Here is a 121,896-nt window from a genome sequence, read left to right on the forward strand (position 1 = left end):
GCATGATTGTGTCAATGACATTACTAAATGGGCCCAGGAATACTTTCAGAAACCACTGTCGGTAAACACAATCCGCCGTGCCATCAGCAGATGCCAACTAAAGCTCTATCATGCAAAAAGGAAGCCATATGTGAACATGGTCCAGAAGCGCCGTCGTGTCCTGTGGGCCAAGGCTCATTTAAAATGGACTATTTCAAAGTGGAATAGTGTTTTATGGTCAGACAAGTCCAAATTTGACATTCTTGTTGGAAATCACGGACGCTAAAGAGGCTAAAGAGGAGGGACACCTTCCAGCATGTTATCAGCGTTCAGTTCAAAAGCCAGCATCTCTGATGGTATGGGGGTGCATAAGTGCATACGGTATGGGCAGCTTGCATTATTTTGGAAGGCTCTGTGAATGCTGAAAGGTATATAAAGGTTTTAGAGAAACATATGCTTCCCTCCAAACAACGTCTATTTCAGGGAATGCCTTGTTTATTTCAGCAGGACAATGCAAAACTACATACTGCAGCTATAACAACAGCATGGCTTCGTCGTAGAAGAGTCCGGGTGCTAACCTGGCCTGCCTGCAGTCCAGATCTTTCACCTATAGAGAACATTTGGCGCATCATTAAACGAAAAATACATCAAAGACGACCACGAACTCTTCAGCAGCTGGAAATCTATATAAGGCAAGAATGGGACCAAATTCCAACAGCAAAACTCCAGCAACTCATAGCCTCAATGCCCAGACGTCTTCAAACTGTTTTGAAAAGAAAAGGAGATGCTACACCATGGTAAACATGCCCCGTCACAACTATTTTGAGACCTGTAGCAGAAATCAAAATTGAAATGAGCTCATTTTGTGCATAAAATTGTAAACTTTCTCAGTTTAAACATTTGCTATGTTATCTATGTTCTTTTGTGAATAAAATATTGGCTCATGTGATTTGAAAGTCTTTTAGTTTTCATTTTATTAAAATTAAAAAAACGTCCCAACTTTTCCGGAATTCGGGTTGTACAAATAAAAGAAATAAGAATGAGAATCAAATATCTAATATCAACCGATACTGATCAATTAAAAACTCTCTAATAGACACCAATAATTTATCTGGTACGGATACTGTATATCAGTCAGTATCCAGAGATTTGTAGGGCTGAACAATATATTTAAATTTGTAATGTATATTAAAGCAACATCGATAAAAAAAAGTTTTTGTTGTTTTTATTTTATTTTTTGTTTATTTACAATTTTATTTACTTTTATTTATTTTGACTCATAACAGAAATATTGTTGTATTTTTAATATGGATTTTTCCTGGTGTGCTCCATGATGGTCATCAGGGCCCGCCAGGTCTCCTCAGCAGTGGGGACGATTTGATTGGCAGGCAGGAGGAAACCATACGTGCCAGTGTCTCTCAGCTCAAAGGTGTAGGAGTACTTGATGCCCTGATTGTAGGTCCAGTCAATAGTGCCTCCACTGGCTTGATCTGTGAACAGAGAGATTGTTAGCAGGGTGCAAAACTGATATGAACTGAAAATAATCTCATCAAACTTACAGATGGTATTAATGATGCTTCCAAATCTGTACTGAGTGTTATACAATGACTGCAGGGCAGAGACAGTCTTCTTGGCGAGCTTATTCTATGGGGACAATACAGAATTGATTTTAATGGCTGCTACATTTATCTAGAATATTATGTTTCCACATGCATACCAGTTCATCATTGTCCTTGGCAGGAGTGCGTGTGTATCCGTATGGATAAAGGAGCATCTGGGAATAGCTGTGGATGGACACAAATGCTTTGAGTTTGCCGTGAGATTTCACAAAGTCCACAATGGCCTTGACCTCGCTCTCAGAATTAGCTCTGGGTCCATGGTACGTCTCAGAGCAAGGTTTGCCACTGGAACCAGCACCTGAAGTTGGAAAACAGAGAAAAACAAGAAAGTATTACATACAACTGGAATCTTCAAAGCCTCTTACAGCAGGCCCATAACCACCATAGTCATTGATTAGAATGTAACAATAATCAGAAATGGCCAAATTGTCCAATATTTGACTAAATGTTTTTTAGGCTGGTCTGCCTCAGTCATATACAGTGGAAACCTGTTTCTACTACGGAACAAAAAAACAATAATCATTAAAAAAATTCAGACTTTGTTTCTCAAAATACAGAATTTACCACACAATTCTTGCAATGCAGATTTTTCTTTCTCAGAATTTTTAGTTTACGTTTCAAAATGTTTAATTTTCAGACTTTTTTCTCATACATGTTTTTTGTTTCCTCCGAAGAAACAAAACCAAGTGCAAATTCCAGCGTGGCACTTCATTTTTGAATGATTAAAGAGTGCAAGTTAAGAAGTAGCTAAAAAATGTGGGCTAATATATGTTTTACTATAGAACTGTTAAATGACTGAAGATTATATTCATTAATGGAATCAACTAGATTTTATAGTCAAATTTTGGCATTTTGAATCCAAATAGCCTGTAATTCATAATTGAATGCGAAGAGACAAGAAGGATTTTCCGTAATTAACTTTTATGTGTGCTTATTGTTGTTCTTTTTTTATTGCCCTAAATTCATTAAATTCTTTATTTATTTATTTCCATTAAATAAAAAAGACCATTACTGTTTATTTAAAATATGCAAAAGACTGCAATGACGAAAGCATCTCACCTCCAAAGCCAGCGTTCCAGTTCCTGTTGGGATCAACACCAACACACCTGGAGCCAGGGTTCGGCTTTCTGGTTTTACGCCACATGCGGTTCTTTACCAAACAGATTTGCAATTGAAAAGCAGTCCATTGGAATACATTGTCAAAATATTGTTGTTCTGAACTGAATGTGTATATGAAGTCTTCCAGGCATAAGGCTTTAAACTCACTCTGTTGTGGGTGTATGCAAAACCATCAGGGTTGGTGACAATCTCCAGGAAGATATCATAGTTGTTAAGGATGTCGATGAGGACTGGATCACGTTTGTAGTCTTTCACGATCTGCATACAACATATACATAATGCATTGGTATATGCTTTAGTATGTTTCTGTTCAAATCTTTTTTAAAACATGTTGAGTTGTTTGTGTTTGCTAATTTAGAGATGAATAGCTTTACCTTTTTGGCGAACCAGATTCCGCTGGCCTGGGTGACCCATTCTCTGGAGTGGATGCCAGTGTCAATCCAAATACCTGGACGGTTCGCTCCAGTGCTGAACTGAGTGAGAGGACGTGAGGACACAATGATAAATGCATAATTATTTAATAAAAACACTGAATATGAATCGAGATATATGGGCCTATACATATACAGTGGGATCCAAAAGACCACACTGAAAGATTCAAAAGCTAAATTACATTTTTTTTTCTGTTAAAAAACAAATAACGCAAAAATCACGTCATCAGAATTTAGAAAATTTAATTAAAAACTAAAACTGAGGAGTGACCTCATATTGTATCATACTGTTACTAACTTATTATTGATTAATGTTTTCTTGAAGAAAATGAATGTAAATTTTCCAATACAATTTTCACTCAAATTGTTAATACAATTGATAATATAAAATATTTCACAAAACTAGTAATGCGGAAAAAGTATAAAATTAGAAAAATGTTAAGTAAATGTTAATCTTAATAAAATTAGGCACATTCATCATTATTCATCATGACCTACCTTCAGGACGTTCAATGGGCGTTTCTCGTAGCTCCTACCAATCACAATTTTGCTGACCAGATTTCTGTTCTCTGCCACAAGCATGTCTATGAAAGAGTCAATCTGAGAGAAATATGGAGAAGATCAAATGACTGTGTATATTTTGTGTGTAAAATTGTTTAATAGATACAACATTGTAAAATTCTGAAAAACATATGAAACCTTTAAACATCCGAAAAGTCTAAATATTAGAAATGCAATACAGTCATATAATTTAAGTTGTGCAGAACTTACCTCATTTAGGTTATGGTAGGCGGTGTAGACAAAGTCATCAGTACTTTTTGGAGAGGAACGATTTTTCACCATCTCACGTTCCTCATCATTCAGCAAGTCCTTACAAAACAGGAAGAATGAAAACATTTTTAAAAAGTTACAACTTTACATTTTATGATTACCCTAATTATACTTTAAAGATGACCAAAGAGTCAGTATTGTGGTGTAGTCTAAGGATTCCCAAACTGGATTTTGCAAACCCGTGGGGTTAAAACAATCAAAGCAAAACACAAAAAGATGAAATATTTTATTTGTTGTGACCATTAACCAGCATCAGAGAACCCTGAACATGCGTTAGTCAATAATTTAAATATTACATTAAAATCTCAAGGGTTACTTCAAGGAAATATTTAAGATCAAAGGGGTCCAACTGACAAAAAGGATCCTAGTGTATCCAAAGAATGGGTGTCATATGATGATTTATTGTCTACAATGTAAGCATGCAATCAAAAAGTTAAAATGAATAATCCCACCTGGACATCCATGATCATGACATCATACTGGATCTGATTGTTTCCCAGGAATGCCCTGACGTCCTGGAGACTGTGAAATGGGACATGGACATCCACAGGCAAGGACTCATGAATGGGCTCCCTCCAGAAGTCCAACTGAACACAGAAGGAAACAAGAAAATCAGATGTTCACAATCACAACTTCCAATGTTTATTTAATAGGGCTGTCACTTTTTTATTCGATATTCGAATATGCATTCGAACATGACGTGAAATATCCGTAATCGAACTATAAATAAAATATCAAGAAAATATTTTTAAAATGCCATGTGTAGCGCATTTTTTTACAGTCTATGATTATACCGTTTGTTTTTTATTTTATTATTTGCCATCTTAAGGGGTCGTTCACATATCACGCCTAAAAACGCGTGGAAAACGCTAGGCGCGCCGCTTTCTCCTTCTTTCCAAAGCGCTAGGGCAGTTGCGCCCCTGAGGCGTCTGCCGTTGCTAAGCAACCATGACCTGCTCTCTCCAAGAAGACGCGGAAATTTCAGCAAAGGATAAACACCGCGCGCCTATATTGGAAATAACGAACTTGAGCACACAAAAGACGCGATATGTGAACGTGTGTTCTCCACCGCGGGGAACTTTGTAAATAAAAAGAGAGCCGCACTTAATCCAGATAAAGTTGATAGACTGGTGTTTCTTGCAAACAATATTAAGAAATGAATTAGGCTAGGCTATAGCCTATGCCTTACTCCTGCTGCTGTTTAAGTTGTCACGTTATTGTTTGTGCCTGTTCTGAATCGTTTTTTTTTTCTTTTTTCATTTAGCCTAATGTTGTGGGATATGCATGGTGGCACTTCATATAAGTTGATATTCTAAGTTGATAACCTGCTGTTTCAAACATTAATTAAAAAAATAATAATCCAGATAGTCCTATTTATGACCATGACTCACTGTTACAGTGAGCACAGAGGTGCTTTCAGAAGTCATAGATCCTCTTCTGACTATTATTAATTCCTCATTGTCATTAGGATATGTCCCCAAAACCTTCAAACTGGCTGTTATTAAGCCTCTCATCAAAAAACCACAACTTGACCCCAAAGAACTAGTTAATTATAGACCAATCTCAAATCTCCCTTTTCTGTCCAAGATACTAGAAAAGGTGGTATCCTCACAATTATATTCCTTCTTAGAGAAAAATGGTATATGTGAGGATTTCCAGTCAGGATTTAGACCGTATCATAGTACTGAGACTGCTCTCCTTAGAGTTACAAATGATCTGCTCTTATCATCTGATCGTGGGTGTATCTCTCTATTAGTTTTATTGGATCTTAGTGCTGCATTTGACACAATTGACCACAACATTCTTTTGCATAGACTTGAACACTTTGTTGGCATTAATGAAAGTGCATTAGCATGGTTTAAATCGTACTTATATGACCGCCATCAGTTCGTAGTAGTGAATGAAGATGTATCATATCGATCACAAGTGCAGTATGGAGTACCTCAAGGCTCAGTACTAGGGCCGCTACTCTTCACGCTTTATATGTTACCCTTGGGAGATGGTGTTAGCTTTCACTGTTATGCTGATGATACTCAGCTCTATATTTCTTCGCGGCCCGGTGAAACACACCGATTTGAAAAACTAATGGAATGCATAGTCGATATAAAAAACTGGATGACGAGTAATTTCTTACAGCTAAATTCTGAAAAAACAGAGGTGTTAATTATAGGACCTAAAAACTCTGCTTGTAATAACCTAGAACACTGTCTAAGACTTGATGGTTGCTCTGTCAATTCTTCGTCATCAGTTAGGAACCTAGGTGTGCTATTTGACCGCAATCTTTCCTTAGAAAGCCACGTTTCTAGCATTTGTAAAACTGCATTTTTCCATCTCAAAAAAATATCTAAATTATGGCCTATGCTCTCAATGTCATATGCAGAAATGTTAATCCATGCATTTATGACCTCAAGGTTAGATTATTGTAATGCTTTATTGGGTGGTTGTTCTGCACACTTAGTAAACAAACTACAGCTAGTCCAAAATGCAGCAGCAAGAGTTCTTACTAGAACCAGGAAGTATGACCATATAAGCCCGGTCCTGTCAACACTGCACTGCTGTGACGATTCGTGTACCAGAGAGACACTGGAGAGAGTAGATCCAATTGCTAGTATTTATTAAATCAAGGGTAATCCAAATCGTGGTCGAACAAGCCAAGGTCAAAGCCAAACAGACAGTCCAAAATAAACAAACAAATAAACAAAGGAGGAACAGGAAAGGGAACTCGGAAGACGAGAGGTTAGGGTGAATCTCGAAAGACGAGAAGATGAAGTGGAATCTCGGATGACGAGAAGGCTGATAACACGAAGGGTAAGGACTCCATACAGACAACAGGAAAAGACTGGTATTTATGGGGAGACTAATGACAAATAAAGTGACTGCACCTGGTGCAATTAACAGGAGTGCAATTACTGTGATGACAGGACAAGACTAGAGGAATACTAGTGCCTACGGTGAAGTGCATAAGGGGAAGTGAGCCCACTAGTGGACACCCAGGGAAACAGAGACTAGACAGAGTGACATTACCCCCTCCTCCACGGAGCAGCTGCCAGATGCTCCACCCGAACCCAAGGGAAGACCAAAAACACAAAGAGACCGGGAGGGAGGTGGAGCGGCGGAGGACCAGGGGGAGGGACGGAGGGCCAGGTAAAATGGGGAAAACAGAGACAAGAGGACCAGGTAGAGTGGGGAAACAGAGACAAGACGACCAGGTAAAATGGGGAACAAGGACAAGACGACCAGGTAAAATGGGAAAACAGAGACAAAAGGAGTGCAACACAAAACAAGGAGTCCAGGAGGGTGGTGGACTGGCGGAGGAACAGGGGGAGGGACGGAGGGCCAGGTCCATAGGAGGAAACATAAAGAAAGACACATACAGAAGAACATAAAAAAATCAACACAAAACACAAGTCCAAGAAGGATTTCACGTGACGCCCACCAGGGCGGAGCAGAAGACCACCATAACCGTGTGGTCGGGATGGACGCCCCCCAGGGTGGAGCAGAAGACCACCACGTCCGTGTGGTCGAACCAGATGCCCCCCAGGGCGAAGCAGAAAACCACCACATCCTTGTGGTCGAGGCAGAAGGACCCCAGGACGGAGCAGAAGACCACCACAACCGTGTGGTCAGGACGGACGCCCCCCAGTGCGGAGCAGAAGACCACCACAACCGTGTGGTCAGGGCGGAAGCCCCCAGGGCGGAACAGAAGACCACCACATCCGTGTAGTCGAACTAGACACCCCCCAGGGCGGAGCAGAAGACCACCACATCCTTGTGGTCGAGGTAGACGGACCCCAGGGCGGAGCAGAAGACCACCACAACCATGTGGTCGGGACGGAAGCCCCCAAAGGCAGAGCAGAAGACCACCACATCCTTGTGGTCGAGGCAGAAGGCCCCCAGGGCGGAGCAGAAGACCACCACATCCGTGCGGCCGGACCAACAGGAGGACAAGTCTGGTTGGGCAAGTCTGAAACATAGAACATGAACATGTTAAGGGTAGCCTCCGTGGCCACAACAGGAACAGTCGGGTGCTCAGAGAGTTCGACTGAGACATGACGAGTCTCTGGAAGTTCCGCAGAGGCGAGGAGAGATTCTGGTAGTTCAGCAGAGACTTGGAACGGTTCTGGTAGTTCATCAGAGACGTGGAGAGGCTCGGGTAGTTTCACAGAGAAGTGACGAGACTCTGGTAATCCCATGGTGTTTATACTGGATTCCAGAAGATCGGTGCTGACTTGACTCTGCTCATGAAGATTATTGGTGACTTGCATTTGTTCATGAAGATCATTGGTGACTTGTATTTGTTCATGAAGATCAATGGTGACTTGCCTTTGTTCATGAAGATCAGTGGTGACTTGCCTTTGTTCATGAAGATCACCAGTGACTTGACTCAGTCCTTGAAGATCACCAGTGACTTGACTCGGTCCTTGAAGATCACCAGTGACTTGACTCAGTCCTTGAAGATCACCAGTGATTTGACTCTGTCCTTGAAGATCAACGGTGACTAGCCTTGACTCTGGAAGGTCCACGGTAACTAGCCCTGACTCTGGAAGGTCAATGGTGACTAGTCCTGACTCTGGAAGGTCAACGGTGACTAGCCCTGATTCTGGAAGGTCAAAGGTGACTAAGTCTGACTCTGGAAGGTCAATGGTGACTAACCCTGACTCTGGAGGGTCCACGAGCTCCTGACACGACTCTGGAGGGTCCACGAGTCCCTGACTCGACTCTGGAAGGTCAACAGGAACTAACCCTGACTCTGAAAGGTCAACAGTGACTGACCCTGACTCTGGAAAGTCGATGGTGACTAGCCCTGACTCTGGAAGGTCGACGGTGACTAACCCTGACTATGGAGGGTCCACGAGCACCTGACTCGACTCTGGAAGGTCAACAGGAACTAGCCCTGACTCTGGAAGGTCAACGGTGACTAAACCTGACTCTAGAAGGTCGACGGTGACTAACCCTGACTCTGGAGGGTCCATGAGCATCTGATTCGACTCTGGAGGGTCCACGAGCACCTGACTCGACTCTGGAGGTCAACAGGAACCTGACTCGACTCTGGATGGTCCACTGGAACCTGACTCGACTCTGGAGGGTCAACGGGAATATGACTCAACTCTAGAGGCCCAACCGGAACCTGACTCAACTCTGGAGGGTCAACGGGAATATGACTTGACTCTGGAAGGTCAACCGGAACCTGACTCAACTCTGGAGGGTCAACGAGAACCTGACTCAACTCTGGAGGGTCAACGGGCATATGACTCGACTCTGGAAGGTCAACCGGAACCTGACTCAACTCAGGAAAGCCCACTGTAGCTGCCATCCTCTGCAGTGGCTCCGGGCTGGCGGCCATCTTGTGCAGTGGCGCTGGGTTGGTGGCCATCTTGTAGTGTGGCGCTGGCTCAGCAGACGTGATGTGAACAGTCTCTGGATCAGCAGACGTGATGTGAACACTCCTGGGAATCTCTAGGATCTTTGACAGCATGGAGAAAAAATCCAAAAACATATCAGCGGCCATCTTGGGCGTTGGCGCTGAGCTGGCGGCCATCTTGCACCGTGGAGCTGGGCTGGTGACCACTTTGTGTTGTGGCGCTGTGCTGGCGTCCATCTTGCCTCGTGGCGCTGGGCTGACGGCCTTCTTGTGCAGTGTCGCTGGACCTGCGGCCATCCTGGGCAGTGGTGCTGGGCCGGCGGCCATTCTGCGCAGTGGCTCTGGGCTGGCGGCCATCTTGTGCTGTGGCACTGGGCTGGCGTCCATCTTGCCTCGTGACGCTGAGCTGACGGCCATCTTATGCTGTGGTGTTGGGCTGGCTTCCATCTTGCCTCGTGGTGCTGGGTTGGCGGCCATCCTCTGCAATGGTGCTGGGCCGGCGGCCATTCTGCGCAGCGGCGCTGAGCTGGCGGCCATCTTGTGTAGTGGCACTGGACTGGCGGCCATCTTGTGCAGCAGCGCTGGCTCGGCAGACTTGGCCTCCTTTCCCCTCTTCGTCCACAATGGTGAGACGGCGGCTCCCATCTGAACTCAGGGTCGACGGGAGGACATATTGGAGTGTGATGCCGGACCTCCTCTCGACCACTGACTCCTGAGCGACCTCCCCTGGTCCCACGACCAGGCGAGTACCCTCGAAACCATTCCTCACCTGCTCGGTAACTGGGGATGAAATATGAATAGACATACCGCTGGGATCTTTTTTGGATGGAGTCCTTCTGTGACGGTTCGTGTACCAGAGAGACACAGGAGAGAGTAGATCCAATTGCTAGTATTTATTAAATCAAGGGTAATCCAAATCGTGGTCGAACAAGCCAAGGTCAAAGCCAAACAGACAGTCCAAAATAAACAAACAAATAAACAAAGGAGGAACAGGAAAGGGAACTCGGAAGATGAGAGGTTAGGGTGAATTTCGGAAGACGAGAAGATGAAGTGGAATCTCGGATGACGAGAAGGCTGATAACACGAAGGGTAAGGACTCCATACAGACAACAGGAAAAGACTGGTATTTATGGGGAGACTAATGACAAATAAAGTGACTGCACCTGGTGCAATTAACAGGAGTGCAATTACTGTGATGACAGGACAAGACTAGAGGAATACTAGTGCCTACGGTGAAGTGCCTAAGGGGAAGTGAGCCCACTAGTGGACACCCAGGGAAACAGAGACTAGACAGCGTGACAACTGGCTCCCTATCAAACATCGTATAGATTTTAAAATATCGTTTATTACTTATAAAGCCCTGAATGGTTTAGCACCTCAGTATTTGAATGAGCTCCTTTTACATTATAATCCTCTACGTCCGCTACGTTCTCAAAACTCAGGCAATTTGATAATACCTAGAATATCAAAATCAACTGCGGGCGGCAGATCCTTTTCCTATTTGGCGCCTAAACTCTGGAATAACCTACCTAACATTGTTCGGGAGGCAGACACACTCTTGCAGTTTAAATCTAGATTAAAGACCCATCTCTTTAACCTGGCTTACACATAACATACTAATATGCTTTTAATATCCAAATCCGTTAAAGGATTTTTAGGCTGTATTAATTAGGTAAACCGGAACCGGGAACACTTCCCATAACACCCTATGTATTTGCTACATCATTAGAAGAATGGCATCTACGCTAATATTTGTCAGTTTCTCTCTTATTCCAAGGTCACCGTAGCCACCAGATCCAGTCTGTTTCCAGATCAGAGGGTCACTGCAGTCAAAGACTGAAAGACAGCGGACACCAGGACAACTAGAGCCCCAGATACAGATCCCCTGTAAAGACCTTGTCCACCAGTACCACCAGACAAGACCACAGGAAACAGATGATTCTTCTGCACAATCTGACTTTGCTGCAGTCTGGAATTGAACTACTGGTTTCGTCTGGTCAGAGGAGAACTGGCCCCCCAACTGAGCCTGGTTTCTCCCAAGGTTTTTTTCTCCATTCTGTCACCGATGGAATTTCGGTTCCTTGCTGCTGTCGCCTCTGGCTTGCTTAGTTGGGGTCACTTCATCTACAGCGATATCGTTGACTTGATTGCAAATAAATGCACAGACACTATTTAACTGAACAGAGATGACATCACTGAATTCAATGATGAACTGCCTTTAACTATCATTTTGCATTATTGACACACTGTTTTCCTAATGAATGTTGTTCAGTTGCTTTGAGGCAATGTATTTATTTATTTTTTTTTAATGCGCGGGGGTGGGGGGATGGGGGGTTGCGGGCATGTAGATATTAGAATATATTCGAATACATTGCATGATATTCGATATCCGTTCGAATTTGATTTTTCTCAAAAGTGACAGCCCTATTATTTAATAAATGTGACCGTGGACCACAAAACCGTAATGGTCAAATGGAGATATATACATCATCTGAAAGATGAATAAATAAGCTTGTACTGTAGCTCTCTCATCTTGATGGGGGACTTACCTCGAGATGTTCTTGTTCAAAAAGCTCCTTCAGGAGAGAGATCTGCGCCTCATCTTTTGCGGTGATCCGAAGAACCTGGTTTCTGTAGAGACAGCACACATGCAGGAATGATTCTTGAGATATGTGGCTCCATTTTAATTTTCATTGCAAATTAACATATTTTGCCCATACAATGAAAGACACAGACAATTTCAAAAACAACAACTTTTGCATTCCGCAGAAGAATGGTTTGGAACAACATGAAGGTGAGAAAAGGATCATTTTTGGATAAAATAACCATTTTAGACTCAAGGGACTCGCCTCTCAAAAGTCTTTTTGGCAAAATTGGCCACAAACAGAGTAGTTAAAAATAGTATTCCCTTCATCATCTTGTGTAAAGTAAAGCTATCAGCATTAAATACCACACTTTATATTTTATCACTTTAGCTCTGACCATGATGATCCTTCTTCTAAACTCTCAGCACTGAAGAAACCACAGCTTCCTCCGTCAAACGCAACGCAAAATGATACACTGTTTTTGTGTTTTGGTGCATAACCATGCAGAAAACACATATATATTTTGGTCATTTAACCTAGGATACTGCAAACAAGATTTGTGAGCTCACCCCTCAAAGGTCTTTTTGGCAAACACGGCCACACACAAAGCAGTCAGCAACAGTAGCCCCTTCATCTCGCTTGAGTAAAACTTTCTAGCCAGAGTCGCTCTTTATATACTCTCCTGGTGGCTGTGACTTTGTATTTGAGGTAGTAACGGTTTGCAAGTCTCTTGCTGTTGTTCCCACAATATTATACAATACTAATGCTGGAGTTCGCCAAAAAGATCAATGCATCTGTTTTTTCCTTTGATATAATATAGCAACTTATGGTTTATTGACTAGATGTAATCAGTAGAGCCTCGGCTGGTTTGGCCTGAGATAGAAAGATTAAAACAATCCCAAATCAACAATGATGTCCAATTGAGAAGACCATGTTGGGGCAAATATGCTAAATTATTTTGTTAGGCCTTTTTATATAATAATAAATAAATATATGAAAAATTACATAGTTTTATAATGATGTATATTACGTTAGAATATATAACATATAATATAAAGTATAATTCTCTATAATAAATAATTACATATTTTATTATTTATATTATTTAAATGTATATATGTTTATAATAATACATTATTATTAGTATTATTAGTATTATTAGTATTATTGTTGCTATTATTAATTAGATGATAGACAGCAAAGACAGCATTGTGTACCATTTGAATTAATATTGTGTGGGAAATATGTTTATATTTAAATAAACAGATAGACAGTCAAGCAATGACATTCAGGCACAAACTTGTTATAATCAAGTCAATTTTATTGTCACATCACCACAGCACATGTACCTTGGTGAGTGAAATTCTTAATATCATACATTATTATACAGGTGAAGGCGACCAATGGTAATCATTCACTTTTGCAGTTTTCACATCTGTAAAACCTTATAATAAATCATAATCTGACTTTGGTTCTCACAACTTTATGTAACACTGCCATTGAGCCTGATGGATGAGCACAATGCATCTGTTGTTTCATCTTCTTTTTTAGGGATTATCATGCAATTTAGTCCATAGGCTTTTCATGAAAAAAAATATGATGTTGTTGCTTATAGTCGTTGAACTAAAGGCTGTTGCTTCAAATCTACACCTCCATTACCCTAACAATGTACTGAAAGAAACTTTTGTAATCTGGTAGATGAAACAGAGCTAAATAAAGGAATGGCTGTTTTATTGATTGAGTGAGTGAGAAATAATACGTACAAGATAAGATAAGAAACACACCCAGTTTTCTGATGATATTTAGACAACAGTGACATTTTAACTAGTGACAGCATAGTTAGTCATCATACCAATGAAGAAGTGGCCATAGTTAGTCATCATACCAATGAAGCTGTTTGTGCTTCATGTCCACACCAACTCAACAAAATGAGTGAAGCAAGCATTTCAAGCGAGCTTATGAAGAAAAATCTGCACAAATCTTTAATAAACCTCTAAAATAGAGATAGAAAAGCAGAATATAGGATGCCAGAATTTGAAGTCTTACATCACCACACCCTTTCCAAAACCAACACAAACACTGAATAAGCCACAGCTTCCTGTATGAGGCCAGCGCACCAGTTTCTGTCAGTGTACAACGGTTTCCTGCTCTGACCTGTTAGGATATGTATATATTTTTTTTTTATGTCGAACAAGAAAAAGCATGTTAAACAAATTAATATATACTTAATATTATCTTCATTATCTTTTTCATATTAGAGATCATTAATCAGTATTTTAATCCACGTTACAGTAACCAATATACCGTAACAGTATTCTGCTGTACTATGTTCGCGGGCGTTTCGCTTTGGAACAGAGACTCTGATTGGTAGTTCACATCTACATCTCTGCTCCTATTGGCTGACCAGCGCACATTGGCAATGAGCGGAAGTCTTTCAGCGTGAGCGAGTGTGAGCCAGAGGGACAGAAAGAGGACTGGCCCGTTCAACAGAAGTGGCCCCTCAGGAAAAGTTGCTCGTGGGAATAGAGTCAGCGCTGGTTATCACATCTAAACAAGCACGACAAGAATGGAGATCGAGAAAGAAGTTAAAAAGGTACGCTTACTGAACTGCTGCATGGTCCAGAAGTTTAGTTGCAGAAACATTAGGCAACGCCCTTAAAGGTAAAGCCACTGCCATTGTTGGACATGGCGAAACATTTGGCATCACAACTGTCACATTCGAGGCCGGTGATTAAAAAACTTGGTTACATTTAGTTAGAAATAGGAAGTGGTCATTGATAGGAAGTAAAACATAGAAGGAAGATCCTGGTTCTCCTATATTTGATAGAAACATGAATTGAATTCCATGGCTTAATAGAGCCTCTAGATGTTCTTTTTCCAAACTGTAGACAAGCTGGAAGTTGTTATGAATACTGTTTCATTCCATAGATTCATTCATTTGTCTTATACGGTTGTCACTGCAACCAGTGGTTTTCTTTCATCACTTATTGCAGCAATTCAAACACAAGCCAAGTTGTAATGGTACATTTTAAGTTTAGTGGTGGTAAAATATGTTTTGACATACAGTACATGTACGGGACAAAAAAGAAGTGGGTTTTTGCAAGAGTTGATGTGAATATGTGAAGTTCCTCTACTTGACAGCTTAAATTTTTAATTCAAACCGAAATTAAAAATTGATCATCATTTACATGTCACACCAAAGTCACAAATATATATTTTGAAGAAAGTTCTTTAAAGACAAAGGATGATGACTGAAGTTGCCAAGCCTCACAAAAAATGCAGACTTACCATAAAAGGAGTTAATATGGCTTGTGCACTTTGTGTGATGTATGGAATGAATTAAATTTAAACCTTTTTTACTTAAAATCTTGAAAACGAGATGTAACTGTACAGTGAATTCATAAACCATTCTGAATGATTCTTTCACAAATCTGACTCAATCTAGTTATACCAGTTAGCATCTCACTAGAGTTTTGATGAATTAATAACAAATTATTTCAGCCTATTTCTCATGCAAAGCTATTGTATGGCAGAAGATTTCACTTATATTGTACTATAATGTATTAGTATTATAGACTACATTAATGGTGCTTTTACAGTGCTTTTGTATCCTTTTTGAAGCTAGAAAGTTGTAACCATCATTCAGATTCATTGCATGGAAAAGAGCGGCCAACAAAAAATCTTCCCTTTAACAGAAATAAATATATTATATTGTATATGACATTTCCACACTTGCATATAATTGCAACAACAACAAAAAAGTGTAGTAATATTTGTGACCTGTGGCTGAGTGGTAGAGCAAAGGTCATGGGTTCAATTCCCAGGGAACACACATACTGATAAAAAAAATAAAAAATTAATGTATCGCCTGAATGCTCTGTAAGTCGCTTTGTACAAAGGCGTCTGATAAATATACTTCAAGAGTTTGTCAAGGGAATGATCAATAAATACTAAATTTGTAATGTCTGATCACATCTTTAAAATATGCAAAAATATTTTTTCATTCACTAAATATTTGTGAATGCTGCATAATTTTCACTTTGTATTGCACACTATGTTCTCAGGAGCTAGAGAAGGTACTTTATAGATATTACAGGTTTATGGACCGGAATGCCACAGTGGAACTCATCGTCTTGCCGTTAAACAGTAACTTTTCAGATCTGGATTTTTTTAAGCAGAAAAATGTTCTTCTTTAACACAGGAGATGTGCTACACACTCCAGGCATTCTCTGTCTTGATAAATACTTGACCTTATAAGGCATTCTTCCAGCTGAGGAGGTTTACTGTTGAGAACTGCCGAGACAGGATTGAATATTAGAATTTCTAGAGAAGGAGACTGATATCAGATGTTTCTTAAATATATATTGCACTTTAAATCTCTTGTAGAAATAGCAGGGTATTTTGAAAGCCATTCTTCTCCTTCCTTTAATTATGGAAATTATTGTCCTGCTTCAAAAAGACAATTTTGTAAAGGCTTGTAGTTTTTGTTTTAAACAGTACCTTCTATAAAGTTTTAAGAAGCGCTTGATCATGTAACAAAGGAGAATTCTTTAAAAAAGAAAAAAAAAGAAAAGAAAACTTTCTTATGACATCAGCCTCTTAATGAATCTTGTCTTGCTTGTCTTATGAAAAACAAACTCCAGAGAAATGCAACTTCACCAATGTTGGGTTTCACGAAGTTCGTGAACATGATTCATGATGGTGTCTTTGTTTTTTTATATATATATATATATATATATATCAATTATTAGAAACACAATGTATTTTTATTTTGTGAACTAAAAACGCAAATCCCTCGTGAGATCTAGTAGACAAATAAATAAATAATTCTAAAAAAGGAATAAAACATTTTGTATATATAGCTATGCTACATTCACAACCCTTCTGCCCAGTTTGGCAGAGTTTTTTTTTTTTTGTATATTTAAGCAGTTTATTTAGATTTAATATTTTATTTAAAATTCTATATTTTTTAAGTCTTATATGATCACTAAGACAGAACAAAAATACAGTAAAATAGTGATATTATTACAAATAATAATTAAAAAAAATATTTAAATGATGGCAAAGCTACATTTTCAGCATCATTAGTGTCATCTTCAGTGTCTCATGATTCTTCAGAAATTCTAATATGATGATTTTTGTTGTGATGCTTAGTAGTTAGTGGCATTTATTTGATAAACGCTGAATAAAATTATTACTTTAGAAAAAACATTGTACTATATATATATATATATATGGATGTTACATGTGACACTGAAGGCTGGAGTAATGATGCTGAAAATTCAGCTTTGCATCACAGTAATAAATTATTTTTTTTAAAGTATATTCAAATAGAAAACTATTATTTTAAGTTGTAATAATATTTCACAATATTACTGTTTTTTCTGTATTTTTGATCAAATAAATGCAGGCTTGATGAGCAGAAGAAACTTCTTTCAAAAACATTAAAAATAGTAATGTTTGCAAACTTTTGGTCTGTACTGTATATATATGGTTCAGCACCTCCTTTCCCTGGCTTTTTGTTTAAAAATAAAATAAAAAAATTGCTTAAAATATTATTGAAATTTGTGGAAAGGGCCAGATGGGTTACCATTTAATTAAAATGCAATCAATGCAAATGCTTTTTAAATTTCTGATTACTTGACCAACTCGTGTCTTTGATATGTGTTTGTGACATAGGAAGCAGTATTTGCTCATGTGCCCTATTCTTTTACCAGATAACCCTGGGCCATGAAATTGGAGCCGGAGCTGCCTGTCTGAAATGCAAGGACAAGTGTGAAGGCTTTGAGCTTCATTTCTGGCGGTTTGTGCTTGCTTCCTTCCTACATATGTGTTAACGTTCATGCATGTGGTTCTTTCATTACGAAAAAATGTCTAATCATGTTGCGCCATCATTGATTTGACTTCTCTGTTTTTATTCGTGTTGACAAGCTCACCAACATGCAATACCCTATATATCTAGCAAAAAGTTGTCTCGCCAAGAGAGCTCTGGCCTTTAGCTGCACTCTATGAGCTCTATCACTGCAGCCGTGGTGTGGGCCATTCCCAATCACTCTCATGGGGTTCCAGGAATTCTTTGAATGAAAAGATGTCAATGTGGATAGATACAGGTCACTGGATGTAGAGCCAGAGACTTCATCTTTGTGTTTGTTTCAGGAAAGGGCGACTAGCCATCCAGTGTCTGAACAGAATGAGTGAGATTAAAATGAGTGGGTTTTCTATGGAGACTTGTTTCCTTCATCGAATTAAAATGCATCTCACAATTTTGAGTTATAATTGTCACATATAACTCACAATTGTGAGGGGGAAAAAAGTCAGACTTGTAAGACAAACTCGTAGTTGTAAGGGGGAAAAAAGCAAGAATTATGAGATATAATGTTGCAGTTATCTTTATTTATTTATGTTTAATCTGTCGCATTAACAGAATTGTGTGGGGGGGGGGGGAGTTCATATTGCAAGATAAATTGAGCATTTTCTTTTCTTCCCTAATAATGTTTGTTAGTCAAGATTTCTTAAACCAAAACATCATAATTTAGTTTTCATTACCTTTTTCTCTTCTCTTACTGACCATGCATTCACAATGCAAGCAACAAAGTATTACTGAAGCATTCATTTTTCATTTCAAATTACCAACCGGGTTTACCTTTTATTTGTTTTGGGGGTTTTCATGACATGTCCCATATAAACCTTGAAGTCTTTTATCTTATCTCAAACTTTTTACAGCTCTCATTGAATGCAACCCAATGTGGATTTAGTTTTGGTTTTTAATTTGTATGTTCTAGAAATGCACATAAAGAATCATGGCGAAAGTATGTCAGTTTTTAGCCCACAGTTGTGCTTTTCCAAGTAATTGCAGAATGTCTATGCATGTCTTAACTTGACATGTGCACAGCAATCCAAACTAATGTTGTCAGACTCTAACCTTAACAAAACAGGCATAACTCATCCTACAGTCAAAATATGCTCCTCTCATTCACTGATGATCAATTGAGCTTTTAAAGTACAATTAATAAGTTAACACAACCAAACCAAGCAAAAAAAGCTTTTCATATGCTATAGTTCAAAAGTTTGGGATCGGTCTCTTATGCTGTGTTTATTTGATCAGAAAGACCGTATATATTTATTCATCAAAGTTATTAAATTAAAATGTGACACTGGTAGTGTATGGTTTAAAGTGTTTCATTTCCTTTGTCATCCCTTTTAACAGAAAGATTTGTCGAAACTGCAAGTGTGGTGTTGAAGACCATGACGTGCAGCTCGAGTCTGAGGAGAATAAGAAGGTGGGGAAGCTTTTTGAGGACACCAAGTACACAGGCCTCATTGCCAAGCTGAAGAGAGATGGCATCCCGTCTTATAAAGGCAACCAAGTCACCATCTGCATTCCGGAAGCCACCATCAGCACTGCTACTCCTGTTCCTGCTGCTTCCTTTATCCCCGGGTCCAGCCAGACCTCCACCCCCAGTGCTCATTCTGCTCATTCCCAGGCCGCTGGTGCCACTGCTGCCCCGGGGGCTGCAGTTCACTCCCCTTCTGCTGCGCCTGCAACAAGCCGTACTGCTGCCCCAGGATCAGGCCGTACAGCTGCATCAGCGCCAGGCCATAGTGTGGTTTCATCTGCAGCCATCCCAGCCAAAGTCCCTGTTGCTGCCACTACTGTTGTCCCAACCCCCACCCCAGTGCCTGCCAAAACAGATGTGGTGAAGTCTGTTACCTATGAATGGGCTCCACCTGGGGTCAACCAAAGCTTGGTATGTTCTATTATATATATATATATATTATTATTAATTTTTTTTTTTTTAAGTGTTTTTTTTTTTTCTCTGAATTTATGGTTTAGGGTGAAGTTTTTAAATGTACTGTACTATACTTGCATCCACTAGGGGTCACTATTCTCCACTTAATGTTTTCAGAGTAAAAAATGCACAAGTTTTTCCTGTGAACATTCTGTTACAAAAAATATTCATAAAATATTTACATTTTTAATTGTTTTACAATTTTAAATAGTTTCTGTAAAATATACTGTGCATATATATATATATATATATATATATATATATATATATATATATATATATATATATAAGAAATATTTCACCAAATATGAAAGTTTTGTCATTTATTTAATGTAATTTTCTCTCCATTTCAGTATGACTTTGTAATTTATATTTTACTGTTCAGTTTCACTCAAATATACATCACATTACAGAAGTTAAATTTCATATTTACCAGAAAAACGTGACTTCTATCCTCTCAGGCTCTGCGATACATGGAGCTTCTGCCTCCGGAGCGGCGGCCCATTGCTGGTACGGCAGGAGCAGATTACCGTAAGAAACAGATGGCTAAGCAGCTTCCTGACCATGACCAAGACCCTGAGCGCTGCCACGAACTCTCGCCCGGTGAGGTTAAGCAGATGCAGCAGTATGTCCGCAAGTACAAGGACGAGGCGCTGGGCATAGGTGACATCACCCTGCCAGAAGAGATGGGACAACAGGCAGGTATGGCTGGAGAAAGTGGTCCACGAGGCCTCGGGGCAGGAGGGAAGCCTGGTGCTGGAACAACAGGGACGCCAGGAGACAAAGGTGATGCTGTTGCTACAATGGGAAAAGTTGGCACCCCAGGGGCTGCTGGGATTTTACCTGCTGGACCTGTTGGTAACTTCGTAAGTATGCCATTCCTTCATACCTGTTTTGTTGAATGCCATTATATTTAAGGAATGTAGAAATGCTATTAAGTGATATAAATAGAATAAACAAAATAAAAATGTGGGCTGGTAAGTTGTGAATTGACAAGATTGTCATGGATGCATTTTACTACTACATACAAATAGCTTTTGTAACCTTTCAATTTCATTATCCCTTTATATCAAAATGACTCTCAATCTAATTTATAGACATTTAAATGTCACCATCTATTCATGAAAAATCTCCTTTGGAGCTGTTGAGCAGCAGTATTTATCTCCACCACATGTGCTCTACAGGAGCGTTCTCCAGCGCTTATCTCCGGATTCACTTGATTAACAGAAGAGCAGTTCAGATTCTGCCAAGCCTTTGTTAGTCAGGCAGCTGGAATGAACGTTATGTTCTTCCAGAGATCTTCATAAATTACCACACTTAGTCCCTTTGGTTATGTTCAAGCTCGGGTGGATTTTTCCAAAATCTATTGTAAGCATCTGAAACCTCATGATGGAAACACATGTATGCCATCAGCCTCATGTTTTTGCCTTTTTTAAAAGAGTTAGTTTACCCAAAAATGAACATTGCGTCATTGTTTACTCACCCTCATGTTGTTCCAAACCTGTCCAACCTTTTTCCCTGGAACACAAAAGGGAAACTGAAACAATCTTTTACCAGCTCTTTTTCTTAGAACAGCATGTCATTGCAATCACATTAGTCAAGCTCCGAAAAGCACCCTAAATGTAATCCATACAATTAATTTACTATAAAAATTCCAAGTCTTTTTAATTCAAAAAACAACTTTTGGATGATAAAAATGAAATTGTTGTTATTTAATGAAAATCTGGCCCTCTGCTGCAGCTTTCCAATCATATATACCAAAAACAAGTGATTGCATATGAAGTCATAAATACTAGAAATAGTATTATGTAAAATAATCTCATTGTGACATACTGTATGAAGTTTAAAATACGAGAAATCAGTTATATGTGAAATAGTCGCATTATAGCATGTAAAGACATAAATATGATGAAAATCGAATTGTATGAAAATGTAATAATTACGAGATATAAAGTCATAATGTGAGAAATAAAGATATAAAAATGAGATATAACATGATAAATTCGATTTGAGTTATAAAGTCATAGATGCCAGAAATAATGTCATAATTATGAGATATAATAACATTATAAATTACATTTATGCATTTACCAGACAAAAAGCGACTTACAGTGCATTCAGGCTAACATTTTTTACCTAACATGTGTTCTCTGGGAATCGAACCCACAACCTTGCGCTGCTAACGCAATGCTCTACCACTTGAGCCACAAGAACTATGTGAAAACTATGAGATATAGTTGTTTTGTAAGATATGAAATCAGAGTTAGAGGCAAGAAATAGTTACATTGTGTGATATAAAGACATTTTAATCTTGGGTGTATACCTTAAACTTTGCAGTTTTTTATTTTTATTTTTCTCCACTATTTCCTATTCCTGTTTGCTGAGTCTTACTCCACCTGGGCTGATGAATTATTGAAGTGAACCGTATCTGGTTCCGTATCAAAACTAACCTGCCCCCACAGTGTTTTTCCCCCATTTCATTTTTCATTGATGTTTCTGCCAAGCTGAACTCCTCACCACATCTCTGCCTACAGTCATGTCACCGCTGCCAGCTGCCCATGAAGCAGGGAGAGCCGGCGGTGTATGCCGAGCGGGCAGGCTACGATAAACTCTGGCACCCGGGGTGCTTTGTGTGCTATACCTGCACCGAGCTACTAGTGGACATGATCTATTTCTGGAAGAAGGGTCAGCTGTACTGCGGCCGCCATTATGGAGACAGTGAAAAGCCTCGATGTGCAGGTTGCGACGAGGTGAGTGGAAACAAATGAGTTCACATGGTTAATGTCATAAATTTGCTTAGTGCTCTAGAAATAGTGCAGGGACTAAATCATACCTTGTATCAAAAACCTAGAAACTTTGATTATTTCCAGGTTTAAATGAATTTGAATGTCATCTCAGATGTTCTCAGAGTTAAAATCTCAAGCAATCTTAGTAAAATAATGAATGCTTTTTTGTCGAATGTTGTTAAATTGCTTTTAACACACCATAAGATTTAAAGCACAATGCTGAGGGAGAAATGTGTGTGTGTGTGTGTGTGTGGTCTCCAGCTCATCTTCAGTAATGAGTACACTCAGGCTGAGGGCCACAATTGGCACCTGAAGCACTTCTGCTGTTTTGACTGCGACTGTGTGCTGGCTGGAGAGACGTACGTCATGGAGAATGAGAAGCCTGTTTGCAAACCCTGCTACATGAAGATCCACGCTGTGGTAAAGAGCAGAAACTCCTTACTTTCTCTTCCTCTCTCTGCTCTATTCAGTACAAAGATGACCATGACTGTGAGATTTATTTAGGCCAGGGCCTTTAACTTTAACTTTAGCATCTTATTTTTCATTTTGTGTTTAGTTTTGTTGTATTGTGAGAAATAATCTAGAAATTAAACCAATAATGTCATTAGAAAATTCAGTATGCAAAAGTTGCATTGTGATTCATAACTATGAGAATTAAAGTCAAAATTACACAAACATACACATGTATGTAAAAAGATATAAAGGAAAATTGTGAAAAATAAAGTTATATATATGAAATAATCATGGGATATGAAATCATAAAAATCAACAAGTCACATGCATTATGAGAAGGGGTCAGTATGCAAAAGTTGCATTGTGATATAAAATTCATAATTACGATAAAGTCAACATTATGAGATATAAAGTAATTATTGTGGGAAATACAGTTATAGATATCAGGAATAAAATTGTAATATTCAGATACAAGAGGTACAGTCATAGTTATGCAAAGTAGTCTTAAGATATAAAGTCATAAATACAAGAAATATACTGGCTTTTTTTCCTACTTTCAGGAGTATCTTTCTATATTTTAGATATTTATTTTAATATGCTTAATTGAAATTAATATAGAACTATTGTAACCATGTTTTTTTTATATGCATGCACATTTAGATTTTCATCCTGCTGTTTACTCACACATTTTGTTTGCAAATGTTGTACACTTCTTGTAATTCCCGGGCAAATTAAGGCATTTTAGGATTACTATTATCAGCACCTGCAACAAGAGTCCATACATTGCGACACATTTCATAACCATTTAATGGTGCCCGGGCACTTCAGACAACTGAAACATTTAGCAGCTAGTTTTACAACCCATCATGCTGTCCGAGTATCATTCATGTCACGCCTAAATGGAAGCGAATTCCTGCTAAGCCTGGGCTATTAAAACTAACCGGTTCAGCATGTGTTCGTCAGCAGGTGAAGGAGATTTAGAAAGTGCCGGTGACATGATAATCAGAGGACAGGGAGGGAAGAAGCGCTCTTAATGGAGTCACCACCAATCTCTCTCAACGCCTGCCTGTCCTCTTATGACTCATCTGTCAGACATTCAAATAGAGCAGAAACACTTTATATTGATATGATATTAAGAATAATTATTGACATACACTGGGTTTATTGTGCCTGTCACAAGTGTTATTTCAAACAAACAGATGTGTTCTACTAGTTCCTGGGAATTGATCTGTATTCCTCTGTGTTCACAGTGTTGTGTGGCCTGTCAGAACCCCATCGAGCCTGAAGCTCAGCGTGTGTCGTACGGAGAGCACCACTGGCACGCCGAACCCCAGTGCTTCCAGTGCTCCTGCTGCTCCAAGTGCCTTGTGGGCCAGCGTTTCATGGCCATGCAGGGCATGCTGGTGTGCTCCATGGAGTGCAAGAAGAAGATCATGGCCTCCTGAAGGAATATCTAGGATTTATTTTTTAGGAAAGTGCTTAGAGCACCGCAAGCCTATTTCTCCCTGTTGCATTATACAAATATATACTGCCATCAGTTTGAGTAAATAATTTTCATGTTATTCCAAGTCTTTGTTTTTGTATGAGTTGGGGGAAATAATAAGCAATACAGAGGAGCAGCAACTGGTGACCCAAATTAATCAGTGTTGTCAATGTGACTGTCTTTAATATTAATGATTTAGTATTAATAAACAGAAGCAATGATGGCTTTTTTTCTTCGGCTACTGAAAAATCGATATTACTCTCATATTTTGCATCTCTTTCTTATGTCTAAAATTGCACTTTAATTTTTTTCCCCCATAACTTTCACTTTGTAATCCAATAAATGTTTTGCAGTAATATGAATGGATATTTTCCCCCATGTTTCCACTTCAACTATGTATCCAAATATTCATTGTTATTGTGACGTACAAGTTCGGAATCTCAAGGGACAGGTGTTACGTTCGTGTTAATGTCTTGACTGTCCCACATAATTGAAAATTCCAATCCAGGCCAGCACTTTTAGAGAAAAGTCAGCTCTCCGTGTGTTGTCTTACACTTAGCTGTGGAAACTGGGCACAATTCAAGGAAGCCCGGTTCTATTGTCTCTAATGGTGGCGAATTCAAGACTGTGCTGTCATTTCCTCCCATCGTAACTGTCTGCGGTCACACGAGGGGCTCGGCTGGTTCACCTCCCCTCACCTCACACCACACTAGACTGGATTTTTCCAGGAGGAGGAATTTTATCCTTCTATGTCAGGAATTTATTTACATGTTGCTTTCCCTGCCAAACACAAAGCACACTTAACTTATGCGCTTGCCTCCATTGCACTTGTTTTCCCCGTGATCACTAACAGTGTGAGAGAGATGATCTGTTGATTTGTAGCTCCCTGGGGCGAACAAACCCAGATGCAAAGTGTTGCTGCTGTTTAGCAAAACTAGGACAGGCCCCAAACATGAAGAGTCAAGACAAGCCAGGGAAATGATCCAAATCCCCTGGAGGACCTTACTGGTGACAGCAAAAATGTGACAAACAGGATCCTGGAATTATACTCGTTACTCACAAAACTGGAATTGTTCAGTACAGACGCTTGAGAAATAACTGTTGAAAAATAGGATGTCAGGGATCTCTCTGTATATATTCGGGCTCACTGACTTTTCGGCCTTCGTTTTGAAGTGTTTGTTTTGCCAGACCCCCTGCTCATCGTGGTCATGTTTATCTGGCCTTTAGCTGAGAAAAATGTTCTTAGATAAGCGTAAACTAAATCGGTTTATTGTGTAGTGTAATATAAACCATGTTATTGTAAAATAATCTGGTGTTAGCACATTATAACCGTACCCATGGCCACATATATCAGAAAACAGAGAGATTGTTAGATGATTAGATAGAAAAATAAACAAACTAGAAAGAAAAATAAGAGATAATCGGCTAGATACATACAGTAGTATAGAGCTGATAGATACGAAGAAAGTCAGCTGCAAAGATGGTATCATAGATAGACGGAAATGTAGATACTATTGATAGAAAGCTAGTCAGATATTTATGATTTTATATATGGAGGATTTACATTTTGTATGTAGTAATTCACGTTGCATCAGTGCCAGTTGTAGACGCTACGATTGATGTAGTTTCTGCTGGGTCCATTAGCTTTAGCAGCAAGTTGAGGTGCTCCTGCAGGAGGCGCTCTTCCACATTCTATATGTTTTTGCACAGGCACAGCACAAGGCTTCATTATTTTGTTTATACTGTAGCAACGTGCAGCTGACACCATTGCTTGTGAATGGCAAGCCTCTCACCATGATTTTTTATTTATTTTTTATACGGATGGTATGACACCACTGCTGTTTTTTTTGGAACAAGATTTTTTGTCAGCCAAGTCTATAGGGCTGATTAGAGGTTTAAATTACATCCTTATCAATCTATAATTTCCCTATTTGGGAAATGTGTGGTTAGGTTTATGACTATGCTTCCCTAAGAAAGAATATTGTCAAAGAAACATTGTTCTTTGACTTTTAGTTGTACTTTGTTTGGAAGTGATCCGATAGCATGAGACTTGCCCAGATGCTCCAGTTAAGTGTTATAAGAATGTGAATAATACAAGAAGATAAATGCCAGCTGTCTCACTGACTGATAAGCTTCTCCAACAACATTCCTCCTAAAGAGAAAACAAGAGAGAGTTTGACACTTTACAGTGACGGAAACAGAAGGAACTGAAGTGCTGGCTGCCAGAAAGGGCCTGACACTCTTTTCCAGTCACTTCAGTAATGTTTGCTCTGCTATAAAACCCTCATATGACCACCTCTTTTCACATCTAACTCCTGAATATTGCTGAATATTTTTTTAGGGATGGTATTGACACAAATTTCATGATTCAAATCGATTTGGAGAGTTGATAATGATTCATTTTGATAAATACGGTAGGCCTACAGTATGTACGTTTTTCTCAAGGAGAAAGATTTGTCAACTAATGCTGTAAACTGCACAGGTAACCCTGACAGTTGGTACATTACTATAGCATTAAAGATTAAAATGAACAAATCATTGTCAAATGGCTTTTAATGTACACCCATGACATTTAAAATATTTTTTATGTCTTACCAGTCGAAACACTGATTGAACGATTAGATGAGATTTGATATTTTTCATCATTCAACATAATTACTTTACAACTACTTTATCATTCAACATAATTTATTATGTTTATTCATGGTTATTTCGTGCTGTATTTAGTAGTAAAGAGGAAGAGATGCTTTGTTTGAACTCAGGTGGCTACAATGATTTCTCACATCACATTAAAGTATTAATACGTTTCGTAATCAAATTAACAGAATATTAAAAATGAGACTTTTTCATTAAAAAATAACAAAGCTCAAGCGATTTATTGGATGGCATACTACAAATTAAATTTAGCGAAGTTTTGTTCATAGATCAACTGAAAACAGACGACTAAATGATCGATTCTTGGGTTTTAAGAATTGAGACTGATATTTTTAAACCAGTGCTGATGTTTTAGCATATGGTGTGCTGATTTCCCTGTTGAAAAAACCAGCACATGTTAGGTATGTTTTGAAGCATGGCTGCTGGTTTAAGCTGGTCCTTAGCAGGTCAAAAGCTGGTTTAAGATAGTTGCTTAGGACCAGCTTACACAAGCTCATGACCTGCTAAGGACCAGCTTAAACCAGCTCAAACCAGAGCCATCGTTCAAAACATACCTAACCAACATATGCTGTTTTTTTCAATAGAGTTGAAGCAGATGAGATCGGTTTCACCCAAGTTTTCAGGTGTACTCTGTCATCTAGACATGCTCATACTAACTTTGGGCAAGCAAATAAAGCAAATCCCTGGCACAGCCCAAATGGTCTTTAAATCATATCTGCGGTTGGCTTTGTGTTCTTTCGTCCCTCTTTTGTGCTTTTGTCTATCTTGTACACTCCTCCTTTTCCTGCCTTTTTCACTGTGTGTCAGTTCAAATATGATATTAAATGAGCTCTCCACACCCATTGTTTGATGTTCTTACTCACTCTATCTATTTCTCTCCCGTTGTGTTCTCTATTTCTCTCTAGGGAAGGAATATTGTGAAGCCCCACCCAGGGATTGTAGCCCTCCCCAAACATAGCTGAAGAGTCATGTGGTATCCAGATTCCACTAAGAACATTTAAGACATTAGTGCAACTTATTATTCACTGGGAGTGTTTTTCTCTGGCATGTTGACTATTTATTTTGACTATTTATTTCACAGTTGATTAGGATGAGATCACTCTCTTTTGTATATTTTCAAATTTGCAAGGTGTTTTGGGACTTTTGGGTTAACTTTTTAACATTAATTATGAAAGAAACTATGTCAAATAATACATTAATATTGTGGCAAAATGATTAAAATGATAGTTCCCCCCAAAATCATTTATTTGTTCCAAAATCTGCATGCATTTCTTTCTTGTATGGAACACAAAAGAATATATTTTGAAGAATGTTTTGGGCCTAAACCATTTTGGGCCTCATTGACTTCCATGTTTTTTGTCCAAACTATGGAAGTCAGTGGGACATAAAACTGTCCGCTGTACTTTCTTTGCACTTAATGACCGTATTCATTCACTCACTCGCTTTCATTCACTCATTAAGTGGACTAGTGGAGAAATCTAGGGAATAACGAATGAGGGAATGAAGTCCACTACATGAGAAAATAATGAATTCAATGCAGCGTATGCGATTTCATGGTAATAACAAAGGCAATAACAGCGAATTTTGGTTGCAATCAACTATAGCATAGCCATAAAATTAATAAAGCATGAATATTCATGAGTTTACACTGTTATGATAATCTTTAATACAGCATGCAAATGAAACAGATGGAACAGAAAAATTAATGCACACTACTCAAATTGTGGCTTCTTTAGTGAATAATTTTGAAAAAGCATCTTTGTTAAGCATAAGCTACACCTGTTAACATTTTCAAAGCAATTTATAATTTGTGTCACATGATAAATCATCTGCGTTGTTTTGCCTGATAGTTTACAGGCGTTCAGATAAATAGGTGCTTTTGAGTCATTGTCTCAAAACGAACCGATTTGTTCAAAAACTCAGATTCATTCAGAAATGAAGTGTTTGGGTTTCAAAAATAACAATATGGCAACCAATAATGTACGTCACTCAATTTTAAATACTTGTTTTTTATATTACTCATTGAAACTGCTCAGAAGTTCTTGAGTAAATGTCTTAATTTGTTTGCTTTGCAGATGTCATTATGTTTGATATTTTAAACCTGGCTTAAGTATCTAAATACTTTTTTGGGCTACTGTATGTAGAAAAGCAGTGGTAGTCACTTTCAAATTGATTGCTTTTTGTCCGTGTGGGACCTTTTAAGGTGTTTAGTTCTAACAAATCTAATGTCAAGAAAGATGGGTCACAGATCAAAGTTAGAGATTTTACAAAGTACATAAGTGGACTTCATACTACTTAAGTCAAGAATGCAGAGAATCTACAGATCAATGAAAGATGATAATGATTATTCCAGTACATTCTTGCTGCATTGTGTTACTGCATTGTGTAAACATGAAGTTTATTCAACAGTGTTTGACACAGATTTGAAGGGCCCCATTAGGCACGGGCTCTCCAGGTTCAGTTTGCATAGCCTAGCAACTGCCTTAGTTTCCTGCCTTTGTACACTGTCTCATTTCCCGTACATCACCTTGGAAAAACGTACAAGCAGAGTCAAACACAATCCATCAGTGCTCAGCCATTCAAAAACCTCAGGAACACACTAGTTTGACCAAGAAAAGTGAATATTCTAGTGAGGCTCTGAACTACTTTCTACAATTCAATCTCAATGACATGAATGCCAGAAAACATCTAGTAACCGCATACATACCAAGTTATTATAGGTAATACTGTTTTCTTGTGTTATTCAGCCCTGGTCCACCTAGAAGAGGACCATCCTATTACCTCAACACACAGTAAAGTAGATAAGGCTGTGAAACTCTTTTTTCTAACTGGATCATATATACAGTATTTTGTTGACTGGCCTGCAGCTCTTTGTTGTCTGTATGACCATGTGTTTTATAGTAGTTTATGCTGATATGCTGTACTTTACAATAATTATGATGCACATTGACTGAAGCACTTAACCTTTACATGAATAAGAATTAAACCCCACACTTAATATGCTTTTACTGTAGAGAGATAAGAAGCCTTAAAAGCTGTGCTCTGGAATTAGTAAGCTATTCTTAAATTTTAAGAACTAATAAACGTCTCCCACAGAAATATTTGACTACCATATTTAGGCATGAAAATCAAGAGCTGCTTTTTATCTGTCATCTTTTTGCAGCAAAAGGTTTACTAGAGTTTAATGTGGTTTAAATAAGGGGGGTTTCTAAAGGTGGTGAGGTGGCAAGGTTAAACGCTTTATCTTCTCTTAAAAGCTGTACAGAAAACAGGGGATCCCTCTTCATGAATAGTGCTGATGTCACTGAGTATCACCTCTCTGCGAAGGAGAAGTACTGAGGTGAGAATGTGAGGGGTCAAAATCTGGTTCTTGTAACGTTTCAGATCTTTTTTTTGTTTTTCAGATCTCCATCGGCTTTTTCCACCCATCCATCTTTCAGATGAAAGAGAAAAGTGGATATTTGACATGTGACATCAGAAGTGAGACGGTACGTCTCTCCATTCCCGTACTGCATGGTACATTCCACTGGTGGGTGACACAGAAATGTCAGAATTAGCCCAATTCTTAGCCTTTAACATTTGACCTTTGACACTCGTCACGTCCATATCTGTCGTGAAATTTTCTTTGGTGGGATATTTTCTAGCAAAAACCAATATTCAGAGTTTGCTTTTAAAAAGAGTGTCCAATAGTTAAGCACAAGTTAATAAAAGCATTTAATATGCTGTTTGCTGATGTTACAGAGCTGATTAAAGATCTGTTCACACTTAAGACAATAACTGTAACCATAACAATAAAGATATAGTCCACATCATAACTAATGATAACAGCACAGACAAACAATATTGTTGGGATTACTATGAGCTGATGAATGATAAAAAAAAAACTGACAACCAGTCGGATTTAAAGAGCTTGAGCATTTAAAGTGGACATTAAAGAAAAAAATTCAATCTTCACGTTACTCTTTTCCCAACTATCTGTCAAGCTCCAAAAATGGCTATTGAACTGTTGCTGTGTGGAAAAGAGCTGCATGAAAATGATTTCACTGAGGAAAGAACATCAAATATATTTGGAATGACATGAGAATGAGAATGTGATGATAGATGATTTTCATTTTTGGATGACCAGTGGTGAGGTTGAATCGATTTGGCCTGCTTTCTGTTTTATTGCTAACAAGCATTTAGCATTATTTCATGGCCATGCTTGGCTTGTTTTGCCATTATACAACACAATAATTTCCCTTTCCCTGAGACTGATTCACTAGAGAGCTGGTCCATGCTTGCTGAAAGAATGCACCTCATGGAATGCCGGTTTTGTATCATTGTAACTTTAGAGCCAAGTATCATAAACAATACGAACTGTCACAGACTTGTTTGGATGTTACTTAGTTGCACCTCCTTAGCTTTGAAACACTAAGACTTTGAGGATTTTTGAGGATTTGAGCTGCATTGAATTAGAGGGATAAGATAGTGTAAAAGCAGCAATGCTCTCATGATTTGCCGTTTCTTTTCTATATCCAAACCTGACATCAGAGGCATTCATGTTTCTGCATTGTTTTTTGCTCTTTTGATTGCCTTGGTTTACCAGGCATCAATGTTGTTAAAGTCTATACATTTAAACAGTCTTTATATTTCCTCATCCAATTTACTGAAACTGAATACCATTTATTCCATGGAATTCATTGGTAACAGCATGTCGTAGTGTTTCCACAAACATGATGTACTGATAAGTCTGTGGCTCTGGAATTCTTAGTGTCTTAAGGTAATGGAGTAAATGCAGAAATGTATGGGGCAATCATTTCACCTGGAGTCTTTGAACCCTAGCTGGGACTCCCAGTGTAAGGTGATCAGGCAGGTTATGCTAATAGCTTTTGTACATTTACATTAATTGCTGTGAAACAAAATCATATGCAGTGTTAATGTAATATACGCTATCCTGTTTTGCATCTTCTCAGAAACCTCCAGTGCTCACTAGTTTGTGACATTTTTTTTCTTGTTAATTGAAGTTATGCATACGTGAGCTCTATATGCTAGAGTTAATGTGAGAATGAGAAATCCTGCTTTGCTTCTTCTTTCAGCAGGCTATAACCTCCCTTGAGTTTCTTGAAAGATTTTTGTCATGCTAACACATTGAACTAACTTCATCACAACACAACAGCTTGCAGTCAAGTCGTTCTGCAGATCAAAGCTTTTAATGCAACTTAAATTTGATATTGATATAAACATATAAGAGGGACTCTAATATGAGCGTAGTGTTTTGTCCCAAACTCATGCGTTGGTTTCAGATCATAAATCTGATAGCACTGAAATAAAGAGGATACTGTTTATATAAAACGCCTCCTCAAACAACAGCACCAGTTTATTCCCTTTGCCATGCCAACACTTTGGTAAACGACAACAGTGTGGAAAGATTAACAGTTGTGTGAAGTGGGTTCACCGAGCACTGGGTGAAATGCTTATTGATCCACCAGCAGCTCATTTATTACAATGGTGCAGAGAAAACTACTGTAATTTGGGGTTATTTATGTGATATAGCATTTTTTTTTTTTTTTTTTTTTTTGCAGAAATGCAATGGTTTTACATTTACATTCGGTCATTTAGCAGATGCTTTTATCCAAAGCGACTTACAAATGGAAGCCATCAAAATCAACAAAAAGGCAAGTTTTAAATGATAGTTTATGGGTTGGGACAAGTCAGTCTAGATAGATGGTTGGCTAAAATGTCCAGTAAGCAAATAAAGCAGATTTCAAATCTCGTATTTCATCTTTTTTTTTTGGTCCATATAGGCTAACAAAATAAAAAAACATTATGAACCCCACTGACTCCATAAAATACACTATTTTAAATATCTATCTTTTTGTTGTTGCTGTTGTTTTTCCACAGAAGAAATAGGCTGAAGATCCATCTTTCTACACATTGTACATGGAAAACTATAGATCCGAATTACTTCTTAGTCATTTGAGGCGAATCCTGCATCATGTGGAAGGAGTTTTCCAGCCTCACCTCTCTCCCAGACAGCATGGGTGGGTTCAGTTGCTCTCTAATGACAATATATATTGAGCAAGCCATGCTTTACCCAATTTCTTTAGCTAATCTTTCTTGTTTTATTCCCTCCGTCTGTTTCTCTCTCTCGTTGCTGCAGTCTAAACTGAACACACACATGGATCTTTCACACCACTTCTGGAAAATTCCTCTCCCCTCCATCTTTGCTTTAGGGAGGATACACTCATTTAGCTCCCACTTATATCTGTGTGCCTGCCCTCACGTAGGTTATTCACCCTGTGGGCAGCTGTGGACTGATGGGTGTGCCCGGGCAGGGTTTTTTCAATGAGATTCTTCCCTACACAGTTAAAGTACACTACTGCTCATACGATTAGGCAAGGCAAGTTTACTTGTATAGCACATTTGATACACAATGGTCATTTAAAGTGCTTTTTTGCGTGAAATACTAAGAATCAAATAAAATGTTTTGCATTAAGTTAGATGAGACTTAATATGTAAATTACATTGGCCTCAAAAAGTAGACACTTTTTTGTAAAACACAAATGTTTTGAAGAATGTTTTAACTGTCCACATAATGAATGCCGATAGAGACTTTCATTGAAAAAAAAATAACCCTGAAACATTTTTCCGATTATTTTTTGTGTTCCACATAAGAAAGCAGGTCATACAGCTTTGTAAAGACTCAGTGTGAGTAAATGATGCCAGAGTTTTCATTTTTGTGTGAACTATACCTTTAAATCTCAAGTATTTCTCCCTCATAACCCAAAATGCTCTAACTTTTTGGCCTCCAGAGTTCAGTCAGAGCTGGTTACCTTTCAAACAGACATATCAGTGGCCAAGACCCTGTTTTCTGCCAAACATTTGAAATCTTTCCATGCAATAAATTTAGCAACTCACAATGAACTCCAAGGAGACAGGGGAGGAATGACATATTTGTGGATCCCCAAGTGTCCCTCAGCACTGCTTCCACTGTATAATGGTCACGGTTAGCTGCTTCAGACACACCTCTGTGTTCATAGCTCATCTGTTTGGGACAAATTTATGTGTGTTGTATGAGAGAAACAGAAAGAGTGAGAAAATGTGGGAGGCTGAAAAGATAGTGACACGCCCTGAAAAAACTTTTTTAAAATCTTCCAGATGATATTGCTATGCTGATGCTTGGTTTGAAAACAACTTCTGATTCATGTCAATGCATCCAGCTGGTATGTGCCCTGTTGTTTTCATTTCATGTGTCTGCATTTCCAAAATTCCACCAGACCTGGCCCTTTCAAAAAAACAGTCAGCAGACAAGAGAAATATGTTCATCATATATATATATATATATATATATATATATATATATATATATATATATATATATAAACAAAGGTTATTATAAATAGTAATTTTAAAGCTTATTTATTCAGCTTTCAGGTGATGCATAAATCTCAATTTCGAAAAATTGACAATTAAAAGGTTTTGTGGTCCAGGGTCACATATAATAAAAATTATTAGTAAAAAAAAAAAGTAGTAAAAGGAAACTAAATATCTTAAAAAGATGAAGTATAGGCCGTAATATGATCATGCTTGTGTAAAAGCAGTAGCTCTAGGAAATGGGAGTATGCCAGGTATCTTTTCCCAAACAATGTGCCATGCTTGTGCAGTAACTTCATGTATAATGGGCTTCCAGTGACTCACTGTCTTTTTCTGTACAGGCTGCTCCTATTCCCCTCAGGTGCAGTCTTCTCTTATTCTTGTTTAATGCAAATAGTCTTGCTATGCAGGGCACCAGAATCTTTTTTACATTTGTTTACAATGTATTGTAAAATTCAGTGTGTATACATATCGATTAAGGATAAGGTCATGTTTATGCCCTCAGTCTTTCTTTTTCTTGCGAGCAAAAGTTGCATATTTCTAAATCTGATTTTGTGTTTTATTATTGCCACACTAAAATAAAAATAAATTAGAGAATGGAGTTTTAAGCCTCTAAGAATCAGTCATAATAGGCCTAAAGCTTCAATCTTGATATAAATGACTTTATTCTTGCAATGTTATGAATTTATTCTCAATCTTAGCTCAATCGTAAATTTCAGGTGCAGAACTGTTATTGGATAATGCTTCAAATATTGTCATTTTGAGAATTATTACACATCAAAAGTTGGAAGGTTTGGACTCAAAATGGGGAATACTTAGCCTGTAGCCGATACAAAAAAAAAAAAAAAATTATAATAATTACTAAGCCTCAAGTTAACATAAAAAGAAGATTTTTTTTTTTTTTTTGAAGAAATTAGAAATGTTTTTGTGATTTTCTTTTCTTCTTTTTTTTTTCAATACAATGGAAGTAAATGGACCCTAATGGGATTTGGTTCCCTACATTTTACAAAATATATATTTTTTTTGTGACATAAGGGAAAGTAAATGATGACAATTTTTTCATTTTTGGGTGAAATATCCCTTTTAAGCTGTAGGAATGGGATCCCCACCTTTTAATTGAAACAATGACTAAATAAAAAAATTTTTTTAGTTGTGATTTGAAGAATTTATTATACAATTTTACATTTAATAATATAATCTTTGGTCTTTTCCCATTCAGGTAGATGCCTCCCATCAACATCACGCTGAAGAAGATAAATGATGCCTCTTACATCTGCTATGCCTCATTGAAACATCCCTCAACTATCTTCCCATCTGTTGTTTTAAACCTGATAAATGCACTGTGTGAGAAGCAAAGATGAGCTGCGTCAGTAGTTGGAAGCTCTTGGCCAGAGCCACATGGTAAAAGTAGACATCTCTCAGAGGAACCGTTTTCACATCTCCTGCCCAAAAAGAGTTGCAGTCGTTTCCTCAAACTACTGCGAGCTGGAGGACAATGCGAGCCAGAGAATGAGGGTGTGTCTTAGGCCTCGGAGGGAAGATTTATGCTCTCTGTCCCATTTGTATGGGCTTCCACTGACAGGAGGTGTTCCCCGCTCCAGAAGAAGAGTTCTCCCACACAGCCGACCCACATAGCAGGCAGGGATGTCCTCAGATAATTTTAGCCAGCTGACGTCGCTCTGTGTTCCTACCTTACATCTGTTCCTCCTTTTGTTTCTAATTTCTGTTAACTGTATTGTTTATTGTCTGAGAATAATCTCAAACATGTGCTTCTGCAAGGAATGAAGTCGTTTGAGAGAAACTCGTGTTAGAACCAGACCACAAGTCTCAGCCTTCCTCAAGCACAGAGTTTTGGACCCCATTGACTTTCACTGTATGGACAAAAGGTCTTCGAAATATGAAGAAACAAAGTCAGGTTTGGAATTACGTGAAGGTGAACTATGAACGATTACTTTAATTTCATTATTTCTCCACTAATTTGACCCTGGATACCTGATCTTTGCCTGAAATCTCATGATCTCAGATTCATTTCTGCACATGGCACATCAGGGAAAATCTCACAGAGAGCTCACATTCATCACAACTCGAGCACATCCTGCCTGGAGTCCGTTGCAGGAAAGAGTGGGTCACCGCAGTATTATGTAATGGGCTCTTTGCTGTCATGGCAACGCTGTGGGAACTGGAACTGTGTATTCGTGTGGCAGGAGGCTGCGGCGTGTGTTGACAGAATGTTCCTCATGTTGGGTTCCTGGATGGGCCAGACTATAAACACTCAGTCAGGGAGTTCCATCTCTTCCACAGTTTGGGTTTGGAGTCTTGCGCAGATTTGTATCACTACATTTTTGATCACATCCACTAATTCTTTTATTTGTCCACTGGATTTTATTTTTCTACAAGTTTTGTACAGTACTCTGCCTGGAAAAGGGATGTTTTCTGAAAGAATATCAGGCCAGATCAGTTCACCAAAGGACACACTTTTTTTTATATTTGCTATCACGGTTTCAACCTTTCCATTAAAAGAGCCAGTTGCCTTCATGATAGTTTTTTATTTATTTATTTTTTTTTTGCATTTTTTATAATTTTCAACAGAATATTTTGTAAAAGAAATATACAAATAATATATAATAGAAAATATTTTAGTCATTTAAATATATTTAAATAAAAAAAAGTCAGCTGACCCCTTAAAGTCCCTGGACGCAATTTGATTAAGTTATAGATTTGATTAATTTACCTTCTTAGAATTTGGTTGCACATTTTGTAGTGACTTAATTGATACAATCATCCAGCTCCTATTTATACATGAGCCTGTGTTGTTGTAGAAATTAAGGTACTGCACAGTTTGGGTCCAGAGCAAGTTCCTTTATTCTTTATTGTCTGCATGCAATTGCAACATTTAGTTGAGCAGAGCTGTCTGCATCATTTGTGAGAGATGGGAATGTTGCGTTTTGAAGTGTGTATGTCTCACTGAACTTAAATGTGGGACACAAAAAATGAACCAGACATTTTCCCTTCTGGTCTGTAGTATGTTGACAGTAGGTATGATGGATGTAAAGACTAAACTTGACGAACAGTTATGGTTCATTACATGTCAGACAGTGTGTTTATAATGGCTTGTATCTGGCGCTAATGGGAACAGAGGTCTGATAAAGGACGTATCCACCGGGTGAGGCCCTTCCTGATAAAGAAGGCACTGTCTGCATTACTCTGAATCATCCGGCCCTGTGTTTGTGTGTTTTTTATTGTATCCAGGCAAAGCCAGTCTGAAGTTTCCATCCTTCAGCTTGGAGCAGCACTTTCCTGAACTCCAGCCAGGAAAATGTGTGTCGGCTTGGCAGCTCGACTGTGGGAAGACTATGGGCAAAAACTGGTGGAGTTTTGCGGCAAATGGCTTTATATAGCCTTAGAGCTCCTTGGGACTCCCTCTTTGGTGTAGACAGAGCGAAAGAGGTAGAGGGATACTACACAGCAAGAACTGCAATTACAAGAACATAATGAGTGAAAATAAGAGACGTCAGAATTTAAACAGAAAATGGCTTTTTAATATGAGCGTATTATGGTTTAAAATTACACTTAATTAAACTGCATATAAACTGTAAAGCAGACGTTCTGTGGAGTCCACCTACATGAGTTTGACCCCTGGGACCGATGGTCTGTTACCTCCAGATAAAGCTTTAATTTCATGTTCAGCTGCACAAGGAAAACAAATGTTATTCCCCGGTCTCTGCTAATTACTGTTGTCCCATTTCAGGAAGAAGTTTGGCCTCCTCCTCCTGTTTCCTTTGTTATCTACTCTACACGACTTCCTGCATGAGCACTGAGGCAGGCCTGTCCACTCAGAGAGAGAGAAACAGAGAGAGACTCCCATGTCAGGTTCGATGAGAGAGACCTTTAAACATATTTAATACATTTTTAAGGTAACTTATTATTTTAAGATTTTAATTTTTTTCTTTAATATATATATATTTTTAATATTTTTTCTCTTCTCAATTTTTCCATGAACCCTCAAGAATCTTCGGACCCCAGTTTGAAAACCCCATGATCCATACATTACTTATTTTGTGATGTCCAAAGCATCTGTTCATAAGAAAACCACAGTATTCCTGGAAATGTTAATCATGAGTGAAAAAGAACATCTAAAAAATTGTATTTACAAATGAATCATGATTGAATGACCGTCCGTCTTATGTCTGTCTTGCAAATAAAACCAATGTCACCACAGTGCTCAGTGTCTTCTTAACAGATTACAGATCCATTAGATGAATTTCTGGCTTGCTTTTGAATCGACATTGGCCACTGGATATACTTCATCTGGGATACTCATGAGAATGAAATCGAAAGTATAGTGGCCACCTATAAGAACGTACAGTGTAATGATACCATAGCGACTGAACCCTCCCTTTTCTCAACAGTATTATGAGTGAACAACTGTGGGCTGAACAACCAATCAGTCATAGATTCACCCAGCCATTCCCTTCTGGATGGCAGCGCATCCGACTGGAGATGTCTGCAAGGAAATGATGAGCAAATACACAATAATTTGGTAACAGCTCTGAGGAACATTTGTGTTTCAAATGTAATGTATAATGAATCTGTGAAGAAGCACAAGCACTTTCAAACTCTTAGAAAATCACGTCAGTACAGGTAGGCTGGCAATATATCAGTCCCTTTAAGGCAAATCAGTTACATCAGCAGCCATTTTGGAAGGCAATAGACATCAATTTTGAGTTTTTTATACAATAAGTCTCAAAAATGTCATGAATATCATTATATTATCATGTCGGCATCATAAATGTAAATCAAATCATACTAAAATAGTGTATTTTTCAGGCTAGCAGTTACAGCTAAAGCTCATGTGTGTTTTAGAGTAAACAAACTCATTCAAAAAGATCATTGGCTCTTTAAATAAAAGGCGAGGCTTCCATATACTATATTTGTTGTGATTTTCCCATTCATTTTTCTACGAGAGGTCCATCTCCCCTTTTTCAGTGTCTCTGATCAAGTTAGGATCCTGAAGTACCCTAAAAACTCCTTACATGGTTTTGGTGGAAGCGTTTCACTCTGCTGAGCTGCTGATATGGACATGCTCCTGCCGTCACTGCAGGAAAAAAAAAAACCTGAGGACTGTGTGTTTATAATTCCATGGTTGTAAGTCCCTACGGACTTTCATATTTTGCTTGCAGAGTTCGCCATCAAGTTTAAGAGCTCTGGAGATATTTGGCTAAAATAAGACTTATATGGTGGAGGGACTTGCAGCGAACACACTTCAGTCTGTTTTTTTTTCTTCATTAATTTCAATCCATTAATTCTTTGAATATATGAAAATATGTAGCTTTGCATATCCCCATTATCTGACTCATTTAAATCTTATATCAACCTGAATGGGACACACACAGCTTAATCCTTTAACAGTATTAAGTGTCAAATGACTGTGTAATCTTTTCAATTGAAGTTCATTTTTACAACACGTTTCAATTAATTAGGTGCACTGAAAGGTATTTTTTAGCTTTCATAAGGAGGCAGCCTGAGGCATGTGCTTCCTTGCCTTTGTACAAGTGGATGTGATTTTCCATTAACTTGTTTAAACACAGCAGCGCAATTTTAACTACATGTCTACAACACCTGGAAACATTTACACAAACCAAATACGGTCACTGTCATACTTGGTGTCCACATAATATCATTAAGCACATCTGAGCACATTACATTTCATTGTGCAATACAAAGGTACACTGTAATAAAAACATTTTTAGGTAACCTAAAAATATGCTGCATATGGTAACACCTATTAAACATTTGTTCAATAATAAACAAGTTAATTAATTAATTATATCCTTTTATATTTTATTATTATTTATTACTAATTCTAATTATTATAATGATAAAATAAATATATATGATTATTTATTTAACATGTGTCTGTGTGTGTGTGTGTGTGTGTGTGTGTGTGTGTGTGTGTGTGTGTGTGTGTGTGTGTGTGTGTGTGTGTGTGACCAAATTACAATGACCATTTATCTTCATCACAGTAGCACACGTGTACTTAAAAGTATCTTAAAAGATGTGACTGATGCCCTATAGTCTTCTAAAATGTGTTGTGTAATGGACATATAAAAGAGCCAATAGGCAAAGACACTGGCAGGTGTTTGTGTAAAACTTAGACTTCACTCTACATTGCATATGCAAATTAGCTAGACCAACCTAATGCTGCATTCCAGGCAGGTTTTTGAGCCCGTAAATCACAATTTCAAACCACGACTCACGACTTTGTAGCGTTCCAGGCAAGTCCCGCCAAACTACCTGAGCGCAAGGAATTGTAGCTAAATTATTACATTTATTGGAACGTTATATTGTCCTAAAGTCTATTTCTTACCGTGTACCACTTGCATAAACAAAGCATCCGTAGGCAATATTATCCGTAGGGTCTGTCATTGTTGTTTTTGTTTGGTTACGTGATGTCAGAGCTCGGAACTGCCTGGGAGTACATTGATCTAGTACGAGTTCACTGGTGGGAAGTCACGGGTTTGACTGCTGTTCTGGTGGGTAGAAGGTTGGAAAAACACGGGATACGGGTTGCCTGGAACGCGGCAAATATACAGTTTCTTAGCATTAATTCGATGGTATGACACATCGTTTATGATACAGTCAGATTGTGAAATATATTATTGAAAATGTGATTTTCACAAGTTTCTGAGCATTCAGTTTTTCGCCATTTAATTAGATTTTACTTGCATTACTAGGCTAAAGTACTTAGCATTAGCTTGGCCTTTGGATCGCATTGAGAATGAATTGCCAACTATGAAACCTTTTTATAAACGTAGATAAGAAGCTTTCGCAAGCCAAAAGCAGTATTAAGAAGATTACATTCCTCGAGATCTCCTGTTGAAAAGTCAGCTTCCTCATGACCACACCCTTTGTTATTTGTCTCCACATCGTTTGCGCTAATACTGGGATAGTGAAGAGCAGTGATCTCTCACACATCTGTTTTCAAAAACTCATTACACCTTCAATCAAGCGAGCAGGGTAAGCGCTGGTCTCATTATTGTGTGTTCATGACTGGAGCTTCCTTTGAACTCTCTGGGACCCTCCACCCACCCGCGCACACTCGTTTAATCCAGGTCACATTCACGCTGGGGGAAGTGTGTGGTCCAACAGCCGCGTATTTGGTTTCACACACTGTTTTTCCATGAAAAGACAAAGGTTTGATGACACTGTGCTTGGAATTCAATCCTGCAGGGTTTATGGTGTCAAATAGTACAGTGAAGGCCGAATGGTGTACTTAGCTCAGTTTTCCCTATGTGCTGATGTCTAATGAAAGATTGATGGATTTAGAGTACACACTCTGCATAAATGAGACAATTAACCTTTCATCGAGAACCTAGAATTGGTGTTTGTAGAACAAGGTGGAAAGGAGGCAGCAGAGGCCTAAAATAGCCTCAGCAGAACCGTTTCAACTCTGTAGCTTGGAAGGAAAGAGAAGGAAAACTATGTGTGAGCTGATAGTGTGGTCAGAAAGAACTACAGCATGAGAGAGGTGTAATTAAGACTAAATTTAACTTGGGAATTCCACTTTAGGGGAACCCTAGATAAGAGTTTGCATGTTTGACTGCTTTAGAAACTATTAGCAACATGCTAACATCCATCAACTCATGATGAAAATAACTACAGAAAAAAACAAAAAAACAAAAGGGCTTTTCTATCCTTAATTGTGTTCCCTTCAGCCCACAGCCTTCTGGCACAGGATCAGGGTGAATTGTTCCTGTAAAACATTGCTGTTGCTAAGTTTGGGGTTTCCCTCGCTAGCATAATTCAATAGTAGTACTCATATTCCATTGTAAACAAGTCTGGAAAACTACTAGAGCAGTGGCGGTTGACACAGTGTTTGCTTTGGACCGCACGGCTACTCCGGCATCCATCAGGTGAGCGTTTTTAGTGTCACCTGGTTCAAATGCCTCATATTTACACATTCGTAATTGACAAAAATGATAAAGAAAGCTTAAAAACCATTATTTGATGTATGCACTGTTAGCATCTAGCAAATGCATTTTTAGGACTGTTTATGTTTAGTATTTATATATACAAAAAAAATTTTTTTTTTAATTATTAGAATGAGTAGTAAGAAAATTATTAGAATGAGTAGAAATTATTTTATTTATTTAAAAAAAAAAAAAAAAATATATATATATATATATATATATATATATATATATATATATATTTATTTATTTATTTATTTATTTATTTATTTATTTATTTATTTATATAGGTTTATAAGGATGTGAAATCTAGTGGACCAAAAGGACCTTTAAAGTAAATTTAGTTTCTGATAAATGCTTTTGGCTTTTAAAAAGACAAACAGTGCACCGTTCCGACACATTGAGTGCTTATCACTCTCTTTTGTTTGTTGCAATCTGTGCCTTTTTAGAAGTGGTGCAATCTAGAGCAGTAGAAGTGGACAAAAGTTCACAAGGGCAGAGTTAAGACCAGGACACTTTCATGCTGCATTTATATGGTAACTGGATATATATGCAAGTTACATATACATACATACATATAATTACATGTAGAAACTTACATTATGTATTCAAGTTTGTTTAATAAATATTTTTTTTATTATTATTATATATATATATATATATTTTTTTTTTGATTGCAAATATCATACCACTATGCCGTTACTAGCATTTTACATCTTGAGCTGTTGCAAATTCCTCCATGTTTGTCATTTTCTGGCCTGAATATGTCATTGCCATAAGTCCAGCATGAATGCAAATTAGCATAAACTGTCTGTCTTAGTCATCCCTTAAAAATTTGAACAAATTAAAGATCTGACACAAATTTAAATAGATTCTAATTATATAGATTTTAATTTGATGTGTGTGTGTGTGTGTGTGTGTGTGTGTTTAAAGATTAAAAACTATATAATAAAATCTATGTAATTAAAAATATTTTACATTTCTTAAATTATATTTAATGGGGTCAGAGTGCAATTCGTTTAATTGCGTAAGATCCATTTATGTTTAGGAGACCTTTGTGTTTTTATACAAAAATCATGTCACTTCCTGGAGAAGGGCGTTGCCATACTGGAATTGTCATGTGACCTATCAGCCACGCCATACCGATTGTTCAAGAATACTGCATAATCAGACATAGTACTCATTCTGGACTAATTATTTTCCAAACTATACAGTAGGAAAAAAGCCATATTTGAATGAAGGTAAAAGAGTAAAAGAGTAAAACTCGAGAACTTGTTGATTTGAATTTGAGAACTTGTCATATTAACATGAAATGATTACAATTCAAAAGAATATTTAGAAGGAAACATGTTTGGGGTGGGGATAGAGTTTTTTTTTTAGTTTATGATATTTTAAACTTTTACAAAAAATGCATATTAATATTTAATGAAAAAGATTTTTGGAACATATTTAAAATAGACTCCTATGTCCAGCCAAATGTGATAACGTGATAAATAACTAATGAGATAATAATTGTGAGTTTATGATTGTGTCCAGTGTATTATGACATCATCTTGCACTATGTTTTCATTAGGGGACATAAACTTACTGCAAAGTATCGTTGAGGTTTAAAACTATTAATTTATACCATGTTTATCACTAGGGCAGCTTATAAACTTGATAGAAATGCATGAAGCAAGATCACTGGCCAGCAATTCCAGACTTGGCTCAAAATAAAGGGAAAACGCACACCTGAAGCTGTTGAGTAACAGCACCGGTATGCATGATCTGATACGCTCATCTACATGATCTAAACTATGCTGGAAAATGGTTTGAGGGGTCTGTCATGTGATGGTGATGAATATCCCACCATGTGTAACTGGGTAACTGTGTCAGAGCTGCAGGATTAAAGCTTGTAAGGACTCAGGCTTGTTCATGCAACACCACAGCAAAATCTGCTCCATAGTTAGAGTAAAGATGGAAAAATTTATTTATCTCTCCCCGCAAAGCACATACAGTACTGTGTCTACTCACACAGCCTCGGGCTCTGGGTGGATCCCTGATCTGTTTACCACACCTTCACAAACACTGAGCAACGTAGGTACAGATGAAGAGATTGGTTGCTTTTGACAGGTTTATTGTGCTTGGAAAATTTACAAAGCACTAAATTTGATCTGTATAGACAAAGGTGCATGCTGGCAGAGATCATGAAGGCTAATGTATTCTTTCTAGTCTACTTTAATTTCCTTAAGTTGATTTAAGTTCGGTCTTTATAAGCAATGGAGAAACAAAGGCTGTTTTTATGTCTGAAAGAGTTATGCAATGTTTAAGCAAAGACTTCCATCAGTGCAATGATGTAAAATGTATGCTCTTCCCAAACTTTAGTTTCCTTCTGCTGAAGACTTTAATTGAAATCTTCTGTTTTGATTACCAGTTCCCTGCCAGTAAGCTCTTGTTAGATCTTTATATATATATATATATATATATATATATATATATATATATATATATATATATATATATATATATATATATATATATATATATATATATATATATATATATACACAGGTGCTGGTCATATAATTAGAATATCATCAAAAAGTTTATTTCACTAATTCCATTCAAAAAGTGAAACTTGTATATTATATTCATTCATTACACACAGACTGATATATTTCAAATGTTTATGTCTTTTAATTTTGATGATTATAACTGACAACTAAGGAAAATCCCAAATTCAGTATCTCAGAAAATTTGAATATTGTGAAAAGGTTCAATATTGAAGACACCTGGTGCCACACTCTAATCAGCTAATTAACTCAAAACACCTGCAAAGCCTTTAAATGGTCTCTCAGTCTAGTTCTGTAGGCTACACAATCATGGGGAAGACTGCTGACTTGACAGTTGTCCAAAAGACGACCATTGACACCTTGCACAAGGAGGGCAAGACACAAAAGAGTACTGCAAAAGAGGCTGGCTGTTCACAGAGCTCTGTGTCCAAGCACATTAATGGAGCGGCGAAGGGAAGGAAAAGATGTGGTAGAAAAAAGTGTACAAGCATTAGGGATTACCTCACCCTGGAGAGGATTGTGAAACAAAACCCATTCAAAAATGTGGGGGAGATTCACAAAGAGGTGACTGCAGCTGGAGTCAGTTCTTCAAGAACCACTATGCACAGACGTATGCAAGACATGGGTTTCAGCTGTCGCATTCCTTGTGTCAAGCCACTCTTGAACAACAGACAACAGCGTCAGAAGTGGCTAAAGACAAAAAGGACTGGACTGCTGCTGAGTGGTGCAAAGTTATTTTCTCTGATGAAAGTAAATTTTGCATTCCTTTGGATATCAGGGTCCCAGAGTCTGGAGAAAGAGAAGAGAGGCACACAATCCATGTTGCTTGAGGTCCAGTGTAAAGTTTCCACAGTCAGTGATGGTTTGCAGTGCCATGGCATCTGCTGGTGTTGGTCCACTGTGTTATCTGAGGTCCAAGGTCAACACAGCCGTATACCAGGAAGTTTTAGAGCACTTCATGTTTCCAACTGCTGATCAACTTTATGGAGATGCAGATTTCATTTTCCAACAGGACTTGGCACCTGCATACATGGTATCCCTGTTCTTAATTGGCCAGCAAACTCACCTGACCTTAACCCTATAGAAAATCTGTGGGGTATTGGAAAGAGGAAAATGCGATATGCCAGGCCCAAGAATGCAGAAGAGCTGAAGTCCACTATCAGAGCAACCTGGGCTCTCATAACACCTGAGCAGTGCCACAGACTGATCGACTCCATGCCACGCCGCATTGCTGCAGTAATTCAGGCAAAAGGAGCCCCAACTAAGTATTGAGTTCTGTGCATGCTCATACTTTTCATTTTCATACTTTTTAGTTGGCCAAGATTTCTAAAAATCCTTTCTTTGTATTGGTCTTAAGTTATATTCTAATTTTCTGAGATACTGAATTTGGGATTTTCCTTAGTTGTCAGTTATAATCATCAAAATTAAAAGTAATAAACATTTAAAATATATCAGTCTGTGTGTAATGAATGAATATAATATACAAGTTTCACTTTTTAAATGGAATTAGTTAAATCAACTTTTTGATGATATTCTAATTATATGACCAGCACCTGTATACAGTATATATATGTGCATACTAAACAAATAATAGCCAGGGATGCTATTTTTGTAATATACACACTAAACATGTAATTGTACTCTAATGCTTGTGAAAATGTAATGTTTCAGACCTGCAGGGTGATGACAATAGAGTAAGACTGCTATGGGCTAAGTCTCATGATTATGGCATGTCATGGTTTATTATGTGTCAGTATTCACAGAGCTGAGAGCTTTAGAAGATGAGGTGACTGTCAGGAAGTCCCATCTGATATCATTGTTTTTCTGGAGAAAGAATTAGATCACAAGACCACGGAATGTGAACTTTGACTAATTTATCAAGAATCAGCCATTTGTGCCGCAGGATAAACAGTTTTCCTTACACTCTGAGTATCATATTTGAGACTACACATCTTAAGCATTATTTTATATATTTAGTAATTCATATTTCATAAGTTTTTCGGGATTTGCACATGATATTTTACTATTTGAACTAACCTTGCCTTGTTATTAAAATGTGAAATTATATGATAGCTTAAAAGACTTATTGACTCTGAAACACTTCGTGATCATGAGGATCTACAGGGGTCTCGCTATATTTCTGTTACAAGTAGGGTGTATGCTAACGTGAGAATAAAGAGCTTGAGGAGGATCTTGATCAAAATGAGGAGTTTACTGAAGATAGGAGAATAATGGATAATATACAACACATTAACACTACATCAGGTTAGGTTACAATAACAGCATTGACAACCGCATTTACAATCACGGACGAGGAAGAACTGAACAGACTAGGTATTTAAGTACACAGAAGGTAATGAGGGAACTGGAGACAGGTGGGGATAAATCAATTAACAAAACTAGAACAGGAAGACCAAATAAGGAAACAGAAAGTTCATAAACGTAACAGTTCGCCCCCTCCCGGAACGGTGCGTCCTGGAGGCGGAAGAGGGAGCAAGGAGGTAGGAACCAGGGCTGAGTGGATGGAGGGAGGAGCCAGGGAGGAGAAGGGGCCGACGACACCAGGGGGCCGACAGGCAGAGACTGCACCGTTGGGTGAGGAGCCCAAGATGGAGCAGCACAGCCGCAGAGCCAGGGTGAAGCCGAGGATCCGGAGGGCCTAGGTGGAGCAGAAGGCTCAGGCAACCAAGGCGGAGGCGGGGCCCTGGAAGACCGCTGCAGAGCCGGAGTGACTGAGGATGGAGGTGGAACCAGAGGGAAGGAGGAGCCTGACAGAGCCGGAGGGATAGAGTGACGAGGTGAAGCCAGAGAAATGGAGTCCCGAGGCGGCGGATGGTCGACGACTGACCAAGGTGGAGCCGGAGGGACGAGGGAGCCCGTTGGAGCAGGTGGGATGCCAGGCCATGGTGGAGACGAGGGAGCTAAGAGCCAAGGCGGAGCCGCTGGGTCGAAGGACCGAGGAGGAGTCCAGGGCTCGGAGGATGGAGGTGGAGACAGGGATTTCACATGCCAAGGCGGAGCTGGAGACTGGCAGTCCAGCGGCGAACCATCGCGCCCAGATGGTGCGGACTGAGGGTGAGCTGCGGGACTGACTGGCACCAGCAGAGACGAGGTCGAGGAACTGGCTGGTCTAGGAGAAGAGAGATGGAGGATGAGAGAAAACACCGGTGGATCAGGGCTGGACGGAACCAGCGGAAGTGGAGCAGAGGAACTGGCAGGTCTAGGAGGAGGTGGGAGAGGGAGGCTGGGAGGGAATACAGGAGACACAGAAAATTCCGGGCTGGGCGGAACCAGCGGGGACACAGAAAAATTCAGGGATTACCTCCTTAGACCGGTCCATAAAGGTCCATAAGTTGCTCCATATCATTTCCCGTGACCGAAAACAGCTCACCCTCAGTCACAGAAGTGTGGGCAGGACTTTCCTCCACGCCCTCGATCTCCACTAAAACTCCCACGACGCACGGTGTTGCCGGCTCACACACCTGGTCAGTCGCGCTCTCAAGGTCCTGCTCCCAGTCGGTGAAAGGCTCGGGCTCTGCATCTGCGGCGGGCTCTGGCTCCGTGCGGCGTGATGGCGGCTGGCTGGTCTCTGGGTCGGGAGTGGGGCTGGAGATATCCTCTTCGGCGGTGCAAATGGTCCATGAAGATCCATTTTTCTCCAGCACCCACTCCACGAAAGCGGCGAAATCCTCTTGGGGACCGTTCGCTGGTAGGCGTGCCTTACACCGCTCACTCAGGCCAGTGTAGAAGAAGTTTGAGAGCGAGCGGTCGGGGAAGTGGGTAAGGCACGCCAGATCGAAAAAGTCCCTGGTATGGTCCTCCAGCGAACGGTCCAGTTGCTCCAGGCATAGGAGATGGACTGCTGGAATCGTCATTCCGGGAGAGGGAAGAAAAAAACCAAAAAGAAAGAAAAACACCGCTAACTAAACTGTTTGGGTCCGTGATTCTGTTACAAGTAGGGTGTATGCTAACGTGAGAATAAAGAGCTTGAGGAGGATCTTGATCAAAATTAGGAGTTTACTGAAGATAGAAGGAGAATAACGGATAATATACAACACATTAACACTACATCAGGTTAGGTCACAATAACAGCATTGACAACAGCATTTACAATCACGGACGAGGAAGAACTGAACAGACCGTGTATTTAATCACACAGAAGGTAATGAGGGAACTGGAGACAGGTGGGGATAGATCAATTAACAAAACTAGAACAGGAAGAAGACAAAATAAGGAAACAGAAAGTTCATAAACGTAACAATTTCCTTTTTTATAGTTATTTATTTATTTTCCCCTACATGTTGGGTGCAACACATGACTTAGATTTGGCTGAACAAAGTAATTACAAAGAATATAATTTTATTTTAATGAATAATATAATAATATTTCAATGTTTTAGTTAATATAATAATAATATTGAATATACTTTTGACCTAAAAAGTAAAAAATTGGTTAATTAAGTTTATTCAAGTATATGACATTTTAATGTGTTTTGGAATACCCTTGTGAAAAATATATATATTTGTTTTATGCATTTACATATTTATGTACTTAACCTGCAATTGTACTTTTAGTATACTAAACTGATACTTAAAGTCTGCTTAATTGGACTAATTTTGTACTTGTTAAGTTTAATTGTGCGGAAGTAGTGGAAGTAGGTCCGAATAAAGATAAAATGAAGTATATTTGATTGCTCCAAAGTGGAACTATTGCAAGTACTGTATAGTTTAGATACACTTTAAATATCTTGCATTTAAATACAGACATTATTCAAAGATCATACAGTCCTCATCAATAGTGACATTAAACCACATTTCAAGCTTAATATTATCAAATGTACATTGTGCACAAGTAGTACTCCAAATAAAGTTTAATTTTTTTTTTTTTATTATGTCAGCAAGTATTAAGCGATATGTCAGTAAATATGTTAACATATATATATATATATATATATATATATATAATTATATATATATATATATTTACAGTGAACCCTTTATAGTTTTCTATATTTCTTATGACTTTAATGAATTTTAGTCTATTCCTCAGTACAGAACTGCTTTAACTCTGTGAAAATACCAAGTCCTCGGGAAGTGCTTGAGTTTAATGGCTTTATTTAGTTTGCCGGTAATTGCTAATAACTAAATAAATGTAAGTTTTGTTAGATACTGTATTGCTCTACAGTGCAATCTTACAAAGGCAGCTGTCATTCGACTGCTAAGTAGCTTGATGGGCCGGTCCCATAGCCTTCGAAGGAAAGACTGTTGAATTTTTTAACTTAAGTTATTATGACAGTAAAAGATTGCACTAGAATAAATGAATCAGACTTGCCTGCTAAACCCTTCATCACATATAATGGTACTTAATACCTTCAATGAAGAGTGTAGCAGTGAAGTCTGATTGCTCTGTTTCACAATTTGATTCAGAGAAAAAAAATATACAGAGCACCCTCATCAAACTAGAGATCATATTGGCCGTTCATGATGCTGACAACGTTTGATCTCCACTTCAAACACACGCAGAGGAAAGATCTTGGCACCTTTGCTTTGCTGTTGGAAATCAGCTGTGTGTTTATCCATAGGGATTATGGCCTGTATTGTGCATGTTCTCATGGGTAGAATGTGCTTTTCACTCCCACTGTTGTGCTTTTGCTCTGCTGTCATGGGCTGCTGCTTCCTCTCCTTTTTTTCCTCCCGACTGTTACAACACAATGAGTTTGTTGTTTACCTGTGTATCAGCTCCAGTAGAACTCCCTTCATTCCCTCTAGTTATAGAAATTAACATTATATTTAGATATTTGCTAAGAATTATCAAATCTACAAAGTACTATTCAATAGAAGATGTTTAGCAAAATGACAAAAATGACCATCCACTTTCATTGTGGAAAGGAACAGCTCGGACATTTTGCTAAACATCTTCTTTGGCATTCAACAGAAAGAAAGCTGACTTGTGTGTGTGTGTATATATGTTTTTACATTATTTTATTTATTTAAATTTTTTTGTTAATATATGTTTTCTATTCGTTGGTTGCACTTTATTGATTTGGTGAACAAGAAGTAAAAGAAAAAAATAATATATATATATATATATATATATATATATATATATATATATATATATATATATGTGTGTATATGTATATGTATATGTATGTATTTTTATGTATTATTTTAACCTTTTTTATATAAAAGGTTTAATATTATTTTACAGAAGAACACATAATACAACCCGAATTCCGGAAAAGTTGGGACGTTTTTTAAATTTTAATAAAATGAAAACTAAAGGAATTTCAAATCACATGAGCCAATATTTTATTCACAATAGAACATAGATAACGTAGCAAATGTTTAAACTGAGAAATTGTACACTTTTATCCACTTAATTAGCTCATTTAAAATTTAATGCCTGCTACAGGTCTCAAAAAAGTTAGCACGGTTCAGATTCAGAGAAACTGGAGAAATCTCTGTGCGTAAGGGACAAGGCCGGAGACCTTTATTGGATGCCCGTGGTCTTCGGGCTCTCAGACGACACTGCATCACTCATCGGCATGATTGTGTCAATGACATTACTAAATGGGCCCAGGAATACTTTCAGAAACCACTGTCGGTAAACACAATCCGCCGTGCCATCAGCAGATGCCAACTAAAGCTCTATCATGCAAAAAGGAAGCCATATGTGAACATGGTCAAGAAGCGCCGTCGTGTCCTGTGGGCCATGGCTCATTTTTATAATGGACTATTTCAAAGTGGAATAGTGTTTTATGGTCAGACGAGTCCAAATTTGACATTCTTGTTGGAAATCACGGACGCCGTGTCCTCCGGGCTAAAGAGGAGGGAGACCTTCCAGCATGTTATCAGCGTTCAGTTCAAAAGCCAGCATCTCTGATGGTATGGGGGTGCATAAGTGCATACGGTATGGGCAGCTTGCATGTTTTGGAAGGCTCTGTGAATGCTGAAAGGTATATAAAGGTTTTAGAGCAACATATGCTTCCCTCCAAACAACGTCTATTTCAGGGAAGGCCTTGTTTATTTCAGCAGGACAATGCAAAACCACATACTGCAGCTATAACAACAGCATGGCTTCGTCGTAGAAGAGTCCGGGTGCTAACCTGGCCTGCCTGCAGTCCAGATCTTTCACCTATAGAGAACATTTGGCGCATCATTAAACGAAAAATACGTCAAAGACGACCACGAACTCTTCAGCAGCTGGAAATCTATATAAGACAAGAATGGGACCAAATTCCAACAGCAAAACTCCAGCAACTCATAGCCTCAATGCCCAGACGTCTTCAAACTGTTTTGAAAAGAAAAGGAGATGCTACACCATGGTAAACATGCCCCGTCCCAACTATTTTGAGACCTGTAGCAGAAATCAAAATTGAAATGAGCTCATTTTGTGCATAAAATTGTAAACTTTCTCAGTTTAAACATTTGCTATGTTATCTATGTTCTATTGTGAATAAAATATTGGCTCATGTGATTTGAAAGTCTTTTAGTTTTCATTTTATTAAAATTTAAAAAACGTCCCAACTTTTCCGGAATTCGGGTTGTAGAAAAAATATTATTAAGGGTTTTTTCAATAAATTAATTAAAGGATTTTTTCTATTATGATATCGGGGCAGGTGTATCACTCTTGAATTGTACACAAAGAAAGATTTTAAATGTCAGAAAGAAAGGTTTTAAATGGCAACATTTTAATTTTTGGGTGAACTGTACCTTTAAAAGTCAAATAGGAAGGCAAAGAGCATCACTGTATCAGAAAGTGACCTATTGTCCAAGCTTAAGACAGGCAAATTATCTACTAACAGTCATTGACTGTGTCTAAAAGCTGAGAAATGCTGCCTTCTCAGGTAGTGTATTGAGTAATAAATGGTTCTAAGAAATACAAAACCCTTGCTGTTTATGTCTCATGCAGTAGGGTTTTGCTTAGTGGTAAAGAAGAGAGAAGCGTCCTCAGCTGAACAGAGCTGGTCATACTTACATGTCCTGTTAAGAAAAAAAAAAGGAACAAAAAATGACTATGATTGTTATGATCCCAGTTCCAATTTCAAAACTAAAATTCATATTTTAGTAAGGATATCAAGGACCTGTTGGGAGAGTGTTGCCACTCCAAAAGCACCAATAATTAGGTGGCTTTGAAAGGATTTGTACCAATTAGCCTACATAAAAATAAAAAAATAAAAAACATGACATAAAAAACAAAATATTCCTTAAAAACTAACACAAACCCCTTTATATTATACACGTGATACTGTATACTTTTTTATGAATTAATGTGCAAAATGTGAACATAAACAAAAAAACATAAACTGTAAACTGTTTACACCAGAGTATATAGAGGAAATAACAATAACAATCTGATAACATTCCTTGAGTTCTATTTCAATAAACAATTAGTCGAGATAAGGATGGCTGGACAGGGATTTATCCCAAAAATATTTCCTTATCACTTTTCCACAGTTGTTTGGAGCAGTGAATTGAGCGCCGTTTGTTTTGTCTGCGCGTGAACGCGTCTTCCGTGAGGGGCGTGGACGCGCCCAGCCCTGAGCGCACAGTGCGCGTGCAGCAGGCGCAGCAGGCGCAACAGACAGCAGTGTGCGCCGCGAAACTCCAAAACAAAGCAAAAATGGGGCTTGAAAAAGAAAAAATGGAGACCAGTGTCATTATGGATGAGGATGAATTCAATAGATCGATTGAACCGATACTTGGAAAAAAACCGAACGTGTATTCAGAGGTCCCGGACAGAGATCCTAAAGATATTAACGCTCAACTAAAGGTAGGTGACAACGCGAGACTTACTGTATGTACTTTCACCTACATACTATCACTTATTTGTTAATACCTGCGTCTAAAACTGACTAAACATGAGTGATACAAGCCTAATAATGTGCTTTCTTTCGAAATGAGAAGTTATTTTTTAGCACAGGTGTGATTTAGTTGCTGGTATGCTCAAATTAATAACTTACGTTTCAGACAAAATTGTGTTTCTTGTTCAAAGAAACTATAAATAAATAAAACAGACTTAATTTTTCTTTGAGGAGGTGTAGTTTAAATACAAATTTGGTAGTAACTTTCTTTTTATACATGTTGGCTTATTTGATTGTCCAAATAGTTTGTGCACTATTGTTTTTTTTTTTTTTTTCATGTTTGATTCCACAGTTTGGTTTTGAAGACATCATTGCTGAGCCCATCTCAACACACAGCTTTGACAGAGTTTGGATCGGCAGCCATGCTGTGTTCGAGCTGGTGAAATACATCTTCTACCGGATCCTCACCACGTTTCTGGCCATTCCCATGGCGTTCATTGCAGGGATTGTTTTCGGGATCCTCAGCTGCATACATATTTGGTATGAAAAGGCTTCTTGTTGGGGAAGGCTGTTGGCGCTCTGTTGTATTTTCCACAGCCCAATTGCAGAATATTTGCCTTGGTCACTACCCACTTAGATAAAGACTGGCGTTTAAAAATATACCACAGAGAAAGTCTTGCATACTGGTTTTGTACAGCACAGGTGGGCCTGCATTTCCACCATGGAAAAATCCACACATAACTCACACTGGATTGTTAGCATTCTAGTCAAGTGTTTTTTTCCGGCCTCTTAGCGTTTTGACACATGCAAGCAAAAAACTTGGCACAACTTGACACTTGACCCTTGTGTAGTTTAGGTCAGGATCATTTTCAGGGTCAGTGTCAGTGAGGTGACACATTAGCACATGTGGATGTTTGTAGACTTAACAACCCAGCAGTAGCAGAGTTGACCCTATTAGCTTAGTAATGAGTAGTCCTGACAAATTAGATAAGATCTAATGTCAAGAAGTCAATTTCACTTTATAAAACAAGTGAAAAAAGCAAGTAATTATCATAAAGACTTTACAATGGGCTGTTGTTACTTCTGCCAGAATTCTGTAGCAATGTGCTAAAATGATTTTTGCAAATGTAATGTGTTACAGGCATGAATGACACATGTTGAGGAGTGTTTACTTTTTTAAACTCAACCATTTACCATCACCCTAACTTAGCAACTGCATAACAGCATCCTAACAACCATCCAGGGGTGCGATTCCCAAAAGCATCTTTAGCTTACTATGGTTGTTAGTTCCATTTAACTCTATTGGTAATGACGGAACTTGCAACCATAGTGGCTTTTGGGAAACGCACCCCAGATCAGCAAGCACAGTGATACAAATCACACAGAACTTTAGCAATTCTATTACAATGCCCTAGAAACACAGAGAATTGTGCTAAAATTGACCTTGATATGATTGTTGTGTAATTCTCATATATCAGCACACGTGATGATGAGCGGTTTTCCCTCCACAGGGTGGTGATGCCAGTGATCCAGGGCTGCATGATGACACTGCCCTCCATCCACGTGATCTGGACCAGCCTGATGGACACGTTTATAGGGCCGTTCTTCTTCAGCATTGGCCGCTGCTTGTCGTCCATCAATGTCAAGACTGTGCAAAACTGACCAACTCTAACTCAGTGTAGAAGTGTTTAAGAATCTCTTTGACACGTTATTTTGGCCTTTGGCCTTTTGGAGGATTATTAGCTGAAGGATCATTTATCCTTGACTTCTGAAGCACAGAGAAGAGAAAGAGCTTTTCTTTTTTCTCAATTTGGTGCACAATTACAATATTCATTCCGTTGTTTCACCACTGACTTGTCAGCCTTGTACTGGGCATCGTCAGTACTGACATGCTTTTTCACTACTGTTCTGTAAGTCTTATTAACCTTTTATATTATATATAATGCAAGACATTTCAAAGATTATAATGAAATGATTAAGATGGATACTCTGCAGTGAATGGGTGCCATCAGAATCATAGTCCAAAGAGCTGATTAAAAGCATTACAATAATCCACAAGTAAACCACATGACTCCAGTCATTTGATTCACAGCAAAAAGCTGTGTGCTTGTAATAAACAAATAAATTAATCATTGAGACGTTTTTACCTCCAAACAGAGTCCATAATTCATAATATTGCTTCTTCAGTGAAAAAAAATAATGGACTTGTTTATTACAAACAAACAGCTTTTTGCTTTACAATATGTTATTTGAAGACTGAAGTTTTGTGGATTACTTGAGGATTATTGTGATGTTTTTATCAGCTGTTTTGACTCTTATTCTGATGGCACCCATTGACTGCTGAAGGTCCATTTCTGAGCAAGTTTAGGAATGCTAAATTCCTCAAAATTTGTTCGGAAGAAGAAACTCATCTTCGATTGCCTGTGTGTGAGTAAATTGTCAGCAAATGTTCATTTAAAGATGACCTTTAAGGAAAAGACATTGTGTTACTATATGATATATAATATTGCATTAAGCGCATGATGTGCTTGTAAGGAAAAAATGATGCAGCTACTTTTAATTGGGCTGTACTTTTTAGTGTTGATATTTATATTGTTTGGAAATGATTTATCAAGAATAGTAAATTAAATGATTTGATGGGATTTCAGTGTATAAATTATTTATGGTTTATAGGTACATTCCTATTATAAATAGTATTTCTACACAAATATAACACTTTTTTCTGTATTAATGACTTCTTTTCATAATGATAAAAAAGGAGCCAAATGGCGATTAGTTTGACATGCAAAGCCACATTTGACATGCTGTTTGCCATTGATTGTTAGTGGCTCCGAGGAGTAAATGGAATATTTGACTGTGCAATGGAACATTAGAGGCTTAGATGCCGTTTCCTCACCCCTGTTGAATGATGTCATGTAGCAAACATGCTGAACACAGCTCAGCTCATGAAAGACAGAACTAAATGTCTCTCAGTGCAGCAAATAAAATTATTTTTGGAAGTTAAAGGATTGATTGTTTTCTTTGCAGAGAGACCATGGAGATCAATATGTGGCACATGGAATGTTTACCTGACAAGATTTAACATCTTGTGCAATGAAAAAAAAATCCCCTGGTGACATGTTCAATGCGTAATGCAGAGGATAGCAGTGTACCCACACAGAAAAAAAAGCACTATGTTTTTGTAGAAGGATCAAAGTGTTCTAATGAAGTCTTAACAGCTAGATTTTATGGATTTTGTCAATATTTTGCAATAATTACTACTATAAGTTAACATATATTACGCATAAATATGTTATATATTTATAATTTTATACAATACAACAATGATGAAAAATACAATATCAAACAATACACATTTTTGTATTATAATTTTATATAAAAATGTTTAAAAAGATTTGCTTTTTTACCAGAGTTATACAGTGACCTTTGGCCACTACCACCGTTGTGGTTGTTGGTTTTTTTTTTTTTTTGCATATTTTGCATTGCCTGTCACATCCCTCACTTTGCCAAAACCTGACCTAGATACTGAAATATTTGTTAGGCACAGTAAATGCACACTAAAATATATAAGTAAAGTAAATGATAGTTAAGTTGGACAAATATGCGAAAAAGAAGAACATTAAACCACAGCATTATTGTTGCTGAAAACATTCCAAACCAAGTGCAAGTCTTGCCTTGAGGTACACTGCGGTATGCAAACCGACCTTAGGTTTATACACCTCAAGTCATGTATGAATTTCCTTACAAAACTATATCTTTTCGAATTTAAATGTTGGACTGGAAAAGCAGCCAATAAGTGTTCAGGATACTCAATACTATTTGAAAACCTTCTCAAGATGCACCTCATAGAGCTGTAAGATAGTAGGGTGGCTTGTTAAGTAACTAATAAGTTAGTTAACATTTAAGTCTGGTCACTACACAATCCTCCATTTTGATGCTTTATAGTTGTGATGACTTTACCATTACAGTGGATCAGAGAGCTAATGAAAAACGTTCTGGCAGTGTACATAGGATTCGTTCAGGAGAAGTTGGTACAGTGCTCCCATGCCTCCCATTTGGGAAAAATCACGTCAAAATATCCAACCACTAATACTGCGTAGCTCTATGAGTGTCAGGCTAATGGAGGGTTTCAGTTTCATTCATTGAACACACACACACAGCTGGTCCAAGGTCTGAGAGGAACTCCCACTTCATGCCATGAGAGACCCCAGGAGAGATAAAACACGACTCAGTAGATACAAGCTTTATTGGACGCTAGTATGCAGAAAAGAGGGCTGTTTTAAGGGAAAGGACTCCCCACTGTAAGCAATATCCCCACGCCTCCCACACTGCTTCCTCTCTACTGATTGTCGTGTTTCCACACACTCATCTGAGCGCTCTTCAGGCACGGGACAGCATGACTAGCGGATACAAGGACGGGACACCTGAAGAGGTACTGACACCTATTTTACCTCAGAAATGTCAAATCGGGATTTCTTGAGTAAATTATGTAACAAACCTTTAGCTAAGTTGGCTACATTATACTCAAACACTTTTAGGGGTTTATCAACACATGAAGGCGGTGTGTTGGCATTTGCTCTACTACTGTTTTTTTTTTTTCGCGCATGTTTGCTCATTGGTCTTATCTTTTTCTGGCACGTATTTGTGTACAGCAAGCCGCACTTATCCCGTCATTTTTCACTTTATGCATATTTTCGCAAACTCAGCTTTAAAGAATAATAATATTAGCTAAAATATGAACTGTTCACTAATCCAAAATAATGTGACGTAACCTTTGTCGAAACGATATGCAATTACTTCTTAAGAACTTTAAAAAAAAGTTCAGAATAACTAACATGCCCTAAATAGTAAATATTTTAAATTGTGAGTGTTGTAATGTATATATATATATATATATATATATAGACATTACTACACTCACAACTCACACACACGCATATATATTTCTGCTGCAGAGCACAGTGTAAAATGTCGCCCCCGTGCGGCGGGTCGCTCTGCTGTGTTCCAGAGGGGTGTGGTGCTTCATTTCTATCCGCTTAAAACCATCCCATGCCAGGGCAGTGCCGAGTTGCGCCCCAGTCTCCCCTCCACGCTCATGAACTTCATTTTCTGTTTTCTTTGGAACCGCAGGACTACGCTCACTCACCGTTCATCAGGAAGCAGGGGAACATTTATAAACCAAAAAATAAAGAAATGGATAACGACAGCATCAACGAAAAGACCCTTCAGGATGTCCACACCAAGGAGATTGACCTGGTCAATCGGGACCCAAAGCATTTAAATGACGATGTGGTCAAGGTACAGTAAGTCAATCAACGAACTTTTGCTGCTTTATGCAACTGTTTCTTTCTTGGCAAGTCACTTTAATAATAAAATAAAATACTTTCAAATGGATTTATTTATAGATAAGTGCATGGAATGGCATGATGTAATATGAACTTTGTATGTATTATATAATTTATAATATTATGTTGCATTACATTATGTAATTTATTTATAACTTTTGCAGTATTATAATATAAATATAATTATTAAATGTTATGTGTTGTTATAATAAATATTAAGAAACATGTTCAGAGAACATTACAGTTTATAGGAAAAAAAATTGGTTGGCTTCATAACTTAAGTGGTGAGTCAGTGGTCCATTTGTCACAGTGGCACTGGAAACAATTATTGCAAGCAGCAGCTGTCTTTGGAAACTGATACAAAGGTCCTTTGAAGTCCTTGTAGAATCTATCATTTTACTTGCAAAACCTTAAAACGCACTTGCATCCGGAGTTACCTGGTCCCTATCATTGCATTCTGGAGCACTGGTGTCCCTACTTTAGGTGTTGGTTTCTAAGCTGCAACGTCTAAGACCATCTTGAACCAGCCGGTCAATCTGTTTTTTAGAGCATAGTAGCTGGTAAACCAGCTTAGAAACCAGCTGTTCCGCAGCTACCAGCTTAAGCTGGATTTCCCAGCAGGGTGGAAGCAATTATCACAGGAGCAGCTGTCTTCGCAATGTGAAATGCGGGGACTGTGGCACAAGTTTGTGAAATCCTACATGCAGTAATAGCACGGTGCTCTCATTTTGAAGGGCATGTGGTGTTAGTAACTCCAAAGCAGTGAGGAGCTGTCAAAGTAAGGCGTTTTTTATAGAGGAAATATGAACAGTTTCCTGTTTTTGAGCAAAGGCTGCACACCTAACATTCTTCGTGAAAAGTTTCCTGGGTGTGGGGCGATGCCTTGCATAGCAACTATCTCAAAGAAAAGTCAACAGGTCACCTGATGATATAGAAATGCATTCAGCTTTCGAAAACGATCCCCCTGCATCCATCTCCGCCCTTTTCTTCCCATCCCTTATTTCTTCTTCTATTTCGTGTCCTTTTCCCTCCCGTCTCAACATGACAATGAGTCACATTCCCTGAGGACACATGCAATTGAATGCTTCTTATGATTTGACTGAAAATTGAATCCAGAGAACACTGAAAGCAATTTTTCTTCTTATAATTTGATGTTTGCTAAGAATTATGAGATTGATGTCACATGTCAAACTCATTTGTGCACACACTCTTAAGTTTGGCCTTAAAAGGGGTTGAGCTCTCACAGTGGTCTTGCGTAGGAGAGCGTAGCAGGGAATTCCCATCTCCATTTTCACAAATTCTCTGTACACGAGCACACACACACACACACACACACACACACACACACACACACACACACACACACACACACACACACACACACACACACACACACATGGGGCGTTCCTCCAGACCATGATGCACTCGTGGTCCAAATGCACTCCCACAGAGATCCACATCAAAGATCCTTGTGTGCAGAAACTCATGCATAGCTTTCCCTTGGAACAGACTATTTTCCTCTCATAAAAGTGCATTCTTTTAATAGCACGCTGGAGCAGGATTCCACATGGGAGTGTAGCCAGAGCACAGTTTAGGGCCGGGCCACATGCAGGACGAGATGACCCCAGTCTTTTTTACAGAAATACTATCATTTTTGGCTGACCAAAAGATGAAAACTTTCTTGAGCTGCTACAGTTACAGCATTAAGGCTTCGGTGTTTTGTCACTGCATATGAATTTGCGATTTGAAATGAGTCACAGGCTGTTGGCATGGTGATCAAGGATTTAAAAAATGTAACAATTGTAGCTATAATTGCTTTTTAATTTAAAACCATTGTGGATCCTCAACAACGGCATTATTTAAAAGAAAATTTTGCCTGTCCAAGTACTACATATTTGATGTGTACTGTATGTGGATAATTATTTAAAAATAAGATAACAAGCTCTATATTTATTTTATTATATTATTAAATATAACTGTATTTTTAAACTAATGAACAGTTTTAAATATGTCTATTTATTTGTCAGTTTGAAAAGTGATTTATTTATTTACTTTCTTAATTTATCTTATAAATATTTTACGTTATTTTATTTATTGTTAAATATAGCTGCATTTTAAAATATATATTTTTTATTTACATTTTACTTTATTTTATTTTATTCAAACAGATGTATTTTTAAAGCATTAGTTCTAATTATTGAATTTTTATTAATTAATTATTAGTTTTGAATGTGTTTGTCAGTTTGAAATATTTACTTAATTTTTTATTTTATTTTATATACAAATTTAGTTTTTAAATATAGCTCCATTTTTAAATATAAGTTATACTGTTTTAAATATGTCTATTTATTTGTTGATAAGTGATTTATATATAAATTTTTGCCTTGTTCTTTTTTATATTTTTTTATTGTATTGTTAAATATAGTTTCATTTTTAAATATGATTTATTTATTTTTAGTTTTCATTATATTTTTTCATTTAATTTTTTTTCATTTCATTTTTAAATGTGACAATTTATTTGTAAGTTTGAAAAGAGGTACATTTATTTACATATTTGTTTTTTTATTTATTTATTGTTTTGTTTTATTGCCTTTTCAGACAATTTCAAATAAACAACTTTAAATGTATACTTATTTTTCAGTTTGAAAAGTAATATGTTTATTTATACAGCTATTTTGACTAAATGTATCATTGTTCTCATGTTTAAGTGCACTCATTTTACTCATCCATAAACTGTCCACTGCACACGGGTGATTTATTAACTATGTGTGGACTGGTCATATAATCACAAGCCCCCAGGTTTGAAGAATGCAAGCTGATACTTCTGTCTGTACAGTGAGGGTGTTATCAGAAAACACTGCAGTCAGCTCAAGAACTGTTTATTTGAACTTTGTTGAAAGTCATATTTGTAATATTCAAGTAATAGAAACTATTTGTCTGGCCAATTGGGATATACTGTAGATAAATAAACAGGGAGGACAGGCTTATAATATAAGACTGTATAATTTGGTGCTTTTTCCCATTTTGAGCCATGATTAAGCCCTTGGACTACAAGTAGTAATTCATCATTTTACTCTTACAAGAACTTACTGTAAACACTACCTTTTCATTCAGACGTGTTGGTGTGCCTATAAGGCTTCTTAACTAACTTAACCAGCAAGCCTTTATTAATGAACCAGCTTTATAACATAGATTGAGCTGGTTAACCAGTGTTTTTTTCTAGTGAACAACAAGACTATGCTGTTTAAACTAATATAAAGTCTAAACTGGCATTTTCAGGGACTATTAGTTAATAGATCAGCATAAACAACACTGCTGTTTTTCAATAAGAAGTTGTTCAGCTAGATTTTGTTAGCGAGCTTGCTCAAAAAGGAGTTGGTAAATATTAGCTTATAATCTTGACTTTGACATATGACTGTTAAGGATGGGGTGTGTTTGTGTGTGCTCTAACCCTGTATAATCAAAGGTGCCACAACTGAAATAAACACATCTGCATTTAAAAGCAAGTGTATACTGTTAAACCAGGATGGTGTGAGGTTTGCCAGCTGGAGGAACATCTAAACCAAGCTTTGCAGGGCTTGTTAAATGAGTTTTATATGTACATGTCTTTTCTAAATGTTAGTGTTTGGTGTCAGGCACTATCTGATCCAGTCTGCGGTTGATACGGGAGGTTTAGAGCAAGGTGACTTGGGCATGAACCGTGTGGTACCAGTCTGAGTCAAGCAGAGCAGGCTGCTGGATAATGTAAAGATGCTGTCGGTGAGGAATGTGGAGATGTCTGAAGGGGAGGAGGAAGAGTCATGCAGCTTTTCTTAATGTCAGGCCACTTGATATGGATGAAAACAAGCAGAAATACTCCAGTTTTTAAGATAATTTATTGATTTAAAAAACTTAACATATAAATAAAATATAAATATATGTATAATAAAATGAATGGGCTTCAGCATTCCCATGACCCTTCATAGGACAAGTGAGCTGGAGAATGGATGGATAATAAAAGTATAGATAAATATATAAATGTGTATATTTTTGATATTAATTTTAATTTTGTTTATTATTTTAATTATTTCATTTAATTGTGGTTGGAATAAATTATGAGTTGCATTACAGTAATGAACAAGTTAGATTTATCATTTTTTTATTTTTTTATTTATTTAATTATATTTATTTAGGTATTAAGATAGATAGATAGATAGATAGATAGATAGATAGATAGATAGATAGATAGATAGATAGATTATTATAAAATTATTCATTATATAAATTAAAATGATAAAAAATGTATATATATATATACATTATTTATATATTTAATAATAATTCAAAAGTTATTCTTAAATAAGCAGAGACTTCCTAGCAAAACATCCATATTGCAACACAGAGGCAGATCATTTTTAAATAGTATTAAATAGTATTAAAAGTCTTTTTACTACCTGAATAATATCATGGATAATCCACCAGGAGGCAGAAGACATGCAGTAGAGGTGCAGTAGACATGAGGTTTTTATGAAAAAGTATCGATCATGTTAATGATATAAAGGTCTTAGAAAGTTATTAATGGGTGAATTTGAAAATAGTTGTGCAAAATGAAATGATTGTTTAAATTATGATTATAAGAATACAAAATGTTTTAATTCCATTACAAAATTCTGAAATCCCTTTCATCTCCAGGTGGACTTTGAGGACATGATCGCTGAGCCACCTGGTACCTACAGCTTCGACGGCGTGTGGAAAGCGAGCTTCACCACCTTCACAGTAACCAAGTATTGGTGCTACAGGCTGCTGACGGCCCTGGTGGGCATCCCACTCGCCCTGGTATGGGGCATCTTCTTCGCCATCCTTTCCTTCATCCACATCTGGGCGGTGGTGCCTTGCGTGAAGAGCTACCTAATCGAGATTCACTGTGTCAGTCGAGTCTACTCCATCTGTGTGCACACCTTCTGCGACCCGCTCTTCGAAGCCATGGGAAAGTGCTTCAGCAGCGTCCGGGTCACCACCACCAAGGTGGTGTAGGGACAGGGAGAAGGAAAAGAGCCAGAAGGATGGGGTGGGATGGGGCAGGTCAATGGAAACCAATGTCCGATGCAAGAAGATAAAACAAATGTAATCTCTCTAAAAAAAAGAAGGCAAAAAAGTAAACAGAGATGGAGAGTTGCACTGTGTTAAGGTGTCTCTTGATAAGACTCTCCTCTCTGTCTCTATTCTATCCATGAGATCTGTCTCCTCTCATCTTTGGATACCTTGGGGTGTAGGGGACATGTTTTAAAAATTCAATTTTGTCATTTGTTAGCATCCATCAAAGTAGGAATACCGTTTCAGCCTTTTAAAGGAGCAGTTAATGCAAAAAATAAAATTCTGTTATCTACTTACCCTCATGTCGTTCCATGTTCGTCACTCCAAAACCACCATAAAAGTGATCCATCTGACTTGTGAGCTTTTTTTCCCCAAAGTCTACCATGGTCATGTGACATGAAATATAGAGGGGAGAGTCATATAGACCACTTATATGGTACTTTAATGGTGCTTTTTTTTTTTTTTTTTTTGGAGCTTGACAGTGATCACTATAATTAAATTATATACTGTGTATATTATTATAAATTATATATATATATATATATATATATATATATATATATATATATATATATATATATATTATAAAATATATAAATATGAAAGTAAAAATTTAAAAGTATAAAATACATCAAAATTTAATTTTTAAGATGCGATCACATTAATTACATTTTTGCAAAACACAAGAAGTATGCACTATTTATTGTCAATAGTGTTGCGATATATGAAGCTTAGCTCACTTTCAACCCAAGCAGCTTTCTGTTGATGTTGACCTGCACGACCAACTTGAATTTGTCGTGAAATCTCTGTTGGTGGAGAGATCTTTAGCAAAATTCCCAATCGATGACATGTATTCCTATTAAAATAACTGGATTTCAGACATTACATTTTTCCGAATATTAATTGTGACTGCATTGATTCCAAACTTTTATAAAGATATGAGGTTGAGTAAACAATGACTGAGTTATCATTTTGGCGTGAACTATACCTTTAAGATATGCCTGCTTGAAATAGGCTGAGCTTTTTTTTTTTTTTTTTAGGTTTTGTTTGTTTTTTTGTCTTCTTTCATTCACTAATATGTCCACTTAGTCATCCGAAAATAGTTCCATGTTGGTGTGTAAACATTATATAGAAGATTCTAATAGTTTTGCTATGTTCATGCTTTCATTTGGGTACTATCACCCTATGGAGTTATGGGGATTATGGAATCCAAAAGTTTTTGTTTGTTTTTGGGAAAATAAAAAAGTAGGCTTGGCCCTACTGTCAAGACTGCCCGTCACACTGCATGTTGCCACTTAACATGGTGGATTGCCCAAACACAGGGCAAAAGAGGTGCCCTCGCTGAACCCCTGCCTTTGTCAGCTCAGCATATACTAACAAAGAGACTGTTCCTGGCTCTTTCCTGACACATCGCTTCAAACCTGCCATCATGGCAGCAGCTTTTTGAGTGGCAGAGAATGTCTTTACAACTTCCAGATGAAGCTAGCAGCTATAGGACACCAACCTAGCGAGATCTTCCAGCAGGTTGTGATGACTGAACTTTATTAAGCACATTACCAGAGCCTTAACATACACTTATACTTTATTTGCAGTCTTTGAAGATGAAGAACTTGTTTTTGCATTTTTTTATGTTGTATTTGTAGAAAGAAGTGACATCATTTGGTTTGAAGTTTTGTCCCGTGAACAAACCTGTCTGCTTTTCTGTTTATTCACTGTCATACACAAACACACACAGACACACACACTGGCAAATACTGGCAGCAATCTAACATTTCCAGCATCGGAGGCTGCTGCTTAAGTGGGGTATATAGTATTTTGTACTGACATAAACTCACTTCTCTCATCTTTTGTCTACCTGCTTCGATTCGGTCACCTCTTTGTCTATCTGCTGTCTTAGTATCTATTGTAATGCATTTTCTTCACTCAGTCTGCCTCTGTAGATTAGATATTTTTATATGAAAACTGAAATACTTTTTCCTTGCTTTTACTGTAAAATCACACAATGCTGTGCACATTAAAGAAATTGTAATATAAATCAAGTTGATTTCATTTGTCTGGTTTGTTCTACATTTTATTTGTGACACACTGCTGCAAATTCAGAAATAGCCTTTGCTTTCTCCTAATAAAAAAAATATTTGATTAAATGACTTTGATTTTGTTTTAGGACTTTGTTTAAAGCCCTTTTGGGCTGCTTTAACCTCTGGGTGGTCATTTTAAGACTTTCTTTATTTGTGTGCAAAACAGGCACAGTCCTTGAACACACAGCTATTAATAGTACAGTATTTAAAGAGCAGCTAGAAATAAACTCCTGGTTACTGAAATAAAGTGGAGAGAAATTAATCTATGCTTTCTATAGTGAGAACTTGGACTGTATGTCGAGCATAAAAACATTTATTTTCTTTTATAATTCTTTTGTGAATCCTCTAATGAAACTAATCATTTATTTTTCTTCTTATATTAATGTAAATAGCTTACTGTACATCAATGTTATATTTGATTATAAATTAGACTATTATGGTTTTTATTATTTATGGTTTTATTTTTATTTGTAAATTAATACTTATTTTACTTAATTGTTTTATACATAACTTCTATTGCAAGTTTTTTTTAAGGTTTTAGTTTTAGTTAACTATAATAACTATAATAACTCTGGCCTATGTCTTCATCATAATCACAATAAAGACGTTAACAGCATCGTCTGAAAATATTTCCTTTCATTTTCACACAGAAATATTGTGATAGCCTGCCAGGAGAGCCTACATTTGATAGGAAAATTGCCCATATTCAAATTTTGAAAATGCTTCAAATAATTATTTGCACCCCCTGCAGGCGCTGTGGAAACACACAGAATCATCTGGTGGATTGAGAAGTGACTCCCAAATCTTACCCTTGAATCGGGTCTTTTTTAAAATTAGGAGTGTTCATAGATAAAATTAGGTAGCCTAATAATTAAATTTGAGTAAAAAGAAATAAAAAAAATTCAGTTATTCACTGTATCCATTTGAAGCAGGGAGTCATTAAATTGATTCAATGTTTAATCACATCTATGTCATTTTATATAGATGCTATGTACTTTGATATCACTATTACACCCATTAAAACTTTATGTTATTGAACAACACACAAGATTTATAATTTAAGAGGCTGTTCATTTTCCTCTATAGCCCTGTGGGCATCACAAAACGTGTTTCTTTCAGGTGTTGTTATCATCAGAATATCTTCTGCTATTAATAAGCACAAAACTTGGCACTGAGTCATAGATCTTTACTATTTGCTGCAGACAGATATCTCAACTCTTACAATGAAAGCACAAACCCAGTCAAGTTTGATCAAATCCAAGCTGTCTGAGCAGAAATGACACAGAACAGATGATATAACTTTCTGAGCAGCCATCCACCATCACCACCAGGTGTTCATTTCCACTGGCAGCACACAGTTGAATCATCATCACCGTAGTAACAAACACAGTAAAAAAAAAAAAAAGAAAGAAAGAAACCGGCGCAGCTCCTGTCTCACTGTATATTCAGCTGCATGGAACATTTTAATCAGGGAAATGCCCTCAATTTTTGTCCAGATTTCAATTGTTTTAAAGGAAATAAATGTATTTGACCATGTTGTCTTTTGCAGATTTATTGAATCTGGAGGTGGAATTGGTTTGTTTGGCAATGGTTTTCAGGACAATGATCTACTGAGTGGACAAAGGAGAGATTTTTGTGACCTCTTGGGATAAAGAACTATGACCAACTGTGCTGAGTGAATGAGGGAAAAATCGATGTTTTCTCGATCCTCTTGTTTAGTTTAGTTTAGTTAAGTAGCACATTTAAAAAGGCAAATGCTACACAAGCAAGGTTTATAATACAATAACAATTACAATAGGATTATTACAACAAGATAATCAAATGCACATGGATTAAAACAATATAAATAACCACCTTCTAAAATAATAATATGTTTAAAAAAAAAAAACTTTCCTTGTCAACCAAAATACACTCAGTTGTCCTGAATGTTTACTTGCAAATAATAATAATGGAATATTAGGCCACTTAAGTGTAATTAAAGAGTATAGATTCATGACTATGTGTCTTAAGATATATTTCTTAGGAGAGACCCCCCAAATGATTATAAAAGCATGGGTGTACATGGCTTTGAGTGTACAACAATACACAATAAAGCACTATATAAATGCATCATTCATTCATTCATTCATTTCTAAAAAAGTGCATTTAGGTTTTACTTTAAGGTACACTGTAAATCGTTATGTTTTAATAATCTTTTGATGTGCTTAAATGTTATTGGATGTTACATTTAAAGTTAATCTTTTTAAAATGTACTAAATTGGAACTTCATCATTACAAAGGTGTCATTACAAATATACAATATTTAAATATATGACATACAATTTTCAATAGAAATGACATTACAGTATATTTTAGTTTACCATAAATGCTTGTCAGTACATTTGACAGTTAATCTATATTTCAATAAGACAATATATTGTGAAGAAGTGATTATATTATAAATGTGTACTTGGTGTAAATGGTGTACTTATTCTAAATTATTTAAAATAAAAATAGTGTAGTGTATATATATATATATATATATATATATATATATATACACTACAATATTTTTATTTTAAATAGTCTAATGTGTACTTTTTCCACAAGGGACCTGAAGCTTCATTGCATTGCATTGCAAAAAAAAAAAAAAAAAAAAAAAAAAGATTATTTGATTTGAATACATCACAAAGCCTGTTGTGTTGTCTATCACAGACCAGGTTTTAAAATCAATATTATTATGATTATGAAATGAATATGAAATGGAGTTGAGAGCGATTATGTGAGCCAGAGGAAAACAATGGCTGCTGGTTGAATTAATCAGCCTGAGTGCTTTAAAACGGGTTTGAATGTATCTCTAAAAGTAAAGATTTTAAAATGCAGCTCTGTGTTTACCCTTTTAAAACTTTCCTGGAATAACACTGTCAAATCCAATTTTTTATATATTATACTTTTGAGACTGCCCATGGGTGGAGGAATATAAATCCAGGTTGCTTTCTGAGATACTGTCACTTATTTCATTTTCTGATTTAAATACATTTGATTCAGATCTATAGTGTTACTGGTAAAACCGCAAAATATTTTTTTGAAAGTCATATGTGTATTTCTTTAAGGCATTAGAAATCATAAACTGCAATAAAATCATCAATCCCCACAGGTCAGCAGTCATACTCACAACATATATTGATGTCAAGAGGATAGTTAAATTACAGCTGCTTGATGTGCACAACAGTTAAGAGCCCTTTTCCAAATGAATTGTGGCAGGTTTAAGTGTTCAGTCGTCAATGAGGTTTTACAGTAAAGCAGGATGACCAGGTCAGCACTAACCTGGATTTTATTGACCTTAAGGACATAAACAAAAGCTGAGACTAAGTTAGAGTGGGTAGTAAATCTATAGGGCTCCGTTTTGTACATTATCTGTGGTGTCCTCCCTCCACTCACTCTGTGTAAGACACCAGATCACTCCTTTTATTGATGAGCTCATAAATCTGAGATAATCAGAACCAAGACTAGGTCACCACTAGGTGGCGATAGGACACCTTAAATATCTATTCTGTGGCTTATATGAACTTTGTTGTACAACAAGTGGGTGACAGATAAAAAGCGTATTATCACATTACTAAGTGACACGTTGGCCAAATAATTTCAAAACTATGTTGTTGTCTTTTCATGATATCATGATAAGCTTCCTCCCTTCAAAAAAGACAATAACATACCATGGCAGGTGGTGGATGAAGATCCTGCATAGCTGAAGAGAAAGTCACAGGCTCTGAATTTCACACTTCGGGTTTAGTGAGTAGTGCAAAGTTGACCACAGTAAACTTCCTTCCATATGAATTACTTTCACGCTACATTAAAGCTTAGAGATGGATGGCTTTATATGATACATACTGACAGGCAGTCCAGTGTGATGAGATACACTTCATAAAGCCTCTGAAAGCGGAGTATTGAGCCGTTGCATGTAATTATTGATGTTTTGAGCTCACTTAGTCATTGATAGACGGTCGATGCATATGAGTTTAATGCTACACCATGCAATAATGTACCAGCAATTAACTAGTTTTGTCATTAGGGTGATTAATGACACTATAAATCAAAATTACCAGAAAATGCAGATTCATTCATCCTGACATCAAATGCAGTGTTTGGTAATTTTTTTCTTCTTTCACTTCTCATTATCATTAATAATATAAGATTCAGTAATTAAAAAAAAAAAAAATCTTATTATGAATATTTGCATGTTACATCAGCAAATGAAATGTTCAGTCACAAAATATAATATTTATATATTTGATGTTGAATTTGAAAAGTATTTTATTTTATAATTGTCTATTTGTTTTTATTTCATAATTGCATTTAAATGATATATTTTATTTAAAAAGTATAACTGATGGTCAACTAAATCATAAGAGGTCAAAGGTTTTCACTTTTACTTAGCCTACATTTCAACAAAATGCTACAGTCTTGTTTAAAACCACATGCAAAATCATACAAAATTGAAGGCAGTTCATTTTATTTGAAAACGAAAATCGAAATAGATATAAAAAGAAAACTTTAACATGTTTACAAACACTAACATTTTTATTTGATGTTCATTGAACTTCCCCAATAATAAATAATTGTAAAATATCAGCAGCCAATCATCGAACTCCGTTACTCCGCCGCTAGTGACGTACTGTAACTGCCCCTGATGTTTCTGCGCTCACCTGAGAGACCCATTCCGTCCGAAGAGTACAACAACAAGCCCTTTAAACTGATGTGACCCATTCTGAGCGTGAGTCACCCGAGTATGCATTCTCCCAGTGAGTGGTAGCGAGGAGAGAGAGAGAGAGAGAGAGAGAGAGAGAGAGAGAGAGGGTGGGGGCAACTTTTTAGCAGAAAGCGCGCAGAAACTCACCGCCGCTTCTCGAGACTGCAGGCATCCGTCAGAAACAGCGCGCGTGTCTCCACAGAAACGGACCGTTAAAATATGTGATTATTTCCCCTTTCTGTCTCTGACAGGTGTCTTTATTTTACAGGTGAGTAAGCGTTTGTTTTATTTCTGAGCATTTAGGCTACTACTGAAGGTTATTCGTTTGGGAAATTATGTCACCAAAATTTGAGTTGTTCTGCGAACTATTCAACTGAACTAGCTTACTTTTTATACATTTATACACTATCAACAGAAATATACTTTTTTATTATTATTATTGCTAAACATTTTAGTTGAAGTGTTTTCATGGACTTGTGAGGAAGCTGTGTGCTTAGCTGTTGACAGTGTGAGTCATTGTAAATCTGTAGGTTTCCAATGAACTACTCAGGTAAGAAAAGCTTTTGTTTGGTTTGGTTTAGTAACGTAATGTTTGGAAATGTAGGCCCGTTTATCTCTAAACCTTTTACACTTTTTTTCTTCTTCTGGGGATAGAGAGTAAATGAGTGCCCTTCATTTCTTGGGAAAATATAGATAAATAGGTCTGCAGAGAACTTGGCATAAATCTCACCATCTTTAACTTGAGGTAAATGTTTTATACGTTCAGTTTCATAGGAGATGCCAAGGGTAACACTATAAAGTAAATGCATTTTTATATAAGAACAGCATGGAAATGTATTATATGAATCCCAGTGTATTAAATAATATTTATTTTCCTTGGTATGTTCCCTGCCTTTCAAGGGACATTCAAGAAAACAGATTTTAAGGACTGTGAATGAGGACCCTTAGTGTGCCAAGTTGCTGTACTTTACTTAAGTGTTTACCTTTAGAAGTGCATTTAATGAAAATGAAAGACAATGTGGTTTTAAAGAAGAAGAGATGCTGTATGTAGATAAACAGCTAAATATATTGACTGAATCTTTCTATGACAGCAAGTGCAACAGTTCTTCAGTCTCTCTCGTTGTTATACTCAGTTTGCAGTGATCTATAGTGCTGCCCAGCACCATTAAATTGCTTAGATAATAGTTAGGGTGAATCCCATATTCTCTAGCTCTGACGCTCTCTCCCTCTCAACCATAAAAGTGACCTCCTAGAGGAGTAGTTTAAGTACACCAACAATAAATCACTTCTCCGGCTTCCGCAGCCTACCAAGCTTAATTGAGTTTATTAACTACTCCCTTGAGAACGTTGTCTAAAGTTAGACTTGTCACCGCAGTGCACTCAGTGTAGGCTGACTCTTTGATGATTCGCCTCCTCTGGTACACTGCCACAAAATTGCTGTCTAAGTCAGAGGCACAAGGACTGTTTAGTGTTTCCCTCTTTCTTTTATCCATAGCTTCGTCATAACAGTGAGTGGTGTATTATTGAGGCTTCTAAAATGCAAGGAAACTAGTGATATTTTTGTTGCAGTGCGTGTGGCTGTGATTTACAAGTGTCATTTGTTCTGAGTAGCTTGTCTTGGTTCATAAAGTATTTGTGTCTTTCTGTTTTGTGCACTAATGGGTACTACAGATGCCTTGTTTTAATTCCGATTATGATGATTAAGATGATAATCAAACTTTGTTGCATACAAGTAGTTTTAAAATATCCAACTTCAGGTCGTGGTACATGAAGTGTCTTTTTACTGTAAAACTTTAATGAGTCTCATAATGTAAATGTAAGAAAAACATTTATTTTGTTAGTTATATTTCAAGATTACCTTTACATTACATTACAGGCTAATTGATTTACAGTAAAATAATTTCTCAGAATTTCTTTAAGAAATGTTACTTTTTGTTCATATAAATAACAGCAGCTGCACTAAATTGCATATTTTTGCTCAGTTTGGGCATCTGAATAAAATTTGTTTTTTTCCTCCCCAAGTATGAGCTCCATATTCTTTACTATATGAGCCATAAAAGCATTGTGTATGAAATATAATATGAAACATAATTGCACTTATGCAATTTTTTTAAATATTGTCTATATGGTCCGTTTGAAAAAGAAAAAAATTCTGACCATTGTTTCATATATCAGGGTTTACATGTTTAATATGCTAAATAAATGTTGTCATTTTACTCTGTAGAAGAACAAAGATGAGAATCCACTATTCTGAAGCCACTTCCATCCTCATCATCCTTCAGACGCTGTGGTGGGGCTTGAATGGTCAATGTGAGGGACCAATAGAAAGCTCCAAACTCGACCTCTCTGTGAACTATGAGCTCTCTCACTTTGTGTCTGACACTCCCATACAGAAGCTGTTGGAATTCAATGGAACTGTGTATGTAGGTGCTGTCGACAAGCTTTACGTCTTGTCGAAAGACCTCAAGAAGATACATGAATATAGTAATACCGGACCGGTTCATGAGGGTCAAGACTGTAGTGCACCAGATCCATGCAGTGGCTGCAAAAACAAACCCCTAAACATGAACAACACCAATATGGCCCTATTGGTGGAGACATTCTATGATCTTGAGCTCTTTAGCTGTGGTTCAGTTGGGAACGGCGTCTGCCGTCGTTACCTGTTAGAGGATGGACCCCTGGATGCGGAAATTACTTGCATGTATTCGAAGAAGAACAAAGACAGCAGCCACGGTTGCCCGGACTGCCTGGCAGGACCTTCGGGCACTCAGATCCTTAACGTGATGAGCAGCGGAGTTGTGAGGTTCTTCGTTGCAAACTCTGAGCCACTTGACTCGACCGTGCCACGTCTCCACCACACCATCTCCGTTAGGAAGATGCGAGAGACTCAAGACGGCTTTGAGTTTTTTTCTGAACAATCCTACATGGACTTGGCCCCAGGGCTGCGTGGGAACTACCCGCTGCGCTACGTCTACTCTTTCCAGAGCGGCCCATATGTGTATTTTCTCACTGTCCAACGAGAAGGTGGCAGCTCAAGTGCCCTCCACACAAGGATCGTACGCATGTGCTCTTCAGATCCTGAGATTTTGCGCTATGTTGAAATGCCCTTTGAGTGCATTTACGCTGAGCGAAGAAGAAAGAAACGCTCGGCTGAAGTGGTTTTCAATGTTCTGCAGGCTGCACATGTGGCCAAAGTTGGCTATGACTTTCAGCAGGAGATGGGCCTGAAAGAAGGAGAAGACGTGCTGTTTGCTGCCTTTGCCCGCAGCAAACCAGACTCACCGGAGCCCACGGCCAGCTCTGCCGTTTGCCTTATCTCCATCACAGACATCAATAACTTCTTCAGGGATTTCATACAGAAGGGATACACAAGGAAGCTCAGTCACTTTCCAGGATCAGAGGAGAAAAACCTCAACCAGGTAAGAGGTTTCAACTAAATCATGCATGTTCTCCAGTCCCTTTTAACTAACAGGGTATTTGCTGACCCTTTCAAAATGTTGCCCATCAAAATTTGACTTCTTGTCAGCCTAATTGCATGTCTTTATCCTCTGACCATCATAAATCACTGACCCTCCTCATCTTTTTTACTCATCCATCACTATTCGTTGGATAAATCAGTAAATCATGCCAATCAATAAATGACACAAATTTAACTGCTGACGACTCCCGTAGGACCCGTCCATCAATAATGCAGGGCTATTACTTCCCAGAGTTCATTACACAGCATAGTTGTGGCTCAGATCTGAATAGTAAGACAAATGTTTTATATGTAAAGTCAGAGTATACAGAGATGTCCAGATGTTCGAGAACTACTAAAGCTGGACAGCATGGCACACAGTAGGGTGAATGGAAAAACTGGTACAAATCTATGGAACAAACTCAAATATAAGGCTAGGTATCAATATAAATTTAGGATGTGCCCGTGTAGTTATACACAATTCAGTTTAAAAAAAAATAAAATAAAAACTAAAAAAATATATATATTTGGTACATTTATTTTACAAATTAACAGCAGTTCAACTACTTTATGCTGCTTATTTAACCAATATAAAAATCAACACAACTGTGGCAGCTCAGAACTCTCTGCTCTGTGAAAATAAGTAAATTTTAAATGTTATTCATGGTGTAAATCCCTTACAATGTCAGTGTGTAAATATATATATATATATATATAACTATTGAGAACTTTGGTCATAGACTGTCATAGAGTGTCATAAATTCAAGAGAAGATCACAATTAATTTGAAAATGTATATTTATATCAAAGCCCAGCAGCTGCATGTCCCTTTATTGCTTGTTTTTTCTTGTTCACTCAAACTTTTTATTGCATAACAATCAGCTAATATTGGAAATTGGTGTATTTGGTGACCGTATTGATGTGTAGATGTGCAGATAGCAGATCATTTTCTTTGATAGGAAACCTAGATTTGCTTGAGGTTCATGTGAATCAGGTGTTTGACATGTTTTACTCATGCTGCCCGTTCTCTGCATTATTCTGTTTGCTTGCGTGGTGTCTTATCAGGGTCCATATAGTGGGGAAGCCCAGATCACTACTCAGCAGGTGTTCTTCAACTGTCTCTAACAGTCTTTGTGCTGTTTGCTTCAGCAGTTCACATGGGCCAGACCGGAGTGGCTGGCCTCATCTCAGAGTCACACAGCTCTCCAGTCTGGTGAAGTTGTTTCAGTGCCCTGAACTTTATCTGGCCAAACTCACAAAGTGCACTCAATTAGTTATTAAAGCAGAAGATCTGCAGACTGAAGCACTCAAGACAATTAAAATATTTTCATTCTGTAGATCCTTGATCCAAACATATTCTTAAAGTCAGCTGTGTTTCTATCAGTTTTCATTAATATCTTAAATGGCTTTTAAAGTATCAAGTCAGTTGAAAGATATTTCCCTAGGCATCTTTGAAGAAATGTTTGAAATGTCAGTTTTTAACCATAAGTGTGTGAATGTGTGCATGTGCATTTGTTTATTTTGTGTGTGTGTCTGAGTGTGTTATGACAGATAGCAAATCATGGTGCCATAGTTGAAAATTATGATACCAGAATCATATGTTATGCTGTAAGGCTGAGTAAAAAAAAAAAATTGCCATGTCCCGACCCTGATATATATCCAAAATAATCGTTGTTGAATCTGATCGAGTCACAAGCTTGTGAAGGATAGTCAAATCGAATTGTGAAATTTGTGTCAAAACCCAGCCCTATTATGCAGAATCTGTCTTATCCCATAAAGGGGCAATTGACGCAGTGTCATAAAACAATTACATTGTAAAAAGGCATGATAAATTGCTTTGGTTTTGACAGAATTTAGCCTTACATTCCTGTTTTATTTGTTAATGTGGAACCAATGTTGTTTGAAAATCATATCAGATAAATTGGCAAAGTCCGTAATAGACTCTTACCCTTCGAAAAAAAGACACCACAGCTTTCAGACTTCTCCCAAGCTCTTAAAATTATCGATTGGCCAGTCTGCTGGAGCTCAGCAATATTCGTTAATAAAACAGACAGAAATATAGTCCTTATAGTTTGGAATAATGGATATATCGGAGTTGGAACCACCCCAACAAACCCAGCTCCCCCTTTCTTGAAAGAGCAGAGGGAAGGGGTGCTCTGAATACCGGCAATAACAAACAGCCACATTTGAGGTCCAAATTATCATTAGATTACAATTGATCAGGGGAACAACTGGCAAATGCTGATTACTTTAAAATTTAATCTAAGTCTTGATTGATTGCCGCCTGTAATATAATTCCTGAAGAGGGAGTTTTGATCAACATCAATTTGAATTATCACCGCCACTGTGGTTAAATGAACATGTTTTGAGATGGCAAGTCTTAAGTGTAAGGCGAAGTGAACAGGCAGTGCATTGATTTTAATGTACTTTGTGCACTGTTTCCCACATCTTTTTGACTGTGAGTAAGCAAATATCAATTTAAATCAGATACTTTTAGCTCTTTGTACCTTGCTAAACCTTTTGCATTATAGTGTGTTTTGTTCATGTAAGGACAGTGTTACACGCTAATGCACTGTACTTAGCACATGTGAAAAGCGTACGTGCCGCGGCCTGCTTATGCCAAGATGTGTTTGTGCAAAAACTGCAAAATCTAGATCATTTATAGACCACGGTCTCAGTTCTGGGAGGTGCAAAATATTGCTGAAAGACACAGTACTTGTTGTATCCTGTCTGAGAATCTGCGATAAGCTACATGCATGGTTGCATTTCTGTGTGTATGTACACATGTATAAGAAATGTATTTTATATGGGTGAGTTGATGTTTGTACTGAGGAATTAAGTCACCCTGAATCATTTCTGGCAAAAGCACACAAAAACAGGCATGCATGTACACATCACAGACCAACAGCTCTGACCAGGGGGCAGGTGGAGATGTGCAGCTGTGTGTTTTCTCAAAATGACAAGCCTCTACAGTGAGCTCATGTTGGCAGCCTTGCCCTGGTGGGAAACCTGCGTGACTTTGGAGCTTAATGTTAGCCAGAGAAGACTGGACAGCTGGCATCCAGGTGTGAACTGTTCATCTCATGTACGTCTGGAGATGAGAGCATCTGTGGGGATGTATCTGACGTTCATGTCCTTATGTTTACTGTGCTGACTTTTCTCTAGGCTAAAAAGTCTATAATATTAGAATATTATTAGAGATTGCTGAATAAAACACATTAATTTAATAATAATAACAATAATAAAATGTTATAGTATTTGTGTGTAAAAATGTAATATTTTGTTTAATATGTTTTAATATAAAGAATATAATATATAATTTAAATATAATATAAAAGTAAAATATAACAAAAAGTGTGTGTGTGTGTGTGTGTGTATAAATGTATATTTGATCTATACTATATTTACATATTATATTAATATTTATACATATTCCTAATTATTTACATTTATAATACTGAGTAATTCTATTATATATTATTCTAGTATTATTATTTTTTTAATTTATGAGGATCATATTTACATATTAGATTCATTTATACATTTTATAATATTATTATATTTTAAAATATAAGTACATTTTATATTTTGCCGTTTTGAAATAACTTGTTTTCTCTTCCCAGAAGCTACTGATTTCCCGCTTTAATGCACCTGTGTGTCTTAAATAGTCTCATAAAGCAGTTAAGCACACAACTGATAAACGTCTGCGCTTACAATCTGTCTTTTGTAAGGAACTTCACATAACAAGTGTATGATTGGCTCATACTCTACTGTTTACTCCAGGTTTATTGCACTACAGCTTTTTTTCTTCGTTATTGTGATAACTGGCCAGTATTTAACACAGCCCTCAGGTTTGAAAAACTTGTCGGTGCTCTCTAGGCATAATTCAGAAACATGTGTAAGTGTCAGGTGAAGGGAGAGACTGCTTTGGTGAGGCTGATGAGTCAGTGGCCCAGAGGCATGCTGATCCTTCTCTGGCATCCACTATACCTTCACTTCCTCATTTTTTTACTCCCAGTACTCCCTGGATGTGTGACCAATCCAGACTAATTGTTTGGTGCAGTTCAAAGACTTCTACTAATTGTTTTGGCTTACACAGGGGGGACCACAAATAAACTTTTCGAGGTTTGTTAGGACTCAACCTCCTCCACTAGGTCAAAAGCACCATTACTTTGTACTGCCCTGGTGCTAATACAGACACAGTGGATACAAGCTTGAATGAATGTGTGCTTAAGAAATGGAACAGACTGGATTGGCCAGGAACTATTCTACTTTATAACTAGAGCCACGTTTCCACCGAAAATTACCCGGAACAATTGTATAAGGAACTTTTTTTCACAGGAACTTTTTTCCCCCCAGACCGGTTGCTTTCTGTGTTTCCACCGCGGTCTAAAGTACCGTCAAGATTAGGCAAATAGTCTGGTGATGTGGGTCTGTGCACGTTTCTCAATACAAAGTATACTAGTTCGACTTCGGAGTTTGATCTCCCGCGGACGAGAAGATGCAAGTCCGGTAATTCTGCAAACAGCAGCGTACCTGATAACATCAGTCAGCTCGCCTTGGCTACTGGAATTTTCCTCACTGTATATTTACAATAAGATGAAATATGTTATCAAACACCACTGCCTCCTTTAGTTTTCATTTAAACATATTAATAGCCGCAGAAATGTAGTTTAGGGAAATGTGTAGGCCTATATAGCCTAATGTTACATTACAATGAAACAAAATATTATGTTTACCCAAAACAAATTATATTTTATGTTTAACCACTAAAGAATCATCAGAGCCAGCGGCAAATGTCAGAAGTACTAGCTGAGTCAAGACTGCTCTAGTCGGTAACACGGTAACGGCGACCGTGTCCGAAACTGGCGAAACACATTTTTAAATAGGTGCTGTCTTTTTAAATAAACCGCAGATTTGAGTTTTAAACAAGTACATTCACACCTGAAACACTTTTAAAACTAAATTTCATGACACAACAGCAGTAATATTTTGAAAATGATCAGAATAAATGGTGGTTGAAATCACAATGCTGCGTTAAATCAACCAATCAACCAAGCAGTCTTGACTCAGCTAGTACTTCTGACATTTAGCGCCCAAGTCCCGCCCCCGAAAGTTCTGGATCTTTGAAAAAGTATTACCTCGCCAGCAGGGACTTTCTGAGGGGCAATTTTTTACCCAGAACTTTATTTAGATCCTGGTTCCTGCAGTGGAAACACACCGAGCACCAGCCCAAAGTGCCTAGTTCCTGGGTAAAGTTCCTGCGGTGGAAACGCGGCTTTGCTAAGAACTCAACAATGCACCACAAATAAGAGCTTATCTGAGGCTGCTCTTCCACCTCATTCAGCATTTCAGCTAGGTATTCTCAAGCTTATCCCTCAGTAGACACAGCCTGCGTGATTGTGTGAAAAGATAACAAGCTTTTACCTGATACCTTGCTTGTGAATTTTGTAGGGAATGACAACCAGTGTTTGGTCAGCTAATGGAGTGGTCTTCAGGTGTCAGTCATGCAGGGTTTATAGCAGTGTGAGTAGGGATGGGAATCAAAAGGAATTTCATGATTCGTTTTTTAGATTCAGATTATGATTCCTGTTCATTCATGGTTTCAATACCATTTTTAAAACAATTGAGGAATAAAGTTTCAACAAATCAGAAATAAATTTAATACAGTTTGTCAAATTGTGCATTTATTCAAACTTTTTATTGGTTTCTCATGTTTAATGTTTTTTTTTTAATTAATTTAATAAATGAAATTAAATATTTTAAAAAACACAGTGATTACAACAGAACCCGTCGTTTTATTTTAGCTTTTACTGCATATTATTATATGAACCATCATTTAGTAATAGTTAGACATTCAAATAAGTATGTAACTGCTCTGACTGATTCATACTGAAAGTATTTTAATTCAGAAAAGATCCGGCTCATTCATTTGGGAATAGGAATTCACTGGTCCCATTGTACAGTATGTTTTAGATTATTATGAGCCAGTTCTTTTTAGAGAGTCATTAAGGAACTAGATTTAATGAATCATTCTGTATGTTTAAAAAAAAAAAATACTAAAAAGCATCAACTAACTCAGGGTCATTCACTCTGGTCTTGTTGTGCTTTGATTCATTCAGGAATCAGACTACAAAAACCTTTCTCTATGTTTTTGATTCACCGCTTATAAGAATGATTCATTTGGGAATTGAATTACAGTGGCTGTATGTTTTGATTTACTATAAAGAACTGTTTCATAAGAATCGTGTATTCAGAAATCAGAATATGCTGGTTGTGCTGTATGTTTTTGAGTCAATAAACAGAACCATCAGCAGAATACATGTTCATGATCCATTAAAAATCATTCAGTTCTCCTAGTGTAGAAAGGACATATGATTCATGCGCTGAGCATGTCAAGAGACTGTGGTTAAAGGAAACTATTTTACTCATGTTATATTCAATGGTTGTGTAGCTAAACAGTAGAAGCAAGAGTTATCACTTCTCACTATTGTATTCACCAAATCCATCTCCCCTGCCTGTGACCAGAGATGGGTCAGTGCCCCTTTCTCCTCCTATAGACTTCAAAACAAACAGATGTGTTTATTAATGCCCACCTGCACGCTTTGAATCATAGTGCTGAGAAGTATGACTACTAAGGACAGAATTTGCTGCATGCTCATGTTCTTATCAAGTTGGTTGTGTTTTCCTGGCAGAAAGAGGGCACTTTGTTAGTAAAGTCCTCGATCACTGCTCAGAAAGTGTAGTGAACGTGTTTTTGCGAAAGCCTACATTGACATAATGATTTCATCATATCTGCTTCTTAGTGTCAACTACAGAAAAGACGGATCATGCCAACTCCTGATAAAAAGCCATTTAATGTGTTAATGTCTACCAAGACACTATTCCACTTATAACAATAGATTATCATCAAATAGTCTCTTCCTATTGTTCTAACAGTGTTTAGCATACTAAATGTGTCAAGATGGCCTTAACACATGTTCATTCTCAGCTTTTTTGAGTTTACGGGCATTTCTTTGGAGCAAAGTTCTCTGAAGAATGTCATGCGTGGAAATAAATTAGCTGAAATTAGGAACAGAAAATCTGCGAAACTCTTTAAACAGCTCCCAAAATAAAACTCAACTCTTGTGTCTGATCTGTCCAGTCAAAGGCACGTTTTGCTCCCTCTGACATGTGAAAAAATGTAAGATCATCACAGAAAAGCAGGCCCTGCCAAGCCTTTACAGTCAAGATTGGAATAGATTATTCTGGCCAACTGCAAACCAGGCATTTGAATGCTCTGGCTCTCTTTTCTTCCATAAAGGGCTGGATTTGATCTTTTAAAGGGTCTCAACGCTTCATGCTTTTAAAGCCATGCTCTTTACCCTTTTATCAGATCCATGCTCCTTGCATAAGGCTGGAGGTTTTTATTCCAGTATGCATATGGACTGTGGCCGAGAGTGATGTTTTGAGCGTGCTCATCTTGACTACTATAATGAATGGGCGTTTCTGCTAATGCTTTGAATAGATCCATGCTGCACGATTAAATAATGACAAACCTCCCGGCCTCTGGAATGGACTCCACACTAAATTATCCCCCATTTGCTTATGTCTGTTTATCTAATTGAATGGATGAGCATGGTTCATAAGTACTTCCATAATATGTTTCAGTGTATGTCAATACAATGATAGCTCTCTCTCTCACTTATGATTAGCTTGTTGCTAATTTTGCTAGCGTAAATTGTGTAGCGTTGACCCAGTCTGTGCTTCATAGCTTATCAACTGCAAAGAAACAATGAAAAATAATCAAGGTTGATGTTCTGTTGTTTTACCAAATTTCGTTGATTAATTGCGTTTTCATGATTTCAGTTTGATTAATGAACTGTGCCAAAATATATTTTCTCACTAGTTTGGTCCAGGCATATCAAACATGCTGCTTTTTGAGCAGAATGTATTGTAACATGTAGCAACAAGTTCAAGTGCACTAGATGGGATTTAACTATGAGCAGTTGAATAAACTTATATTTTTTTTACCAAACATACAAGCCATTGTACTGGGCCGTGTATTGATTCCCAGTTGAATACCTGAGTGAGAAAAAAAGTCCCCTGCTGACAGATCACTTGACTGCTGGATTGAGAGAGAAAGTCGAGAGGTAAACAATGAGAGATGTGAAAACTGAGTAAAAAGACAAGATAACAACAAAAAAAGGAATGTGAGGCAAAGCAACATGAGAAAAAAAACTGGAAACAAGAAAAAGACTTCAATAGGAGTCAACAGAATCTTCAGTTAGTATAATAACAACAGGCAAATTCCCAGACAACAACTTTTAAAAAGTAAGGTGTGACTTTGACAGTGTACAATAAACTGATTAAACCGAGCAAATGATTAGATCTCAGCCTTCGCAATATGATTATCATATTTATATCATATTTATTTTCATATATTGTGTAGCCTAACAATAGGCTCTTCAAGTATTCCTCACAGAAGTCCACAGGTATTAACACACCAGGCAACAGGACTGCATGATGACTGCCAGCTTCTAATCCCACATTATTGTCAGTTTCTCTAATTCTCCCCAGACTGACCTACTGACCTTTACGACCCAGTAATCCAAGAAATGTACATAAACACAAGAATCGGGTTGCTTTGTTACGTGCCGTTTAAATGCACAGGTGGGTCACACCACAATCTTACCCACATGCATATAAACATATACAACATTGGTGAAAACTTTGTGAAGTCAAAGGTCACATTATTTTTGTCAAGAAGCAGCTGATGGGTGGCAGTATGGAGCAGTGGCGTTCCAGAAAACTTCATGTACGCTGTAAGTGGTCGTAACTGTACTGGGGCCAGAGTCTGTGAAGGGGACATTTGTTTCGTACAGATCTCCTTTCACTCATATCAAGCCTTTTGGAGGTGACGCCAAAGGCCACAAAGCTATAAAGCACCAAAGGTTGGGCACAGTAACCCTATCACTCCAGCATTATGCTGCACACAATGAGAGCTGCTTAATATGTCAAAGAGGAGCTACGCACTGGCCTGCCATTCTTGCAGGTTATTTTTTGTTAGATATTTTTCTGTATTCTTTGAAATATTACTCAAAATACTCAACTATGAAGTAATATTCCGGGTTCAATACAGGTTGACATCAATTGACAGCACTTGTGGAGTAATGTTTTGAAAAATTATTTCGAATTTGTTCCTGCTTTTCTTACAATGGACATCAATGGGGCCTATGCATAAATATTAAAGTAATCAATATTACTATTTCAATAGAATAGCCACGAGAAGTAAAAAATAATATGCATTTTAACACTATTTTAGTGTGATAAAATAACATGCTAACTCAGTGTTGGTTTAAACCACTTTACAGGTCAAATAATTTTCAAAATTTAATTGAAAAATGTATGACTGTACAAGTGCTTTCATATATACTCTTGTTGTCAGTACATTACTGTAACCTCAATATGTTTTTAAAAGGAAACTTGTCGAAAGGTGAAATTAATTTTATTATTTTTGTTCTAATCAGTATAGAGTCCTAAAACCCTAAAATGAACAGTTTTGCACTTCTGGTTCCATTGTCCTGAATTCAGTGTTTTTAAAATGGGACTTTTTTGGGGTTAAATGCATGATATAAAGTTTGTGGTTAACACAAGCTCAAGATGTTTTCACATTTTCTTCTACAACATAGATTTCAAATATTGAAAGAGTTATCGGTAGTTTAGTGTTGGTGACATTGAAGTTATGCGATCATGGTATAGTTTGTTTATAGCCTAATTTTATCTTTTTGCTTGTGTTAATTGTATTTAGGCTTCAAACTTAATAAGTTGAGTTCATTTTTGAAGACTGTCTTTATGAACAAAGCATGAGAGAATCCTAAACTTTTGTTGTGCACAGAGTATATTTTCTCCATTAATCCAAGAGTCTATGGAAAAGTCCTGTTACAGTTTTTTCAAGGGGACCAGGGTAATGCTAACTTCAGTGTTAGCCAACAAAAATACATCACCCTTGCATCACTCTATAAACATTGTGCCACAAATGTGGTTGATTGAGTGTAACTTGTGTTGAACCCTGAATATTCCTTTTAATAAGTGAAGCGAGAAATGATGAGAGCAAAGATTCAACAACCCTGCAAGACACTCTGCGGTTGGAAGAGCCTCGGGATTAGAGCAACCAAAACTTGTCAAAACACTGTCTAGGTTTTTCAATTTCTACCCTTGATCCTTGCAATACCATGAGCTAAGTGGTGGAATGTCTTCCTTTTCAAACACATGGCGAAACGTGAAGTTTATTTGCTATGAAAACAACCCCACAAACCTTTTTTCCTCTTTCTCTAAAACAGACTTTCAGGGGTGTGCTCAGCTGCTGATGGGTCAGGCTTCAGAGAGCCCCCGAATCAATTCCAAACCATGGTCCTTTCTTACACATCCTTATGCAAGTCCTATTGAAATACGTGGCAGCTCGGCCATTATGATGGATCACAGTGGGCTTATATAAGCGAGTAAAGCAAACGTGCCCTGCTGAAGACACATCAAAGGCAGGCTTTTACGCATTTGGATGATTTCCCTGGCCGCTTAATGCTACATGTGTCCCACTGTCTCTTGTTTTGTCTCTCCCTCAATAACCAGAAGTCCTCTTCTGCCTTCAGGGGTTGGGATAAACTGGCCTGTAATCCCAGTCGTTTTCGCTGGCTTTTTAACCTGTATACTGATTCTGTGAGCCTCTGAGCCATCCCGCTCTGCCCTGTAATGAGAGCAGGGCCCAGTGCTCGTTCGGCCTGATTTATCATCTACCTGTATTGTTCTCTGCATCTTCAAAGGAGCCCTTTGAGACATACCCTCAAAACAAAGCAGCAACCACAGTCATGCCACTGACTCATGCGTCTTATTAACATCGCCAGTGAAAGAGGGGTAATAAGAGTGAGAACTTTTCTGGCACAGAATGGAGTGTCCTTTTCATGCCTGTCTGATTTTCCATGGATGTGTTTTTAGTGTTTTTGTCAGGGTGCCTTCACCATACAGTGTTACAAATCACCATCTGAGAAGAGTTTGAGTGAGCATGGTGTTAATCATTAACCGCCTGTTCTGTGTACTCCAACAATTTAGTCATGGCCTGTGGTGCCAAGGTTTGGTTTTATTAATTATTAATGACTTTCATACTATGGTCTGTGACCCTTTGAGCTTGACCACTGTGTAGTCCTCAGGTGCCCTGTTCCTTTTCAGGTTACTCTCTAAATCTACTTGGATGACAATTAGAGGGAATAGTTTACCTAAAATTTTTATTTAATAACCCTCATTTCATTCCAAATCTGTTTTACTTTTTTTTTGTTATGCTTCTACACAGCACAAAAAAAGATGTTTTGAAAAATGCTAGTAACCAAACAGTTTTGGTAACCATTGTGGACATTTTTTTTTAATATCCTCTTTTATGTTCCATAGAATAAAGTTAGTCATAGCCTACAGTGAATGATAAAAACAAATATGCATTTTGGGTGAACTATTCCTTTAATTGTCCATTTTAATCTTATAATTATTTACTCACTCACATAGCACTTCAAACCCATAAGGTTTTTTTTTTTTTCTGTGATACACAAAAGGTTGATCTTTTCAATATAATGAAAATGAATAAAGACTGTCAAGCTGTCTATGTATCTTGATCATAATCCATAAGTCTTGTGCAATATATTCAAAGGCCTCATTTTGTGAGGAATGTTTCTTGAGCAGCAAATCAGCATAGAATGATTTCTAAAGGATCATGTGACACTGAAGATTGAAGTAACGTCTTATGAAAATTCAACTTTCCCATCACTGGAATAAAGTAAAATTATTTAAATACATTTTTCACAAGATTACTATTTTTTTTCTATCATGTTTCAAATAAATGCAGCCTTGGTTAGCATAAGAGACTTCTTTCAAAAACATTAAACAATCTTCCCCCAAACTATCGGGAATAATGACTTAAAATGTGGTCTGTCTCTCACACAAAGCTTGGTAGCTACTTAAATTATGGCTTTTGTAATTTTTCAGCTTGACATCCCCATTTACTTTGATTATGTTGAGAAAAGCGGACAAGATTGTCATTAAAATTTCACCTTTCTTTTTCCATAGAAGATCATAGTACAGGTTTAAATTATATGAAGATGAATAAAAGATGACAGATTTATCTTTAAAAGTTGAGATATCCTTTTAATTATAGTCAATAAATGTAAGTATAGTTTTCTTAAAGGGGAAAAAAGGCTTTTTATTTTTACTTTTGAAATAATAAGTTGACAGATTATCTAATATTCACAACTCAAAGCTTCCTCCCTCAGTGCCTGTTTGGTTTAATCAATCTGGACTGCCCTAATGAATGACAGTGCGAGCTATGCAGGTACAACTAATCATAATCATAACAGAGATCATCATACAATACAGCACATATACAAAACAGCCTTCAATGTACAGTAACAAAAATAGATTTTAATTCAGAGAGTCCTTTAAAATGTAATTCTGAACGTTTTTCGGCATTATAAGTGTACTTTAGGTGGGAAGAATTAAATGCTACAGAAGTGTTATGAATATGGCCCCTTTATATCCCGGGGACCATACAGCCTCTCTGAAACTTCCAAAACTCCACAGGTTGTAGAGATCCCAGCCAAACAAAGCTGGCCACAATCGGAGCTCTAACAGAGCAACAGCAAGCCCAGTGTTCCTCACAGTTTCCCATGAATTCCTGCCATCTGTGAGCACAGCCGTCAGAATGCGGCAAGGATGATCCAAGCACCATGGGGAAAAACATGCAACTGCATTGGCCAGGATTAAACGGTAGATGCCGAGCTTAGATGTAGCTGTACTGTGTGGGGCCTAAGTCACTCTTTTACACAAGTATCTAACCCATAAATTACATTTGGCATGGTGAACTTGAGGCCAGTCCTCTGGAAAAAATGGCAAAACCGCCGAATTCATCCACGCCAATAGGCTATTGAGGGCTTCTGCTTGTTGCCAGGTAAAATACCACTTGTCTAACTTGTCAGTGTGTTTCTGTTTTTGTTACCAGAGCTTTGCAGGAGATTCCTTCAGCTGTGGCAAACATGAAAGAGGCTACCGGCTAGAGGCTACCAGCACCAACCCACGTCGGGACTACTTTCATGGACGCTTCCGGAAAGTTCTTCTCACTTCCATTGCTGTGGTACCCATCCAAAACCACACTGTGGTCAGCCTAGGCACAGCTGAGGGCCGTGTCATCCAGGTGAGCCATGTTAGCTTTTGCTTCTTTTTGAAATGTATTTTATTTATTTACTGTTAAAGCTAAACTTACATAATGTCTGAATTAGCATGAAAGTCAGCATTTAGATTGAATGTATGAGTTCAGCTTGTGCTGTAGTGCTAGAAGAAGTGTGGCTGACCTCATTCTGGGAAAAGATATGGTGACATGTTTGCAGAATCTACAGTTAAAACCAATTTTTTTTTTTTTTTTTTGTCAAAGTCCTGTTGTTGCCAACACTATTTCCCAGTTTTATTGGGCATGTAAATAGACAGGATGTAAGTACGTGGCTAGTCCATATGCAGCTCCATATGAAGGAAAATACAGGTGCCAGTGTCAGGTTGGGAAATTTAGTCTTTTCCTGTTTGCATTTGAGTCACTTTTGACATCTGGGTAGCACTATACCAGCTCTCCAATCTAAAAGCGCCCAAAGTGAAATCCCTATCCCTTTCCCTATCAATGTTTTCTCAACATGTTCATTGTGCAAGAGTGGCACTGACCCAAATGTTGAATCTGTCCAGGCTGAGCACCAAAAATGGGACTATTTGCTCACAAAAGTTTTTGATAGAGACTTATGGTATTTTGTAAATACCACAGGAAGATGTTTGAGAAATGAGTGGCAAGAGAAATGATGACAGCTGCATGAAAGCGTGGCAGAGAAACCGAATGGTACGTTAATAGTAAGCACTGGGCTGCGATGACACGTCCTCGCATGGCATTTTCTTGGAATGGTTGCAGCTGTCGTTCCCTCTCTTTCTCTCTTCCTTTTTTAACATTTTTCCTCTCAACTTTTCTCACCTCTTTTGTCTGGATGTTGAGGCCTGGTAAGGGGTGAGTGCTAGTCCAGCTGTCCCATTTGAGCGAGAGTTTTTACAAAGACAGAGAGTGGGTGAGTGTTTAAGAGACCTTGACAATGAGAATGCAAAAAAAAACGATTGTGAGAATGACTGATGAAGTTGAGTAAAATATGGAATGCGAGTAGTGGGTAATTGTGTGAATGAGAGTTTCACGATCCCCACAAGCTTTTTAAATGGTTGGGAAGGTTGGGGGGGCACAGGGCAGTAGCAGTCCCAGTGGTCCTTATTCTGTATGAGGAAGTGCTCCCGCTCTGCCACACTCTCAGTGAGAAAAACTCAACACCTTGCCTTGTGTTTGTGAGCAGGACTTCCCTTACATACACAATGAGCTGTAATTCACACAGTTATTAAGGCTTCCCAGTGTGTATTTTCCCCCAGAGTGCGTAACATTGCTCCTTCAATTACAGGTCCATTTGTAGCCATTTTCTGCCATTGCCGGCTTAATTAAGCCTGGCTTAGCTTGGTCGCTTCTGGGACTCAAAATCCTTTCATGGCTTAATGCTATTGGAAACTTTCTGGGCCACATGAAACTTGCCAAGTTTTAGCTCTGGGCTCTTGTTTTGAAATCATGAATGTAGCACATTGTATTTGTGCAGCACAAAGACACAGGATAATTTAAATTTTAAAAGAAATATATTTAAAAAAAATGTTTTTTTATATATATATATATTTCTGTATATATATATATATATATATATATATATATATATATATATATATATATATATATATACACAGTACAGACCAAAAGTTTGGAAACATTACTATTTTTAATGTTTTTGAAAGAAGTTTCTTCTGCTCATCAAGCCTGCTTTTTTTAATCAAAAATACAGAAAAAACTGTAATTTTGTGAAATATTATTACAACTTAAATATTATTACAAAATAATAGTTTTCTATTTGAATATACTTAAAAAAAAAAAAATTATTCCTGTGATGCATGTCACGTTCGGTGTTACAGATAACACGGGAGAGGGAACCAATTGCAGGTAAGTCATTTATTTAAAGGGTAATCCAAAGGGGTAAACAGTCCAGGCAGGGTCACAACCAGAATATCCAAACATAACATAAACAAGACACAAAGGCAAGGCAAGGCAAGAAGCGACAGACATGAATAACGATCAACATTAAACAAGGACTCCGTAACACAGACTCAGACAGACCGGGTATAAATACACAGAAGGATAATGAGGGAACAGGAGACAGGTGGGGAACAATCAATTACTAAACAGGTGGAAGTTGACCAAAGGGAACAGGAAGTGATAAGGAGACAGACACCGTGAGAAAGGAGGACACCTAGTGGAAACCCAGGGAACACAACCCAGGCACTGTGACAGGACCCCCCTCTACGGAGCGGCTCCCAGACGCTCCACGACAAGACACGACACAGACCAGGAGGGAGGCGGACAGGTGGAGGCTCAGGGGGAGGGACGGAGGGCCAGACTCACTGAGGGGAACAGACAGAAACATAACAGAAACCAAGAAACACAAAACAGAAATCCATAAGGACATCATGTGGCGCCCCCCAGGGCGGAGCAGAAGACCACCACAGCCATGTGGTCAAGGCGGAAGCCCCCCAGGGCGGAGCAGAAGACCACCACAACCGTGTGGTCAGGACGGAAGCCCCCCAGGGCGGAGCAGAAGACCACCACAACCGTGTGGTCAGGACCAGAGCCCCCCAAGGCGGAGCAGACCTCCATGCGGCTGGACCAACGGGACGACGAAACTCTGGTAATCCCCTGGTGTCCTTACTGGACTCCAGAAGATTAGTGCTGGCCCGACACTGCTCATGAAGATCAGAGGTGACTTGACTCAGTCCATGAAGATCAGAGGTGACTTGACTCAGTCCATGAAGATCAGAGGTGACTTGACTCAGTCCTTGAAGATCACCGGTGACGTGACTCAGTCCTTGAAGATCACCGGTGACTTGACTCAGTCCTTGAAGATCACCGGTGACTTGACTCAGTCCTTGAAGATCACCGGTGACTTGACTCAGTCCTTGAAGATCACCGGTGACTAGCCCTGACTCTGGAGGATCAGCGGTGACTAGCCCTGACTCTGGAGGATCAGCGGTGACTAGCCCTGACTCTGGAGGATCAGCGGTGACTAGCCCTGACTCTGGAGGATCAGCGGTGACTAGCCCTGACTCTGGAGGATCAGAGTTCACTGGCACCTGACTCTGGAGGATCAGAGTTCACTGGCACCTGACTCGACTCTGGAGGATCAGAGTTCACTGGCACCTGACTCGACTCTGGAGGATCAGAGTTCACTGGCACCTGACTCGACTCTGGAGGATCAGAGTTCACTGGCACCTGACTCGACTCTGGAGAGTTCACTGGCACCTGACTCGACTCTGGAGAGTTCACTGGCACCTGACTCGACTCTGGAGAGTTCACAGGCACCTGACTCGACTCTGGAGAGTTCACAGGCACCTGACTCGACTCTGGAGGGTCAACTGGAACCTGACTCGACTCTGGAGGGTCAACTGGAACCTGACTCGACTCCGGAGGGTCAGCTAAGACTCTCATCCTGTGCAGCGGTGCTGGGCAAGCAGCCATCTTGGGCCATGACTCTGGACAGGCGGCCATCTTGTACTGTGGTGCTAAGCAGGCGGCCATCTGGGGTTGTGGCGCTGGACTGGCGGCCATCTTGTACTGTGGCGCTGGACCGGTGGCCAATTTGGGCATTGGCGCTGGGTTAGCGGCCATCTTGTGCTGTGGCGCTGGACTGACGGCCATCTGGTGCTGTGACGCTAGGCTGACAGCCATCTTGGGCTGTGGAGCTGAACCGGTGGCCAATTTGGGCATTGGCGCTGGGCTAGCGGCCATCTTGGGCAGTGGTGCGGGACTGGCGGCCATCTTGGGGTGTGGCGCTTGGCTGGTAGCCATCCTGGGCAGTGGTGCTGAACTGGCGGCCATCTTGGGTTGTGGCGCTTGGCTGGTTGCCATCCTGGGCAGTGGTGCTGGGCTGACGACCACCCCGCCGGAAGAGACAGAAGTGGCTGGGGCATCCCACCGAAGCCGATGCTGCAGGTAGCGCACGAATTCCCAGAATTCCAGTGTCTCTAACTGCGCCATCTCCTCCTGAGACACTGGATCATCCAGCCCGCCATTGAAATAGTCCTTGAGGGCCGCATCGTTGTAGCCCATGCCCTCGGCCAGGGACCAGAACACCTGAGCCAGGGCACCCACTTCATTGCCCTCTTGGCGGAGAGCGGTCAACCGAAGGTACTTGGTTCGCCGCTCCGCCATCTTGGCTGGGGAACGGAAAAACGACATACCGCTGGTTCCTACTGTGACGGAGTCCTTCTGTCACGTTCGGTGTTACAGATAACACGGGAGAGGGAACCAATCGCAGCTAAGTCATTTATTTAAAGGGTAATCCAAAGGGGTAAACAGTCCAGGCAGGGTCACAACCAGAATATCCAAACATAACATAAACAAGACACGAAGGCAAGGCCAGGCAAGGCAAGGCAAGGCAAGGCCAGGCCAGGCTAGGCAAGGCAAGGCAAGGCAAGGCAAGGCAAGGCAAGGCAAGGCAAGGCAAGGCAAGGCAAGGCAAGGCAAGGCAAGGCAAGGCAAGAAGCGACGGACATGAATAACGATCAACATTAAACAAGGACTCCGTAACACAGACTCAGACAGACCGGGTATAAATACACAGAAGGATAATGAGGGAACAGGAGACAGGTGGGGAACAATCAATTACTAAACAGGAGGAAGGTGACCAAATAAGGGAACAGGAAGTGATAAGGAGACAGACACCGTGAGAAAGGAGGACACCTAGTGGAAACCCAGGGAACACAACCCAGACACTGTGACAATGCAAAGCTGAATTTTCAGCATCATTACTCCAGCCTTCAGTGTCACATGTAACATCCAGTCTATCACATGATCATTTAGAAATCATTCTAACATTCTGATTTATTATGAGTGTTGGAAACACTTCTGCTGTCTAATATATTTGATGAATAAAAGGTTAAAAAGAACTGCATTTATTCAAAATAAAAAAAAAATTATAATAATATATATTCTAATAATATATTTTCTTTACTATCACTTTTTATCAATTTAACACATCCTTGCTGAATAAAAGTATTGATTTTATTTAAAAAAAGAAAGAAAAAAAAATGACTGACCCCAAATTACTGACCAGTAGTGTATGTAAAAACATAGCTTCTTTTTTTTTTTTTTTTTTTTACTTTTTATTCATCAAAGTATCCTAAAAAAGTATCACATGTTCTGAAAAAATATTAAGCAGCAGAACTGTTTCCAACTTTGATAATGAATCATCATATTAGAATGATTTCTAAAGGATCATGTGATAATGATCCTAAAAATTCAGCTTTGCATCACAGAAATAAATGATCATTTAAAGTATAATAAATTTAAAAACAATTATTTTAAATTGTAATAATATATCACAATATTACATTTTTTTCTGTATTTTTGATAAAATAAATACAGGCTTGATGAGCAGAAGAAACTTCTTTCAAAAACATTTAAAATAATGTTTCCAAACTTTTGGTCTGTACTGTATATATAAATATATAGAGAGAGAGAGAGAGAGAGAGAGAGAAAGACTAGAGAGACTATATAGATTATATTTATAGACTATGATTAATTTACAATTTATTAATAGTATTATAACTGTAAAATTATGTATATAAAAGTAATTGCTATTACAATATTAAAATAAGTATTAAAAAAAAAGATATATATATTTACATTTAGCTGACGCTTTTATCCAAAGCGACTTACAATTGCTATATATGTCAGAGGTCGCACGCCTCTGGAGCAACTAGAGGTTAAGTGTCTTGCTCCGGGACACACTGGCGTTTCACAGTGGATTCGAACCTGGGTCTCTCACACAACAGGCATTCGTCTTATCCCCTGCGCTAATACCATATATATATATATATATATATATATATATATATATATATATATATATATATATATATATATATATATATATATATATATATATATATATATATATATATATATATATATATATATATATATATATATATATATATATTAAAAGATATATGTGACGAGGAATTTCCCTCCAACAATGGCTTTGGAAGCTTGTGTTCCTGTAAATCTGTACTTGCAGAGCTTATAAAATAAAAAATGCTTTTGGCATGGCAGCACCTAAATCAATTGCTTTTATTCATGTTATAAAACAAAGTTGTCAATTGCTCTGACTACATTGTATTGCCCCAGTGAAGGATAAAAAAGAAATAACTCCTGAAAGAAATAGCTCCTTAGTACATTGTCAATTTTTACAGTCCAATCTGATATGTTCCTAAAGTTTTAGCTTTTAAAACAGACCACAAAAGGAGTCACATTAGTGCACTATATTGAGTGAGATGGAGATATGTCACGCACACCATCTTAAAATCACTATAACCACAGTAATTACATACTCTCCACAACCAGATGCCCCATTCTCAAAGCCCAGGGCTATTAATGATGTGATCCACTGATCGCTAATGGAGCACAAGCACTATTCAGATGCAGGCTGTCTTGGAGGCCTGTAATTGCAATGTAAGCATGATAAATGTTAGTCCAGGTGTGTGGATGGAGCTACTGTTCTGACACCTCCCAACATGCCAGAAAGACAGATGTCTTTACGTCTGCACTTGCCTGCGGGCCTCCACTTTTGTCTGTTCCCACACCTTGACGTCAACCACAGTCATCGCAGTTCAGTCTGTCATCTTTTACCCTGAAAGGCAGAGACACTGGTTATTACAGTATCCATAGCAAAGCAGAAGCTGTCCCCTTACAAAGACTGCCTCTGGATTGCATATCCTTTGATGCTTCCTCTTTCCCAAGGAAAGTTCCCGACATGATCTGTAATTTAATGTTGTATAACCTGGAAGGAAAAAATAATGGGTTTGCATAAACCCCAGCTCATGCAGAATGTTTGTTTTTCAGGAATATGATCTTGTATAATCTCACATTTTTGTAAGTGGTATTTCACCCCAAAGTCATGAGCAAAAGTTATTTTATTATATATATATATATATATATATATATATATATATATATATATATATATATATATATATATATATATATATAGATTTCTATTACTCTGTTTGGGAGCAAAATACCCTTAATTTTTATGTAAATAATGTCACACTGACAAACATCTTAATGGTCAAGCTCAGGTTTTGTAAGTGGCGTCGGCATTATGTTGGTGAATCAGTTATGCAGGTCATATTTCCCCCATTTTTTTTTTTTGATTTTATATTTTATCTGATTCTTACAAAATTCTTGATTCAAAATTTTTGTCATGAAAATAAGGTCATACTGCATTATATCTTAATGGTCCTTAAATATGATTCCTTTATATGGAAAAATAAAACTTTATGAAAAATTAGACCAATGTCATGTGACCTACTGTTGACCTGATCCAAATTGTGTTCTTTATAAATAGCTTACACCATAACCACAAGGTTTAAATCATTCAATAGCAGCATTTAATCACCAATGTGGAATGCAGACTTATTCCAGTAAACGATAAACATGCTGTTGAAGTCTTTTTGTAACCATGCTCATTCTCTATTAAGGTCCTGCATTTACCGTTTGATGTGAAAGGCCATTCATTTTTGCTGGCATCCTCCACAGGTGGTGGTTTCCCGCTTTGGCAAGACGGAGCCGCATGTGGATTTCCGCTTGGACACTCTCCCTGTGTCCTCCGAGATGGCCCTACTGTCTCCACAGCGTCATGGTGGCTCCTTATTGTTGGTAACAGGAAACAAGGTGAGCGACACGGCCATTCTTAAATATGTCTTTGGGAAAGGGGTCAAACATTGAGGAAAATCACTTACACTACAGTGAATAGATGGCAAACACACTTGTGATTTAAGGCTAACTGATATAGTAAACAGGGTATGACTGCAATAGAGAGACAAAGAGACCTCAGTAAGTAAGTCACCTCCTCTGAAAAATGTTGTCAACATGTTGCTTTGCATAAAATAATCTGCTAAATGAATAAATGTAATTTAAAATGTAATATAATGTTCCTCAGGTCTCTAAGGTTCCTCTGATAGGCCCTGGATGTGAACAGTTGTGGACTTGTAGCTCCTGTCTTCTGGCTCCAGCCTTCATGGGCTGCGGATGGTGCAAGACCAGCAATCACTGCACCAGGGCTCCTCAGTGCTCCCCCTCCCATTGGATCCAGGACTCCTGTCCCCTCCTCATCACGACGGTAACCACCCCGGCCCATCACAAACAACATTACCATGGTTTTAAAGCAGCTAATAGCACATAGCTAATAGAATAAGTGCTTTCTAAGTACAGAGAGCACATACGAAACTCTGACCTTCATTGATTTTGCTTGTTTTGCAGTATTTTCAGGGATAACCATGGATTTCAAATACCTCTTGGTTTCTTTTAATGACGTCAATTGATTGTAAATCAGAAAGGATTCGTTTGCCCTTCTGTGCCTTCTCAAATTCCGTGCATTGATGCAGACCAGCCAGAACTATATTTGTATTTGTGTAAGATCTCTTTGCTTATGATAAATGGTGCTCTGAACACATAATAATTAACTCCGAACCTAAATGAGGCCTTGTCCTCCATGTGTTCAAAGCAAGACCATCTGCTTATAAATGAAGAACTAAAATCTCAGAAACAGGGCACTCAGTAACTACATTTTAGACACATATTATGAATAAATAATAAAAATGTATTTAATTTTACAACTATTTTCACTTTATTTACTTTATTTTCTAAGTAAATAAGTAAACTTACTTTTTTTTTTAAACCAGTAACATTATTTACTTAATATTTACATATTTATTATTTATTTATTTACTTAAGTGAACGTATTTGCTTAATAAAATTATTCACTTTTAATGTACTTTATAAGTAAATAAATACATGTACTTATTTATTTTATTTCTTTGTTTACTTTCATTAAAACAAGTACATTTATTTATTTACTTAAGTAAATACATGCATATTTATATAAATATATAAATATATATTTTTATTTTGTTTTATTATTATTTTTATTAACCTACAAAAAGCTTACTTACAGTTGTATGAGCAGGTTAAGATGATATATGTGAAGTATTTTACCACTGAAAAAATGACACACTTCACCTTTTAAGGTACTCAGCTGGTGGCTCAGCTTAAAGGGCAATTTTAAATTGAGAGACTAAAGCACAAAGGAACAGGAAGGTTACTTTGTTCTCAGTTTTTGCTTTCTGTCACCATTTACTGGAAGACCCCCTGCCTTCAGAGTGTCCATACAACCTAAACAAATTATTGTTGGTGGTTACCAACCCTTATGAGCAGAGAAAATGCCTGGCATAAAGAAACACAGCAGGAGATTTAGACACTGAAAGAAAAATACTGACAGTTTGACCTCACAGCTTCATCTTTCTTTTTCTAGATTTCTCCTTCCTCTGCTCCACTCGGAGGCCACACCAACTTCACAATCTGTGGCAAAAACTTTGGTTTCAGTAAGAAAGATCGCTTTGATACCAAGCTTATTGATGTGGTGGTTGCTGGAACAAAGTGTAAATTGGAAAGGAAAGACAGTAGCAATAATCGGTAAGTTAATATAGAAGTAGATAAACCTTGTACTTGAATGTAAGCAAAGACACTTGCACTCCATGTAAACACAACTTCAGAAACACGCTACGTCACATTCTCAATGTAGTGCTCATGTTGCAACCCTGCAGAACATTAGTTTGGTCTGCAAAAGTGCACTATTGTGCATCTCAACCTTCCATGTCAAACTTTCGTACCATTAAGAGCCAAAACTCATGAGCTTTTGTGCCCCCGGACATACCACCCTACAGCCCTCCTATTGTGAGAGGAATGGAGAAATTCCCTCGGAGAATAGCTCCTGTGTAGTTTCTGCCGAATAGTACGGTTATCATTAAATTAGCGTAGACTAATAGCCTGCTTACTCCACTGGTTTACAACCACGTCTTGTTCGCTTTTCTTGTGGCGGGAGATGTTTATGTCTTTGTTTTGTATGTCAGGTTGGTCTGTGGACTAGATCATGTGAACACATCCAGTGCTGACTCTGTGGTTAGGGTGCGCAGTGGCAAGGAACAGGCCCAGAAAGACGGTTTATCATTTGTGGTAAGAATCCTCACAAATCACAGTATAAGTGTTTCAACACACAATCAAGTAATGTATTTTTGACTTTCTTCCAGTATTGTGGTTTTCATAGAGCACAAGGACCCAATGATGTTATTGGAGTTGGGTTAGAGTTACATGGTGTCCTAACTAGCCGCCAAGTGCATTTTCTATCTGTACTGTAAGCTAAATGTTGCCATATAGTCACAAAATATCAACCAAATAGCAAGTTTGTTTAATATGTACTATATAGATATGTGGACTTTGTAGCAGGATATTGGACCAATGAGATTTCAACTCTGGTTGGGGCTGCGTAGGCATGATGCAAAAAAAACAAAAAACAAAAAAATCCATACAAATATGATGCATTGAATTTCTGGCAAAGATTTAACATGGATTACTGTTTTACTTCATTTACTAACACATTGTTTTATCTTTTTAAGAACCCAGTTATCACAGAGATCTTTCCAGAGTTTGGACCTAAGTCTGGCGGAACAATGCTCACTATCATGGGTTCATTCCTGGATAGTGGAAACATGCAACTGGTTACCATGGGCAATGCTACCTGTGTGCTGCAGAGGTTTGTATGTCTACAAATCTATTAAGAGTTTCTTCCAAATTTCTTAATTGACTTAGAAACTCTTCAATTTTCTTTCCTTTTCAATGAATTTCATTTACATTTTTATAGATATAATATAATATGTGTGTGTGTGTGTGTGTGTGTGTGTGTGTGTGTGTGTGTGTGTGTGTGTGTGTGTGTGTGTGTGTGTGTGTGTGTGTGTGTGTGCTTGTTTGCTGTCTCAGTTTTCATCCGTCCATCTTTCTCCATCCACTTCAACGGTTTTTCTGTTATATATTTTTTCTTCTTTAACTTGTTGTTTTACAATGAATTAATTTAAAATATATATTAATTATATGTACTGTATTACATTTCTTCCATCTATACAAGTTCATTCATCCATTTAAAAAACATTTAATTTGAAGTTTTAAATAAAATACACGTAATTTTTTTTTCTTTACAAATCTACTAAAATTCTGAAAATGTTTAAGCCTCATTTTTCCAATAAATGGAAGTAAAAAAAGTGAACAAATCTCTCGAGCCAATCACCACTGTCACTCATATATGACTATTTAAACATTTTCTGTGTGTGTGATTTCTGTGCATTTCTGCAGTATTTCAGTCACAATGGTGACATGTCGGACACCACCTCAGCCATCACGATCACAACACAAGGTACAGCTGCACATTGATGGAGTGATTCGTGAAGCTCCTGTCAGCTACACCTACAACGAGAACCCACACATCTCCAGCATCCAGCCCAAGCATTCCTTTATCAGGTCAGCCCTGCAGCCAACATTTAGCTACATGTAGGGGTTAAAATGGAAGAGGTAACAATTTTGTGCTTTTTGCATGTGTGTCCACAGTGGAGGAAGCACAGTGACAGTGAATGGTGTCTACCTCCACTCAGCCCTTCAACCTCAGATGGTTCTCACTGTTGCCACAGAGGGCAAACTCTTCCAAGTGGTGAGTCTAGATGGCCCACACAGAGTGTCTAGACATCAAATACCCCCCACCATGTCACAGGCATGCTATTAACATTAACCCACTAAACACAAAAGCAGATATGAGAAATAAAGGAAGCAATGTTTCAGAATTGCAGTTGTGAAGAGGAAATGGAAAAATCACACACAATGTCCTCAATATGATTGACAATTATATTTTCAATTCTAAAAACTCTACAAAAAACTAAAACTAAGTAAAATAACTTTTTTTTGCTGGTTTTTGTTTATTGAAGTTTCTTCATCCATTTGGAAACACTTCAAAAAATGTCTGTAATTTGCAGAGATTTTAAATGTCATTTATTTTATATTTACACTATGTGTTATTTTTCATCTATCGGAGTTTCTTCATTCACATTAAAACTTTTAAATAATCTAAATTAAATGCAATTTTTATTCATTTGTTTTATATATGCGTCTCAATTTTGAAGAAATTTCTTCATCTATTTGGCAACATTTCTGGAGTTTTTAGATTGTGATGTTTCCATTTTTTTGTCTATCCAAGTTTCTTCATCCATTTGGAAACACTTCCACACCTCATCTCCTGAGAGCTGTGGTCGACTTGAACTGCTCCTGTCTCAATGGGACCAGACAAATACTCATTTACACACAGTTTTGCCCTTATCTGATTTATGTGGGGGTGGAGTGTGGACATGCAGTGGTACAGTGCATGCAAACAATGTTATCTAATCTTTAGAATACAAGTCCCGTCATAGTCCAAAAATGGGTTTGTGCTTACGCACATCTTAATTTTGATTGTGTCTCTTCATTTCCAGTAACTCTCACAGTTTTCCTCCTCAAACATCAGAGTACATACAGTAAATATCTCACAGATTTATCTCAAATCAAAGATACTTTACTTGAAGGGATAGTTCCTGTGGTATAGTGTTCATGTGGCTCAAGTTTGCAGCGTGTTTGCAGTGCACTTTAGTGGGTTCGATTCCCAGGGAACACATGTTAGGTAAAATTTTTTAGTCTGAATGCACTGTAAGTCGCTTTTGGTTAAAGCGTCTGCTAAATTGTATAAATTAAATTAAATGCATAGTTCACCTTCAGTTGCTGGTCCCCATTCAATTTTTTCCATACTGTGGAAGTCAGTGAGGAGGATCAGCAACTGAAGGTTAACTATTCCTTTAATACCAAGTGGGCAGTGCCATTTTAAACAATGCACATTGAGTTTGTCAATAATTTTGAGCTTTTGAAAGATAAATATTTCTGCTTTTTGTTCTTAATAAGGCATCCAGAACACAAAATTAGCTATCCTTTCAAATGATTTAAGGTGGTCCCGCAGCTGTCAGCCTGTAAATTCTACTTTATAAACAGTGGTAGTTGGGACAATAGTTTTGTCCTAATTTGTAAAGCACAAGATGTTTATTGTTTTTCCCCTCTCACTTTTATTGGGGAGCATCATGGAGGAATACTTCCTGTCTTTTGTCAGCTTTTTTCTCAGTAACACTGACTACAGCTGGTCAGTAGCTCAGGTTTCTTGTGGGCTGCATTCACCGTCTAGCTGCTGACAGGCCTGAAACTAAAGAAAACGGACACTGATCTCAATTTTTCAAAAGCACTGTGAATCCTTCCATCAGTTGCATTTGAAATTCATTTTGCAATCAAACTCTGCGGGCCAAATGAAGGAGCATTAAGAACCAAGGCAAATTGTGGTGGCTCAGGAAAAATTGATGAAATCTCAAGAGCGTTCTTGAATATCTGCATCTGAGATCTCAGATAAATCTGGGGATCAGCCATTCTCACCTCTCCCACCAACATGAAAAGCATTTTTACAGGCTGAAGCTTGTCGTTGGTGATTGGCACTGTCCACAATCAGGAGTGATCCCTGAGAGAGGTTTTATTTGTTTAGGGCTATGGCATCTTCTTGGCCAAGATTTCTAGATGTTTCTAACCAAGGGTCATGTTCAAGTTTTACTTTGTCCTAGACATGCTTATGGGAAGTAAGGGGTGTTAACAGGACTCTTAACATACTTCAGACACCACAGTGGGGTTTCTAGCAACATATACACCTGTGTTAGGCATTCATCGGGGGGCCTTTCATGCAAGATCCTGCTCAGTGCAAACCAAAATCAGTTTTTCTCATCTAAGTTTCTTACTGACACCTTACTCCATTTTGCCTCCCAATATCCAATGTCCTCAAAGTACCTGTTCCTTACTTATCTTTATCCCCTTTAAAAGTTTACATTGAAAGGAACCACCAAAGACAGTTATGTCAGAGCTAAAACACCTATAAGAGAGTTTATAATCCAAATCCAATCCAAAAAAAAACACCACTTTATTTCCTAGCTAGAATATATGTTCCCTAAACACAGATTTGAAACGTTTTCAGTGTCTCCCATCATTTCTTTAGCAGCTGTTATCCAACCCCCCTTAAGCCTTTTGAGATACTTGATCCATTCTAAACAATTAGACGTGTTTGTCGAGGAGCACACCAATCCAAACTGCTTTACAAGTAGAGTCTTTGCAGAGTCTTCAGATCTCTAAATATGCAAAGAGTTGCTAGTCAAATATACAAGATGTGTTTTGTATATGTGCATTGACTTTTTCATAGTTTGCTCTCCACAGTGAGGATTCTTAGGAGTTGTATTTTTGTTTTCCATCTGGGATATTGTGCAACACAGGTCATGAGTGAAGAGGGGAAGATATTGCCATAAATAGTGAACAGTGAGTAATTGCAGTCAGTTTTTGGTTAAAAAGTTATTTATCTTCATACATTTTCTCTAAATTTGTTTCAGAGAACCTGATTTTTATGCGAGCTCCCAGGTCATGGCCTTTATTTCCTTTTTGGCAATATAAAATATCTATGGCTTTATGAGATTGAAAATATTTACTGTGACCTAAACTGTACTCGGCCTTTAACTCTGAAACAACACTTATGTGAAGTCAGAATGACCTTGTTTTTAGACTCTAGAGCGTTGTTAACCTGCCAAGTGTGCAGAGGGAGACCCAGGTTTGCTGGATAGAAGACTTGGAGCAGAGCGACTCAGATGCCTTATGTTCATAAATAATGACATTGAGCAATTTGAATATGTCTCTTGCAATAGGGTTATGCTTTATCAAGTAAAAGTACACTTGAGGACAGCTAATTAAACAGCTGTGTGGTGTAAATGACAGGCATGCTGTCAAATGGGTAGTTGTGGTGTTATAATGTGGAATGAAAATGCTGTGTGGCAAGACCTGGCAGGGCTGGAGCCACAGCTGGCATGTGAAGTCTTCGAGTTGTAACTCATGTATCACAAAGGTTCATTGTCCACTGGCCTTAAAGATTCTGATGTGTGCTATTCAAAATGATGGATCTCACATTTGGTTTGAAAAGATCATATACACCATATACACCGTTTGGGGTCTATATAATTTAATATTTTCAGAATTAAAATTTTGCAACTGCATACTTTGGCAGAGATCCATTCGCTAAAACACAGAATACACGTATACAACATATTAGCATTTTCCAAATGCATAAATGTGACTGTAATGTAAATGTTTAACATTTGCTGGATGTTTTCTAGAAAGCCTCTGAAATCTGATCTTAAGTATGCTCAGTCATGTAATCATGTAATCATATAATAACCTGAAACTTGGCCCATGGTTAAACACTAAATCTTACATATGAATATGCTTTACTCCTAAACAAACAAAATATACTGATTTGGCCATACAAAAGAATCTAACATGCCTAAGCACTGACTTGGCACATTTGTAATGAGAGAGATGGCTAATATTTGTTTTTGTCTTTTCTGTGCCTAGACCTGCAGTCATGATGAGGATAAGCAAAATATCCTTTGTATCACACCCTCCCTGAAAGACCTCAGTGTTCAGCCTCCAGTTGCCACAAAAATGAGCTTTGTGTTAGACGGTTTCTCCACCGATCAGTATGACCTACTATATGTTGAAGACCCCAACTTCGAGAAGTTTCAGCAGCCTACAGTCACACTGAGAGACAAGAAGAGCATTCTGGAGATTAAGGTGAGACTGATGCTCCGAAGGGAAGTACTTGATCTCAGACAAACATGCATACACAGAGTGAATCACATTGCTCTTTGAGTTGGAAGGAAACAATACTGAAACAAAACAGGAAGTAACATTTCTTTCCCATCGTGCACCTCCATCTTTCACATTGTTCTTGTCCTCTGAAGGTTATAGCCTCTGACACATTGATGGTGAGATCCTTTGCCCTGGTGAGGGTAGGCTGGTGAGAAAAAAAAACTGCATTTTTAACAATGAAATATAAGAGTAGACTTTGTTTCCCTGAAACCGCCACTCAATAGTCAGACGCAGCTGTTGTGAAGGGGAGGGGTGAGAGGGGTCGCGTGAGGTTCTACTTTTTCTTCCCATGCGAGACCTCAGCATCAAATCGCTCCATACCCCTCTCGGGACCCAGATACTCACAAACAGACACACTAAGCATTGTGTACAGCTCAGTCTCATTTAAAGCCACTATATATTCAATAATGGGCACAACAGCAGGCTCAGTTTAGCTTAATTGTCACAAACTGTCCTATCACTTAGATAATGTATTTTCATTCCCATGCAGTCTGTTTGTTTAGATTTTGCAGCTTGATACTTGAGGCCTTCTTTAGGGAAATAAAATTGCACTTGGCAGCACTGCTGATGCTCAAGGGGTGTATCAAAATGTCAGAGATTGTTACTGGTGCCTGTGGGGAGTTTGCCTGGAAGTTTGCCCTTTATGTGGTCATTTGTAAAAAAAAATATTATATTTGAATTTATATATTAAAATATTTTTATGTGTAATTAATATATAATTTTTTTGCATAAGAACTGAAGTGAAAGTTGGTGTGACTTTCACATTTCAGGTTTACTTATGGTCTGACTAATTGCAAAAAAAGAAACTGGAGATTATCATTGCTTTTCAAACGTGCCTTAATGTGTCATGCCCACTTTATATATTACAATTCTGGTGGTTGCTGATTATCTAAAACAAACCCCACATTTTTAAGTAGTGATCATTTGCTTTTTGTGAATGGCTGTGATCTCCTCGGGGAGCTGGGTCTTAAGTGTTTGCCTGGAAGTGTATGTGCGTCTGTTCGCATCAGATCTCAGGCTGGCCGGTGCTGTATGGTAACAGGTGCAGGAGTGGAGTGTGTCCAATCTGTAAAGCCCAGGCTGTCATGTGAGGAATGTGATCACTGTTTTTATTGCCTTCTGCTCTGCTCCATACACCAGAGCTGGCTGGTTTTGAGGGGTAGACGCTGCATCTATATGCCCCATATACACACTCAGTCATGGGCCAATTTAAACTAAGTCAAGTTTTTTTTCTTTCATCTAACCTTTCTGTTTCTCTCATTTCCTCCTGAAGGTCCCCCCTGTGAATCAGGAGGCGGTGAAAAATGGCGAGGTGCTGAGAGTTTCGAACCGGACCTGTGAGAGCGTCACTTTGGTGGGCAACACACTCGAATGCACCGTACCCATGGAGCTCCAGTCTGCCGCCAAAGAGCTGGAGGTGGAGGTACAAGACTCTTTCATTCTCTCCTCCACTTCAGACCACTCCAGTCCAGACCGGCCTCCATAAGAGCCACTCGTCAGCCAGCCAGCTCTGCCCTGCTTGTTCCAGCAGACTCTCAAAGTACCAAACATAAGCTATTTCTGATCTTAGAAAAGGCCTCTTGGTTGCCAAATCATGATAGTTTCCAGATTTGCTCCTGAAGGCATATCTCTTTTGGAAATGACGATTAGTTTAATTTCCTCAAAGGCGTTCATATTGTAATTTTTATATATCAGACTCCACCTGATAAGATGCCTTCCTAGTATTTCCTTTCTTGTCACTATTAGCTCAACAAGAACATTAAAAAACGTTTCTACCCCCCATTCTGGCCCCAGACAGTCTGATATGATTGCTGCAAAGATCAAGTAAATGTTGGCCTTAGCAGAAAGTGCTTATCTGTCGGGGAGAGACGGACAGGGTGCGTGTGACACGATGCGCTAATCTGACCGCATCACAAAACGATGCAGTAAAACTCATCTCTGCCCAAACTCAATAATACTGCGCTACATTAGAGAGGCTCTATCTCTGATCCAATTTCCCCTCCTGCCTGCAGCGGATGTGTGTGTTTCATTTTGCCATGCTGCTTTATGACCAGTGAAGCCATCTCTCAGAACGTAAACGCTCCCTGAGGATGTTTCTTTATGGATTGTTGTGATGTTGGAGGTTCAAATGTAAACACTTCGCCACATTTGAAATCCAAAGCAAATCTGCCCCAGATGTGATGGCATGGAGATTCCCTGGTTGTAGTTGTGCATATGTGTGCTTGTCTTTATCTGTGATAATATTTTCTTCTAATATCCAGATAAAACTTTTGCCAATTAATCAGACAGATGCTAAAAGACATCTACTAGAAGACCCCTTAAAAATAATTATTTTGTATAATTTATGCATTCTTTAAAATATTTATCTTTGTTATGCTTAATATGCTGCAAAAATTATTATTAAAATTGAAAAAATATATATTATATAATAGCAAAATTAGATGCTGATATCTATCTGGTCATTGACTTTTACTGGAAATAACATTCAGTAATTTGTGTATCCATTGTAGTGGAAGCAGGCCACATCATCTGTGATCCTAGGTCGTGTGCTATTAGCTAAAGACCAGGACTACAGGATACTGATCACAGGAGGAGTGTGTGTGTCCATCTTTCTACTCCTCCTGATCTCAGTCTTTGTTTGGATCAAAAGGAAGAAGCATACTGATGGTATGTGTCTTTGCGATTTCATATTCAAGTGCTGCCTTTAATGTATGTGTGTTTGATATAGGCTAATAGCAGTAATCTTTTCAAGTTAAAATTGCAACCTTTTGCACACATATGTTCCACATCATTTGTATAACTAAAGAGAATTTACATTTTTTTAAAAATCCAAACTGGAAAACTTTGATTCAAATCAGTTTTACAAAAATAATCTGCATAAATCTAACAAAAACTATTGAGGCTTATGCTTAGAACATCTTATAAGAACTGATTTGTAATTTAAACTTAGATATTCTCTTAGACTTTTTTTATACGGTTTTAAATGTTTTATGCTTTAAGGATGTTTAGATATTTTTATGAGAGATGTAGACAACAACTGGACAAAAAAAAATACAGATTAGGAAAAATATTTTTTGCAGTAATAGCATAGCTTTCTTTATGTTCAGAGGTCTGTAGGGATTCCAGCTGCTCTCATTACCAGAGACTTGGTGATGGTTATTTGAAATGAATTTAAATGGAATGAGAGCAAAAGATAAAGAAAGAGAGCTGTTTCTGGGTTTTTTGTAGGAGTTGACTCTGCTGAAGTCCATGGTGGAGCGATCTGTCCCTTTTTTTCTCTCACCTGTCCTTGGTCTCTCTCTCTCACCTCTGTCTCTCTCTGGTTGTAGATTTAGCTAAGGCTATGGTTTGGTATGACGGCCGGGCTCACATTCCGCACTTGGACATGTTGGCAAACGCGAGGAGTGTCAGTCCGACTAATGAAATGGTCTCTCACGAGTCGGTGGACTATAGAACCACTTTGCTTGAGGGTATGTTCTCACGCTTCGCTGCTTCTCGCTCAAAACACACCCTGGGGGAGGTTTGCCTTCTCTGCTGATCTCAGACCAGCTTTACTGTTTTTCTCTTTACTGCTCTGGATTGGGAAGACTGGTCTTAGATCATTGCTGACAGGCAACTTTGTTTTTCATTTCTCCAAACACATACACTTTCTGACCCTACCCTCCTCTCTCTCTCTCTATAAAGACATTTCTGAAAAGATGAAAAAAATACCCTCTCATCTGTAGAGCTGGGTTTAGAATTTCCTCAGTTCTTTGTAGTTGGTGTAATGACTCTGCCTCCCAGACTTTCCCTGCTTTGTTCAGGTGACCCCAGGCCTCAGAGAACAAGTCATTGACTTTTGACCTCTCGACCCCATTGCTTTGCAGACCAAAACTTGCCTCTGTCGCAGGCCGAGTCCTGCCGGCCTCATCTCTACGCCCATGCCCATGCCCATGCCCATGCCCATGTGGATCTGTCCCCTATGCTCGGGCCGATAGAAGGGGACCTGGCATCTCCACTGTTGCCTTCTAATGCACCCATAGATCTGAGCAGCCTCCAGCCTGAGCTGCTGAAGGAAGTGCAACACGTGGTCATCTCCCGGGAAGATCTGCTCTTACATGTAAATGAGATCATTGGGAGAGGTGAGGAAACACAAAATATCTGTGTTAAAATGATGACATGTACTGTATGTTTGATAAAAATACGGTACTGCTCAAGTCATTAAAAATTTTGTCCCTTATGCTTACCAAGGCTGTATTTTTTAAACCAAAAATACAGAAATACAGTATTGTATAAAAATGGAAATGCTTATTTTACATTTACATTTACATGTATTCATTTAGCAGACACTTTTATCCAAAGCGACTTACAGATGAGGATTTTAAATTGCAATTATATCACACAATATTTTAAAGTGTTATTTATTAATTTGATGGACCATTACTCCAGTCTTCAATGTCAAATGATCCTTCAGAAATCATTCTAATGTGATGATTTGCTACTCAAGAAACGTTTCTTATATAAATTGATGTTAAATAAAAGGATTGATTTATTTCTCTCCAAAAAAAAAAAATGAAGAAGAAAAAACAAAATTTCACCTCAAACTGTTGAACAGTGGTGTACTTTTACCTAAATAAAGATTTATGGGTATCTTGGCAAGCACCACTATTACCATTGCACAAGCTTAGGTATTTCAAATTATTTTATATATATATATATATAAATCATATTTAAATTGACTTTGACTACATATTAACACAAAAAAAAGTTTGCTCTATTTTTTATATTCTATGTTTTATTTTTATTTATTATATAAATTAAAACAACAACAACAAAAGACCTTGCTACATGTACTGCGTTAACTTAACTGAGACTTGTTATAGCACTTGCATATCTTTGCTCTAATAATTAAATATATTTTTAATTAATACCTCATTGAGTAGTTCGGCATAATTCTTTATTATGATTTCTTAGGGGAAAAGCAGTTAAGCAGTTTTGTCATGAGGTATGACCATAGACAGTATAAAATCATGGACGTAGTGTCCGTGACGTCATCCATAGGTTTCCGAAGAGAGTTTTTGAAACCAATAGTGGGCAGAGCTGGCCGTCGCCATCTTGGCAGCACGTCACCGCACGTCACTCTGGGGTAATCAAAAACAGGCAAAGCTGGTTGCTGAAGCCACGCCCACCTAGCGCGACACCGGTGTCAGCAGCGGCAATGCACCTGTCACTCTAGTGACCACACCCTTAATTATGCAGAACTTAATTATGCAAGGCTTAATATAATTTAAACGGATGAGTTATAAAAAATTTCACCCCCCTCACAGTTGTCATGAAGAGCAAAATTAGCTATATAGACCAAAATCATTTTTTTAACCAGGCTGTAAACATGTTTTTTCTGCTGTAAATTTCGGCATTTTAACATGGGGGTCTATGGGATTGACTCCCTTTTGAAGCCTGCCTCAAGCGGCCAGGCGATGAATTGCAGTTTTAGTCACTTCCGTATTGGCTTCACGAGAGAGAGCGGGAGGTTACCGCTCGGGTATGACCAACATGCAGAAATAGAAAAAGCATAAACTTGCGTAGATAAACCTTCAGACTGAAGGTCTAAAATTTATGGCAGCTTTCATTGGCCAATGCCCGCCCATGAGGCTATTTGACTGACATGTCAAACAATAAATCACAGTTCATTTCGTTCATCATCACGTATCAAGGCGTAAAAATGTCGCCACAATAACAGACTGGTGTGTAAAACTCTCAGACATATTTCAAAGAATCTATGCCGTGAACTTTAAATATTTCACATACTTTTGAAAATCCAGCGTTCAGTTGATCCAGATAAGCGCGCATCGTCACAGTTGTAAACCTGACATCTTTCTTCTTTCGTGAGGGGGAGACACATACGTCTCGCGGAAATCCTGTAGAATTCAACCAATCTAATGACGATTTCGACACTCCTGAAGTGTTTCCACTTTTGTGTCCCATATGCATCAGACGTTTAGCCAATGGTCTGTGGCCGTGATGTCTGAGGCTGAGACTAAAGAAATGATGGCTGTCTCCAAATAATGTTTTTACCTGTTTTTCCCTTTATCTTGGGCACTCTTATTTGTCATTGACCCAAAATATCTTGCAAACTCTACTGTATCTTGCAAACATATATGGCAATAACGATTTGCCAAAAAGCTGCATTACAAGAAATCCAATATCTCAAATGAGGGATTTAGGAGAAGGAATCAGTTTCAGACGTGGTTAAAGTGAACAGGTTAAATGGTGACAATCAGGCCGCCAGGTTGGTCATTTGAACGTTAAATTGCCTGTCTTCTCATTGTACTACAGAAGAGGGGGTGTTAACGTGTGTATCAGGTTCACTGTGCGGCTCAGGTGAAAACCATTCTCCAGTCCTCCCCAAACCCCTGCACAATACTTCTAAAACCCATCACCCCTCTGGGAAAACTAAACCCTATGTATCTGTGTGTGTGCCTTTGTTTGTGCATGTTATGCAAAGCGATTTATAGAGTGAGAGGAAGAGGTTGTGCATGTGTGTGAGTATGTTGGGGTGCTCGGGATGGCATGTGTGGTGATTTGTTCCCGTGTTAAATTCCAGGCTCATTGTTGCGCCGTCTCAGGGCTCTGTGTCAGTAATCTGACTCTGCTGCCATCTGGGAAGACGTGATAGCAGAGCTGGAGAGAGATTACAGCAGTCCACGCTCTATTATTTCAACACAACACCCCGACTCTCTCTTGCCCTGTTTTCTCCATGCCCTCATTAGAATATCCTGCCCAGACACTTGTAATTGGTTAATCTTTCAGTGATACACCACACTGTACTCCAGACACCCTGTTTGAGCTCATATTTCACAGTATTCTCACATTTATTATTTTATGTCTTTTTTGCACAGTCTCACTATTATTATAGCTCATACTTGGGGTGAGAGATTGAGTAAATAACTAGTTATTAAACCTTGCTGTGCAACTCGTGGCACAATATTTGTGCTACAGACATGAATTATACTGTACCTCAGATCGTGCAGATTGGAAAGAATAGTTGTAATTCTTTTCTAATTAATTCGATTTTGGATTTTTGAATGGTGGTCAATAAAACTATAACAGTTTCCATAATAATGTACACTACCGTTTCAAAATAAATGTTTTTGAAAGAAGTCTCTTATGCTTACTAGGGCTGCATTTATTTTATAAAAAATGCATGCAGCAATATTGTAAAAAAAATACTACATTTTACACTTCAGAAATCATTGTAGTATGCTGAATTGCTGATCAGAAATAATGTATTATTAATGCTGAAAATAATTCTTTGATACATTTTTCAGGGTTCTTTGATGAATGGAAAGTAAAAAAAAAAAAGCTATTATAAATGTGTTTACTGTCTTTGATCAATTTAATAACATTTGAATGGTAATGTATAACCAGCATGCAACATTTCCAGATCTTATTCTGCATGTTCATGTCCTCTCTTGCCCTTTATCAATAAAAGGTGCAAAAAAATAAGATTAAAAAAGGAAATGTTGTGAAAAATGGTACTCAACTGAACTGAAATTCATATGTCACTTCTTGTGAAAAAAATTATATTGTGTGAGACTAGTAGACTCCGATAGAGAAAGTTTGAGAGCAACAGATCAAGTCCAACCACAATATATTCACACTCTATTGTTCTTGCTTTTGGACTTGATGTGATATGCACCTGCTATGCCCACACTTCGCTCTGGCATAAAGTGCATTGATAGATTGATGTGCTAATAATCTCTGCATCTTTTCCTGTCTTTGTGTGCACCAGGGCACTTTGGCTGCGTGTTCCATGGAACCCTGCTTGAACCAGATGGCCAGAAGCAGCACTGCGCCATCAAGTCCTTAAACCGTGAGTTTGACTACATGAGTGTTAAGGTAGTACAGTTGCAAGCTCTAAAATTTGACTGGATGAGCCACATTCAACCATATTCATGAGGGTTTTGGGCATTCTATTGTGCCTAACATCCCTTATACATGGAAAAACCACTATAACGTGCTGTTGATTGGCCCTAACTGCCTAAAATCATTGAAACTATTAAATCCTACAGAAAAGATGTTAAAATACATTTAGGATCCCCTCTAGTCTGCATAAGTATTCCACTTATAGATTAGGGTCATATTTTTGTTTTTATGAATATTTTAAATTAGTTTTTATATTTTCCATTTTCTAAAAACACCTTTATTTCATTTAACATTTACTTCATTCATTTGTTTTTGTGGTTTTAGTTAACTACAATAAACCTGGTGCATTCGTATATTAATCACAACAAAGAATCATAAAATTGTTGTCAATAAATAATGAAGAATTTATTGACTACTTTAAGGCTGTCCCAAGATCGGTTTTGGTCAGTCAGTGTAACATGGGATGCCTCATCACTCAGGATCACTCTACTGTAAGACATGTACACACAGGCCTTTTCTTTTTTGTGTACCCATAAGCCTCCTTTTCACTTAGTGAAAGATTAAACATCGGTTTAATGTGAAAATGTGAAAGCTCCACCAACAAGTTTAAGGGAGGTGCAGCTAAAATGGCAGGACCAACAGAACCTCAGAACTCCGCTGGCAACGGTGCGGTCATGTCACCGCAGATCTAGTCTCCGTTCAGAAACCTCATGGGTGAAATATCAGACCGTGTGTGATAAAACACTTGATAGTGTTGGGGATAATTTATATGTCTTGGTGAATGGTTCACTGACAATTTGGCAGATTTATTGCTAACTCAGAAAATGTATAGCAGGATAGATTGTAAAAGAGTCATTTTGCATGTGTAAATCTAGGCTGGGGGTGATACCAAACACCATGGTGGTAATCTTTGAACTTCTTAGACTGTTTTTGTGCATTTATGTGGCAGGAATTACCGATATAGAGGAGGTGTCCCAATTTCTGAAGGAGGGCATCATCATGAAAGATTTCAGCCATCCCAATGTGCTCTCTCTGCTGGGAATCTGCCTGCCCAGCGAGGGCTCGCCTCTCGTCGTGTTGCCATATATGAAGCACGGTGATCTGCGTAACTTCATCAGAGATGAAACTCATGTATGTGGTGGTAGCATCTAAATGTCTTTCAGCACAACTTCAGTGTCAGACTGGAGCTTCATGGCTATTAAATACATAATAAAGATGATAACAATGAAATCAAACAGGTGACAGTGCCTTCTGGTGAAGTGCTTTTTAATGTATTTGTTTTTTAAATGGAGTGCTTGTTTTCATTCCCACAGAACCCCACAGTGAAGGACCTGATGGGTTTCGGACTGCAGGTTGCTAAAGGAATGGAATATCTTGCCAGCAAGAAGTTTGTACACAGAGACCTCGCAGCCAGAAACTGCATGTGAGTTTTGTAACAAATTACCCAACAGTGTTTTGAAGTATCGTACAGTATATACAGGATTGTGCAGAATGTAATTTAATGTTTTTAGGAGCATGTGACATTCATTAGTGTGCTTGTATTCTTAAATTAATGACTTTTTAACCTAATATGTTTATAACATCCCTCTCAGGCTGGATGAGAGCTACACGGTAAAGGTGGCTGATTTTGGCCTGGCCAGAGACATCTATGATAAAGAATACTACAGCATACACAATAAGAACGGGGTCAAGCTCCCTGTCAAATGGATGGCATTAGAAAGCCTGCAGACACACAAGTTCACCACCAAATCTGATGTGGTGAGTAACTCAATAACAGTCTCAGTTTATAATGGCATCCTTAACATAAATTGCAAAGATCAGTTTTCACAGCTTATAATTAAGAGGATTACATTATGTTTCAAAAGTTAGATGTTTAAATTACCAAATGGAACATTTTGGGGCATTATAAATAGTTTAAACTAATTATAAATTATAATAGGCATTATAAAGTTCAAATCACAGTGCACACATGATCCCCCAAAATTCTGACTATGTAGGTAGCTTACTGCAGTACAATGAAGTTTTACTATGATTTTTTAGTGTAATGGCAATATTTTAAAAGCTATCCAGTCTTAAAACTTGTGGTCTCTGGGTGGCTTTGACCAGATTTGTGCAGAACCTTTCTGTATCACACTGACTTGTGCTTGCACACACATGTCAGGCTCAAGGTGAATCATGACTCATGTCCTGTTTTGTAACCTACCTGAATTTCAAATGAAATGGATGAATACACGTGGCCACTTCTGGGAAAATATTTTCTCAACATTTCCCAAATACTGACCTGACTGTTGCCTTAAATGGATTTATGAGCTACCTTTTTGTTGGCCTCCAACAAATGACAGTGTTGGAGCCACACAAAGTTCACTTGCTGTCCTCATTACTCATTGTTTTGAATTTGATCTTCACGCAGTGGTCTTTTGGCGTATTGCTATGGGAACTCATGACCCGGGGCGCCCCGCCTTACTCCGATGTGAACTCCTTCGACATCACTATCTTCCTCTTGCAAGGACGAAGACTATTACAGCCGGAGTTCTGCCCAGATGCACTGTAAGTGCACACACACACCCACATGACACACACTTGGTCTTTAATTATGACCACTGTACGGCACTCTGAGGGGGGAGTGTGTCAACCGAGTGCGAAACAGAGAGCCATTGTTAACCACCCGCAGATTCAGTCAAGCAGTAGTAGTTCATCAAAACTCCTGTCCAGTTCAGCTCTGCATGACTACCTGAGCTCGGCACACATCGACCCCCCACCCTGCCTGTATGATATGAGTCAACCTCCAAACATTCTTCACACGCTGCCTTCTAATATCCAGCCATGGCTCTGAATAGAGATATGTGGGTCATCACTCCCTTCCCTCTTGGATGGCACAAAGAGCCAGTCCTCCCAGGTCTCTGTGCCTCTGCTCAGCAGACTATTGCAGGACAAACAATGGAGAGTCATTCTGAAATTAGATGAAAGTTTGCACCGAAGGTTATAAATTTCAAGGCAACACTGTCTGCCAAAGCACAGCATCAGCAGCTGGGATGGAAAACAGAGAAGTAGGACACTTGTGATTCTTAGCTCAAAACAAAACAAATAAATAGAAATATTTAAAACTACACTAATAATGTTGAAAAAGTACATTTTCCAAAAATATGAAGCGGCACAACTGTTTTCAACTCTTAATAATAATAAGAAATGATTCTTGAGTAGCAAATCCGCATATTAGAATGATTTCTGAAGGATCACGAGACATTATTTATTTAATTTAATTTAAACTCATAAGACTGATGAAAAATCAGATTTGCATCACAGAAATAAATTACATTTCAAAATATGTGAACAGTCCTTTTAAATAGTACTTTTTATGTTCAAAAAATATATTAAATAAAAAAACAGGTACTTTAAATTGTAATAATATTTCACAGTACTACTGTTTTTACTCTTTTTGTTCAAATAAATGCAGCCTTGGTGAACCTAAAGACTTTCAAAAATATGTTAAAAAAAATCTTAAGACTTTTGAACAATGTTCTATTTATTTCATAAAAAAATAAATAAATGTAACTGTAAAAATATATATATAAAAATCAAATAAAGACTTTTAAAAACTATTTCATTCATGTTTAAAATATTAGTTAAATAAAATAGTGGGAAAAAAACTAAATAATCTTTAAATGCACCTTTTAAATTAAAATAATATTCTGTTTAAATTAATGCAGGGTAGGGCTTTATTTAATTTTAGAAAGTAACAATTTATGAATTTAGGATTTCCTTATGTTTTTTTTTTTTTTTGTAGATATAATGTCATGATCGAATGCTGGCACCCCAAACCCGAGCGCCGGCCCACCTTCTCAGAGCTCATGTCCCGCATCACCACCATCTTCTCCAGCTTCAGCGGCGAGCACTACATCCTCCTTAACACTACGTACGTCAACATCGATAAGATGACGCCCTACCCCTCTCTCATCTCCTCTCAGAGTAACCTCGACCGTGACTGCTGCACCTGAGAGACAAAGACACCAGACAGAGGGAGGAAGAGGAGAGGAGAACAACAACAAAAAGCCATTGCTGTTCGTGAAAGACACTGGACTGGCTACCAGGGGTGGCTTTCATCATTAAAGGAGGAGGAAAGCGAGCCCAAGGACACTGTGAAAGACATAAAAGGCACGGACACTCCCTTAATCACTGTAAATAGATTATGATGAGCCGTGACCTGTGGAGTTTAGGTTCTCCAGTCGAGCTTGAGATGGTCCTGATCTCCTGGGACAGAGATTGTGACCCCACTGCCATTGTGAAAACGGTTGGCATCCCATTAACATTTCATCTGTAGGGTTGCATTTTGATTCTTCTTGCAGTCTGTAACCATCTGATTCATTTATGCTTGTGGCAGATGCTTTCAAACGACTTCAAGATGTCTCAACTTGTGTTCTCAGATGTAACCTGAGCGTACGTTGACCAAATTATTTTCTGTGAAAAGTGTAATAAAACGTTGTGTATGCCTTCATACTATGAACTGAGAGCAGCATAATGAAGTTATCAGGAGAACACTGGACTCAAGCGACGTATGACAATTTTTTGAGAGACTTTGATTCTGTCAATGCTCTTGTGAGGCCTGGACGTCTGATTCAGACCGATATGAATGATTCTGTTTTGTTTATTTTTGTTAAGATGATTGTTTTCTGTCCTGGCCATTTTCAATCTTACTGTCGAGATTTATTCCGTAGTTCTTCTATAGTTTTATGTAATCTGCTTAAGTTTAGTGTCAAAGCGAACATACTACAAGGCCCACCTGGAATCTGCGCAGCTTTTCACAACTGATTAACAGTGGACAAAAAAAAAACTATATATATATATATATATATATATATATATATATACACACACACACACTAATGTTTTAAACACATATATCTATAAAAGAGATATAAATATATGCTTTTTATATTTAATATATTTTAATTATTAAAAGTATATATTTATAGATAGATAGATAGATAATATGTGTGTGTATATATAAATATAAATTTAATATATATAATATCAAATGTTTATATATACACATGCTTACATATGTAATTTTGCATATGCACACACAAAATATGTGACCCTGGACCACAAAAGTGGTCTTAAGTGTAAATTTTTCGAAATTGAGATTTATACTTCCTCTGAAAACTGAATAAATAAACTTTCCATTGATGTATGGTTTGTTAGAATCGGACAATATTTGGCAAAAAAAGAAAAATCTATCACTTTGACCCATACAATGTACTTTTGGCTATTGCTACAAATATTCTCCAGCGACTTAAGACTGGTTTTGTGGTCCAGGGTCACATATACTATCTAGAGAGAGAGAGAATGTGTGAGACTTTGTGAACAGCAGACACAGATTCAGTGTAGGCCTGTATGTATGTTTCTGTGTATGAATGTGACTTGCCATAATAGACTACTGAATGATGTAAATAATTTGTCTCTTATTGTCTGACTTGCTGTGTGATACATGTATTTATAGCCTATGAACACACTTAGTACAGTATAGACAGTATAGTATACCAGTTAAATGAGGTCAATCAACATTTCATTTTATCCCTGTGTGAGTAAAGTTCTACTGTTATTGTAACAAATGATCAATAAGCCGACTGAATCTTGATTTGTTTTATTTTATGGTTTAGGTTTCACCATTTATTAAAACCTTTCTTTTCTCTGAGCCTGTCAGACTGTCTTCTTGAGATTTCTATATTGAGATCAAACCCAGAAATGGTACAAATGACAATATTTCTTTCGATCCAGTCATGATAATAAAGTTTTATTATGTGTATCATATGTGAATAGACTCTCTTCTTTACATAGCAAATGTTGTCCTCTGAAGTCTCCATTTCATCAGCTCTGTGTGAACTTTGACCATGACCTTCTGATTATGCTCAAAGCTCTTGACTCGACCCTCAACCGCTGGCGTCTAGACAGACTTTTTAATTTCCTCCTTTATGGTCTCTTCTCGAAAAGAATGGTAACACTACCAGTCTGAAAGAGAGTAGTGCAGCTACCGTAAAATGAATGAAATATTATGATTTACAGTTACCACATACTATAAGCATCCTCTCTTAGATATTAACACGTTTTAATAGTCTGCAAAGTGTTGATGAGGATTACAGCATGGCTATACCTTACTTAAGAACAATTTAGTTAACATGCATTAAATGTATTCAAAAAGTAGACCTGCAATGCAAAAACCATGTGTAGCCTCACATAGCTAGCTTTATTAGATTCTGAACTTGGCTGTCCTAACTAGAGGACAACTACTAAATCTCTCCTCATAACTCAACACTCATTCATAAGCTAATGTGGAGGAGAATATGAAAGGCTGTTATTTGTTGTCTAAAGGAGCTACTGTAAACCTGTGACCTCGCTTTATGTGCGATGACTAGAGTGCCACCTACTGGACTGATTCGAGTATAACTCTAACAATAGCCATTGTTGACCACTTTGACTGTGGTCATTAGTTTCAGGATTATGAATGACTTTCATTAAAAAAAAAGAAAGAAAAAAAAGATCCCTTGTGCTTTCATTGAAGAAATTAAACTAGTTACACAAGTAGTGAGGTAGTGTCATGAATAATAGCCTATCGCTCGAAGCTATTAGAAAATCAGACGGAAAATCCGCCCCAGTATGACGTTCTGTCTGCTGCTCAGCTCCAAAACCATAGACATATAATAATATTTATATGTCTATGTCCAAAACGACCAGCTCTGAGAATTTAAATCATCATGACATGACAGTTATGAGCTACTTACAGCACAGTAGTGCATTACGTTCTGCCTATATTTTGGGGACCAAAAATGTCCACACAAAGACAAACGTGAAAACAGCTTCTAATTTGGGGGACCAGACAATAGTTCCCATAAGAAATAGGCTTAATAAACGATAAAATCTTAAATGTACAAATCTTAAAATGTGAAAAAGGTTCTGTAAGAGTTTTTTTATTATTATTTTAGACAGAGTTAGTTTATATAATTTGCTTAAAATGACATGAAAGTTTGCAACACGGCACACTATAATATTATTATTATCAGAATCAGAATGAGCTTTATTGCCAGGTATGTTTACACATTTAATTTATCTCACTAAATTAAACTAAATCTCATTTATCTCAATAAATTAAATCTCCGAAAATGTGACTATTTTGATAAGGGTCTTCAAAATAGATTATAGTGCAGAAACCGTTTTATGACTAATTAAATAATTTTATGCCGTTGCCAATATGGCATATATGGTTGTTGTTTTTGTAGCTGCTATTCATTTAAATTAAGCCACAAAGGTCTTTTTTGTTGTTGTTGACGTTTTAACCTTAAGTCTTTTATCGTAATTTTAACCTTCTATGATCATGAAGGTGACAGCCACACTTTAATTAATTAATGATACATTTTGTTATGATCAGTGTGACACACTAAACTGGACGTTTTGGACTTCACTTCCCATAATTCCATTCGCGCTGGAGCCTGTTCCGGTTTGCTGTCATTGCTGTGCGCTGCACTCGTGCCCTCGTGATATAAACATTTGTACACGGCGTTTATTAATGCAAGTAACGTTAGCGTTTAACGTTTTGCTCTAATCCGTACTTTACACTAAGGCTTCAGTAATGTTTACTTGTGTAATTACACAGGCGTTACGTCACGGTGTGCGTGTGGGTTCAGTGCAGGGAAGAATCATCACAAGGGCTTTGATCTCTCAGGCTCTCCGAACTTTTTCAGATGTTCCTGCAACTCCTAAAGACTTGCATAAACCTATAAAGCAATGGGAATTATTAGTTAATCCTTTCACAAAGGTTAAGTGTCATTTAGGCTGTAATATAGCCATAAAATCACTGGATCCACATGCTTTCCCTGAGGCTGATCGGGCATTTATCAGTTTGCACGTGACAGATGCGAACCAAACTGCTAATGTTGATGGATTTCATGTTCATTATGATGATCAAAGCAATGAACTTCAGATTCTGGCAGATGAGGTGGATTGCAATGTCACTGTTGAATTGACAGCACCTGTTAAATGTGGTAAGGATCTGCATTCAGGCTTTTAAAGATCATAATAAATCATGTACTTTTGTTATATTATTAATGTATTGCTGATTTATTTTATTAATGATGTAACTGGTGTATTTATATTTACCTATTTTAAATGAAGAGCTTTTACTATATAGACTGTATTTACCGTAAGTAAAAGTAATGTAAGAAGTGTCATTTTTTATAACTAAAATTCACAGAAATACATGTGCATCCTTTTAGTCCCTGTCCATTCCTGCAGATCTCCACATCAAGACTAAAGACAAAGGTAATGTGAAGATCCAGAAAATGGAGAGTGACCTCTGCCACGTTCACACAGAGAGAGGACACTGTGTCCTAGAGTCTGTCAAGGTGATACATTAGTTTTTTTAATCATTTAATGCAAGGGTTTTCAAACTAGGGCCCCAAGGGTGGCCCCTGGGAAATTGAATAAATTAATTGAAATAAAAATAAATGTTAAAAATACTGTATTTTTTAAACATTACTGTAGTGAGTGATGTAATAGAAACTATATATTTTCTAAATAATAGTTTACATGTATTTATAAAAATAAAATAAACTTTTACAGTATAAACTGGGTCTTTATACATGAAATATATAACTTTAAGATAGGGATCCCTATCCTAACTACTGATTTTAAGGGATCTGTGGTAAAGTAAAAGATTGCAAACCCCTGATTATTTGTTTGTTATAATATGGAATATGGATTGTTATCATGTGTCTAATTTAGATTTTGTTTAGGGTCATGAGGTTCAAGTTCGGTCCACTGGAGGAAATGTTACTGGACTTCATACCATACATGGGAATGTGGATATCAGCACATCTTTGGATAGTGTTAGTACTTTTATGATTTATATAACTGCATATACTGTGAATTGTTATTAAATCACAGTTTTTGCTCTCCAGAATGTCGATATTAAGAAAATTCAGGGAACCACCATGAATCTCTCCACAGAACATGGGGATCTAAAAGTGAAGGCCATTTATGCTGAATGCACATCAGTGTCCACTTCCTCCGGGAATATCCAGATTGGCCACGTGCACGGTGAGGGGACGGGACGGGACGGGGCGGTAATGAATCATTGTCAAGAACTGATGTGCAGCTAGGCTATGAATCATTGTTGCTGTTTTACAGGTGAAGCTCTTGTACAGAGTAAAACAGGAAACATTGTCATTGGTAAGTGAGCAGTCTGAATTGACAGAAGGTTATTTAGTCACTCATGTAGTGCACTAAAGATGTCTTTCCTGCTTCATAGACAGCTCAAGTGGTGCCCTGAAGGTGTTTACTGCTGCTGGAAACATTGATGCATATGTGGGCCAAGATGGAAGCGGAGAACTTCACAGTCAGCATGGTAATAATCAGTAACAGAATATAACATAAAAGGATCTAATAAATAAGATGAGCCTAGTATGAACATATCCGTTTAATTTACCTGACTACTTACTTTTTTATTATTGAAGTCATCTGTTAATTTAGTCTTTAAAATCTATTGTACCTAAATAATAATAGATATTTTTGATACTTGCAGACCCTCATGACTTCAGATTTGACATTCTTATGTAAAGGCAAAACAAGATTAGTTCAGGCTGGAAAATGTCATACATAGAATATTATGAAATAATAATTCCTACTTTTCACCTTAAATAAATTATATAATTCTATTATTACAAATATAAATAATTTTAAGTATTTTGAAATGAATCATTATGTATTTACACATTTTTTTATATTTAATGATTACCTCACATGACATTTTTTATAGCCATTAAAAAAGTTATAATGGTTTTTCCAGAAGCATATGTAACCTGTGAATAATGAGTACATGTCTAACAGTTTGACCCTTGTTTTAAACTAGTTTTCTAACACTTTTATTTTTCATTGATTCAGGCGCTGTGAGTGTGCGTGTGCCATCCACCATGCAAGCAGCAGTGCACTTGTGCGGATCCTCTGTTAGCATTAGCTCAGAGATAGTTAGCTCATGGCAAGAGACTGAATGTACCTTAGCTGATGGGAAGACAACAGTTACAGGTGAGTAGAAGACAGACCCCCTGGATGTCTTTGAACTGCCGGAACTGCATGTACTTATTCTAAAACACAAACCACTATTTAAAACCACTGTTATACTCTAACATGTTCTATGCATTCATTAGATTTTATATACTCATTTTAGCTCAATTGAATGGTGGCATGCATGAAGAACGATGGATCAATGCCACTGCAGAAATAGGTGCTGTCAACCTGAGAACCCAGAGCTGGTTTGAGACCCTCAGACTTGGAGCTCAGAGTTAAAATCTGCACAGAAGTGCCTGGGACCAACTACAAAACTGACAGAACCTCGCTGCTGGATTTATACAGATTTAAACTGGATCATGTGTATATCTGTCCAACAAGACACTTCACATATAGCTGTAGTGAGACGCAACAGTCTCGACTGAAGAGTGGGTGAATGCATCTAAATGACATGTCTTTTTAGGGCTATGCTGTGGGCAAGTTCTGCTTCAGAAGATACAGCATGCAAATCCTGATTGGTACTTTCTACTTTTTACAAGTAGTGGTACTGATGTATTCACACTAACTGCGATGGTATAACATCCTGCCAGATCCTGTAGGACAACATCCCGAGAGACGTTGCAGTATCCCTGATTAGTTGATAAATATAACCCATTGAAACAATTGTACAAAAGAAAGA

General features: G+C 37.8%; 6 protein-coding genes across 8 annotated transcripts; 5 read left to right on the forward strand and 1 right to left on the reverse strand.

Moving 5' to 3' along the window:
* Positions 1-1,235: 1,235 nt before the first annotated feature.
* On the reverse strand, positions 1,236-12,618 carry LOC132133629 (carboxypeptidase A1-like). Its single transcript, XM_059546515.1, has 11 exons — positions 12,496-12,618; positions 11,891-11,972; positions 4,432-4,566; positions 3,920-4,018; positions 3,647-3,748; positions 3,092-3,190; positions 2,865-2,975; positions 2,658-2,748; positions 1,697-1,896; positions 1,539-1,623; positions 1,236-1,469 (listed from the first exon to the last, which is right to left on the reverse strand). Exons 1-11 carry the CDS (start codon positions 12,558-12,560, stop codon positions 1,282-1,284), a joined length of 1,257 nt encoding a protein of 418 aa, XP_059402498.1. The 5' UTR covers positions 12,561-12,618; the 3' UTR covers positions 1,236-1,281.
* A 1,715-nt stretch (positions 12,619-14,333) lies between these two features.
* Positions 14,334-24,800, forward strand: LOC132133179 (testin-like). Its single transcript, XM_059545926.1, has 7 exons — positions 14,334-14,519; positions 17,644-17,729; positions 19,134-19,674; positions 20,178-20,582; positions 22,251-22,466; positions 22,764-22,922; positions 24,206-24,800. The coding sequence occupies exons 1-7, from the start codon at positions 14,493-14,495 to the stop codon at positions 24,398-24,400; spliced, it is 1,629 nt and encodes a 542-aa protein (XP_059401909.1). The 5' UTR covers positions 14,334-14,492; the 3' UTR covers positions 24,401-24,800.
* A 28,436-nt stretch (positions 24,801-53,236) lies between these two features.
* Positions 53,237-56,779, forward strand: cav2 (caveolin 2). 2 transcript variants are annotated; one of them, XM_059546404.1, is made up of 3 exons: positions 53,237-53,767; positions 54,127-54,314; positions 55,286-56,779. In XM_059546404.1, the coding sequence occupies exons 1-3, from the start codon at positions 53,594-53,596 to the stop codon at positions 55,434-55,436; spliced, it is 513 nt and encodes a 170-aa protein (XP_059402387.1). In that variant the 5' UTR covers positions 53,237-53,593; the 3' UTR covers positions 55,437-56,779. The 2 variants fall into 2 exon arrangements, with proteins under 2 accessions (XP_059402387.1, XP_059402388.1); XM_059546405.1 differs by having other exon boundaries at positions 53,473-53,743.
* A 1,193-nt stretch (positions 56,780-57,972) lies between these two features.
* Positions 57,973-66,227, forward strand: cav1 (caveolin 1). Its single transcript, XM_059545724.1, has 3 exons — positions 57,973-58,206; positions 58,905-59,072; positions 63,791-66,227. Exons 1-3 carry the CDS (start codon positions 58,171-58,173, stop codon positions 64,130-64,132), a joined length of 546 nt encoding a protein of 181 aa, XP_059401707.1. The 5' UTR covers positions 57,973-58,170; the 3' UTR covers positions 64,133-66,227.
* A 4,753-nt stretch (positions 66,228-70,980) lies between these two features.
* Positions 70,981-116,008, forward strand: LOC132133127 (hepatocyte growth factor receptor-like). 2 transcript variants are annotated; one of them, XM_059545856.1, is made up of 21 exons: positions 70,981-71,267; positions 73,224-74,418; positions 87,471-87,662; positions 95,175-95,309; positions 95,578-95,757; positions 96,949-97,109; positions 97,547-97,649; positions 98,090-98,226; positions 98,820-98,984; positions 99,072-99,171; positions 102,963-103,181; positions 104,533-104,682; positions 105,770-105,926; positions 106,589-106,729; positions 107,126-107,380; positions 111,031-111,111; positions 112,114-112,295; positions 112,478-112,587; positions 112,757-112,922; positions 113,575-113,711; positions 114,949-116,007. In XM_059545856.1, exons 2-21 carry the CDS (start codon positions 73,234-73,236, stop codon positions 115,157-115,159), a joined length of 4,167 nt encoding a protein of 1,388 aa, XP_059401839.1. In that variant the 5' UTR covers positions 70,981-71,267; positions 73,224-73,233; the 3' UTR covers positions 115,160-116,007. The 2 variants fall into 2 exon arrangements, with proteins under 2 accessions (XP_059401839.1, XP_059401840.1); XM_059545857.1 differs by lacking the exon at positions 106,589-106,729 and having other exon boundaries at positions 114,949-116,008.
* A 2,607-nt stretch (positions 116,009-118,615) lies between these two features.
* On the forward strand, positions 118,616-121,574 carry fam185a (family with sequence similarity 185 member A). Its single transcript, XM_059545771.1, has 8 exons — positions 118,616-119,197; positions 119,448-119,557; positions 119,948-120,040; positions 120,113-120,251; positions 120,342-120,383; positions 120,463-120,558; positions 121,095-121,235; positions 121,378-121,574. The coding sequence occupies exons 1-8, from the start codon at positions 118,786-118,788 to the stop codon at positions 121,494-121,496; spliced, it is 1,152 nt and encodes a 383-aa protein (XP_059401754.1). The 5' UTR covers positions 118,616-118,785; the 3' UTR covers positions 121,497-121,574.
* Positions 121,575-121,896: the final 322 nt, after the last annotated feature.

Source organism: Carassius carassius, chromosome 50 (assembly GCF_963082965.1).
Source record: "Carassius carassius chromosome 50, fCarCar2.1, whole genome shotgun sequence".
NCBI classification, from domain to species: Eukaryota; Metazoa; Chordata; class Actinopteri; order Cypriniformes; family Cyprinidae; genus Carassius; species Carassius carassius.

Bases quoted from the DNA above. Each gene is read 5' to 3' on its own strand.
- LOC132133127 (XM_059545856.1), top strand. From the start codon at position 73,234: ATGAGAATCCACTATTCTGAAGCCACTTCCATCCTCATCATCCTTCAG. The intron at 97,110-97,546 runs GTAAGTTAATAT...TTTGTATGTCAG, and splicing joins AAAGACAGTAGCAATAATCG to GTTGGTCTGTGGACTAGATC. The intron at 106,730-107,125 runs GTATGTTCTCAC...ATTGCTTTGCAG, and splicing joins TAGAACCACTTTGCTTGAGG to ACCAAAACTTGCCTCTGTCG.
- cav2 (XM_059546404.1), top strand. From the start codon at position 53,594: ATGGGGCTTGAAAAAGAAAAAATGGAGACCAGTGTCATTATGGATGAG. The intron at 53,768-54,126 runs GTATGTACTTTC...TTGATTCCACAG, and splicing joins GTGACAACGCGAGACTTACT to TTTGGTTTTGAAGACATCAT. The intron at 54,315-55,285 runs GTATGAAAAGGC...TTCCCTCCACAG, and splicing joins CTCAGCTGCATACATATTTG to GGTGGTGATGCCAGTGATCC.
- LOC132133629 (XM_059546515.1), bottom strand. From the start codon at position 12,560: ATGAAGGGGCTACTGTTGCTGACTGCTTTGTGTGTGGCCGTGTTTGCC. The intron at 4,567-11,890 runs GTAAGTCCCCCA...TTCTGTGTTCAG, and splicing joins TTGAACAAGAACATCTCGAG to TTGGACTTCTGGAGGGAGCC. The intron at 1,470-1,538 runs GTAAGTTTGATG...CTCTGTTCACAG, and splicing joins AAGCATCATTAATACCATCT to ATCAAGCCAGTGGAGGCACT.
- LOC132133179 (XM_059545926.1), top strand. From the start codon at position 14,493: ATGGAGATCGAGAAAGAAGTTAAAAAG. The intron at 20,583-22,250 runs GTAAGTATGCCA...CTCTGCCTACAG, and splicing joins CTGGACCTGTTGGTAACTTC to TCATGTCACCGCTGCCAGCT. The intron at 22,923-24,205 runs GTAAAGAGCAGA...CTGTGTTCACAG, and splicing joins ACATGAAGATCCACGCTGTG to TGTTGTGTGGCCTGTCAGAA.
- fam185a (XM_059545771.1), top strand. From the start codon at position 118,786: ATGTTTACTTGTGTAATTACACAGGCGTTACGTCACGGTGTGCGTGTG. The intron at 120,041-120,112 runs GTTAGTACTTTT...TTTGCTCTCCAG, and splicing joins TCAGCACATCTTTGGATAGT to AATGTCGATATTAAGAAAAT. The intron at 120,559-121,094 runs GTAATAATCAGT...TCATTGATTCAG, and splicing joins AGAACTTCACAGTCAGCATG to GCGCTGTGAGTGTGCGTGTG.
- cav1 (XM_059545724.1), top strand. From the start codon at position 58,171: ATGACTAGCGGATACAAGGACGGGACACCTGAAGAG. The intron at 58,207-58,904 runs GTACTGACACCT...TTGGAACCGCAG, and splicing joins AGGACGGGACACCTGAAGAG to GACTACGCTCACTCACCGTT. The intron at 59,073-63,790 runs GTACAGTAAGTC...TTTCATCTCCAG, and splicing joins TAAATGACGATGTGGTCAAG to GTGGACTTTGAGGACATGAT.